The sequence below is a fragment of the Pithys albifrons genome, chromosome 8, assembly GCF_047495875.1.
Source record: "Pithys albifrons albifrons isolate INPA30051 chromosome 8, PitAlb_v1, whole genome shotgun sequence".
Taxonomy (NCBI): domain Eukaryota; kingdom Metazoa; phylum Chordata; class Aves; order Passeriformes; family Thamnophilidae; genus Pithys; species Pithys albifrons.
Genome location: NC_092465.1, coordinates 7156126 through 7300304, shown reverse-complemented (window position 1 = coordinate 7300304; position 144179 = coordinate 7156126). Strand labels below are relative to the sequence as shown.

Sequence of the window (144179 nt, the reverse complement as noted above, 5' to 3'; positions counted from 1 at the left end):
ACACCGGGGAAAAAATCACTGAGCATTTAATGAAGACTCCAAAGAAAGGAATGTTTGTCTAGCTTGGATGATGCAACTGATCCAGTGACAGGAAATAATACAAAACAACTTTCAGATATGAAATAAGCTATTTTACCCGAGTAGCATTATGTTATTGGCTACTTAGAACTGGGCTCTTAAACTTCCCAGTGCAAACTGAAGATCCCTGGAAAAACTGTCTGCTTGAATTCTTAGGGTTGCCAAGACTCAAGCAGTTTATCTGCTGAGGTCTGCCTTTGAGCTGCTGATCCTGAAAAAATTTAGTTTCACTGACAGTGTTCCAGTGGACTTTGTTTTGATTTGGTGGAATGAAAAAATCTTGCCATATATTGCCTCAGCAGCAGAAAAGACAAACAACAATCCTTAAGTATGTGTTACATGCACTGGTAATATATAGGAAAATGAATACTGTGAAATTACTCTGTAAAACAATTGAGTGTTGTGCATATAGCAGTTAAAGGCATTGTTCAAATGCTTAGTCTTAATGCCTTGGTAAACATAATCTTGAAAGAACACAGATTAGTCCTATTTAAATCATCAGATAAAATTTTCCCTTTGGAAATATGAGAGATAGATGACCATCTTTGAATCCCAGAACAATGTGACATGGTCACATGTATCTGTTATGTAAAACAGATATATATAGCATACGTGATCCAAAATAGGTTTTTGACATAGAAACAAAAGGACTGATTTCATTTCAGTCATTGGTATATAAACAGTCTTGGGGGCAGTCAGAAGCAGCTTCCAGTATTGCTCTATGTGGCAGCTGGACACAAGGAAAAGACCATTTTTTGTTATGGAATGACCAGCACAGATAAACTTTTAGGAAATATTCCCAAAGGCAATTTAAAGAGATTTTACTACTTGCAGAAGGCACTGTTACCGTTTAATTTATAAAGTTAAAGTGATTTCTAAATTATCTAATAAGGTAGGGAGTAATCACAAAGTTCATACTTGTCTGCTGTTAGTGGTAGGAATCATACACCAGATTAAAACATTCTGGTCATGAAATAAACAAGTATAACAATTTCAGTTTAAACAAAAAATAATTACAAAGGAAAATGACTTAGCTTTACTGCTTCTTAAATAAGAAATCAGGTTTTGTGCTAGAGCAATGCTTTTAATTAGACCTAAGATTTTTTTACAGTTTTTTACTGTTTTACACATGTATTTTTACATCCCTTATTGTTTATCATCATGTATCACTAATTCATAGCACTACTGAATGCAAGCATTTTATCTCAGGCCTTAGTGAGTTGCCACAGTATTTCTAGGGCAGGGAGATCTGAGGGCAGAATGAAACAACTTATGGTTGGAAAGAGGCAGGCAGAATAGAGGGAGGGGGGAAAGAAGAAACAAAAGATAATTTTAATTCCTTCCTTTCTCAGTCTAAAGATCAAGCCTTTTAAATCTGTTATAATGCAGCATAGAAAAGATTGAAGTTGCTACAAGTAACTGAGTGTTTGTGGGTCAGCCCTGCTCTGGTGCCAGGTGATAGATACAAAATCACACAATCTGTGTACACTTATTGTGTCTCTGTGCACACACACTGAAGGATTAGGTCTGACCATGTAAACAAATCTGTCTAAAATAGACGGAGAGCTTTGTATTCTTCTTATGACTAGTGCCTTATGTTGTTCATAAGGTACAGAGCTGTTATGGAAATTTATCCACAATCAAACCCTTTGTTCAAAGGTTTAGAAATATTTTGGGAATATTAAGGTAAAAAAATCCCAATAATTGTGTCAAATAGCCAGGAGTCCTGTTGTTAAGTAGGAAACAATATCTTCTCCTTTTCAGCATTTTTAGTTTCACAATCAAGCCTGCGAATGGAGGAGAAGTTTTCATTTGTGTATTAGATTAATATTTTTAATGAACAACAACTGTTGTTATCTACCTCCATCTGTAGCTTCAGGATGTGCACAGCTTCCACAAGAACTTCTCAGTAAATCCACAGTGAATCACTCAAATTCCTGTCCCAGTGTGGCAGCCTCCCATTACAATAACAGTCCAGCATTTAACAAGTACAAGCAAAGCAAAGCAGAATAAAAAAGACTCTTGGAAACTAGAAGAATCATCTTTAAGTCATGTAGATTCTTCCTTCGAGAAACTATTGTGGCAGCTGAATCTTCCAGCCTGGCCACATTGTAGTAAAGTAATAAGCATGAAAAATCAACCATGTGGAGCCAAATCCTTGATTCCCACTGTTTTCATACAGGTTGTGCACAGAGGGGCAGCATCCATTGCCTTTACTTAACCAATGGTCCTGTGAAGTCAAAGTTCATTCAGGACTTACCTCCTGGAGCTTCTTTTTACTTGAGAGGATTGTTGGTCTGGCAGGCCCATATGATGAAAGCAGAAGAGGAAAATGACTCTGTCTCCTCAGGCACATTGGCAGGATACTGCAAAGAGCAGTGCAGTCTTCAGCTCTTCTGTGGCCAGCTTAAGGCTCTTGGAATGAAGGTTTGTTCTTCCCACTCAACTAACTGCAGACGTGTCTCTGAGCTCCCAAACCCACTCCCAGCCCAGCCCTCTCCCTGCCCAGCTCTCCCAGCAGCCATCACCAAATGCACAGTCCTGCTCCTGCCACAGCCTCATCCAGAGCCCCGGGGTCAAACCTGTCAGTGCCCCACCTCTAGCAATGCCAGCAGCCCCCTCTGCCTGGCTGGCTGTAGCAGGCACCAGAGCACCGATCCAGCGCTGTGGGCCACCTTCACCCCGTGAACAGCTGCTCCCTGCCTCCTCCTGGGAAGCAGTGGGAAGCCAGGTGAAAGCACTGCACAGGTCAAGAGCTGAGCCACGCTCACCTGGGAGCATTACAAGGGCCTTAGCTCTGATTCCAAAACTTCTTAGGGGGCTTATATCCCACAGCTCAAGAGCTGACTTTGCTACCTGTACACAGTGGGGCCAATCTCCCCTTGTTCCTTCCTTCCCCATCCCGCTGGCACACACCAGAGGATGTTAACAGCTTGCAAATATAAAAGTCTAAGTCACATATTCTTTATTCGCATTGTGTTTGTCTTGTTTCATTCCATTTGTCAGTCACTACAGCAAACTGCATATACCAACTCTTCCTGTAGCAAAGGCTTCTACCTACCCCTGACAAAGCTGTTACTATGATTGTTATTAATGTGTTAGTGCTAAACAAAATATAATATTTGTTTTTATAAAAGAACTGCAATAGAAAGACGTCATTTAAACTAGGAATATGGGAAGCATTGGAAGGTAACTTCTGAATCATGCAGTGCTTGCTTTTCTTGATGGAAACGGGATATCACTAAATTCCTCTGATCCTTGTCTCCCACAACACAAACATGCACATGCATACATACTCTTACCTCGTTTCTCCTACTATTAAAAACTTTCCTTTAAAGGTATTGGGCTTGGCTGACTTATAATAGAGATTTCAGAGGTCACGGTGACATATGTGAGAGCTAAGGATAGACCATGGATAGTCAGAAGGATCTAACTATGAATATTGCAGAGGAGAGTAGATGATTTCAGAGTCCAGGCATCTTTAGAGAAGATAGCAAGACAAGCTTTCCTTTAAATAAGACCACTCATGACAAGAACAACTCCCACAATACTGACCAATCCCTGCTTCCCAGACAAAACCACATCTCTAACAAGGGGCAATGAAAGGAGGGGGTGGGGGGGAAGCATAAATACATATTTAATGGAAACTTTAGAACACTGCAGTTAAACACATACACAAAAACAAATTATTAAAATTATATAAAAACTAAAATCATATCCACCATTAATTTGCCAAGCAAAGTGTTGGCCCTGAAAATGGGAGAAATAGGAAAATATGGTCCTCTTAGGGACTTTTTGTGCTGGGTAAATTACAAGATATTATTCAGAACCCATGGTGTTCAGGAGAAACCTGGAACTACAGGGTATGCAGCCAGATATTACTTACCCTGACTTGTTCTGAAGATACAGCAATGTAAGTGCATTGCTTTCCACCAACTTCAGCCATAGATGTCATTTGTACTTGGTTGTGTGTACTAATCTTATGCCAGTGTTTGTTGTATGTTCCCCTAGGACCTCTGACAGGTGATTCATCAGCAGAGAATGTCGTGAAGGCAGGCTGCTCACCTCTGAATCAGTCCTTGTATCACAGTCTTGATAAGATAAATGATAAATGTGTTTTGTACTATCTCTTTCTAGTAATTGGTTCTCAAAGCTTGCTTTTTTCAGACTGCTCCTTTGATATTCTGTAGTGCCATAGACTGTCTTTGAAGAGTGAATAATAATGGAGTGCTTTAAAGAGACTTGTAAAAGTTATGAAGTCATGAAACTCTATTTGATTCCTCCCTCAGACTGTTTTCTGAAAGGGTGCTGAATATGAATAGTGATCTTATGGGCTTTGAATGAAAGACTCTTTCTCCTCTCAAGCCACCGTTTCTATTGCACTATCCTCATTGATATTTCATTGCCTTCTAGATGATGGGATGTATATAGAATTTTTTTCCAAGTCTTTTATCAACAGTACTTTGGGACATTTGGTCAAAAAAAGAGGATGCCTGTCTCTGGGGTTTTCTTTTCAGATGCATGGTATAAATCAATTCTGCATAGAGCTACAGTCATTGTGATACAGAAGTTACAACAAAACACTTTTGCAAATAAAGTTGTACTTGTTTTCCTTCCCCTTCTTGTTCCTGGCAACTGCACATAGGAGCTTCCCGTAAACTGAGTCCATTTCTCCCCCTTTTCCTAAGGTGTGGCTACATTGTGAATAATTGATGCTTCTGCATAGAAAATTAGTTTTCTTTATCATGTTGCACAGTTTCGGCTTCCACCAGCCCATTAACTCAAAATAAACTTCTAAGCATTCTACTGTCTCATCAGTGTCTGCACAGTGACATTTACCAGGAGAGAGAGACAAGAAATAGTCACTGACTGGAGATTTTTACAGACCAGAATAGTGACACTGTAATCTTGCTCTTTCCCTCCCTATGCCTATCACTCCCTTTTCCAATCTCTGTGTTCTTTTCTAGACACAGCTAGAATGACCATTAGAAGTGTCCCTTGATATGTGTTCAGATCCAAAAGGCAAGTATTAGAATTCACTGGGTGGGGGGGGGAAGGGGAGGGGGGCAAATTAAGTAATCTGTTTCCAGGACATATAACAGAAAAGACATCACCATTACTAAACTCATTTCTGAAGTCAACAGATGGTCTTGCTACATTTAGAGTACTTGGAAGTTGTTTGCTCTGTTCTTTGTTACAGAAAAAAACCTTGGAAATAGATTCAAAATACTGTATCCAGAAGGCTTTATGCCAATCCTACTTAAACCAGCCTTTCTGATACAGCTGGAAACAAGTTTTACATTTGTGAGTATGTATAAATGTCACGGGACATTTGTAAGTAGACATCAGCCAAATTAGAAACAATAAAGGAAACTCAGATGTTATCACCCTGTTATATTTCTTGCATCCAGGCAGTGGCAGCAGCCCACAGATGCTGAGGCTGGAGATGCTTTAGTAAACAGAACAATTTGCAGCACTGTATGAGCCATCAACACAGCAAAATAAACTTGGAGGTATGTGGTCATACTTCTTCCTGGGAAAAAAATAAATCTGCAAAGTGCAAAATAACTCCTTATCTGCAAGGGCTGATTAACAACTGCCAGCTACGTATTCTACAAGTGGAAGCAAGAGTTCTTTAAATGGGAACTTACAGAGGAACCATGGCACTTCAGTAATTAATACTCTACCCTTGTATTAACTACCTTTGTGTCATGAGGGAAAAAATCACACATGTTTTTGTTGTGGTTTTCACTGCCATCCAACACCTGGCACACAAATAATCAGTATTTAACATTGCTGGTCACATCCTGTCATATGTAATAATTGATGATCCATTCACAGTAACTCCTTGCAATTATCACAGCAAAGACTGGGGATAGATAAGCATACATGGTACTAAAACTGAATAACCACAAAGTATTTCACCCATGTATTCTCCAGTTGCATCCTCCATTTATGGATAGTAATACTATTTGCAGACAATGGCAGCAAAATTTTTCTCCAGGGATTTATTTAGAACACGGTATTTCTTGGATCATGGTTTGTATTTTCTAGTGTAATAAGTGTCCCAGAGAAACACTTAAATGCAGCAATCAAGAGGAGCTGTTTTTCCTGCCCCGTAATTCCTGCATCCTAATCCATTCAACAGAAGCAGAGCATTCACACCACACCATAGTGTGAGCTGCACTCACCCTTGTCCAGCCTCCTCTGCTCCTGCCACAGGACAGAGGGGTTGCAGTCTGGCTCACTCAGATGTCAATAACTAAGGAGCTCCCCTGGCCCGTGCCCACAGACTGAGGAGAGGAAGGATGCAGCTTCTGAGCCTGAGCAGTGTTTATATTTTCAAGTTATGACCTAAAGCTATTGTTAAAGTCCACTAATAGAAAGAGCTGGTGGATGAAAGATTGGGTCATTGATGTGCTTCTGCTGTCAAAAACTTGAGGCAAAGGTGAAACAGTGGTCTGCTTCTTTGCAATTTTTCTTGAATTAGTTAGAGTAGATGAATGTGCTCTCAGTGACACCCTATGCTGTTTATGTAGATTATCTGCAGCCCATTGTCATGTCTACTAAATTACAAGTCCCTGCTGGCTAGGCTGAATAATAAGGTACTTGTAACAGCAGCTGAAAGGAATGAAAACAAGTAACCAAAACCAGAGCTTTTACCTCCTTTCATTCTGATTGTCACCTGTCCTTTTAACAATTAGCAGGCCACAGAATGAATGGCAAGGATTAAATTATTTGGCTGCCAGATTACCTCAGTGGCTGTTCTTAGCAGAGTATCCATGCAAATCATTGAGAGAGCAGGATATTAGCAGGTGAATCAGACTCTGCAGGGTCACTGTACATCTGACTCTCACTCTATTAGCTGCTCCCTGGCATAAGGAAGACTCTAAAAAAAGATAACCTACTTAAACGGTTGCTAAATATTGAACTAAATCAAAGCTTTCATTGTCTACCAAATCTGACCTAAAAGGAATAGGAATTCTGCAAATGACCAGCCTGCAAACCCCCATCAAGCTCACACCTGCTCCTCCTTTGATGCACCTTCTGTAAAATAAAGACACGATTCACTAACAGGACATATGAAACGCTGAACTGTAGAAACTAAAATTGCAAAGCTACCACCGTGTCTTCAAAAAGCCTAACTATGATTTCAAAATGCTCATTGTTATGGTGTAATCCCATTTTCCTTGTATACATTTTCTTATTAGATTCAAAGGTGGTTGGGAATGTAGATCCTTCCCCCCTGTATTTTTACCTTTGCAGTGCCTTGCACAATGAAATATTTATCTCCAAATGGAGATTCCAGGCCTTATTATTTCCTGAATAATACATGTAACTTTGGATTGCTCTGTTGGTGGATGAAATCACTCTGAGGATTTCTCCCCAGAGCTGGGTAAGGTTCACTCCACTCCAAGCCTGCCTGAGCCCCCAGTGCACCACAACTGCAAAAGAAGGATAACCATAGACCAGGAGGTTTGGTGGCAGAAGAAGCAAAGTTTATTTGAATGCCTCATTTATATAATCTCAGGCAGGGAAGGTTCTGGAAGAGCGGGCAGTACAAAGTTTCCTATTGGTCGGGGGACATGCAAATGAAGGATCGAAAATGGACCAATAGGGTGAAGGGGTGGAATGTTACAACAACCAATGATAGAACAATGATAACAACAAATCAGAGAACAGGAATAAGAACCAATGAGGATACAGAACTTTAACCAGTGGGGAGAAGTGGCGGGAAGGAAACCCTTGTGGACTGTGGGAAAGAAGAAACTTGGATAGGGGTTGACTAAGGGAAAATACAATAAGGGAGACATGTTTGTGACGCACTTTTTTATTGCACCACTGAGTTAGGAGCATTGGGGTTTGTAAAGGCCGCATCCTCATCAATCCAGCATTTACAATGCTCTTGCCATTTCACAAAACCTGGCTCTTCTCCTACACTGCTCTGCAGCAGCCAAGCACTGGTGTGTTACCAACACTGCTCTAGTCCCAGAGCCAAAACACAGCATCATGTGGGCTGCTTTGAAGAAAATTAAGTGTCCCACCTGCAAAGCTATAGCTAAAGCAGAGGAGGAACCACTTCCAGTTGACTAAAAGATGTTTTCAGAGACAGCACATCAGTGCTGTCAGCATGTGAAGGAAAAGCATGGAAGTTGTCAAGGTTTAATTAACTGAAGGACTTTTGTAAATCAATAGTGCATTTTGGAAACATCAGAATGGTCAGGATTAGCCTCAGAAACACAGAAAGTGGAAAAAAAAAGGGTTGTCAAGCAAAATGTAGTCTTTTGCTTTTGAAAGAGACATTGGTTTAAAAAAGCAGGACAGACAATGCGTAGTAGAGACACTACTATGGAGATGCAGGGCCTAGTGGAACCATTAACATCCATGGATCCAGCAGCACTTCCCAGACTGACCATGGCTTGAGGGAATCTTTCACAAGACAAAGAATACCTTTGTTTTTTGTTGCCAGCAAGGCTACTCAGTTAGAAGGCACTAATGACAATAGTATGATTTTAGAGCACTGGGGATTAGGGGAACAAAGTAAGGATATCAAATAAAAAGCAGGCAAACGTTTGATCCTGACTGTAAGACTGAAGATATTAACTTTCATCAGTGCTTTCTGATAAATATATAACTGGTTAGCAGAGTCCTACAACTAGTTCAATTTTTAAAATAAAATTGCCATAGTAAGCAATATTCCAGCACATACATCTTTAGGCACAAAGGCTAAAAGATGAAGAGGCACAAGGCTTGCTGCTGTCATGTCTGACCAAGGTATCTCTTTGTAGAGTACAGTTTGAAAGAAGGATGCAATCTTCCTGAAACCTAATTTTTCCCCATTTTTATACTCTCATACTCTTTTTCTAATTTTTCTCTCTTTTTTTTCTCTTTCTTCAACCATTTCCAGTTATTTTTTATAAATTGCTCAGTTCAGGCACTGAACTTTCACCACTAGAACTGTTGTTTTATGTTTAAAAGGAAAGTATCCAGGGCATTGATGTACAGCAGTTCTTGTAGGAGTATTCACAGCTGGCTTTGCAAACCCTCTTGGAAGAACAATCCTTGACCTTCCTCCCCATCCCATCTTCCTCTGCAAATACACCTCCTTCAGCATGGCCTTGTCTCTAACCCTTGACTTACCTGCCTCAGGGGCCAGTAAACCAATTTGTGCAAGGGAATTCCCCTTCCATAGAAGGGAAGCTGCTAATTCAACAAAGTATCTATTACAGACTATGTTACAAAGAGGTTGGAGAGAAAGGTACGAAATTGGAGCGCTGGTGCACAAAAGCAAATTATTTGCTGAGATGTAAAGAATTTGTTTCTTGTTCTCAGTCTAATTTCATATATTCCTTTGTCTCACTGTTGTTCCAAAGGCATAAATATATGTAAATAAACAGGGATTTGCATGTATGTAAGTGTATAATGATTTTTACTAGTGGGCTCTTCTGATTGGGATCAGCCCTCGCTATAGAATTTGCCTGCACCAAATTCAGACATATTCTTAGAGATGCATTTAGTATATGTAGCTAAAAACCATAGAAACCCTTCACAGAATTCAGATTTGTAAACATAAATCGTGAGAATTTCACTGACAATTCAGACCAATCTCTCATTTTACCTGAGCTTTAAACTGGTTTGTACTCCTTCATTTTTCCTTTGGTTTTACATTTATAAAAATCCTTCACAGCACATCTATAACATTTTATGGTACGTACTCAACTAGCATATTCACTCCTTCTTTAATAACTGATACTTTAGGTTTTCAGAGGACTGAACTGCATGTACATCCATAATACAAGAAAGCACCAAACTAATCTATCTGTTGAGATAATGAGGCAGGAAAAACAAACAAAAAAAGACACTACTATTGTGCTGATTTTACTTTAAAAACAGCCCATTAGCTGTCTTTTGGCAAATTATTTACACAGTTATTTAAGCCAATGGACAGCTCAGGGAATCCTAATTGCTTTTTTTGATTTCTTTTATTGCCATTGGTTGCATCAGACATCTGCAAACAAGTTAAAGAAAACCCAACAACAAAAAGGAAGCTTTTTGACACTGAGGTCAGAGAATAGAAGGCTACACTGAGACATCAAACCTACCACACCGAAGAACGTGTATCCTGCAAGGAAAGGCACACCCATTGTTTTTTCCCAGGGCAATTCCATTTTCCTCTGTGATTATGCACAAGGAGCTCAAATTATTCGCTCAGACACTTCCATTGGGGTCAGTGAGAGTGCATGGGCAGGATGTGTAAGAGCTTTCCTTGAAATCAGCAGGGACCAGGAGCTCTGCTTTTCCAGATATGGTTTGTACACACTGAAAGGTCTTTGGGGCTTTTACTGTCTAAACTATAAAAAGTAAGAGGAAGAGAAAAATAGTAGCACAATGCAATTAACACTTCAATGCACATTCAAATAAATAAACATTGGTTTCTAATTGCATAAATGTTTAAATTTTTGCTAGCCCATGGCAAAACTGACTTGACAAAGGTCATATATCTAATTTCTGTGGAAGAGTTAAGCATTGAATTCCATTATTCTAAAATCCAAGGTTCATCAGTTTTCAGCCCCAGGCAATTAATCCAGTCAATAACATGCTATGCACATTTACTTCTGTAACAGCAGGTTTACTGTGTCTTTGTAGAGTGATAACAAAATTAAGAATACAAAAGATCTAACAATGTAGTAAAAGATTAAATTTTTAAGTTATTGTAAAAATCTAGAAAAAAATAAATGCAAACAGATCAGATTCCTCGATAGTATCTGTATATATTATTCATGTACCTAAATAATTTATAATGTGTAAAAATGTTCACTTCAAAATAAAGATTGTAGAAGAGCCTCATTTACTACCATTTTAAATGTACTTGCCTGTAAGGAATATGATAGTGTTTTCTGTGACAGAAGAGAGTTGACTTTGTTTTTCCTTAATTAAGCCAAGTGTTGCTAGAACAGATTAGAATCAAGCCCTCCTCTTCAGCAGTACTTTCAGCAGGTGCCTTTGCTGCACTGGTGAGGCCTCTGAAGCCATGACTGGACAACACAACAGGACAGAGCATGAACTGTCCGACTCCATCAACTACAATGCAAAAGGAGGTAACGGACCATCACATCACACAGGAGGTATCTGATGGAAACCTCTTGGGACAAATTGGAACATTTTCATTCTCTGAAAAGTGGGTACCAAAGCAATGCCCTAAATAAGATTCACTTTCTATCAGTCCTTGTATTTGCAATATTTTCAGGAAGCTATTTTTAGTTTTTCTTCATTCTGCATAAATCAGGCAGTTAACAGGGACTTCCAGTTCTTAAGGAGTGTGATATCTGATGCTGGATTTATTTTGTTCTGTTTATTAAAAAATTGGATAATTTCAAAATAAAATCAGCTACAGCAATGATTCCTTTTGTTTTGTTTAACATTTAAAGCCTTTGCAAAACTGTTCTAAGAGCTGACAGGACCTTAGAGCACTCACCATCTCACAGAACTCAGCTCTTCAAATAGTCCAGTCACCCACACATACATTTTTGCAATTATATTCCAATTACAAAGACCCTTAAGAGCTCTTATATAGAGAAAACAGCCATGCCCACCAGACACCATCCACTAGACCAACTTCCATCCATATCCTTATCCACTTCCCTCAGGAAATTCATTACTTAGAACACGCCAATCAATTTTTCTGGATTCTAAATGTTATTCTATGAAGTAGGGGGAAATTTTTACTATTTGCACAACTGCAACTAGTCTGTGAATTGCTCCAACCCTAAACAGTTTCATAGTTTAAATTTCGCCTACCTAAAAAAGCTGCCTTATCCTAATTTCATACAGCAGTACTTTCTCATATAACTAGATAAATAAAACTAAATAACTGAACTGTTCTTATGGTAAATTGTTCTATCTTGAGCACTGCCATTTATTGCCTTATTTTCACAGTGGACTGAGAACTGAGAACTGTTCCAATAGAAATCTCTTTCCACATGCCTTGGTCTTCATTCACCAATAACTTAATTTTTTATCTTTTCAGTATAGATACTGACAGGTCACATGTATCAGAACATAAAAGGATTGTCACAGCAGATCAGACTACTGGGCCATCAAGGCTGGTAGTGTGTCTTTACTTCATCTCAGGGCAAGGTGAAAATTCTACCAATGTGATAAACAATTCTGCAATGGCACCCAAAAGGACAACATTTCTTTTGCCCTTTCCCAATCAGCCTATACTCAGAAGTGAAGGATGGTATCATCCTTTAAGTAGTTTCCTATGCTGTGCATGACAGACTCCCTTCCTTTTTGATTGATATTCAACAGGACACTGTCACAGTTAATAGGCTCAAAACCTAATTTGGCCAAAGGAGAACAAGACTTAAAAGCAAGGTTAGCAATAAAACTGTGTTTCAAAAATGAAGACTGAAACAGAGAGAAAAAGCTGCAATCTGTGGCATTAACTTTGTTGGAGTTTTATGTACAAGCTGTTCGATGATTTCAGCGTCACATGTGACTAATGAGGAAGACAAAGCACATTTTGAGATCACATGTTAAAGGGCCATTTGGAGCAGTCAGGGAGTCCATGACCTGGATTTAGCAGCTCTCCTACAGTAAATTCTTTAATGGTAGCAATCACTCACAAGAAGCCACTGCTTTTATTCCTATTTCCTGGCTGTATTTTGCATGTCAACTCCCTTGAAAAGCACGGTCCAAAAGAGCAGCAGTGATGTTTTATGGAAAGTAATCAAAGCCCATAATCCCATTATCCTGTGATTCTAGCATTGCTGGAGCTACTGCTCACCAATTTGCTGAGATCAGAATAACTCAGTTTACGTGATTTCCAGTCTACTTTGTAATTATTTTCCGTAATTGACAGCAGATTATGCAGGATATCCCACAGAGATCATCAAACCATCTGAACTCTCTCTAGCTCTGAAAAAGCCTCTGAGATGTCAGAGGACTGTGAGTTCAGATTTCCTTTCCCACAATGGGTCATATTTCCATTCTTTGAAACCCTTATTTTTATCCAAAATCTGACATCTCCTCCCTTGAAGGTAGTCAGCTACTAATCCCTCCTGCTGTTTGAAATTAATCAGCAGGAAGAAAGAGGAGCAGAATTATAAAAATAAGGAAGAATATCCAGACAACCATTAGGAAAAGGTAATTTGTATAGAAATTCATGAGAGCAAAAAAAAATATGTTTTCAAGGACAAAACAGCAACTTATTGAAGGTTACCAGCTTTGTATTTTGTACTAAAACATGTTCTTTCCCAAAGCATTATGAAAAATATGTGAGTGGAATTATTCTGAGTTATGTAAATGACAACTGGAAGTGATTACCTTACACTGAAAATGAAGGAATTAATGACCTAAGAGAAAAGCACTGATAGTTTCCAGAATATCAGTTAAATATGATATGTCAAGTTAAATAAAGTGTAAACATTTGGAAAGTTCTTAAAAACAGATTAAATGAAACATTTGCAAATATACTGTGTGAGAGAGGGAGAATCTGCATTTGCAGAAGGACAGACATGCCTTGACTGGTCCTTTTCATTTATAATTGCTGTAAGTCTGTACTTGTAAGTACAGGAAAATGAAAAAGGTTCTGTGTTTTTTAATAAGTACACATAAATGAGTATATTATGATTAATTTTCATGAAAGCAAATGTGAAACAAATACTTTAAATATATGTGCATTGGGTTCTCTGCAGTACATATGTATTTCTAAAAAAAATATCCTGCCTAAAATGGAATTGCCACAGGCTTCTGCATTTACAAGTGTAGATATTGTTTGTCCACAATTTGCTGTTTAATTAGTTTCTGTGTTAGCAGCTGTTTCCATACAGGACATTTTCATCAGATAGGGTTTTGTGGGGGATTTTCAGTGATATGAAAATCTAGGAATGTTGATATAAAATAGCTAACTATTAGTTGTGTGTATATTCTCAGAAGGGACTTCACTGTTTTTAAGCAACTTTACAATAAATGACCAATCTAAAGCTCTTCAGAAAATTGTCAAAGGCATCACAGAACATCCAAGCCTTTGGGCTAGAAGTGTGGTCACCTTACAAGTTCTTCCTGAAGGAAGAACCAGTTTGAACCTTGCTTTAAATCTGCCACAATCATCTGCAGTTACACCTGTCTGAGCTCATAGGATGGGTCTGGTAATTACTACACTAATGGTTCCTCCCTTCTCTGCAGCCTCAGCTCCAGCTGGAAGGACAAGATTAGATTTATTAAAGTGAATATTTCATCTCCCTGATCTGACAGACTGATGTAACTCAACCTGCAATGACTAATGATGAATTAGGCAGCATATGAAAGGTACCTGCTTTCCTCCAAGCACCCTTCATGCCATTGATCTACCTCCCTGCAATACATATAAAAAATGCCATTTCTTTCAACACTGGCTCTTCTGAGTGAATATTTGCCTTTGTCACTTGTCAATAACCCAAGATTTTAGTGACTTTAAAAAACAAGTCTTCAAACACTAATTTGCATATTATTTGGACAGATTTTCTTAAACAGCAGGCATATCCTAAATCACTAAAGCTACTCTCCCAAACAGCATAGGCAGCCTAAATATATATGATCACATAAAGCAAATTAAAAGTAATTCAATGCCAACCCCAGACAGACACATTTTCCATCTTTCTGAGACCTAAATGATTCCCTCTAGGGCCTCTACCATATGCAAATGTGAGGCTACTGTGGGTCAGTGAGTTATAACCTGAAACTTTCAGTCCCACCTCTCCAACCTGGGCTGGTGAAGCTTTTGTGCAGTGATCCCTCTCTAGTAAAAAATGAAACTTAGAAGATTGATGCTGAAACAGTGTTTTGATTATAAAACTGGTCAACATTCAGTTTCTCACATTTGGATGAAGCCACCCAACCTTTCCCTCTATCTCCTGCTTGTTGGGCATGTGTGTCTGAGGAGATTCAATTCCCTGGGAACATTATATTCCAGAATGTGTAAGGAGACCAGGGAGGGAAGTCATTTGAAGCGAGGGACCTAAATAGGGATACATTAAAATTCCAAGCTCTCAGTTGTATGAGGAAACTCAAAGCTTGACTGAATTTCCTTAACATTGGGATGTGCCTCCAGGGATAACCAAATGTATCTAAATGCTTCCTATCCACAGGGACTGGTGTGGGTCAAAGACTGGAAGGACAAGAAAAATGGATTTGGAGCTGCCCTCTTGAATATTCTTGAGGTTTGTTTGGGGGCTTGGTTTATGTGTTTGTTTTATAATGATGGCAAAAAGGGGGGAGGGGGAAAGGGTACAGGATTATTTCAGTGTTTGAACAATCCACAGAACATCCGAATTCCAGAAGAAAATTATCTACCTATTTGCTAGCAGACTTTTCACATAGAGATAACCTTGATTAAACTGGACAAACTGCTGTAAATTCAATGCATTATATTCCACATTTGATCCCAGTTCCTTTCTGACTGCAATTCAAGTTGGTTTTTGTCATATTTACAAAGCCTTGAATAGGCCTGGGATCTTGGCATGTTAGAAAGTGATTTTCTTTAGCCTCACTGTAAAATATTCCACAGATGACTGGTTTTATTTGGCACCTACAAGACAGAACTTCTGCCAAAGGTGGCAGATCCTGGTTACAGCATAACTGATGTCAGAAGACAGACCATAGAAAGAAACTGAGTTTTTGAAATTACTTTTAAAAGTTAGAGGGTAAAAACAAACCAAAGAACAATTTTAGAAAACTTTTGTTCCTATTAATTTTTTCATATTAAGTCTAGTTCTTGGAAGAAGTATTCACTAGTTAAATCAAAACTTCCCTGAATTCATGTGTGTTGATCAATACTCCCTCCCGAGACCTTTTCTGTTAAGGTCTTATTTGACAATAGAGATGTGCAATTCACTCGCTTTTGTGATCCTGAATAATGTGAATTTCACAGTAGCAGGAAGCAAATGCAGTTGCAGGAATATGAATACAACTGATCCAGCTTTTACTTTTCAGCTGTGTTTCACAATGTAGTACATTGCAGAGAGCAGACCTGGGTGAAATTATAAAGATGTTGCTATTTTTCACATGTGCAGATTTAGGTTGTTTGGGTTTGGGTTTTGGGGGTGTCTTTTGTGTGAGAGGACTGCATTTCTGAATATGAAGAAACTTTCCCGTGTTCCATTATAGGCCACTTTACATTTAAAAGGACTGTCTGACAAAGAAAATATTTTCCCTTCAGGAAGCCGACACTGTTTGACTTGCCAGGGCAAGGCTTCTCTCCTAACACATGCAAAGGATTCTCCCATGTCTTTGCTCCAGCACTGTGGGCTGACATTTTCATTAGGTCAAATGACTCAGAGCCATGGCCAGTGGCTGCAGTTACCATTATGTAGCTTATTATTCTAAGCAACTTTGTACAGAATTCTTCATTTCTCATAAGAATTTATCTTCAAATATTTTTGTCAGGCATAATATGACCCTTTTCAAGAAAAGTAACGAAGAGAAAACAGTCTGTCTGGTAAGTTTAAGACACTTTAATGTCAGTGTAGTTCATAAAACCCATTGTATGATATACCCACAAAAAATAAAGAGTCCTTTTTTAAAAGACCTTCAGCCCCATGGAGGGAAAATACATTAAAATAACAAGAGATTTGTGAGAAGGTAAAAGATGGAAGTCACCAGTAGGACAGAGAATATGTGATTATTCTTCTGGTAATTGATGGAGAATTTAATTTGATAAATTCTTTTAAGAGTCAAATTAGGAACTCCGTTGTATTCTGTCAGTTCTAAATATGTTAAGTGAATTTTGACTTTGGGCTAAATTTTGCATAGTCAAGCACAAAACCAAAAAAACTCCCATAAAATTAAAGGTGTTTTTCCAGGCATCCTATTCACAGACAGTCTATTATCAGAAGTCTTCAGGAACAACCTGAAAAGAGTTAGAGTTCACTGGCATTCCAGGTAGATGAACATTCCTCTGTGACTTTCACAGGGCTTGAAACTTTGCACAGTCTCTGTTGTACAAAATTTGTGGGACCACGGATAGAAAAACACCAGCAGTTCCAGACAAGCACCTAAAAAATTCTTGCCGAAGTCAGATTAAAATTTTCTAGATGATACTTGAAATCCCTTTCAAGAAGTCATTTAGAGTAACCTACAAAATTAATTTATTATTTAGTAATTAAAATTTGACCCAAACTTTCATTTACCACCAAACAATGCAAACACACAGTCAGTATTGTTCAGACCTTAGCTAGCCTGATTTTGTCTTTTTCTTTATTGATAACACCAATATAGAACAACGGTATAAATGCACATGGTCTGTAATTCATTGGCCACAGGACTCTCAGCCTTTTCAGTTTTTAAATTGGACTAGATCTGCTTAACCAGCCAAAAGCCCACAAGAAAGCTCTCATATGTGGCATGTCTACAGTTAAGAACTCAATTTTTTTGCTAATCTCATAAATAATAGGCAAGACCTACTGCAAATAATTTTCTGATGCTGGAAAATATTCCAGGATTTCAGGCATGGGGCACACTACAGTGAATCAGTACTCTACATAAGACTTCCTTGGACTGAGGAGAAAAGTGTTCAAAACTGATGATCTAAATCTCACACTTTGAGTTTGTTTCCAATAACAGCAGCTTCAGCTATCACCCATTGAAGCAAGACACTCCTGTCACAGTTCATAAATTGCTGAAAACAGTTTCCTTTTTTGTGAAGTTTTATAATCAGTCCCTTATAGCTTTATAAAGCAGACTCCCCTTTAATGTCTTTTATAAATAAAAAGCCTCTCACTTTCAAACATTAATTGCCAAAATAGCAACAACAGTTCTCTTTTAAGTAGATAGAAAGTAAACTAAATCAGTTATTAACACCATAGTTTAATGGTTTCCATAAGTGAAATGTCACCTGACTACTTGAGAGAGCGAAGATGCCAATTCCAGTGATTGCCTACGCAACATATTTTCTTCACCCTTGTGTGATAATGTATTTAGTGCTAATGAAGGGTAAAGTTAAGGTATATTTTTGAGTCTGCACATACTTTCTGAGTTTCAAACTAACAAGTTCATAAAATATTTTAAAGAAAAAAAAAAGAAAAATCAAGGATCACTTAAGAAGAACCACAGGCATGTACAACAGTAATATCCAGATTGTGAAGTCTGTCAAAAGCTCTGGAGATTTATAGGAGCTCATGTATTTCCTAAATATGTTGCTTAAAGCAATTGGCCTGATGCAGAAATGGCAATTGATAAACTAGTTCAAACTGTATAACCAGATTCAAAAATCAGGCTTATTTGGCTCCTGGTGTTTGCTCTGTTTGTCCGATAACAACAGAAAAACAGACGGAATTAATTAAATTAAGGGCTGAAAAAGAATTAATTTCATCATTTCATTTTGGCATTGACCTGGAGTCCTCTGTTACACTAGTGATAATGTAGCAGAGATCCAATCAGATCCTCTGTGTTCCAAATGTAGCACTCCCTTACACCACACTGTAACACCCAGGGCACTCAGCAGCTATAAATTAGGAATTTGACTCTTCACTATCAAGATTTTCCAGGTTTTTAAAACCTGTTATTTTGAAGTCTTTCCAGTTCACTGTTCAAAGTATGCCAGGATCTGCATGGGAACCTATAAAGCCAGAAAAAAAATAACTGAGTCTACAAATTGTTAGGCCTTCTTGAACTGGAGCAATTCTGCACCTTAAAGAGGTTGAATTACATCATAAAGGAAAGGCATTATATCCTCTTCTCTCATTTCTAGTCTGCTTCATCTCTTCTCATATGATACAATTCAAAGTCTCTGATCACTCCTACCATCCTTTCTTTCTTTACTATATATTTTCTGAAGCAGGGAAGGAGAACTGATGGATTCAAACCTGGGTGTGCTAAACATCTATACAGATAAGGGGATGTTTTGTTTTGTTCACAAATTCTTTCTTAGTAATTTGCAGCACTCTGGGTTTTTGGTCACTGTTGAATGTGGAACTGATCTTTTCAGAGATTCCTCAAAATAATTTCACAATCTCATTTCTGATTAGTAATATCAAAAGTCTATTTGGTTATACAGGCAGTCACTTTTTATTTTTAATGTAATTTTGCATTTATCATGCATAGTACTGTCAACACTAAATTATATCTGCTGTTTTATTTTCCTGTCACGTAGTATCACAGTATCCTTCTGCAACAATTTGCAATCAGATTTAGATTTTATTATCCTCTGCAATTTAATATCATCTGTAATTGTCACCTCAATATTCCTCCCCTTTCCAGACCAGTTGCAAATATGCTGAAAAGCAAGGCCACAAAACAAGGTCCTCAGAGATCCCAAAGAGAAACTCCATCCACAGCAAGAAATGATCCCATATTTCTATTTCTATCTTTTCCTGCTATCTTTTTAAGCATCTTATACCCCAGGACTTTGTGAAGAAGTTTACAGATATCTGAATAGAGACTGCTCTCCTGATCAGAGCAATGCTTCCTGAGTCCTGCAAATAATAAAACAACCTGTGAATTTGTTGGTTATCTACAAAAGAGGATCATGTACAGATACTAAGCCACTGTACATGTGCTATCTATTGATGGCCTAAGTACCTTTTCTGCAGGTTCACTGGGGCAAAAGTCAGACTAAGCCATCCACTTCCAATTTTCAGAGTTAACATTACAGACCAGTCTGCAATTGGTGTTTCTGATAATTACAGAGGTTGATTAGACAATGTACCAGAGACAACCACTCAGAAATTTCATACCTAAGTTGCTTCAAAAAAGAATACCATCGAGTCCTGGTATTGTTCATTTTACTGACTCAATCTAAAAACTCTTCTATTGATTTCTTTAGTTTGAAACAATAGCTTTATAAAGATTACTCTGAAGGGGAAATTTAGAAAATTACTACCTTGATAGTGAAGACCAATACAAATAACCCTTCCATATTTCCTACAATGTCTATATTGCTTTTGTTCTTTCTCATTTTATACCTTAATAATTTATCTGCTGCTCACTCTCTTTGGCAAATCTCCACAAGTGGCCAGTGACTCGGTTTTAATTCCCTCAGGTCCATTGAAATCTGTAAAATAAATCATGGTGGAAATTCAGTTTGCATTGGAATGAGAACACAGACTATCCCTTGCACCTTGAGATGTCATTCAAACCTCTATGGCAGGTGGATGTCAAATATCACCATTCTTATTAATTAAAAGTTAAGACAGCAGAAAATCAGCTCTAGCAGATTTATAGTGTGCCTGGGAAATTTTAGAATTACGTCCCACTTTGCACTGAAATGTTACTGTGATGTCTGAAAAAATCACAAATAACTTCCTGTAAATGGGGAGTTCCTTAGTGCACTTACTGCACACATTAAATACTTGCTAGAAATGTCTGGTTTGGTACTTAAAACCAAGAGTTTATGTCCTGTTTGATAACTCAGTGCAACGGTAATAGAATAGTTTGTACAATTCATATTTACAGTGTCTGTGGTAATGGGTAGATCTGTTGTAATAGTGATCAATATTCTCTGGTCATGGAAGACTTTATATTCCCGTTGTTACATTTATGGGCAGGGGACAAAATAAAACCTTCAAAGGGAAAAGTCAAATAATAATTTATGAGTTTGCTTTGTTTTTATTTGGTTTCTTGTTTATTTTTTTTTTTGGATAGGGTTTTTAATTTGTTTTCTGTTGTTGGGGTTTGGTTTTTTGGCTGGTTGTTTTTTGTTGTTTTTGTTTTTTTTTTAATGGGCAGAGTTTATGATAACTTTAAAAAATCTTTCTTTTTAATATCCATAAAGACTTGGTGGGAAGGATGCAGCTGCAAAGTGTTACTCGTGTTAAGCCAGGGGGGTTGCCTGAATATTGGGGAAGGATAGGAACATTTTCTATTTCCTACTCTTCTGATACTTAATCAGAGCTAAACCACAGTTATTCTACAGCAACTTTGAATTGTGATTAAGAAGCAAAAGAGAGAGAGAGAGAGTGTGATTTTTCAAAATTTAATTTTGTGATCAGATTATTACTAAGGTTGAATATGACAGCTCTTCAGAATTATATTGTCCTGCATTTCAAAAAATATAGATGATGTACTGAGAAATCAGAGCAATCAAACGAAAATGCAAGACACATTCTTGAACAAGAACACGTGAGTTTTCTGATCTCCAGCATAGAGGTTTGAGTTAGTTATCATTTTGCAGTGAATTCAATTGTATCAATAAAGCCGAGGGAGACATCAAACAGAAAGCTTTAAAAGCATATCTTGGAAGCCCCAAGCCACAATTATTGTGTTTGACTATGAACAGACAAAGATACTTTTCAGGAAGGTCTTTTTTATCTCATCTCTGGTTCAAAGTTCACTTTTTCCTTATTTTTCCTCTTTTCCTTTGTTGTTTTATTGAAGCCGCGTTCAATGTTAATAAAATAATCAGCCAACCACTGAAGACTCTACTTAGTATCTACAAAGCTAACAACAGCTGTGACTTCTTCATCTCAGCTGCCCAGGTTCTCTGCCACTCCAAAGCTGTGACTGACATCATACAAGGGACTTTTTGTTATCCACTCAGGGCAGAGCTGTGCCTGCAACTTTGGAACATAAAATCAAGCAGGAAAAGAGTACCAGGATGTCTCTGCCAGAATATAATTGTTTTCCTCATTGATAAGGTGCACCTCACAGTAACCCAAAACTTCTCCATTAACAACAGCTATGGCTAAGATGCTCAGTCCTAGCCCTATATAATGGTTAGATGTTTTCACACGTCCAAGAGACATATCAACCACCTTCTTGAATCACTTCTGTAATCATTCCTCCCTGCATCCAGGGGCGAGAGAAGCAGTTCATGGAGTCCTGGAGCTGGAGAGATGCGAACAGGCAAGCTGAGATGCCAGGAACAGGGCCGTGATTGCAGTAACAGGCCCTAATCGTTCTCATCAGCCTCATCTAGGGCCGCCACCCACACTCTCTTCCCACGAACAGGGAATGAGCAAGCAGATGGGTGAAGCTTCAAGCGTGTGACGGGCCTGAGACAGCTAAATCTGAATAATTGGTGACCTACTTATCACACACTAAAATGAGGAACGAACTTGTAAGTGCTCAGCTGCTCTCAGATTCTCCTAATATTTCAATGTTGCAGGAGTTTATGTTCCCTCTTTTTTCAGTCTCTTGCTCCTTATGCTGAAAGAATCCAACCTTTCTCAAGGAACACCTCTTGAACAGAGAGCCCACTCACCTACACAGCTCTCACTTCCTTAATCAACCCACCCGGTCTGGTCATGAATGCCGTATTTTTATCTTTCAGCTCTGTCAGATATAAATACCATGGAATATGTAGTGTACCTTCCTATTCCTGAAAGGAGGATTTGGTTGGTACAACCCCGTTTGAAAACTGTTAGCTGGTAAGGGCTGCTGCTCCCTTTGGTAAAACCTCTGCTAAGATGCCACTACTGATATTTTCTCATATAATATTTCTGTATGAGAACACATCAAACTCAAAAGTGACTGCATATGAGCTATGTAAATTTAAAGCATAATACATGGAAAAGACTGAAAGTGCTGTGTTTGCTGTTCTTTTACCTGCTTTGTTTCTCAGTGACAAAAGCTTGTTCTGCAAGACATAGCAGATAATTTTAAGTTACCCATCTCACACAGAAAGATGTCCAAGGCTTTGATCATTCAACTCCTTGTAAAATTTTCAAAGCCCTAACCTCTCATTGAATCCCAGCAAGTGTTTCCAACCAGGAACAAAGCATAATGCTGGGTGAAAACTGAAACGCCAAACTGCACAGCACTATTGCATTCTTCTGGGCACAGCCAAGTGTCCTTCAGCACACATTGTATGCATCACCATTTTCTGTCCCGTGTGGAGAAACCCCAGATTAACAGCACTGAAAACTAGCTGGGATTTTTGTGAGTTGTCACCAAAACCATACCCATTTACCTTTTTTTTGTTTTGCTAACTAATGATTCGAGGCATGTGAAGAGAATATTGTAACAGATATGGATGAGAGTTCTGCATCTTATTGTAAGCTATACCTATCTCCCTTTAATTTATATTAGGTTGTGGGCGTAACCAGAAACACTTTTTTTACTTTGAGGTGCTCCTTGTGAGAGGGAGAAGAGAGCAGGATTGGCCACGAGATGTCACCCAGCTCCTGTTAGCTCTGATGCCGGTCTGGGAAAATAGACCATTCCGAAGCTGTGCTAAATAGAGACTGTCTCGCCACCACAAAATAGAGTCATCTTATTGTAAAAACACAGTGCACTAATGGCTCTCTGAAGTGAACTTCTCGGAGCTTGCAGAGTGTGTTCTGCAGACAACCTAAGCGGGTGAACAAATACAGATATTTGTGTCTGGTGCTCAGTAGAACGCCGGCTGATGCAATGCGTGCGCGTAGTGCGGGCAAAACCGCATCGCCTCCAGACTCGGACTCCGCGCCTGACCTTAGGAATCTGCCGAGGAAAAGCCTCACAGGACAAGCCTGGGGAAGGCAGGTGAGGCCGGGACAGAGGCAGGCGAAGCCAGGAAGGGCGGGAGCCGCCTCCGCGCTCTCCCCGCGGCGGCTGCGCACGGCTGACGGTGCCGGGTGATGGTGCCCGTTCCCGGGGCCCATCCCCGCGCCGGGCCCGCACTTTGCAGACGCTCCCTCGCTCTGCCTCAGCCTCTGCCTGTCACAAGCGCTTCCGCTCCTCCCTCCCTGCCGCCGGCCCCGCCGCGCTGCGCCCCCGTGCGCGGCCGGCACTTTGCAGACGCTCCCCGGCGCCCGCCCGCCCCCGCCTGGCCCGTCCCCCGGCGGGCGCGGCCGCGCCTCCGCCCGCGCTCGGCCATGGGCGCTGCGCTCAGCTCCGCGCGGCGCGGGGACCTGCGCGCAGCCCCGACAGGTGAGGCTGCGGCTCCGCGGGGTCTGCGGGCGCCGAGGCAGCACTGCTGCCGCTGCCGCGCCCAGCCCCGCCGCGGGGGTCGCCGCGGGGAGGGGACCGCCCCCCCGCCACCACCATCACCCACGGCCGCGCTCGCATCGCCGCCGCCTGCCCCGGTGCGGAGCGGGAAGGATGGAGGGCATCGCCCCGCAGCCGCCCCGGCGCGGCGGGGCCCGTGCTGGCCGCGGCCCGGCCGCCCCCGTCACCTTCGGAACGACCTTCCGCGGCTCGGGGAGCGGCCGCTGCGCCCCTCGGGCCGGCCGCGGGGGCTGCGGAGGACGGGGCGGCCCCTGGAGCCCCGCGGGGCCGGAGCGGCGGTGGGAGGTTTTGGCGAGCGCGGGTGGCTGTGCGGTGGGTGGGAGGATGGAGCTCGGGCGAGAGTCTGTTGAAATTTCTCCCACTGACGATGCCGTTTACGAGCTCTCGATTGCACCCGGTTGCTGGTTTTGTTCCCTCTTCGATGCTTTGTGAACCTCTAGGAAGTGAATTTGAGAAAAAGGTTCCCGAAAGCTGTCATCGCTCTGCCAAATGTGCCTTGGGCTGCCATATCTGCTACTTTTTTATTTTTTTCTTTTTAATTGCCAGAGATGCATCGAGCTTTAGACTGATCTAACACTGCTTTTCATTTGTGAGGTTCGGTATTTCTTACATATCAACATCACCTTGTGGTTTGGTCGCAGGGATTTATCTTGTCTGTGAGAACCAGGGGCTGACCTGATGTGATCGTATAGGTGTGCAGACTTACATTTAACAAGTATTTGTGGGGCCTGTTTTATTGTCTCCCCTAAGTTTTAGCAGTTGTTTAAGGTACACTTAGTTTTTAATATATTTAGGGGGAAAATACATTTGTCACTTAGTTTTGAGGAACTGAATCTTGGTAGAGGCTTTCCTCACTGTTACTATAAGGACTGTAGATTCCATCTTTTCCAGATATGGTACAATATCAGTCTCATTTTTTGAGAGTATATTTTCCTTTCTGATATTGTGGTCAGCAAACCTGAGAAAATGAATTCTCAATTCTTGCATTAGGTCTTGCTACATCAATCTCTCTTGATAACTGCAGCAAGAATAAAATACTCTTTACATGAAGGCTAACTCTTGAGATTCGTGTTATTATACAGTCTTATTTGTCTTAAAAAGCTCTGTCACCTTGTCCCCATGAAATAGTATGAGAGCTTTTTCAACATCATGACTCATAATCCTAAATACAGGAATTAATTTTGACTTAGTGCTGTGCAAGTGCTTTATCTGAGCAAACAGCTTTGTGTGTAGAAAATGCAAGAAGGGTGGAGGTACTCAAACTGCTGATCTTTGTCCTCAGGAGGACAGCATTTGAAGTTGTTTGCAGACTATGGGTATGTCTTTGCTTCCAGATCAATGAGGTGATCTCACTTCTTTCAAAATACTTTTGCTTTTTCATAAAAAGCTTTCAAAAAAGGAGGAACTGGTTCATTCTTGTTTTTTACTATTGAAACCACTTTGCCTGGGGACACGAAGTTCAATTTAGTCTGAATGGGTGATTTACCTTTTTTCTTCTTCATCTCTGTGTAATGACTTTGACTGTACTTCATGAGAAACTCTCCTTAATGCAGCACCCACAGTTCACATAATTAGTGCTGGTTGTACCAAGCCTAATGGGAGGGGGAAAAAACCTTCACCTCTTCTTTTTTTTCCCGGTGGTTTTGTTACATACAAGGTAACTTTCACTGCTGCTTTCTGATCTTCACCTGTATGAGATGGTGTAGGTAGTAGTTTACTCTTAAAATAGCCTGTGAAAAGGTTTGTTTAGTGAAAGGAATGTCTATTCTTTATGATTTGACGTATGCATGCTGTTTTGTGTTGCTCTTCTGTGGAATATGGATTTATTTTGTACGAACAGAATAAGGATTAAATAAGAACATATGCTGCCTCTTTTCTGGGTGATAAATCCATCTTGCTGTCCCGGAGGAAGGCAGCTTATACTGCCTGCACTGAAAAGATGCTGAAAGACAAAGTGACTGAATGCTGAATGTAAGAAGATCAGGTTGTTTAAGCTCCCCAAACTAAACTGCCTAAAACTTGGGAAGCAGCCAGCAACACTGGGTGCAAATCATGTAAAATCCTTAATCAGCTTCATGAAATAGAATCTGGCAAAATAATGAAGTGTTCTGAATTCTTAAAATGACTGAGAATAAAGACAATTGCTCTCCAGTTTCAAGTCATCTCCCTCCAACCAGATTTCCTTCTGTTCCCCTGTACAGAAAAAGAAATCTTTATATGGTTAACTTCTATGCTTCAGATAATATGTGTAATTTTATTAGCACTCATTTCCCTTCAAGTTTTTTTAAAATTTCATTTACAGGGCTCCGTTTTTGACATTGTATGCTGCTGTCATCTAACAAGTTCACTCTGGTTTTGCTTCTGTTGAATAAAATAGCTTAACATGCAGATTTCTTCCTCATCTTGGCTCTAAAATTTTATTAGAACTTCAGGAGACGTTGGTGTTGCCCTTTGCTACTACTATAACTTGATTATTAACTATGTGGTGTGTTTGAAGGCTTATATGAATGGAGTGTGCGTGTTTTGAGCAGATTGAGATCTGAAGGAGACTGTTACAGTGTTTCATGAGAGGATGGGAGAATTAGTTCAGGTTTTTTTGATAGGAAGAGCAGTCACAAGGGAGATCTGGTGGCAAACATGGTTATTTGCCAACAGATTGTCTGACTTCGTGTTTGCTTAGTCTCCTAAATAGATATTGGAAAGAAATACACTGATGAATATCAGAGTGCCAGGCTCTGATAGTATTTGCACTTATATCCCTTATATTATTCCCAAAGTGTCTGCTGAACTCTTCAGCTCAGCCTCTTTTGGAACCAGAGCAGTTCTCCAGCAGCAATTCTTGGTAACGAACATCGGAAGCATCTGCTGAAGGAAATGAACATACTGCACAGTGCTAATCATCTGGGAATCTGATGAGTGGAAAGTTTTTCAGGAATTAAGCAGTTTTGCTATTACTGCATCTTCAATTTCAACATATTCTTAACTGGAGTGGAATAAGGTCATTCTTTATTCCTCTCTACTTTTGCAATGTTAATATTTGTGCATCTCTGTGTTTCATGTACCATATATGCACATGGACTTAAATGAAAAGAACCCCACCAAAACCTAACAAATCTTTTGTCTTTCATACTTCAGAAGAAAAAGTGGAATTTTTTATTTGCCTCTGTGAATATGTGTGCACACTCCAAACCCTGATGTTTTCCTCTTTAAGCCTCCTGTTATTTGCATAGAATATACATTTTAAAGGCTTCCTTATGTGTTTCACTTTCATTTCTTAAAGAGCCCAGACCTATAATATAATGAGGTATAACTTCTGTGAGGAGTAAATCTCATTCAGATTGTGTTTTGGTTGTGGCTCAATTTCCATCTCTTTTGACCCTATTTTTTGACTATTTCTGGTTTGTTCATGTGAACTGATAATTGGCATACTGCAATTCATGACCACAGAGAGTTTTGTACAAACTTAGACTAATTCAGTGGAGGGTTTGGATACTGACATAGGCTCTGTTAATTGGATGATATTTGAGGAGCCACCATAATCATGAAAAATTGGTGCCACAAGTGCTGACACAGCCTCACAGATAAGACGCAGTGGCTTTTTGTGACAAAGCAAACTTTTATCAGAGTGGATAGCCTTATTCTTTTATTTAAGCTGGAATAGTTCGGCTGTCTTGAGGTGAATTTGTGGGGTTTTGTTCTTACCTTCCCACAAGGAGGAGTCTAGTCTGCTTTAATCAGGTCAATCCTTCAAGCCCAAGGTCTGTCTATGCACTCAGCCCAGGATGTAACTCCTTGGAGAAACTTCTGCTAAAGTGGTGGCATAATCCATCTGTGGCAGGTTGTGTACTGGGGAAACACTGCAGTGAACAGAGAAGAGGAAAGTATTGTGGGACAGGGACTTCCTCTTGGAGTACTTGAAGTAGCAAAGCCGTTTTCATGAAAAAAGCTTAAGTCAATGCTGTGAGTCATTTGATTTATTATTTATGGTTTGTATGAGTTAGGAATCCTGTGATCCTGGCCCTTTGAATCTCACAAGGACCTCTTATTCCTGCTAGCTAACTGTATTTTTTCATACATCCCACAGGCATTCCAAGCTGTTTAACCTTGGTTATTAATCTAACCTGCTGACGTTTGTCTTACAGATTTTTATGTCCTAATAAAAGCCTGTAATCTTTCAAAGCTATCAACCACCTCTTTTGACCTTGTCCTTGAGACAAAGGGATTTTCCCAGATTACAAGTAGCAGGCTGAACCTGATTTTACTTTTATTCATTGTTGCTTATGGGTTATGTACTTTGTTACATTTATTTATATGTATAATTTTTGACATGGAATATGTTCCTTGTTTCCCTAGAATAGTTTTACAACTAAAACCTTTTTTTCACTCTTGGTAGAGTTAGGTGATGGAGTTTAGTGCTGCTTGTTTTCCATTGCCTGTTAAGGTTGTGTTCCTCCCTTCATAAATGCACCATGACTGGCTCAGCTTTTTCTGTAGCCTGTATTGAGGTCCTAGCAAAGCATTCTCAGAAAGCTACTAGTCAAGTAGTAGATTGCATGCCAGGAAAGATCTCTTCACCTAAAGGGTTGCCAGGCACTGGAACAGGCTGCCCAGGAGCTGCTTGAGTCAGCATTACTGGAACTATTCAAAAGACATATAAACGTTTGGACTCGGTGATCTCAAATCCCTTTGTCCCCATAAATGATTTTATGGTCCTAAGTTGTCATAAAAGGTACAAGATACAGTGAATTATCATGCCTGCCTGAGACTGTATTTTGAGAACTGGGTGCTCTTTGGCCATTTGCCCTTTCAGGATAGTGAACCTTTGGACTCTACCACATTATGTGATAGTCCTCTTGGCTGCAATGTGTGTCTAGAGTGCATTAACACATTCTTACAGGAGATCTTGTTAGTACAAAGGTGTCTGCTGTATTCACTTAGGCAGTAGTTCTCTTGAGTTTGAAATCATGTGTCTCATCCCTCCCTTTTTTCCTGTCCCTTTTCTTTCTCTGTTTGTTCCTTTTCTGCAGAGAACTAATACAGTTCAATGCAGCCTCAATGCAGTTTTTAGAAGTTTTCAGAGTTTGAACTCTGCAGAATGCATGTAATGTGCCTGGAAGATCATTTCAAGTATTAAGGACCCACAAAACTAAACTTATATTTTCTCTGCTCTTCTGACTTTTTTTTTTTTTGTAAAATGAAGTGCAAAATGTATTTTGATTGAAGATGGTCAATGAGAAATATTTCATTAGTCACATAAAACTTGCTGCATTAGGGTACATGAGTTAAAAATATACATAACTCCTTCATTTAGTGAATTTGAACACTGATGTTGTGTTCATAACAAACATCTTTGAACAGAAAATCTACCTCCTAACAAACTTTTAAAGTAACTTCTGTGAGCCTTTTTTATAGGCACTGTTCAAGTACAGTTTGTGCAATGACTTCATTTTCTATATTATAGATTAAGAAGAGTGAAAGCTCAAGTTCTAAGTTGCTCGAGAAAGTTTCATGCTGTACCACTACAACTCTGTGCCCAATTCAGGTATCGCAATTCATTACTTTTTTCTGGAGTTTAAAAACAAAACCAAAAACAAACAAACAAAAAAACAACCAAAAAAACCAACAACAAAAACCTCACAAACCAAAACCTGGAATAAATGTGACGAATTTGTAATCTGGTGGTTTTCCAGGTATGCCATGGTTTATTCATTCTACACTGAGGCACTGTAATAAGATTGTACTGAATGCTGAGTGACAATGTTTGCATGGCCTAATTGTAGGATAGAAGTCCCACCCTGTTCCAGTGCACTGTAATGTGGAGGCTGTTTCTGTCCAGAAGAAATCTTTCTACTTATAAGGCCCCAAAATATCACTCCAAGTAACATGAACATGAAATAGTTTGCGTCTCATGATGTAGGTTTGATTTGCTCATTTCTGTCTTGCTATAATTAAAGCTTGCTGGTTTTAATAACTAAAATAGTAATAACTACAGAAAACATAGAATATGTCTAAAAAGATTCATCAGACAGCAGCAAGGAGATACTCATCACCTTCAGATTCTTGGGATGAGTTTTCTTTCTGACTTGTGTTTTGTATGAGTAATGCATAAAAATGGGCCCCTGTTTCCTAGATGGAATGGAGAGTCTGGCTGTGTATCTGTTCATTTGTTTGTTTACAGGATCTTGGAATTTCTGAGCCACTGGGCTAAGGACCTTTCTCCCTGAAAATATAAAAAACAGAGAAATTAAGCAGAGAGATGTATTTCCTACCTGGAAAATGCGTGAAATATTCTTGACATAGGAACTTTCACACCTATTTGGCAAACTCCTGTGGTAAAGGGAGAGGAGCTCGACAGCAGCGTTCTCTTTAGGTTCTAATACATTGTGTGTGCATACAAACCTTCTTACCTACTTCACACAAAATAAGGCACACCTCCTCAACCCTCCAACCTCTTGGCTTTTAAAGCACTCTCACAACCCTGACAAAAATTCATTTTGCCAATGGTAGACATACAGTACTTTCCAAGTGGCTTTTGGCAGAATGAGGGGCTGCAAAATGAATGGCTATTCCTTGACTAGCAATAAGAGGCTTAAAAAACAAGTGGGGAAGCAGTGCAAATAATGCACCATTGCAAGCAGCGAGTAGGAGCAGGAAAATGCATATTTCTTGGTTTCTTTGTGTTGATGGAAACTAAGGTAGGAAATATTAAAATACCTACCTCTGTTGCAAGGATTGTGGAAAAATGTTTCAGAAAGATCAGGAAAAATCAGAAAAAACTGTTTGGAGTACTGAACATATTGAGTTGAGAAAGGCTTTTGAAGCAATCAAACTGCCTGTAAGTCAAACTAAATGTAGGTCTTGGGTATTAAATTTGGATAGACATGTAGACAAATTAGAATATCTAATGCTTTACTTCTTCTTAGAATTAATTAAGAATTGTTGCTCCTGTATTTTGCCAAGATTTTGTTAGCGAACTTAGTATTTGTTTTTCCTGATCAGACAGAATAGGCAAAGGAACACACTGCAGAGTGGTAAAAAAGGATTTCTCAATCTTTGCCACTCAGACTTCAATCTACACTTTACAGGATATTTGACCACATTATTAAAGCTACATTATTCCAATCAGTCCTTTAGCACATTGATTTGGATATCTAAGTTCTTGTGAAAATGAGCAGTTTACTTTGCTGTATTTCTTTTCATGAAATGCAGTTTCTCAATCAGTATTATTGATCCCCCAAGAACATGGTGAAATGCAGTATCATTCTGTTTACACTTCACACCTATTAGTGTTATGCAGCTGCTTTTCTTTTACTAGACTGCAAAAAAACCCCAAAAACATTCAGGGGCAGAATTCTTCCAGTGTTTTTTCTGCTCAAGCCAACAGCTATTTCACTTAATGATCAAATCAACCAGTTTCAAATACTTAGTCTAATTTTAAAAACCTGTAATCAAGTTACCATGTTATAGTTATACTTTAAATATGGTTATGGTAATACCTTAAAAAAATATTAGATTCTGGTTTCTAATAGACATTTTGTCAGACACCAGTAGAGTTTATTTATTGGAAAAAAAAAATCTTTGTTTTCTTACCATAACTTCTCTTGAAAGAGAAAGATAAACTGTACTCCTTATAGGTAATTTAGTAATCTGTAGTTCTTGTTGGAATACTTCCCTTGATTTTGTTTCAGTAGCTTAGCATTCATGTGTTCAAGATATTGGATACTCAGTAAAATAAAAAGTTACAAGTTTTTTAATGATGTGAGAAATCAAACCAGGTTGCATCAGTGTGACTGAACAATTTGATGTATAACTGAATCTGGAGCTCAGTGGTGTGAGGCCTCCTGGGCAGGCTACCAATCTCATTTTTTTGGCACCAGTTGTTAACCTTTGTGAAGTCTTTAAGTCTCTGCAGTAACTCTCCTTGAGTTCTGAGTTGATAACCTAATAGGACCACTCATGATTCCTTAGAGGAAAAGGTTACAGTAACTTTCACCTGACCTATCACACCAAAATTCTCACCAAGGTAAGGTAAAGAGTATCTGAAGAAGCAAGAAGGACCTTCAGGCTGGAAGATGCTTGAGGACTTGGTGTCTCTGCCAGAGTCCGTTGCAAATTGTACTTGCACCTGAGATGAAGTTCTGTGAAAACAGGACCTGCCCACTGGAAGTTTGGAGTTTCAGCTCAGGAGCTGATCCTGATCCAGGCTGGCTCCTGAATGCCCACTGAGTGAGCAGTTGTTGCAGCATTGTTGGTGAGTTACCAGTAGGGATTCAGTTTGCCAACAGCCCATGATGAAAGGATTGGATTTTTACAGTGATGTAATGGGACTTTAACAGCAGTGGGTGAATTTCTGTACTGGTGTAAAAAGCATATTGCAGTTTACTTAAGCTCTTTTTGAGTTGATGCTATTTAAACCTCTGGCTCTGTATATTGAAACTAGTACAATGAGGCCCAAGTGTGCATTTAAACTTTCCTTTGAGGGCTGTGCTGGCTGATACACAGCAAAAGCTTGTAACAGGTTTAGCTTCTGTTCAGCTTCTCTTAAAGTCCTTGTACCTTGATTCATTTCCTGGCATCAGAGTTTCCATATGTACCAGTTGCATAGCTTGTGCACTGGGTAATGTTACAGAAGAATGCCACTATTAAGGTACTTAAAACGTGTCTAAGAACACTTCCTTACACACTGAGATATTGGTGTGTGAGTGGCCACATCTGGAGCAAAGAAAATAGTGTCTTATAAGTGGTAAAACAGATCAGTTTTAAAAAAGCTGTAGTTGAAAAATGGTATTATAATTTATACATATAAATCTGTACAGAGAAAACTGTTCTACATAAATTTTGTGATATTTGACTTAAAAAGGGCCTTTAGGTGGAGATCTGAAGAATGTATTTGCTCACTGTTTGGGGTTTAAAAAAATGTAAGTTGGCAGGGCAATCTTTCCCCCCTACATTTGAAGTGCAAGTTTTCTGCATCCCATGTACTTGAAGGAAAGATTTTTTCCTCATCATTGTTAGTACTCTGTTTTGACAGAATTGCCTCAGTCTCTGTTCAGACTGTTGTTTGTACCTCAAGCCTGTTCTACCCCTGAGTATTGTTCCTGGTGGATACAGCAAACTGGAATTCTGTTGCCCAGCTCTTAACTTGGTGCTTCAGGATATGGTGTTCAGAACACTCCATGTAACTCAGTGGTGTTATAACCCTGTTTTATATTTTCTGTACCTTTTGCTAGTTAAATATCCAGTTCTCTGATACAGGAGAATTAACATGAGCATTTGTGGTGCTTTTATATGGGAATGTCACTGGCCTTCCTGGTCTTCACCAAACTGCAGGTACATGAAGTTGGTGCCCTCAAACCAATCCCTCCCCATTTCCTATCAGTGCATTTCTGTGCCAGGGGAGTGAACAGCCTGACAGACTCTTGTGGTTGCAATGGCTTCCTGGCATTTGGCTGTTCCTGTTTCAAAGGACAACATTCCCCTGCTGTCCTCACCCTTCAGCCCTCCAGGCTGGTCAGGGAAGCTGCAGAAGGACAGTGATGCAGCTTTAGGTGATAGTGTGGCTTGGGGTGTTTGAACATCAGCCTAATACAGAAGACTGTGTTCTTATTATTTCTTATAATGTTACATTAGCAGAGGGCTAATACTGGTTAATGCTCAATTCAGTAGGTCAAATGGTCCCTGCTTTATGTAGCAAATTACTGTGGGTTTTGTTGTTTTGTTTTTTCCAAAAAGACTCTATGTAAATACTATCAATATACATTTTTATGTTTGTTTGTCCAAAGTAAAAAAACCAAACCCAAAACCAACTCCTTCTCACTGTATAAATTCCTAATAAACAACTCAGAATTCACACTATTGATTTTGGGTGTGTATTATGAAAAGAGTCTTTTAATGAAGGTTTACTCTTGCCCTTTGACAAGCTACAGAGTATTTTTAAATATGCCACCCACTTTATTCTTTAAATAACTAAAATTTGACATTTAATTAAACAGACTGCTGATGCAGCATTGTAGTTTGGCAGAAATTACTCCAGAAACCTTACAATGTCTACCTTACCTGTACTATGGGGATCAAGACTATTGCTCAGGATAAAGATGTTTGTCCAGGCAAGTGCAGAAGTGCAGAATTAAAACCTTTTCACTGTTCATGTTTTACTGATCAGCTCTGCCATTCTTGCATTTGACAAATGGAGGAAGAAATCTGTCAAATATTGTTATTAGTCTTTTTTATTTTTCTAGTATATTCTCACTGTCTTGGGTGTGTGGCTGAGTGCACTGCTAATGGTTGTCCAGTTTATTAGGATGTTAAGCTCTTTACTTCCTTAATAAAATTTATTTAGAATGTTATGAAAAGTACACCAGTGTTTGAGCTGTAAAACTGGTTAAAAAGAAAAAAAAACAAAACAAAACAAAAAACCAACAACAAACCAAACAAAACCAACAATTGAGAAATGAGGTGGAGTGTTAGAAATGCTCCAGAATACTGTGTAACAGGTTTAGGGCTTTGGTCATACCCTTCTTTCCATCTTGGCTTGTGTCCAGCTTCTTCCTTCCCTATTTGGTGCCATTGCAAGCTTGTTTTCTTTGTCACTGCTACTTATTTCTTGCTGGAGACTGAAGGGCCAATCATGTTGTGCTCCCTTTTCCTTTGGCTTCAGGAGCTCTGCAGGCAGCAGATGTGCTTTCTGTCCTGTTCAGGCTGTGAAGATTTCAGTGTGTGTAATCTCTCATTCAGAGGGTGTGTTATAATTCAGCTATCTCTCAATTAATTTTCTTGATTTGGTGTTGTGTTATTTTTAGCTGTTGGTCAAGCTGGTCAAGTTATGTGTGGGGAAGGCTTTCTGCATCTTATGCTGTAAAAAAAGCATGATTTCCATCCAGACTCCTGAGTGACTTTTGCCTTTTCACTCCAAACATCTCATCTTCAAGGATGAGATTTCACTGCATGACTTAAATTATTTTTAACACACATTACATATAAGCTTTACCTCATGCATTCCTTCCCTTCCTGCAAAGTGTACTTCTGAAATTCTTTTTCAGTTTGTGTAACCTGATTTGTTATTAAATGAGTTAGGAAATGTCCTTGTTTACTGAACTCCTTGACTTCAAGAGTTGGACTAAAATAGAACCCCTCATCCTGCCCCACCCACCCAAAAATCCTGGATGGATTTTTTTTTCTCTACAATTAAGTCAAAGCTGATGAAGTCTCTGAATGGTGTACGTGCAGTTGTGCTGAATCTTTGTTATAATCAGCTAATAATAGACACAAGATGAACTCAAAACTACCTGTTGGGTTGCTCATTACCTGGTTATGACAACAGATAATTTCCAGTATTGATTGCATTCCTTCAAAAGGCCAGTTGATATTCCATCTTTTTCTTTCTCACACAATAACTTTCACACAGATCCTCTTTGGTTTTTTTTCTGATGAAGCTCTTTCAGCTGAGCTGACCTCGAAAAACTGTCTCTAATGATTGAGGCCATTTTTCTTGAAGGTCAGACTTGCTGCCCATATTCCACAGGCTTTGAACCTACAGAAAATAAAAGCAGCACATTGAAGAAGTGGGTAATCCACAAGTGTCCTGTAGCTTGTCCAGATCTACAGATTTTTTTTTCCTTAGGGGTTATTTGCACCAGAATTAACTTCCTATTTTTGCCAATGTATTCAATGTGTTTTTACAATAACTTATGTAGCGAGATTATTCTCAACATTTGTATAGGAATCTCATCTAAGGCTATCATTATACCTCCCAAAACAGCCAATCAGGATAAACAAATTAAAATATTATGGAGAAAATGTAAGTTTGATACTTTATGTTGTCTCAGTGCTCTGTTAGAATATAGGAAAGCTGAGGAGAACAAGGTACCAAATAAATCAGAACTTAGACAACTTTTAAAATACTGTCTTCTGAAATGTCTGGGAAGTCTCTGCTAACTTGTAATTTCATAATTAATCTGTTTCTTTTACAAGCTGGCTATTTTGAGTCCCTCCTTGAACTTTCATTGTAAACAGATTTTAGGTGTCTAATGTGGAATTGTGAACGTCATAGCAGCCAGATACTTACAGCCATGAAGCAGTAATTGGGTTTGATTTTTATTTTTTAAACTAAATCAAGGAAAAGTCCTTCCACTTCTAGAGAATTTTACAGGGTGATAGGCAGAGAAAAATCTGGTGGTAGAGGTGGTGATGTTGTTGGTAAGGAGTCATGAAATTAATTGGTCAGGTACTGCTCTCTTTAAGGTAAAGCAAACTTGAGTATGAAGAGCAGGAAAAATGTAGTTAATGGGAGTTTAGGGGTTAAGTGAAGCCTTTAACTGTGGGAAAAACAACCTGTTTGCTCAACTGTTTTGAAGGCCAGATATTTTCCAAGATTTGGAAAATAAAATAATCAAAAATTCATATACCAAAATTACTTTATGCAATAATAATTTTTGATTGAAATATTTATTATAAGAACATAGAGATGATTCCCAAAGCACTCATCAAACCTAAAACTCAAGTCATGTGTTGAGTCCAAACTGTAGGATATGACTTTTCTCAGCATTAAAACAGCAGCCTAAATTAAAATCTGGAAGCTATTAAGTGATAAAAGCTGTAGAAAGAAATATCATATTCCCCTGAAATACAGAGTAAAATGTTATTGAAAAAATATTTATTCTTTATTTTATCAGGCTAATAGCTTGAACAGTTCTCCCTAAGGCCAGACCTCATAATAGAATCAATCACAGGATGGTTTGCTTTGGAAGGGACATTAAAGACCATCTTGTTCCAACCCCCTGCCATGAACAGGGACACCTTCCACTAGTCCAGGTTGCTCCAAGCCCTGTCCAACCCAGCCTTGAACCTTTCCAGGCACTGGTGTGATACAGTCAGCGTTGAATCCTCCTGGTTGTACCTTACAAAGCAAAGGGACTGCTCTGGATGTTGAAATGTGCTAAGATAACGCCTTAACAGTTATTTTGAGGTTATCTGTCAAATTCTGGCTGTTACAAAGATATATCAATGTAGCCCAGTGATACAGAGCTGAAAAGGGAAAGGCTTTTTGTATCAACTTTTAAAGATACATTTGCCAGCGTTTCCCCAGCAAGTGGAAAGGAATGAATCTTTTCATAATATTAGGAATCTATTCCTGTGTCTCTGCCTATATTTTTCTCTTCATTAGGTTTGACTAAACAATAAAGAAATCCATTCATCTGTGGTAGTGCCAATGTAGTGGTCTCTGCTTTACTTGTTGCTAGTACTATAGTACTGTTTCTAGGCCATTTAAATTCTGCTCAGAGCTGTAGGTGATCTTTTTGGCAGCCTTGTGCACTTACATTAGCTGCTGGATTGTAATAATTTCCAAATGGATTGTCTGAAAGTAGAACTTTTTTCTTTTTTTTTTTTTTTTTTGGTATGTATTTATAGATGAGTATTCATGTCTGAGGATTGTGGGTTTATTTCCTACCTTATGCATTTACCTGGCTAGTGTGAACTTGGTTCTGGGAAGAACATTTTGATCTTTTTAGGTAAAAATACACAGTTCCTCACTGTCACTGTTCTAGAGATGGACAATATTGCCTATTGAATTTCCTTTCTGATTCTGGAAACCATTTGGCTTTAGGATGCTATTTAGGAAATTTTTCTTAAAGGTTTTTTTAAATGTTGTGGTGAAGGAGGAGGAAAATGTTGATGGTCACCTTTATATTGCTTATATTGCATTTATATTGTTGAAACACAAGAGAACTAACCTCAATACTAATCTCATGTGTTTGCATGGACCTGGGAATTCTGCCTTATAAATGTTGTCCCTCTAAGTCACACAATGTCTGGCAACTCCATGGATATTTTGTTGTACATGTGGGGTGTTTTGAAATTATATTAATGTCTGTCTAGTGTATGAAGGATCTTTTAGTTGGTACACAACAAGATTTTCTGCTAGATGAAGCTTTTTTCTTCTCTTTCATCCATGCAACTATAAACAACATCTAGAGCAATTTCTGTTGCAACGGCACAGATTTGGGAATGCTAAGTTTTATGTGCCCTTTTCAGAGAATCCATACCAAATTGGGGCCATTTCTGCTGGGTTTTGGAAAACCATTTAATGTAATGACAGTGCTTCAGTTTACACCAAGTGTTCTAAGAACTGACTGGTGTTTCCAGCACTGGAGGAGAAAAGCTCAATGTTTGTGCTTGAGAACACACTGAAGAGTACACATGGGGGAATTCCAGGCCTGGGGAAAATTTAAGACAAGGGTAACAGGTATTTAACATAATTACATAGCTTTGGATTATATAATCCTTGTACAGGTCAGCCAAATGCAAAATTACCTCACCATATTTGTCTTGTTTTATTGAATTGATTTGAAAAGATGGAGAGGGACCAGATTTCTTAAGCTGAGAAAGTTGAGAAAACTGGTAGGGAGGAGAGGTAAATAACCTTCTGATATGGTTCAGACTGAAAAAAACATAAGATTAAATCCATGACAAGGCAAATATAATCTCATTTTCGAGTTACATAAGACTGTTTAAAGTGAGTCATAAGTATTGGGGAAAAACATGTTTTAATTTTCTAGGCTTTCTTGTTTTTTCCCTCTCCCCTTCCCACACTAGAAGGAACACTTTCCTCTTGGGACAAAGATAGGATGAAGCTAAATATATCACTTGTCTACTTTATTCTCCATCATGTTGCTTCAGTGGTAATCACTTGTTTGAGATTTACCTTCAGAGATTCTGCCTGACATATGGTGATGTGCATAATGAATATGTGCAAACATATAGCAATTTAAAATTCATTCTTTATTGCACTCAGGTTTTAGTTCACAAATTGCTGTAATAATTAAAAGGATTTGGTAAGCATTAATCTATGCACTAGGGGAAATTTTACCTTAATTATTTATTATCTGGGTGAGGTGGAAAAAAACAGCTTAAGACCTGGCTTGAGGGTTGGGCTTCTTTTGTTTCCTAATTTCAAATGATATGCAGGCAGATTAAATTTTTCTTCTGAAAAAGGCCAGACAGGGGAAAGAGAAGTGATTGCTTCTGTAGGAGAAGAAGGCCAGAGGGGTAACAGCTACCAAGAGACCTTGAGTAGAAAGGGAATAGTTTCTTCTGCAGCCCTTTAGAACTGAGATATACAAGGGGAAGTACACATAGGTGTCCTCTAGACAACCAAAAATGTAGACATCAAAAACTTGGTTCTCTCTCAAACTGGTTTTTTATACTGTGTTTTGGGTAATTGGGGAAAGGACTGAAATGTTAACTTTCCCATTCCTAACAGGCACCATGTGATGATGAGGAAAAAGTATGTACTGCTGCAAAGAATGTTGAAGCTGTGACTCTTCCTTTGATACTCCTGCCTGTCAGAATTGGCACCATTGGTTGCCAGCAATGGGAGGTGCTTGCAACTCCTGATGATGGAGATGATTTACTTTGAATTTCCATTCAGCAGCTAAGTTCTATCAAACCAGCTTCAAGTTCATCCTGTGTTTAGATTCTTTATAGGAGTTCATGCTGAAAACTGCGTGTTGTCAAATAAACAGGTACCATTATAACACATCTAGTGAGCATTTAGTTAAGCTTTATGTGGAGCCTTTGATCAAGTCATTGACAGGAAGAGGTGATGTCAGTCAGCATTGAACCAGAAGAGGACAACAGCATGATTGTAGGAAAGATTCCTGCAAGCTTGATGGAAGGGCCAGTCTATACAGCCTGACCTATGCTAATGAAAATAGCCAGATCAGCTTTGGAAATAGCAAATTATTGCCCAACTTATCTTGACTGAGGGAACACTCGGGTTAATTCCATGGGCAGATATGAGGGGGAGAGAAGTTGGAGAAGTCTGCTGGCACAGACGGATCCAGAATAGCTTGTGCCTTCCTCTCCTCAGCCTGTCATGCTGAGAGAATTAAGCCATACATACTGAATCCTGTGTCCCATGTGATTTACATTGTCAAATCACAAAATTTCCTGTCACTCTTTCCACTATTTTGACTTCACAGCAATGTTTTCTGTTACCAGAAATGGCTACTGGTAAGCCTGAGTGCTTTTGTGTTTTCTAAGTTATTATTCTTCATGATCAGAAAGAGACAAAAAAATTCGCTTATGCTGTGTTGGAAAGCACTGTTGGGAAGTAAGAACAAAAAAGAGAAAGCTTTGGACAAGTTACAAGCAATAATTGTTCCCTGATATTAGTTGTGCTGTAGATTACTGCAGTGCACAGAAAAGGGGAAAAGAAGGGACGAAACATGCACATCCTAACTGGAGTTTAGGAAGCCCAGGTCCTTCCAAAGTCAATGGAGAGGATGAGGCTTTGGGGGCTGCTGCTTTGAATCGCTCTCTAAAAGTGGGAGAAGGCCTAAAGTAAACAACTCTTTGCCACCAAAAGATACAGTTTCTGCTTTTCATTTTCACAAGCTGTGATACACACCTGACCCATCTGTTAGACAGCTTGGTTTGCAAAACAAGCGGAAAGATAATGTAAGAAAAAGGCTTCTTTTGTTCTCATGATCTGAATCAGCGCCTGGAGGATCTGTTGATTTGGCACATCTAGCACAAAGGAGGGTGTGAGAGCTGAGCGCTTGGAGCAGCAGAAGTGGAGAGGGATTAGCCTGTTCCTCAGCTGGGAGTTCCTGGCTCGGCTCAGCCCTCTGCTGTGGCCAGACCTCTCCTGTGGCTCCGGGGGCCTCCAAGGGCCTCAGATGTCTTCACTGGCTCCAGAGGAACAAAAGACCTGCAGCTTCCCCTTCTGCTCTGGTGGCAGTAGTGGCTGCTGTTGTCACCTTTGAATGTTAACTTTGCCTTCCTCTTCTTTCGCTTCTTTCACGGTGTGTAATCTTGATTTTTTTTCTTTCCTTTTTTTTTTTTTTTTTTTAAAACAGGCGATATGGTAGTCAGTAAATCTTTACACCTCTTGACATATAAAGTCAGTAACTAAATGGTGGCAGGGTTTCTGTGACAAAAAAAAGCCCTAACTTTAACTTATGGATTGTTTTAGTCGTGTCACTGCTGTCTGCCACAGAATTCTTTTATAAGCAACAACCCAGCAATAAGGTGTATCCAGAATTTTCACATTACAGTTGCTCAAGAACAACCCACTTAAAATACACTGCTCAGTAAGAGTGTCCTGCCACACCTGTAGCCGTGTCAGAGTTCAGTGCCAAGCCTGCTGGAGCTTCCTTTCACTGGGACCACATCTGGGCTCTTTGCAGTTTGGTGAGCAGTCAAAAACTGATTTAGTCCTTTGCAGGAATTAAGACTGCACTCAGGCATCGTAACTCTGAAGACTGTGTCCAGTGTATGGTGTGAAATTAATCAAAAGGAAAGAAAATTAATGACCTGCTGTGGTGCCATCCATCACGATATCGCTCAGCAGGTGTGAAATTAACTCGCCTTGACTGTGGATTAAATTTAACGGCATGACGTAAAACTGCAGCAACTGGGTCTGTTATTACTAAGGAGCAAGCAAGTGTTTTTAAAGATTCCAGCCTAATGAACTGCTTACGCCACACAGTGGATGGTCTTATGATCATTTAACAGCATGAGTTTAGATTATGTTCCCTAAGAAGATCAAGTATTACTGTATCAGTAAAAATTGTTAAAGACAGGCCACAGAAATGTGGTTTTAATTTCTGTAATTACTGTGCACCAGATGGTGGATGGATACTTTTTTCCAACATAAGTACTTCAGCTCAAATATAAGCAGTTGTGATCTTTATTTACAATTCATCAGATTTTAACCAAGGTGATCACAATTCCTTTGTTTTGGCCCTTTATGATGACCTTCAAAGAAGTATGTAGACAATAGAGCTCACTATTGTTTAATATAGTTCCAAAAAATGCTCCTTTTTTCTTTTTTTTCCCCAGATCTTAATTTTGATGATAGCAAAACTAACCACTAATGTTAACTACCCACTAACTTTGTTCTAGAATAAGTATCTAATATTGGAATATGTACTTAAAGCATTTGGTAAATCCTAGTTAATTTAAGAGCAATACTACAGAGATGCAAAATACATTACAAGTTACTAACAACTTGAGAGAAATTAGGAAAATGAAGGAAATGTATTTCCCAATTTGAATCTAAAAATCTTGATATTCTGCCAACTGTTTTCTTCTGTCCTGTCCTGTTTCTTTGTGTATGCACTTTTTCCTCTATAATTGCCCTGATTTTTTTTTTAAGGAGCTATTGTTATTATTATTGTGGAAGCTCTCTTTGACTTCTGAGTTCTTAGTGGATTTTTGCTGAACGTGCTCAGGACATCCTCCTCTAAAATGTTCAGAGTCATCTCCGTCCTTTTGAAAATGCCTCACGTTTTTTGCCCCTGGCAGAAAATAAGTCATGTATGGGAGGATTTTTTGTCTCCCTGCCTTTCCACTTAAACTCTGCATACGCATTTCCAGGAGTTAGGGAAGTTCTGTGTTTGTGATTAGGAAGACTTAATTATTACTTGCACAGTAGCTTTCTTTGAAGTAGGCCTGGCATGCAGCTATTAATATGTTTTCAGGATAAGGTGTGCACAGTGTATTGGCACATGCTTGATTAGCTGATCTATATAACTTGACTCGTTTGACCACTTATTAAAGAGTATCTGTGCTTTGTAAAAGCAGTACCATTTTGTTTAAATATCATCAACAAAGAAAGGTGTTGGGCTGGTGAAGGTCTATTTAGTTCTTTACAGCTGTAACAAAGTTCTGTGGATTTTGTGTCAGAAGATAATTTTGGTGTTAGAATTAGTAAAATTGTTTTGATTCATGAAAGACCTGGTATAACTACTGAGAAAACTTAGGGTTGTTTTAGAGTTGTCCCACTCGGGTGCCGTGTCACTGTCACTTCAAGGGATAAACCCATGAGGAGCAGCTCTAGATCATGGGATCTGTACTGTTCTGGAACTGAAGAGATCTGTAGGCCTTCTGAAGAACGTTCTTTTGGCTAGAGCTGACAAGATACTTTGGAAGTTTCTTCTTTCCTTGAAAGGAAATATCAGTCTTTGTACCCATTTCAAAATGATGAGGTTAGCACTTCATGGAGGCCTAATGCTTGGTAACATTATAAACATTAACAAAGTCCATCAGGCTTTTAGCAGTGAACAAAGGTTAGATGATAACTGGGACAGACATATTTCAGCTGCAGCTTTCTTTCCTGCATAAAAAAATTAATATTTTGAAATGAGTGTCTAAAGAAACTTTCTCTTAAAGCTTAGATTGTAACATGATGCTCTCGCATCCTTGCTTACATTGAAATCAACCCTGGATACTGTATTCAATTATCTGCCTGCAATTTGAGTTTTACATTTGTGGATTTATTTAATTGTACTTGTTCCTGTCTCTTGTTGATGACTTGCATAGGTGCCTATGCTTTTTTTATTCATTTGTAGCTGCAGGAGAGGTGAGAAGAGGAAAAGAGGTAAGTTTAACTTTTTTGTGGAACTTCTCCAGTTTTTGAAGACAAGTGACAAGCCAAGCAGGGTTGCTCCCTGACAGCTGTGGCAGCAAGAAAATTTAACTGTCCTGGCAAACCTTTTTGTCAGCCCACTTTGCCAGAAAGAAGGCCTCACAGGTCTGTTTTCCCTGACAGGCTGTGTGAGTTGGGTCACACAGCTCTTCCTTGAGCCTTGCATCCAAGCTGAATTTATGTGGCTGATTTTCTTTTTGCTTTATCCTCCCATATCTATAATGCCATATCACAAGGGAGCATGAAGTTAATGTTTCTTCACTGCAGGCTTTGATTGTGTTTTATGCATCACTGCTGGATTGTGGTATGAAGAGACCTCAGATTTCTCTACACTGCCTCTAGCAAGAATATGCAAACTTGGTTTGTCAGCATGCTCAGTGTGATGTTTTATTCCTGTGAGTGTGGGTTCCTGAGAAAGTGTTTGGATTTCTCTTGATCCAGAATGACTGAGGGCTGCAGCTAAAATTAGCAGAGATGCTCCATTGCAAGCAAACTGATCCAAGGCAGAGAAAACCAGAACAAAGTCAAACAAACCACTGCTTGTTCAATGCAGTTTGCTCTCTTGATATTGGGATACAACTCTGTTCTTGTTGCACCCCATGTCTGCAGAGCACTGCTCATATGCCAGGTTATGCTCATGATAACTTGAGTTTCTGATGGGTAGGAAGGGGATCTTGAGCTGGCTAGCAAAGGTGAAGCAGTGGCCACTGGTTAAGTCATTGGGCAAGGTTTGATTTTCTTGGGAGGTTGGTTTTTTTTGTTTGGGGTTTTCTGGTTTGTTGTTTCCATGAGGATTTTTTTTTGGTAGTTCTGTGTGAGGAATGAATATTTTGTTTGATATTTTCTGTATTTTCTCAAACTGCAGTTGATAAATTTCCCTTCCCAAAAGTGTTGCCAGTCTGTAAACTTGTGATTGGCATTGTAACCCAGCCAGGGATAGATGAAACTTGTTATATAAGAATGATATAAGAGGTCTATTCTGCATGGCAGAAATTTAAACTGTTGTTTAATTAGCAGTCACCTCTAGTTTCTTACGTGTTATGTAGCTTTATGCCACTGATTCATGTAGCTTATTACAACTCATAAATGTCACCATGAAATTGGTCAAAATAAGAGTGTTGAAGTGACTTGCTGCCATTAGTTACCCAGTTGGTTTGGTTTTGTTGACAAGTTTGTAGATAAAGTGTGAATGTTAGAGTTGAAGATGTCATAGGACTTGGACAGCAAACAGCTTCCCCTTATAGAAAGAGACAGCCCATAGCTAAAAGCTGTAGCTGAAACTTGTTTTCTGGCCTGAGCTGCTCCTGTCAGCTTTGTCAGTCAGGGCACTGCACGAGCTCTAAAAGCCATTAAAAATTGTGATGGTTGTCAGTCAGTCAGTGATGCCACTTCTGGGAACACAGATCTGGTGAGATGGTTTCATTGAATCTTTGTGTTCCTTGCCTAAATGGCAATCAGTCAAGATGTGGAGTTTATTGTGAGCTGAAGTGGCCACTTCTTTAATAGTACAGCTAATGATTTCCGATGCAAATTATTGTAATATGCTCAAATAGTCTACCTGTAGGTAGGGTCCCGATCCTGCATCTTAGAAGACTATTGTCATTGTGGAAAAGAAACCAGAGTAGCAGAGTAAGTGATTTTTTTGGTATTGATTTGCATCAATAGATTTCAAAGATTTGCAGATATAATATGCTGTTTGTTATACTTTATATATAGAAAATAAGGTATGGGAAGGTACAGGTATAGTAGGCCATTGCAGTGTCAGAAGTGGTGCCACCTGATCCCAGTAATTTTAAGGAAACTAAAGCAGTCTGTCAGACAGCCTTTATTTGCTTGACAGGGTGCATTTAAAGGTGTATGTCTTAAGTGACTGAAAATAAACTTTTTAATATGTCTTTTTTAAAACTGTAACATTAAACTAGATTTTCACTTTTGGTTAGTCTTTTTTCAGAGGCAGATCTCTGTTTTTAATAATTTGTGTGGAAACTGTATGAAAGATTTAAAATGTGACAGCTCTGAAATAAGGAGATTGATGCTACTCTAGTGTGATCTGATTTGGATTCTGACCTAATTTCTTTTAGTTAGTGATTGGTATAGGACTTTGTGGGGTACATGAGCTTACGACTTTTGGAGATTACTGACTGATATTTTTAGGTTACCAGCTAATCCTGTTTAGGAATAGGATTTTCATCTGAAAACTGACAGGCCCTTAAATTCTTCCTGTTTTCCTTTGGAAAGACAACTGAAAAGTGTACAGAAAAAGCAGTGGATTGTTTGCTTATTTGACACAGTCTTGTGCTGTGACTTTCTGCTACATAAGGATTTTCTGCGTGCATGGGTTGAAAAAATGCTATTTTTCTTTAATGCTTAAACAAAAGTAAACTCTTGCACTGCAGTTGTTAATTTTGCACATTCTCTAAAACAGGTATGGGAAAGTATTCACATTGCCCCAAAAATGTTTTGAGTCTTTCTGGACTTTTCTTACTTTGCCTTGTAGCTGTTTGCAAAGCAGCCAGACCATAGATAATCTAACAAATGCAAATCCACACTCCCATTTCCTTACTCAACAACTGTGTTCCATATATAACCCCTGTCTTCCAGATGTTTTTGCCTTGTTAGCAGCAGCTTTCATGTGCTCTTAAGGGGTGGCAGGAGAGCCTTGTTCTTCAATTCCACACTTGGTGAGGGGTTGCCATCTGCTTTGTGTGTTAATTTGGAAGGTAAGCATTTTGTCACCTGCTCCTGCAGATTGAGACCATACTGTTTGCCAGTCCTATTTATGAGGTCACCCTTGTGATTTCTGTATTAAACTTTGTGAAAAGTGTAAGGAAGCAGAAAAATAAAAGGCCATTGTAGCTTTAATGTTGAAATGTTGAATTGCAGCTCCTGTAGCTGTTTCGTTTCCTTTTTCTATGTCCTCTGTGATGGGAAATTGAAGTGTAGAAATGAGAACTTGCACTGAAAGTGCTCATGGTATGAGTAATACCATGTTGTATTGATGATATTGCTTAAACTGTGTGGGTTTAGTGGCTGTTTTGGCCTGCTATTATTAATAGGGTTTGCCCTTTTTTGGTGAAAGGGCATGTAGTGGAGGGAGTTAGAGGTAAACTGTTGTGCATTCTCCCCAGGCCATGTTTTTCTGCTTCAAAAGAGCCCTTGCAATGCCCACTCTGGAAACTGAAACCTCTTCTATTGCCATTACACAGAGAATTCTCATCATGGCTTGGTGAGATCTTCATCTCGCTGGTGACGGGGGCTGAAGTGAAAGGGGTGGCAGTAGGAGGGTGTCACGTTCACACGGGCGATGTCGTGCCTTGCGTGACATCCCTGTCCTGGAACCCATAGTTACAGTCATGCTCTTGTCTGCTGAAAGCAGAGAAGGCTGCACTTCTGTGGGCACTGTTAGTGGTGAAATGCAGTAACCAAGTCCCAGGAGTTCTCCCACACAAGAGAGACTTTGCAGGTCTGCAGAGAAAGGTGGTTCTTATCCTTTTATTTTTTCCCCATGTTGCCTTCCACACCAACTCTTGAGACTTACAGAGGGTGTGTTCATGGAAGAAACCAATTCAGCTCCTGTAATCAAACAGCTGTTGGGGTAGACAGAGCATTATCTCTCACTGAGGCTTTCTGTGCCTCGTCGGCCATTCAGAACTGCCTTAACAACTGTCCACATCTACTTCCTTATGTTCCTTTTCCCTCTTCTCTCCTCTCCAGTTTCTGTATATCACATGTGGTTCTTATTTGCTCTCACAATATAGACATAAACAATATCAAATATTTGCAGAACTTGATTAATTTGTGGGTTTTAAATTTGAAAAAGTTGAAGTTGTGGAGCTTTGGTGTACTTATTTAATCACCTGTATGCAGCTGATCTGAATATTTCTGCTCTTTATTTACCTGGTTTAGATATACTGGCAGTAGTCACATGGAAGAGACAATGCTGCCTAAGTACTCAAGTTGTTTGGATAATTCTTATTTTACTTTTAATCACACAGCTCAGATTGTGATGTCTCAAAAGGAGACTGCTTGTGGAAGAGTTTTTATTTTATTTGTATGTGTTTGCATGCATTGAAGCACATCCATTACACCAGGGGAGGCTTGTTTATGTTTTAAGAGGTGCTAGTCAAGTTCTTACTCGCTTTCACTATATTCCTGGAGTGCATATGTGTATGAGTACTTGGGAACAGGTATTTTAAAGCAGAATTTTGAAGTCTTACTCATAAGGCAGCTCAGAAAAACCAGAATCCTCTTGTGAGGATGAAGTAAGGTACTCTGGAAAAGAGTCAGTGGGAAGATTGCTGTTTAGAAAGGGACCTGAAATAAGGCAACACCAGAATATACTACTCCCAAACTTAAATATGAGAATTGACCAAACTAGTCTTTGATTGCTAAGGATGAAAGTTGATCCTTTTCACATCCTTGCTTAAAGGTACTGTGTAATGTATTCTGAGACTGTCTGGGAAACAGAATGGGCTTTGTAGTAACCTGCTAAAAATTTCATTGATAAAATGCTGTAATTATGGAAGGCTGTTGAGTGGAGTAATGTCTATAACTGTGCTTTCTTTCATACTGGAGATACAGTTCTTTCAAAGGAATTTCAAAGGACTTGTGTCATTTACTTGGCTAAAGGCAGCCAAGGTGTGTAGCTAAAATACATTTACTTATATGTGATGCTTGTTAGAAATTGTGTTGATGAAGGGATGCTTATTGCTTAGGGGAAAAGAAAAAGGTAAAATTTTCCAAGAATTTTGATATTGGCACCAAGATTCTTTATCTGTATGGGTTGTTAGCAAAAGCCAACTGTGTGTAAATCAACTAACATTCTTGGAATTGATATTTGAAGCATGAAACTTATTAATTTATTCTTTGAAGCTTTAGTAAGCCTTTAAAAGCCTGTACAATATGCCAGCTTGGTACCTTGTTCTGTGTCTCCAATGTGTATGTTCTCACTTGGTTGACATTGGCTCCTGCTGGTGTTACTAACTCTGAGTTTAGTTGCACATAGACTAATGTTGATGCTGTTCTTTGGTATTTACAATTGTGTTGAAAATGTTTCACTTACACCAAATCAAGGCTTCTGAGATTAGCATATACAGGCTTATGGTTGTAACAATATAATTCAAGTAGGTGTGAGAAGCATTAAGAGTCCTACTATTTTTTAAAACACCTTCACATTTAACAACACAGTTGAAACTGTAAATGGTCTTTAAACCCTGAGTCATTTTATGCTTAGCATTTCATGTTATGATGTATTTAAGTACCATTTCTAAGTCAAAAATAGTATTTGGTTTTTCACAGATGCTGCCATCTAGCAGGAACATTAACTAAATTGCTTCCACAATGTTTATGGATGTTTCTAGAATTCTCATGTTAATATGCACCCTTTGGGGAGGTGTGTCTGGTTTGAAATGTTCAGGTTTGAGTGGTTTTCAAGTATGTCAAAATTAGTTCCTTTACCTACTTAACTTTTGACCAGAGTTGTGCCTGGTAAAGGACTGGAGCATCTGGCACAGGAGGAGAGGTTGAAAGAGCTGGGACTGTCCAGCCTGGGGAAGAGAAGCTTTGGAGGAATCTTATTAATTTTTATGTATTGAAGGTGAGTTGCATGGGGTTTGTGTAATGGTGGCTCAGTGTATCAGTAGACTAAGGCAATTAAATTCTTAGAAGGGGCAAGGGGAGGCCAACTGCCTTTTTAAAAACTGAGCATGAAATCCCGCACTGTCAAAGTGGTCTTGCTTTTCTGTAAATTACCACTTAACAGGTGTTTGAAAACAAGCACACTTTTTATAGTGAGAGGCACAATGCTCATGTTTAACCAAATGAATGAGTTTTAAAGAAGGTGAAAAAAGTTAATTTTTTTTCTTATCGTATTTTTCAAAATAAGAAATTCAAAGACCTGCTCAGTCACTTTGCAAGGCTGTAACAATGGGTCATTGCCAGGCACTGCAACACGAGTTAATGACGGTGGAGACATCAGGCATAATGCTGAAACCTGAATGTAAAGAGAAGAATGCTAATTTTGGATCAAAATTTTTCTTTTACTTTTGCAAAGGAGTGCACTGTTAATGATCTTTTATAAAAAGAGAATGAAGTGCATTCAGTGGTCCGTTCTTCTCAAGTGTTATCATTGTAACCACTCAGTGTATTATTTTCCTAAATGAAACTATCTGCTATTTGCATTATTTAACAAAAACAGAAACAAAAAAAAAAGGAAAAGAAAAAAGAAACAAAAGTGGATGAGTGGAGGTGATTTTATAGTACTCTTCATTTTCTCAGTACTGTAAACAATTGCACTTTCACTCAGAGTAACACCATCAAGGTGGATTTCTGAATGATGGAAATTATGCCTCATTGAATTGCTGCAAGCCATGATTTAGTAATTTTTTAAAAATGTAAATGGTATGAACCTTTTCCTTAGAGCAGCTTTTAACATCACACTGCCGAGTTCTCCTCTAAAGCATGTACCTAAGAGCCATATCTACCTGAGTTTTCCATCTCTGCAGGGCTGGTGACTCCCCCACTTCCCTGGGCAGGTGTGCCAGTGCTTGACAACCCTGTCAGTGATCATCCATTCACCTGCTTCCACTGTTAACTAAATCTACTTCAGTTTGCAAAGGATGAAAGGATTTCCAAGGTTTGTCTTCTCATGTTTTTGTCCTTACCTTGAGTGCAGCTGTGCCCAGTCCCTGGGGGCTGTCGCTGTGTGCCATCAGCTGTGCCATCAGCTGTGCAATGTCCGTGGCTTTCAGGAAGGCACAGCAGCAGCCCTGTCTGGGGCAGCCTCTGCAGGGGCATTGCCAGTCTTGGCCTGTTTGCAGGAAGGCCACGGTTCTTAGTAAAGTGGAGGAACAGCAACAAATTCTCATGCAGGGGCAGCTGATCAGTATTTTAGTGCAGAAGTGCTGGCTGTAATACCTGTTTTATTGAATTTATTAAGAGTCTGCAGGACTCGAGAAAGTTCTAGCACTGTTAGGACTTCAGGTTTGAGTGACTGGCCCAGACAAACTTTCCCTGAACTCACTGGTGACAGAAATGTGCAATGTTCCTAAAGTGTCCCATCTGCCTGTGGGTTAAATGAGTCCTGTGCTGGAAGGTCAGCCTGTCCTGCCTATGAGCTGCATTTTTATTCCATCTGTTAATATGAATGTTCTGAAGATGATGCCAAGAAAAAGTTTACTAAATATATACACTTTTAATGGGAATAGATAGTCCTTGAAATGATCAAATTTTCCTGAATACCAAAATTAAAGAGGTTTTGACCACCCTCTCAAAAGTTGAGTGGTGGAAAAGGACTTCCTGTGGCTTTCATCACACACATATATATGTGTGTGTGTATACACACACACACACACACACACACACATATATATATATTTCCTTTATCTTCAGATTCTTCTTCATTATGTTAGTCTCTATTAGAAATACTTTGCATTCATTTTTATTCATATATATATTCTATTTATGTTTTATATTTTTATGTTATGAATATAAATACATTACTATAAAATATCTTAAATTCAGGTGATAAACTGATACAATATAAAAAGCAGAGCAGTAAACTATGATTTTTTTTAATGAGGATAATTGGGAATCTGTAAAGCTTAAAATATGGGTCTCTTCATTTTTTTGATGTTTAAGCAAATCCCAAGAAACAGTTGAAAAGATAACTTTCACTAACAGTTTTCAAATAGCAATAAAAGCTTTCTTATTCTCATGAATTCTTGTTAGAACTGTAATTTAAATTGACTTTCCAAATGTAGCAAGTATTATATGCCAATCCTAAAGAAATTTTCTTTTCTTTTTTTTTCTTTTTTATTTCCCTCTCCCTCAGCACATTAAGAAAGATGGGGGGAGGAAAGGAATAAGCTGGTGCTGAAAAATTCAGACCTCACTCCTACTCTTTTATAAATTTCTGTTAGTATTCCTGTCCCCATGTGTGAGCCCGAGGTCCAGGCTTGAGGTTTAAACTCTAAACAGAGATGAAATACTTTCATACCAGAATAAATGTGCACAGATGGAGGTAATCAGGACTGACTTCAGTGTGTAGGCTTTTTTAGAGGTGCCAAAAGCCCACGATACCCGGCTGACATTGATGGGGACTGCAGGTGTGAAGGATGCTCAGACAGCTCCTTGAGGCTGCTCTGGAGAAGGTGCTCAGACACCCACAGGAGTGCTCAGGAGAGTCTCATTAAGTGCTGGGGGGAGTTGTGTATTTGGGCGTGTTCATAAATCTCTTAGATGCCTCTTTGCATATTTATTGAGATTTCTTTAAAATTCTTGCTGTGCTGTTGACAGTTGCTATAATTAAAGGGACTTTTTTTGAGAGCTTGCCTTAGAGTTCTCAGTTAATTAAAAGAAATCCTAATGTTGTGGGCTCAAGGGTAGAAGCAACACAAACTTTCAAGGACAGTACTTTACATAACATGAAGGATTTCCGTAGGATTCTTTAACCTATTGGATACATTAAAATTCAGGAAAAGAAACTGTTGTGCTTTAAAAATCCTCAATGATAAATACAAAAAGAAGCCTTTTCAAAATAAAAACACTTCTGTAGTTATACCTCTGAGACATCTATTCTTTGAAATTTAGAAGGAAAAATGTTTTAGAAACTGCTAACGAATTCTGAGCATTTTTTTATTGACAGTCATCTGGCATGACTGACAAAACTCCCCTTATTTTTCTTTGTATGTTACTTCCATTTAAGGCACACTTCTGTAGTAAAGGAAAATGTTGGTATTGGCAGAGATTCAGAATTGGTTCTTGTTCCTTAATAGACATAGTGATTAAATGTGGGTAGTAACAGAGCTTTTTTATTTAATAATAAAAATTGCAAATGAGTATTATTTTTGCAATGACATACCCTTACATGTAATTCCTATACTGCTCAGTAAGCCTCCATTAAGCAAATAAATCAAACTTCATGTTCTTGTGACCATTTTCATCTCCATTCCCCGTCCTTCCTCCCCACACTTCCCACAATATTGGTCTCTCCTTCCAAATTCTGAATGTGAGAAAGTAAAAAAATAAAAAAAATACAAAGGTGCCTGAGTTGTGCAGTTCTGACATACTTTCAGTGATGTATGGCCATTTTCATCCTGCCGTGTAACAGAAATGTTTTAACAGGCAAACACACCCCCTCCCCCTGTCTAATCTCAGTCGAATGTAATGGGATTTTTCTCTGGCCCTGCTGTGCTGCCAGCTCTCTCAAGTTCTGTATGTTCCTGTCCACCCTGCTCTGCCTGTGTTCCCTTTCCCATTCCTGCACTCCTGTCCCTTCACTGAAACATCCCTTGGGCCCTCCGTTCAGTCTCCCCAGCCTGCTCAGCCAGGGCTGCCTCCCTCCCACCTCCCCTGGGCAATGTGCTGCCCACAGGAGGCTTTCCTATAGACAGAGACTGTGAAAAGCATCTTTTTGCCTTCTCCCTCCTTCCTCCCTAACACAGTTCAGAATTCTCTTCATTCCCTTAATCTCCACAAAACTACTTCACCAAACTCTGCTGTGACGACCACAGGAGCAAAATGCAGTAAGATTCTAGTCTGATCAGCAGTACTTCATGAGGTTGGTTTTTTTTCCATTTCCAGTCCATCCACTTGTTCTTATCATCTCTTTTTGCATGGTTTGGCTGCTGGGCACAAGACAGATCTTTGTCCTTGGTTCTAGAGGAGACCAAGGTCTCCTAATCTCTACACAGGATTTACTGTAATGCAAATACTTGTCTGGAGAGGTAGGTCTAACTTTAAAAATTCTGCGTGTACAATATAACATACTCATTGTGTACTGCAGTGGCATTCCAACCACTTGGCTAGGAGGTAGGAACTGTGGTAATCTTTCTTTTCTTTCTTTCTTTCTTTCTTTTCTTTCTTTCTTTTCTTTCTTTCTTTTTCTTTCTTTCTTTCTTTCTTTCTTTCTTTCTTTCTTTCTTTCTTTCTTTCTTTCTTTCTTTCTTTCTTTCTTTTCTTTCTTTCTTTTCTTTCTCTCTCTCTTTCTCTCTCTCTTTCTCTCTCTCTTTCTCTCTCTCTTTCTCTCTCTCTTTCTCTCTTTCTCTCTCTCTCTCTTTCTCTCTCTCTTTCTCTCTCTCTTTCTCTCTCTCTTTCTCTCTTTCTCCTCTTTCTCCTCTTTCTCTCTTTCGCTGTTCTTCAGCCTATACTGTATTGTCCAGTTGGATATATTTAGGTAGCTAGAATTTTCCAGAAGGAAAAATGCACACAGAGATTGCAACTTGACTTGTGAAAAATACAGTCAGGTTTGTGGGGAGTTTGTGATTCACAGGAATTGCATTTTTATGTTTATATGTTTATCTTATTTTGTGAATATATGTTACTTGAGCTGTGCTGTGTCCTTTCATCCTTTCACTTTATATATTGACTCAAAATCTCTTAAGTATTTGGCCTTTAACAATTCTGCCGGACAAGCTGGTTTCTCCCTGCTGCTTTATTTGGGAGGTCAGGTGGAGATCAATGGATTATCTGTCACTGAAATTTGTAACCAGTCTTATTTTTTTGAGTTTCTTTTAATTCTGCTTTTGTTGTAAATGGTACCTAAGATAATGCAATCTATTGAAAACTAGGGATTGCTACTTTTCAATTTACTCTTTTTTGGTTTGGCTTTTGGTCTACTCACTTAATTGCCTTTCCTGAAAAATTGCACAACAGGTATTTAATTTACTATTCATTCCAAATCTGATATTCTGAAACTTTCTTGCCATATTGCAATAAAAGAACTTGAGCAGAGGAGTAAGAATACAAAATGTTAGGGAATATATTTTTATTTTAGATAAATTGAATTCAGTGGATGACTATTTTTTTGTAGTTTTGCAGCACTAAGTTTAGAAATGAGTTCTTGTCAAGGTTTTTGCATAAAAATTGTGGGATGTCTTGGCGCCTTTCTCTCTTTGAAAGGGAAAAACTATCTGCTCTTGTTCTTTGCAAATGGGTTTCTTGGGGTTGGCTGTATCGTGGGGAAGGTTTTTTTAGTGATTTTGCTGACACTTCTCTAAGGCTTGCTAGCTTGCATTTTTATTCTGCCTTATGTTTATTTGCTTGCAGTGTTTGCAATGTCACTTCAGTTTTGCTCATAAAACTTCTTGGACATTTATTTTCACCCACTGCTAATGTTAGATCTTTGTTATTTTTAGTTCCTGCAAAGTCCTTCAAACTCCTTCCTTCTCCCTATCCCCTAAAAAGACTGAGATGTTGACTGAAGTGGGGAAAAATGCCAATCTACCAGGTTATCTTTTCATTCTCATGCAGTCTAAAGGGTGATATTATTCTGTATTTTTCTAAAGCAGATTTTACAAAAATCTTATTTGGGCTAGCGTTTCTTTTTTCCATCTCATGTGCAATAGTTCTGTGTGTTTGTCAAAAAATATATTTATTGATTCGTTTTTTCATTAATTTTTCCTCACTAAGCTTATTATTCTAAAGTGATGAAAGTGTTCCTGTTTGATTATTGGGAGTTGCCTCAGAGATGGTTGGCCTTCAGTGAAGAATGAGATTTTCTTTTTAATTAAGTTTTGCCTCTAGTACATTATAATACTCAAAAACTAAATAATGAGAATTCCTGCTTCTATAAAACTATGCCAAGTACCAAGTATTGGTGAGTTATTCTTTGGCTGAATTTGGAGTTTGGAGTTTAGATGGCATATAAGGAGAGGGGAAGAGGGAACAGATGAGATATTTCAGTCATCATTGATAAAGAAATCTGAAAAATCTGATCTGCACCAAAATCATTCTGTTCTCTAGCAGTTTGTGCTTATATAAAAATGCAAAAAGGGTGTTATGCAAGTGAAGTGTTTCTTTGCTTGCCACTCACTCCGCAGCCACCTGTTCCAGCCCCGCGGTGGGGACGGCTCCCGGAGCGAGATGTGAGAGCTGCTGCCTGTGCTGGAGGGTGTTTACCAACCTTCAGAAAGCACATTTGGTTGATAGCAAAGGAGAATTTGAAAGCCTGACAAAGTGAATGCATTCAAACTTTGAAAGTAGTACCCAGGCTGGAAGGTAGTGTTGTACTAGTAACAGAGGCAGAGCAGCCAGCTGAGTCCTGTAGCAAACTGCACTTAACTCTGTACTTGTTCAACTATGACTGTGGACAAGGGCAGCTTTAAAAATGTCTTTTTTGGACAACTTCAGATTGAATAGTAACAAAAAAAACCCCCATGACACTCTTGTGCAATATTTAACATGACAACGCTTGACTGATGTTCTAACCTCAGTGTCAATAAATGTAATTAATTATACATTGTCAGACCATCAAGGAGAATTAAGTCTCAAAATAAATGTGGAGGAACTAATGGAAATTGCTAAAGTCTCTAAAAGATGGTTAGTTCCTTCTCATCTGTCACCTGTGGTTGGCTCTGTGGGTTTACAGTGTTTCTTAGTATCCCTGCCGACGTGATTCTCTGTGTACAGTGTTAAAGAGGTGACTATTTTGGAACATTTGAAATTATTTTGAATTTTCACTGACCACATGGAGACATGTTCATCAGTTTATTTAAGTAATTCATGTGACCCTCGACCTTGAAGTTCTTGAGCTGTAAATGCTTAATTTGTAATTTATACCAAATATTTTCATAATCATGCATTGTAGATCTTGAATATGTTCTTGCAGCATCTGTGGTTTTATTTCCTGTCTGTCTCCAGCATCCTCTTACTGTCTGTGCAGCAACCTTCACATAACCCACACTGTCTCATGCAAAGGTAAGGTCACATTTTGTCCCTGATGACTTCTGAGAACTGCAGAAATTCTCACACTTGTGAATGTTTGTACGTGTAGTGGAACATACCCTATTTAATAAGGGCCAGATCCTTATGGTGTGAATCAATGCAAGTGTTTTGGAAGATCAATTGCATAGAGAGCTGAGCCTATGAGAAGTTAATTTTTTGGTGAAGTTAATGTATTTGTAAGACTAAAGAGGAGAAGTAGTTGTGAAGGAAGTTCCCATTATCTTGAATATGATATTTAAGGAAGGTCTTGAAATAGGAAGTTCTATTCACTGCTTGTGGTTTCTTATAAACTAAAAACACCACCTATTTCTTGCCCAAGCTGAAAGTTTTAGCAGCTTAAGGATATAAGGAAATAGTGATAGCTCTTTTGACAAGCAAACTGTTTCCTCTATCAGTAGTCACAGCCCTATTTGTGTATGGAAAACTATTAGTTGTGCTTTTCCAGTTGCCCTTGTAGTTGCCTTTGTGTCTATTGGCATATCACTCATAATGTTGATTTAGTATTGTTTAATGTTCTGGGTTTCCTTGGTCCTGCCTGACCCAGTGGATTCAGCTGGTCAGTTTGTGTAGCCCTTGTCTGTCAGGCTGCTCTTTCTGGTACCTTTTCATCTGTTTAACATTCATTTTGTTTACTCTCTCTTAGACTTGCATTGCAGTGTTTTCTTACCTCATCTCCTCACTCAGGGTATTTGTTTTTCTTTTTCTTTCCTCACTTTGCGGTTTCTTTAGCAGCTTAATCCTTAGTTTTATAGTGATTTCCGCCACCTCTCTCTTCATTTCAAAGTTGTTTCCTGCCTTCTTATTACCTGTTGTTTTCTCTACAGCTTTCTTCTCTTGTCTGCTATACTGCAGTTTCATCTGTTACTGCATCAATTAAATGCTGATGACTTTTTCAAGTTCTTGTTCCTAATTAAAAGAAAGACCTGAGCTTTGTTTTCCCATTGGTGAAATCATTTATCTGTTACTCCTAGAATGGGTGAACACAAAAGTTCTGCCTCTTGGATTTTATTTTATTCCATTTTCCCCAATGGAAAAAAGGCTCTTTCAGTCATCCGATTTTGTCCTTCGTACTTCCAATTCCTGTTGAAATTTCAGTCAAACTGGTGGTGAAATTTCTGAAAGCTTTCTGTGAATTAGTAGCTTGCTCAGGAGGCCCCTTCTAGTACAGCAAGGAAAGACATGGAATCATAAAATTGGTGGAAAAATTAAAATGCAGAAAACTGAATTGCTACTGTTGCTTGAAGTGTTTGCATTTTGCTGCACTGGTGAGAGGGCTGTGGGTGGTATGGGCAGCCTGAGCAGGTTTCCTGCTGCAGGAACTCAAGAAACCCTGTTAGATACAGTTACAGCTCGTTCAAGCATGAGCCGAACTCTGGTTTCAAGTTGTCTTAATAAATCTGTAATTGTGTGCTGGTCTCTAACCAAAATACCTATAAAGGAAGGGATAGGGAGTTTTTATGCCTTCTTGGCCATTAATATTACATATTGTCTTACATTACTTGAGAGAATCACTGCAGGCAATTGATGTATGAATTTATTTCCCTGGCAGTTTCCAGGATGAGAGTCTGTGACATGAATGAGTTTGGTAGCTCAGAGTAGTTTAGCATGTTCTCAAACATAGCTTTCAATGACATGTGCTTTTTGAAGTGAGTTGATAATCCTGCTCTTACCACTTTGGTTTGCATAGTGGAGTACTCATGGAAATCACAAATTTAATTCCTCTTTAATGTAAATATTTCAGGAATGCTGGTGATGTCCTCAAACTGTTGGTATTTAGTCTTTAAGAGCAGACTAGATACAATCCACGGCATTGTCCTCCCAGTACTGACACCCACATCTCTGAGCTGAAATGCTGGTGATGTGAATGTCACATTCTCCAAATCCATCAGGTATTTTGCAGATGCATTCCTGGTCTGCTGTGGTACTTGCTAACATAAACAGAGATTTTTGAGGCCTAAGGTGTGATTTTATGTCTATTTAAGACAGACTTCAGGCTTCATTTTATCATTTATTTAAGAATAACATTCTTGTTTGAATTCTAACTAGAACCTTTGAGAAGGGAGGGAAATTCATGACTGCTCAAGCGTTCAATACTGTAAATAATTAAATTTTCCAAAATGCGAACATTTACATTTCCTTTGGAACTGCCGTGCAGGGGGAATAAAGGTTTGCTTTCAGCACTGAAAATGAAGCTACTTCTGCTACCAAACCTTGAATGGGAGTATTGATAATAGCCTCAATAAAGCATGCTTTGGAAAGGAGGTCTTTCCAGTAATTTGGATTATTTATGAAAAGCACTGAGGCATTAAAGAAAGTTCATTACCCAAGCCATTACTGCACCGTAGACCAGAACCAGCAGATGAAATAGCTCTTTCAAGTAATAGCAGACTATTGCTGTCTAGAGGACCTGAAAACTTGGGAGTGAGAGGCTGAAAAGAGGAGCATTGTTGTTAGTGATGGGGTATAAGCAATGAGAAGAGCTTATGGGGTTCTCCCTCTATCCTTTGGTACTATGCTGTGCAGAACATCAGCTCAGGAACTTGTGTAGTTTGCTAGGACATTTTCACATTATTTCTGAGTTGGGGTTGTGTGTCCTCCCACCTCTCCCTGCCTTGCAGTGGTCCAGAGAGAAACTACAAAGTCCTGTTACTAATTCATTTTCCTTATGCTGCCTATGCCAGCTGTTTTATACACATCACTTTTTTCTCTTTTTTCCCCTATTTAGCTACAGCTGAAACAGAGCTATTCCTCAGAGTCTGCCAGTACAAGTTGTTCTACAGCTGTCTAGGGATGGCGAAAGAGGGAAGGCTGTTTTCCACCTCCTCAGAATAGTTCCTCAGTTGTGCCCTACGCTGTACTAAGCACAGCTCATTTGTTTGCAAAAGAGGCTTGTGGAGTTCAGATCTTGCAGGTGACTAGAAAGCTGATGGCCTCCCAGCAGGGCAGTGCTGACAGGTTAGGATGTGGTCATGCTTGGCCTTGCACTGGCTCTGCTTAGAAAATGCTGTTGTGGTCATGACCATGGCATTCAGTATTTGTCATAGTTTATGCTAAAGCTTCAAAATTCATGTCAACATTGTGAGAATCATGTGCAGAGAGGTTTTATGTGAAGGCTCATGTTAGTATTGTTTGCTTATGGCTGGATGGATCAGAACTTGTAGGTATCAAAATTTTTGTTTCTTCCTTTAACAATCTTTTCAAGCTCTTTGCTTTAAGGTTCTGGCTTGTGTGACAGCAGGTTTCTAACCAGGCTCTATTGGGCATGTGTAGAACGCCATGTGTGTACCGTAAAACATTTTGACATCATGTGACAAATTATTGCTACTTGCAAAGAGATATAAGAAACAATAACAGCTTTCGTTTCAATGAAAGTGCTTTTCCAGTCTTCCTGTTGACAAATACCAATGTGGAGCAGCAGGGTCTGTATAGGTGGTGCAGGAAATAGGTTATTTTACTGTCTGCTAACTTTCAAATTAAATATGAAGCAAATTGCAATTCCATCCTTTCAACATTAAAGAAAAGATCTTAAATGCAGAAAATAGAGCAACGGAATGATCAACAGCACTCTTGCTTCCAAAGAGGTGACAGTGTTGAAATTTTAATTCCATTAGATTTTGTGCTTTGGAGATGCAGCTTGTACTTCCAGCCATTTGTCTGGCCCCATAAGCTGGAATGTGTTCAACGTGCCTGCCAAGAACAAATCCATTGGAAGAAATGTTATACTTTGACCCAGGTTCAAGACATTCTGAAGCAACAAGAGATAAATATTTCTGAAGACTTATTTAATGTTCAGCTTAGATAGATGGGCTTTTTTCATCCCTGTGATCTGATACACACTTGCTTAATAGCATGCACATAAGAATTTTCTATGTATTTATTTCTACCTTCCCCTATTTTAACTTGACTCTCCATTTTCCCTCAGCATTTGTCATTCACAAACATTTTCTGTGTAGAATCATCTAGCAATAATTAATTTAAACCAAATTTAATGACAATTTGTTCTTGTTTTGATTATCCACTATTGCCAGCAAATGGTAAAAAATCCAAGAGAGTGTATATTTTTTACACAGATGTACTTACATTTTTTGTCTTCTACTTCTGTAAAACTTTTTCAGGAAGAAGCAGTGAGTATTTTGAACATGAACATGCTTGGATCTTTCCTTAAAACTTGTGCCTTTTTTTTTTTCTTTCTGTCTGGATTCTGTCACAATTTGTGGAGGCTGCATTTGGTGTATTGACCATGGATTTGAGAAGGGTTGGTAGCTGGGCATCCACATCGATGAGAGCTTTCTTGCTGAACATAAAGAAGGTTTTGACTTTGCTCTGTGAGTTGGACAGAGCTCCTGTTGAGTGTTACTTGTTTTTTCTCTTGAACAGACTGCAAGATGTGATGTAACAGGCTGATTTGTGATTAATAGCAGTGGGTGAGATTGGAGCCTGAAGTATCTGCTTGATGCAAGCCATGAGCTAATGGATCCAATTTCTATATAATAAACTTAGTATAAACTAAGTTAAGCTGAGTAATTTCTATCTAATAAACTTAGTTGGTTTATTAACTTACATTAATAAACCAAACGTAATTTGGTTGCTTTGATTATAAAGCTGAAATTAATTTTATTATTCATTAAAAATAAATAGTTCATCGCAATGCTTGTAACTCTTATTCCCACAGTTACAATGTGTCCTGCAGAAACAGGAGAGAATCCCCAGAAACCAAGTTGCACACACAGGATTGCTGTGTGACAACCAAGGACGTTTTGCTCTTAACTTTGGAGAACATCCAGGTGATCTGAAAAAAATAGGAGACTGTGCTTCTCAGCAGGGGCCCTTCAGAGGGCAAATGCCAAATGTCAAACTCAGAATGCCATAAGAAGATGTCATATTTTAGCCTTTGACTGAGAAGAGCTGCATGGAGGGGAAGAGGAAAATGTACTTGATCCATGATAGAAAGATGCAAAAACCTACTGGCCATGAGTCCTATTTTTAAAATTCATTAAAATTAATGAAGTAACTTGAAGGCTCTTTGTTCAATGGACTTCAGGGCCTCTTGAAGGCATGAAAGCATGACTCATAGATAGTTTTTGCCCTGGGTTTATGGATTTTGTAGATGATGACTGGGGCTTTCAGCCTATGTAAGGTACTTCCTTTCAGAAAACACCCAACCAAACCCCCTAAAACCAGAAAGGCTATTAATCTCTTGATCAGCATGCTGACATCCCAAAATGTTCTTTTTCAGTGAGAAAATGCTATTTTGGGTATATGGTTTTAATGGAGCAGCAAGATGAATGTTATTAATATTCCTTGTACTTTGACTGTAAATGGCTGTAAAAATGTCCATTTCTTCTGTTCGTCCAAGGTCAGGAACATTTCTGATTTTCTGAAGTTTACTGAAGCCCTATTTCTAGTCCTAACATTCATGCAGGTTTTTTTATCTCTAAGCACTTTATTGAAAGAAGATCAGGTTAGTTTGTAATTATGTCCTTAAATGCATTGCCTGGAGTCTTTCTAATCAATAAACTATTTGTACCATAAGGATTTCAATACACAATTCCTTATGGATTTTCCTGTAATCCTTTTTTCCTTTATCTGTTGTCTAAACCTTCCTCCCTTTTTTACTCTTTCCTCCCTGAAGTGTCATGGTAAGCAAACAACATGAAAGGAAGAGCACCTCGTGGTTTAATTTCTGTAGGACTTGTCTCCAGAAACTGATGTGCTAGGTAGAAAACTGGAAACATTTCAGGGTGTAAAGCCATGGACCCACATGGGGGAATTAAGGTGGGATGCCACCCAACTTGTTTCTAAGTGGAGAAATTTATTTTTTGAAAATGAAGGCAAGCTGCTTGCTCAAGAAGAAAATTTACTTGTTTTTATGGCACCTTATCAAAGGCTGTTTTTCCTTCCTTCAAATATCTTTCCACCACCTCCTGCCAATTTTTACTACATGCACATGCACAAAAGCAAATATGTCTCCCCAACCTAAAAAAAACCAAACTTGGAGTATTTATACTCTTACTCTCCCTCAGTCCATCTGTCCTGCTGCTTCTGTTGTGACCCAGTGTTGTTTTGCTTTTCTCACTTCATGGGATTGCATCCCAAATTGCCACATCAACTGTAGATGGGTGGTGGTGAGAGAGAAGACACAGTGACATCTGTCAGCTAGAAGGAAAGAATGGGTTGGCAGGAGCACTGCTGAAAATAAAATTGAGCAGCTAAAGGAAGAGCAAAACTAAGACTGCAGAGTACAGTTGAAGAAATGGGTTTATACATTTTTTTATATTAAGGAACTCAACTTATAAAATGTGTAGTTAACAAAAGTGTCCATAAATATCTATTACCAGATGAGTCTGGTACAGTTGCATGATTTCTCAGCTGCTTCTTCCTGAGGAGCCCATCTGTGAAGTATGCAGGCAAAATAAGCACTTTCAACTAGCTGGAAACCCTCACCTAGACCTGGGCCTTGCAGGTGTGGATTAGTATTATCAGCTGTTCTGCCTTCTGTCTGCTCCTTCCAGAACATCCAATCGTGGATTTTGTCTTTTATTGGACTGATCACAACTGAATGCAGAAAATTTATTTTAATATTAACAAAAATCTTTTGAGGTGCCTTGAATTATTGAAACAAATCTTTTTCTTTGTTACTGTGACACAGCTGGAAAGGATACAGCCCTTGGCACCCTGAGCAGGTGTGGATTCTGCCTTTGGTTGTCCTGCTGTCTGCCCTCTGCTTTGTGCATTTGACATGGTCAGTGGCTAAACAACAGCTTCTAAACAATCCATGTTTAGAGGCTCCTAACTTTTGTTTAGTTGTGTGCATGGTTGTATCTTAGTAAAATACATTTCCTAAGTTTGTTGGTTATTTAATTGCCATGTCAGTACTGAAGTCAAAATGTGTGTGGTACAAAGATACTCAACAGTGGTTTGAGCACATAGCACGTTGAAATGCAAGTAATCTTACCAGAAATTGGGCTTCTTTTTCCTTCTCTGATCCTTTCTTATCTTCTACCAACAGAGCATGTGACTGTTCTTTGATTTCACTTGCCTGCATTAAGTAGGAAGCTGTAGCTTATCCCACTGTTAAAGCTGTATTTTGAAAGAAGGAAAGGTACATTCAGGCTCCAGGACTAAGGGAGGCCAACATCTTACTGTAAGTTACTCAGCAGGGATTGCACTGTTTCAGAGCACAGATTGACCAGCTGGGGTGGGACATCTGCTGAGATATTCCCATATTCCCATGGAAATAAACAACTGCAGTACCAGGAAATCCATTAGTTTGTGTTCAGTTGGGGTATAGTGCACATCTGTTTAGGCAATGCAGCTGCAACAGGAGACAGTGGTTATAACATCAGCCTGGGATTCCAGTTTGGAAGCTTGTCTGGCTTAATCTCTTAAAGTGTAGTAGTCCCAGTTTGGACTCATTACTCCTAGAAAGGAGGTTTTAGAGGATTACCTACCCCTTTTAAGAGTCGTTATGTCAGGTTCTGCATGAAGCATGACTCCTGGCATCCCTTAGCAGAGAAGTGCTGGGATGTGGCAGGTGTTTTCACTCACCAGTGTTTTCTGGCTGTAGCTCTGGTGTGCTGGCAGCCCACTCAACACTTGGAGTTATTGTGAGCTTTTAAGTTAACACACCCTTCACAAGAATAGAGGACATTCACAGCTCGATGTTTGGCCCTGGCTGGTCTGAAACAACTTGTTCCACAGAATCAAACAGTTGCAAACAGAAGTGCAGCTTGCTCTCTTCAGGAAACAGTCTGAAAAATAGATCAGGGCTTGTGTTGTGTGTGAGGGTTCAAGAGGACCTCTTGGAGCTGTTTGTAATATAGGAACAGGGTCAGGCAGGGTGGCACGATGTGGCAGCTGAACCTGTTTGTGGATGGATGGATTTGTAAGAGGAGAATGAGACATTGCTGTGACTGAACGTTTAGAAGGCTAATAAAACAAACCAGCTTTATACCCAAACTTGGGTAGAGTGATATTCATTAACAATACATTTTGCTAATGGCTACGTTTTACTCATTCCTAGCCATCACCACTGCACAGTCAAAGCAATTAGTCTGTTAGAGTCTCATAATGACCACAGGGTACCACAGAACACTGGTGGTTATGGGCTTTGATGGCCCGATGTGTGAGGCAGGTGCCTCACAGAAAGGTGCCTTTTCTTGGTACTCAGCAGTTTTAGGCCTCCTTTCCAGCTTTTGCTGTTATTGAAAGACAAGCAGATTTTTCCCAAAACTGAGGGTTGCACTTCATCAGTAACTAATAATTGACCACCACTGAGTAGTTAGTTCTGAGGCCTCTCCTTTCAACCTGTGCCTCCAGTGTAAGCTGGAACAAGAGGCACGTGGTACCCAGCTCTAGCTCACACAACAAGTTTTCTGAATAATTTCTTAAGCATGAGAAGCCAGAATTTGGACCTGTTCCTAGCAGTGGCAATACTAATTTTTACTGAGCCACTGGGTACAAAAATGCATATACTTTGTTTACTAGTCATGCTGTGTAAGGTTGCTTATGTTTGAGTTCATAACAAACTAATAATTAAATATGACTCAAGCTGCTGCTTTTATGAGTGAAAAAGCTTCTGTTTTGGCTACAGATAATTAAGATTTTATAGCTGTGTAGCTAGTGCTGAATGCTGTATTCAGGGATGAACAGTTTAATCCTGAGGGTCCTGAGGATAGTGGTGTTCTAAGCTTACACTGAGTAAGTACCATTTCTAATGTAGGTGCAGATTGCACAGAGAACATCAAGCTGTGTATATGTACATACTTATAAAGAGCCTTTGCTTAATCTCTTGTAGATGATTAATTCTCCTTCTTAAAAAGTGAAGAGGAATGCACGAATGGATATGTGTCACTGAAATCTGTTCACATGAAGATTAACTGTTTGTACTCTATTTAAAGCTTTTTCTAAAAAATAATAAAAATAGTAAAGTCTTAAAATGCTGAGAAATATGTAGTTTGCATCCCTCATATACAGATTACTTTAGCATTGGGATACTTATCTGTGTTGATTTTAAATAGTACGAGGGTTCTTTTGTTGTGATGACATCAGTATGGTAATGTTATCCTCTCTAACTAATGAATTGACCAGCTGTTGAACAGGGTTTTATTAAACATACAACAGAAAAAAATGTCTTTGTAATGAAGCTGTATAATAGTAGAACAAAATCCTTATGCCTGTGTAAATGGGTATAAGATTAGCCCTTTTCTGAAGAAATCTGCTCATCGTTTTTGTTCAGGGTAGGGGCAGTTGTGTTCTAAACTGTGGTATGTTTTTCACAAAAGATGTAGCTAGTCTGTTTAAAAACAAAGCACCAAAAAAACCCACCAAAAACCCAAACAACACCTTTTCCCCCCTACCCCCAGTATGTAGTTTCAGTTGTGGTGAGATTGTGGTGGTTGAGTTGAATTTGAGGAAGAACATAACAAAGATGTTTATTATTCTTATATGTCTTTTCACTTCCCCCCCCCCCCCCCCATTTTTCACTCTTCATATTTAGTTTTGGTACATTTAGCTGATCTGATTAAGTCAGGAGGAATTATCTTCCTAACAGTTTCACGAACAACTTCACAACTATATCATCCAGAGGGTGCTGGAACTATTTCAAGAGGTATTCAGAGTGAGACAATGGCTTTCCAAACCTTAAAACAAAAGGGGTTGGGGGTGGCAAACCAAGACCATTCTTTAGAGGCATGTTTCCAATATCCTCTTTAGTTACGACTCCCATCATGCATTTTGGAGACGAGATTAGACTAGGAAAAGACCTTAGTAGTTAACAGGATTGGCTCCTTTGGGAACATTATAAGGCAAGAGGGAGAATGAGGGAAATACTACCTGAGGTTTGGGAATGGCTCACTTGGCATGGGCAGAGAGATACCTTGTCAGTCAAAGTCTATCAGTGATTATAGAAGACAAATGTGTGTTTATTGTTTCAACTCTTGGTCAGTTCAGCCATTAATTTCCTGTCAAATCAGAAATGAAAAGAGACATTTCTGTGCTGCTGTCTTCATGCATTGCACATAACCTGGATATTTCTGTCCACTGTCTGCCTGGGTACCAAAGAAAGGCTCATTATAGGTACGTGGTAATCATTAGCTGTGCAACTGTTGTGCTGCAGCCCTTGACAGCTGTCAAATCCAGGATTAAACACACACCAAGGTCAGTGCAGCCAGCCATGGAAGCTCTGGGAAGCACAGGGATTCTGCTGGGCACTTTACAAACCCCCATGGCCACCAGCCGTGCTGGAAAGTTAATTAGTTAAGGACATGTTGTTGGGCAGTCATCGAGTTGCTGAGCACTGGAATTGCTTAAGAAAAAAGTAGGGCTGGTTAATGGTGTTTGGGTTTGCATTTTGGGGGTTTTTGTTTGTTTATTGAAATAGAGGGGGCCAGTCTTCCATCTATGAATTAATTTTATGGACTAAAAAACTTCTTAGGGCAATACTTTAATATTTGCTGTCTACCTTCTTACAGTTTGTAAGTGGGAGGGTCAACAGCTCTATTTAAGTAGATCATTCTTCTAGTTCAGTGTCATATACACTGTTTCTTGTGCCATTCTTGTTTCTGTTCTAGAACTTTAAAAAGAAGACTGTGAAATACTCACAATTTTTAATGGCTGTTTTTAATTTTAATTAAGTTCAGAGGTTCCCCCCCTAAAGAACTAGTCATAAAACTCATTAGCACTGGTCTGTTAAAATATGGTGGTGATAGGTTTACTTTCTTATTGTTTTCCACTTCACAAACAACTGACAATTTTGAAGAAATATTGACTATTTAACCACAGGTCTTATTGCCATAGAGGATACTGTCAGTTCTTACTTGAAATTAAGTCACTGAGAGGGTTTATCTTGAATATTTTGGATTTATTTTTAAAATTCTGATGTTGTTTTAAACTATGGAATTTTCTATATTTTATCACAGCAGATATTGCAAAAGAATAGTCAAACATTCAGTTTTTAATGAAATAACAATATTCTACTAGTCAGTCAACCCAAGAGTATCCCAAGGCTATAGTTAAATAAAACATAAAGAAGTAAAACTTCCCTCTGCCATTTCTTGGGAAATTAACTGATTTTTGAAGAGCAGCATTAAACAGAGTCCTTCATTTTCTCTGTTGAGACCATTCATTTTCTTTATTGAGATATTTTAAGTGTGGAAAAAAGTCAACTTGAGAGTTTTATAGTTTTTTTCACTGTGCTTGCAATTAATTTCTCTGCACCATTCCTGCTTAAGCAAAGGGTGGTTGCAGATTGGTGTTTGAGCCATGTAAATGCCTGGGACAGTCTCTGCCTTGGCTGCTTTTGGTTCCCAAGGAATGCACCTTCACTTCTGCAGTCGATCGTGTGTGTGAAATGGGCACACACAGGGCAGGTTGGAGGAGCAGCGTTCCAAAGGTGTTTCTGTCCCTCTGCAGAACTGTTGGTTCAGCTGGAAGCAGAAGATCTAAAGGGAATTTTTAACAAACAGGGAGACCTGCTAGCAGGCATCTGTGTAATTATCCTATTAAAACAGAGCAGCATCTGCATTATCTGTGCAAGTGCAGAATGGAAGGGAACATTATGTTCTCTAATCCTGTCTGGGAGCATTATGAAGTTAAATGGATAACATTTTACCAAATCTGTGTTCTAACATGATAGGTTACACTTAATTACCTTTTAATTGCCTTTCTTGTCATTGGGCTTTCAGCTAAGGACCCTCTCTCCAGCCATCATCACAGACCATTTCTTGCCTTTGGATTGTTTATGCCAGGTTTTAAATTTGAGTTTACCAGGAAAAGATGGTCCTACTGTATCTTGCAGGCTGTTACTACAATTCTTTTTACCTACTGTATGAAAAGCTCTGAGGATATTGGTTTATGTACAAAACCTGTGTTGTAGCATTCGGAAATTTGTGTTTTCAGTCGAGTTGCAAAGAGCAAACTCAGTGGCGTGTTTTACGAATAAGGAGTAACTATGCATGGCAGAGGCTACACAGGGGCAAGACATTATTGCAGCCTTTGAGTGCTTGCAGTGTAAGCCAGGAGAGTGTATTGGCTTAAATAATGTAGATTTCTTTTTTGCTCTTTACCCCTGAGGGAGTCTAGTTTCCTGATCACCTATCTCGCCATATGCCATAGCCCTTGCCAGGAGCTCCGAGCAGTGTCACTGCCAGCTAAAATTACTTGTTTTCTGAGAACTGAGTTACACTGAGAATTGTCTTAAATTGCCGCACTGGCAACACCACCAAGTTGTGCGTGCACACAGAACACTAAATATGTGAGAGCAGCCTTACCTTGGACTCCAGCTCAGAGGCTGCTTCAAGCATTGAATGGGAGCCAGATCCTCTGGGGTGTTCCACACCTGCTCAGACACATCACTCCTGCTTTGTTGTCTTTCCAGGGCTTTTCTCAGCTTCTTTGTGCTCTGGCTGGTATGGTACAATGATGAGACATGCAAATTAAATATTTACCAAGCCAGAATATTGTCTACTCCTGCTTTGTACCAGCTGGAGGGAAAACCTAGTGTGGCCATTGAAAACTTCACCTGTGGTAACTGTGGTGCTTTTCTTTCTTCTTGCACCAGGATGGAACTGAAATACGGATATACCTTGACAAAGGAGCTGGAGTAAGACTGAGTCCTGCCCTGTGATATTTATATACCTGGACCATGGACTTGCTGATTGGCTTCACGCTTTAGGAACCTTTGCAGTAACTGTGTGAAGCCCTTGGGAATCATGGCATTCTCTCCATGGAAGCTGTCCTCTCAGAAGCTCGGCTTTTTCCTGGTGACTTTTGGTTTTATTTGGGGAATGATGCTTCTGCATTTTACTATTCAGCAGCAAACACAACACGAAAGCAGTTCAGTCCTGCGTGAGCAAATTTTGGATCTCAGCAAAAGATACATCAAAGCATTAGCTGAAGAAAATAAAAATGTGGTTGATGGGCCTTACGTTGGGACAGTGACAGCATACGGTAAGTGTGTTCTCTGCATGACATGATCATCTCATTAAGGCTTTTTTCCCAAGTTGTCCAAATATTTTGCTTCATAATGCTGCTCAATTGACAGTACTTTGCCCTGTGGATTTTCTGTACAGATGGAGAATATGGTCTTCTCTTGTAAGTATTTTACATTTCCAGTCTCTTGGAAATTAAGTTGTCTGCTAATTTTTGTTATATCCGTTTAGTAGCTCTATCTAGTATGCCTTAGGTTATTTGTTAGAACTTAATTTTAAAAAACTTTTTTGGTATTCTTGAGAAACTTGCAAGACTTTTCAGTTTGTGTGTCGGTGATCTAAGAAACTCCCTGTAGAAAAAGCTGCCTTGCTTTTAAAGTGGAGACCTGCTATGTTTATTTCTTCTTTCCCATTTCACTTCTTTGTTCAGTCAATTTAATTAATGTTTAAGTTTATTTATCTGGCATAATCTTAAATTAAGCTTAAATATATCCTATTTGCCTCAGGGCAGAGAACTCTGAGTTTTAGTGCTTTGTTCAGCAGTTGGTTTTAATGCTTGCTCTGTTCTAGTTTGTAGGTGAGAGTTAAGTTTGCATGTGTGAGACAAAGCAAGAAGAAAAGAACAAAGCTTATTACCAGAAAATATTATGAAAATAGAAATACAGTCCAATTTCAAGTTAGATGTGGCCCCTTTTCAGTCTGGTAAAATCTCATCATACACCTTACTTGTTTAACATTTTTTAGACTCTCTTTCCTACTTATCTGTGTTCTTTCAGGCTGCTTGGAAAGCTAATGGTTAATTAATGATCTAGATTTGTTTCTTTTTGTAGTTGCCTGAATATTCAGCTCTGAAGAAGATGATTCTTGTGTGCAACTAGGGTGCAACAGATAACAGCTGCACCTTTTCTCTAGTTTTCTTAGTACTCTTTACCTTTTGGTGCATGCAATGAAAATATCCTGCTGGGAGGTTTTCTACATGTCTTGTTTCAGTTATCTCTTTTTTCCTCTAAAAATGAATTTTTGAGTTTGTGTGCATTTAGTTGCCTGTAAAGCCTGAGATTGTTATCCCAATCGTTGCTAACAATCATATTGCTTCATTGCTTAAATAACAACCCCCCCGATTCTGTAACTCCTGATTCGTGACTGCACATTGAACTATACCGACATTGTGGTCTTACAAAGCAGCACAAGCAAAACAGAGTAGTACTAGATCAATATTTGGATTAAAGACCTCCAAGCAGGTAGAGATCTCTAGAGGATTGTGTGCATAGGCTTAAAACAAAACTTTGTGTGCTTTGTAGCCATCACCAGTGTGTTACTGTGTAAGGGTGCTTGATGGGAGGTGCATTGAAGAAGAAAACAGACAGCAACAAAGCCTGAGCAATGTGGCTGCAGGGATTGAAGGGTGACAGCGTTACTGTGTGCCTGAGCCAGGTCTGAGAGGCAGGATATCCTTCAGCTGAGTTCCCCCTGCAGCTTCTTGCCTGAGGCTTTCATTTCCTGCTCCAAAGCCCGCTGAGGAATAAGCTGACTTGCTGCCAAACAGTGGTCAAGTTCCCCAGGAGAAGTTAAACTGCATTTGAAAGGGGGGGAAATAACTTTGTAACACTTCTGTAAAGGTAAAGCGAAGTTTTGTCTAGAAATTTCAAGCCCATGGCCAAGATTAAAGACTTAAACACCTGGCCAAACTTAAAATGTTCAACAAAATAGTTTGGAAAGATGCTAACTAATGATAATGTATTTATTTAAAATATTTCAGGGAAAAGCACTGTGGTGAGTGAATAGCACCATATTAAATAATACTTTATGAAACTGAGTGAGATAATTGTTTAATAAGTAACTTAATTTTTCCCATTTGCCATACCAAATGGTTTGTTGTTAGCAAATACCCAGGTTAGCTCTTTGGGAATAAACACATTAATGACTGATATTAATAATAATTGGTAGAACTTGCTTCACTGTTTTACAAAAATTAATGCTCTTGCTAATTTAGGCTTTTTATTTCTTTTAATATTATCCTCTGATTGCCTTAAGTAAGCACAGTCATGATTTCAAGAATAAGTTTAATGTTTGCTTGATTTGGCTGCTCCTTTACCCACCCAAAAGGTCTTCAGTCATTCCTTAATTGTGGTTGCACAGCTTTTTTACTTCCTCACTTCCCCCCCCCATATATTCACCTGTCCAGGAGGTGCATCAAACACTTTCCTTTTAAAAGTCATGGTCCAGATACACACAGTGAAATTTAGAATTTTTTTTATAGCAATAACTGTTTGTTTTTTCAAAAATTTGTATGAATCTGTGCTTCTGCCCTCCCCTTCTCAAAGTAGCCTCCACCTGCCTTATTGTTCTGACAAGCAGTCTCTCATATCAGTGTTTTGGTATTAGAGTTAAAAAATAGTAATTTTGTTTTGAGTTTATGATCTGTGTATGCCTCTGTGTATGCTATATTTCTTCCTCTTTGTTTCCTGAATTATTTTTACTTTTTTTCCTAGAATTTTTTTTCTCTTACTGTGCTATGATTTTGTTCATGTTAAGTCCATTCTTTTCTTCTACACACTATGCCATTAAATGACTTCTGGACCTGTTTTAAAATAGTCCAGATGACTTGTGCTTCAGATTCCACCTCCTGATCTTTACAGGACAAAGGAAAACACACAGTTATAAAGAAAAATACTTACTTTATGGTTCCATTAAATAAAGATGACTCTCCTTTTATTTCTAAAAGTAATAGCATTTTCTTATTTACTCTCACATTTGCACAAGAGTTGAGATAGTCATGGGAAAATTTTTTTTAAAAAAAGGAGCACAAAATAAATGTGGCAAAATATGACTGATGCAGAGACAGTGAAATCTTTTCAGATGTTTAGAAATAGAAATAGAAATTTTCTATTACAGATCAGAAAATTATTTGATTCTAAAATTGCAGAAAACAGAAAACGTCTTATACATATACACATGTAATTGTTTTATGTAATTAAATGGGAAATAATGCAAATTCTTCATGCCAAAATCTTTAATCTTTACACGGGTAAATGGACAAAGAACAATACTTTCATCTTCTTTGGCTTCTTGCCATTATAATTATACAGTCTAGCATGATAGTGGTCTGGTTTTCTCCTCTTGCCCACTGTTCTTTTAGCTTGCCAAACTGTCTCTGTTCCTTCAAGGAATCTGAACAAAATAAAAGCAAAAGAAAAAAGTATCAGAGAATTCATTCTGTGTTGTCATTTGATATTGAAACTGCTGTTATTGTTTATTGCTTTCCATGCCAAGGAAATGTTGTCAAACCAAATGGAGACAATCACCAACAGACTGAAGGGAAGATTTTTGATGTTTTGTGAATACGACAGAAAGGTAGAAGGGTTGAACTTACCTTTTTTTTTAATTCCTCCTTTTTTTGGTAATGCAGAAGCTGGTTATGTGGAGGAGATGCAAGAGAACTGCATCAAAGCTGAAATTTTGAACTCTCTCACAGCTGTCCCTTTTGGAAGGGCATTTTTGTTCCCAGGGGATCGAGTCTTTTAACTGACTGTTCCTCTGACAGTGCTTGAATATGGATTCCTACCATTAGAGCTACTACAAAACATGCATTTTTCTGTCCCTGTGTGTGTCTCCATGAAGGAGCACACTCACCTTGAACATGGATAGCTGTATGAGTCGCAGTGTGTTTTATAAAAGGGATGGCAAGTTCCATGTCCAGGCAAATTTGTGTCTGAGGCTCAACAAGGTGAGAAATGTGAGTGCATAAAGATGCTGATGGCAAAGATTTGCACTGAGACAGAGTCTGTATATAATCTAGTCTCATTCTTGTACCTACTTTTTGATCCTGTCTGCCAAGTGTGCACTGCATTGTTAATCAATTTCATTTTCCTTTTCATTTGCAGATTTGAAGAAGACTCTTGCTGTGCTGTTGGATAATATCTTGCAGCGCATTGGGAAGTTGGAGTCCAAGGTGGAAAACCTGGTACTTAATGGAACAGGAGCAAACTCTACCAACAATACTACCACTTCTGCTCCCAGCTTAGGAGCAGTTGAAAAGCTTAATGTAGCAGGTGGGTATGCCAATTACTAAAATTATTTATGAGCTGTTTAATCTGTATTTTTTCTCCCTTGGCCAGAACATGATTTTTCACTGTTAGATATGTGGAATGTCTTAGAAAACATAATTTGAAGTCTAACCTTTACCTATGGCAATCTGAAGTCCAAGCCCAGAGGAAGACTTTCTTCTGTGGTAACTTGAACACATGAAGAAAATTAAATTCTCTGCCAAAGGGGTCTTGTCCACCTGTTCATAGTAGAAATTTCTTGCTTTAAGTGGTCTCACTTAAGGACAATGAAACTGGGCAGATGTTTTCTGTCTAAGCCTGACTATTTGGGCCAGCATGAATCTGCTCTGCAATTCTACCATATGCAGTTCATTGGTTATAACTGAAAAAAAAAACATTCATTGTATTTGTTACTGGTCGTAATTTAAAAATGTGCGTCTCCACAGTGCTTAATGGCACTTAGGATTTGACATAGAGAGATCACCTACCTGGTACCTTCAGCTTAAATAAAAACCTGTTTTGAGGTGTCATTTGAAGTCACTAACTTTGTCTTCAGTGAATGGACTGCTTTGTTCTGTCACCAAGTCTAAAACAGGCACTGACAGTCCTGACTTATAGGGAGGTCTGAGTCTGTCCTGCTAATGATCTTTGCAGTCCCAAAAAGGGAGCAGAGCAGAAGAGTTAGGGCAACTTGGTAAATAGGTTGATAGCTGTGCTCCTAAATCGTGTCTGTGCTTGGGTTCCCTGTAAAAAAACTGTTTCTGTTGAGAGGGTGTTGCCCACTTAAATTTGTCAAAATACAGTAGCAAATGGCACCTTTTGGTAGGGTAGTGCCCTACCCTTTGTGTCTTTCTTGCCACGTAGTAAAATTATGCTTACAGGAATTTACAGCACCCTTTGCATGTGTGTTTGACTCCAGCTTGCCTTGTGGTACCTTTGCCTCCCCCCCATTCTCTTGTCTTGGTTCAATTGAAGGCAGATTGGGAAGAAGTAGCTGAAAAGGTGTAGCGTGTGCAGGCCACTGATAGGGTGAGCCAGGTAGCTGCCACAAAACATACAGCACAAGGTCTTGGTTGGAAAACCTTCCACTGTGATGGAAGGTGAGGGAGTACAGCATTGGTATAGTTTCTGGGCTATGTATAAAATGAGAGACATCCCTGTATGTTTTCTTTTTGTCGTTGGACAAAAGAGAATTGATGCTGTTATTTCAACAGATTTACAGATAATTGGAAGGCACATACTCATGTTGTTGCTTTAACATTTGTAGGCAAAGGTTCATTGTTCTTATCTGGCTAGGAAACATCTTTCATCAGTTCTTAGGGTGATTTGGATTTTGTTTGTTGTTCTTGGAATTGGCTGGATTCACAGTTTTGGTACTCAGGAGCAATGTTGAAAGACCCTGGTAGGAGTTTTCAGTTTGCAGTGTTTGCACAGCTTTTGGCTGCCAAAGACTTGCAAAGAACACGATTCCTCTTACTAGACCTTCATTTTTTTACCTTTGACTCTTGGTGTGCTGAGTTTAAAATGTCTGAAGCAACTATTGAACAGCAACTAGAGAAAAACCTTCAGGTAACAGTTTCTTAAGTTTCAATTAGTGTATTGTTCTGATGACCAGATAATGTTACTGCTCAGGTATCTCCAGACTGGATAGTACCAGTGTGAGAGTAGAGCTTGAAGCTAAGCCTTGTGGTAAGTTCCTACTCTTCATCCCTTTGCAGCAATCAGTTGCAATTACTCTGATCAGAGGCAGCCAAAAGCAAATGAAAAACTTGTTTCTACTTCTGCCTTCGTAATAGTTTCCTGATGCAAACTCTGGAAGCCATATGGTTCCAGTATAATCATAATACATAAATATCTTCTCTATTAGAAAGGAATTGTTCAGAAAATAACCTGAGTATATTGTGATTGCAGTACCAGTTACAGTGTTGGTTTTGTCAGTAATATTTCAAAGGCATCCTTTTTTATTGTGCTAGAGCAATTGGGGTAATCTGAAAATTGTGGTAAAGACATATTGTTACCCAACAGTTTATTGTTTTACTGGAGTTGAAACACGTATTTATACAAATACACATGATACTTTCATTGGATTCTCTATAACATTCAGCTGCCATGCTGTGAAGGGATCACAGAAAGCAAGCATGTTAGGATTATTCTTCATCTTTTTCAGCTGGAATATTTTAATGCTGACTTTAGACAATTGGTAGCTATTGTTAATAATTTTACTCTTTCTGACTGGGCAACAATAGTATTTATGGAGCATCCTAAAACAACATGTTTAATAACTCTGGTAACTTTTTTAAGACTTCTTGAGTGTTTGGGGTTTTCTTTAATATTTTCTCTTTTTTCCTTAACTTCTGAGGTGAATTAAGCATTTTATAACCTCATTCATCAGTGCAGTGTCCTTAGCAGACTTTCCCACAAGAGTCCTGCTTCCAATGGAGCATTATGATGATCAGTTAACATTTCTCCTTCCAAAGCCTCTCTGCAAGTATAGAAGTTAATAAACTAGTAAAGATTTACTTTTTTTTTTTTTAACAGTGTTCAGTGAAATAGAATGTAGTATTCACTGTGGAAGGCAATGTGAGTCACAAAATCCAGGGAGATCCAGTGTTAAACCAGGACATGTTCTAACCTGGAGTTTATAATCCATTATAAATTACTTCATGAAGGAATGAGCAATAACTTCTCTGAAAGAGCCTGACAGCAAAAGACAAAGCAGATACTGGCACGGGAAATAATCAAACTGCTTAGCAGTTTGGAAAAAATGTCTATCTTTGTTTTGAGCCAGAAGGTGAAGAATCTCTGGCCAAACAGTAGCCATTGTGGCTATTTATGCCTTGTAATTGAAATTTTTTTGGTGTCTTTAAAAGTTTCAATAATTTTTAGCCTATGCTTTGACCACTGTAGCCTGAATGATCAATTTATGTGACAGGTACTACTTGGTACAGAGCCCATGAAATTGTCTTTCAGTAGAGTAGCCTCTTCATTACTATACTGAAACTTGAGATATGCTGGTATTTGGAGAGCACCTACCTACCATAAGGAAAACACATTTGAGCAAGACTTATAATTGTACTTGGGCAGACATGCAGACATCTTAAGAATATGATTGTTTAAAATTGAGGGACTGTTTGGAAATCATGTTATTCATCACTGTACAAATGCTCTTCATCAGTTAAACTCCTTATTTGGCGAGATAAGGAGAAAAGTGTTTGGGGTTTTTATTTTTTAAGTTGTTCCACCTCTGGCTATCAAATGTGGTGTAGAACTGAGACAGCAGTGGTGAAATCTGCCATGGAAAATACTACTCTGTGGTGGTGTGGAGAGTTTTTGGCAGGTAAAAGGATCTGAAGAAAATACATCTGGATTATGCTCATTCATGATAAGAAGGTGATAACAGTTGGTAGGAGGAATTGCTGGGGATTTAGCAAAGACTGTAACTTATCTGTCTCTGAAATAGGTGAACTCAAACTTTCTTTTGATTAATTTTTGAGTTTTGATCACAGGGCAGGAACACCTTTCCTAATAAAGACAGGCTGAGAGGCTGGGGCTGTCCAGCCTGAAAAAGAAAAGGCTCTGGTGAGACCCTACATCCTCTTCCAGTACCTAGAGAGGACTTACAAGGACATGGAGTGAGTGATAGGACAAGAGGGAATGGCCTTAAACTGAAGGAGGGTACCTTTATATTAGATATTAGGAAGAAATTCTTTCAGTGGTGAGGCCCTAGCACAGGTTGCCCAGAGAGATTGTGGACTCCCCATCCCTGCAGGTGTTCAAGACCAGATGGGGTGGGGTTTGGAGCGATCTGGTCTAGTGGGAGGTGTCCCTGCCCATGGCAGGGGTTTGGACCTAGGTGGTCTTTAAGGTGCCTTCCAACCCCAACCACTCTGTGGTTCTGTGGCTCTCAGACTAATGGTTATGTACATGTAGGCTGGAGTGTGCATTCATATCCTCACTGGCTTTAGGTTTAATGTTTCTTAGTGTGATGCTGCACCTGGTTCTTCCTCTAAAGTTAGTTTTGTGCAATCTTTCATTAAGGGAAGCCCAAGAGCAAAACAGCTTGTCCTCTCTTTTGGATTGTATGAAAGGTTAATATATCATAAGCTCTTAGATATCATAAATATCTTTAATGTTAGTCCTAAAGGAGCTGAGAATGGGACCTGTGCTAGAGGGTGAGGTTGCACAGATTATGTTAAAAAGCAAAGCCAGGAACACTTGGGTAGTTTGAGTGGAAGGTTAGGTGTCACTTTTTTTCTTCCTCTTTAGATCCATGCATAAAATCATAAGCATATTTTGCTTTTTCTTCTTCCCTCTGCAAAAACATCAAACAATCTGGTGGTTTTGATACTGACAATTTTCAACTGCTTTTTTCAGAAGCTCCATTTCATTTATGAAAGAGTGAATTGTTAGTAAAGATGCTTATAAGGCATGGGTTGATTGGGTTTGAAAGCAATAAAGTCTCCTTTCCTTCTCTGTCTCTTCTCTATTTATCCAAGTCGTATCTGAAAAGAGTCTGAGATATTTCATAGCATTTGTGGAAGGTAATATATTCCCACACACAAAGGAAAGTATTAATCTAAACCTTGGGTGTCTAGTAGATAAGAGTTTCCATCAGCCTTTAGAAGAGGAAGCTTTGAGGCACTGCCACAAATGACACCCTTAAAGTTGCTGTAGCAGAGATGATTAAACGGAAATGGGGAAATACGAAACCATTGCACTTTCAAGCAGAGCTTGTCTACACAGCTGCTGCTGTGGTAGCTGCATCTCTGGGTCCCTGTGACAGGCACAAGATCAGTTTGGTTAAGGCAACTTGATTTTTAACAGTTGTGCTATTCAGCTGTGAAAGAAATCCTTGATTTTTGTGGGCCAGAATTACACTATCATATTTCTTGTATTTCGTCAGATAAGGCAATCTGCTTGCACAAACATGGTCAGAGAATCAGTCCTCTGTTTTCTTAATGTGATTTTTTTTGGTAAATAGGGGATGTGGCGTTTGTGTGTTGTGGGTTGGGTTTCTTTTGGGGTGGTTGGTGGGGTTTATTTAAATCTTGAGATCTTGCTGTGTTCTGGCATTATGGAACAAACTTCATTTAAGAAACTTTCTATTCCTCAGGTTTTAAAACACTGCTAAATAATAGTGGTATTAATTCTAAATAAACGTTTTGCAAAACAGTTTTTTTAAAAATAAAAATATTAGTTTAAAGCACGGGCCAAGATGCTCTGAGGGCACTGTTATCACATCACTGTGCTTGTGCACTGACAAGCTGAATTTTTGGTAAGCATGACCATCTAACAGCTCAGATAGTATAACTGGACTGAAAATTGCACCAGACTGGTTGTTTATTTGCCTTGAAAAGATTTTAATTGTCTCTTTGATCCCACAAAAATGAGCAAGTGAAGGTTCAGATTAAATCCTTCTCAGACCTGTCCCTTGTACGTGTCAGGGGCTTGGAGAACTCCTGCTTAGACTCAGAGCAGTTCAGTGTCAGGCTCCTGTGTGAAGCACTGCTCAGTGAGGGGGAATATTTTTGGTGTGTCTGTTCAAAGTTTCCATAGTTTTTTCTGCCTTATGCATTAACTTGTTCTGCTATATTGGCTGTTAAGCTCTCTTTTAACAACTTCAGTTTTAACATCTTTAAAGTCACTCATTAGGATGCAGACTTCAGTGTATACTTGTCATTTAAGGCATGATGGCTTGGATGCCTGTCAGATATCTGGCATCCTCCCTGAATATGTGGCAAGGCAGGCTGACAAGTCAGCTTTGGCAATGCTGCAAGAAGGGTTTTTGCTTTTTTGTGATGTTACTATGGTGAGAAGGACCTTTGTCGTGGTATTTCCATGTGCTTATTCCTAAAGACTTGGAGCTGCCACACTGAAGCCTTTCAGGTGGCAGGGAAGACTCAGGTAACCTCAGGATCAGTGGGTTTGTTTCCGTGGTGTCTGATGTATTTTGTTACAGCCTCGTTAGGTTTAGCAGTCTGCAGCCACAGTTCCAACATAGTCTTGTATTGCAGAGACACATTGGATTAAAAAAAGAAAAGATACTGCATATTATTTTGACTTCCAAAGCTGCCCTTCTGCCTTAGGAGGACTACAGTAGGTTTTTCTTTAGTTAATATGGTGTGTTGTGCCTTAGGAAACAAACTAGCTGCCCCACAGAACATCAGGGTGTATCAGATGTGGGTCTGCACTGGCTCTAACAGCCAAAATTGCAGCTTTCTCAAGGTGGTGCTCTGCCCTGACTCATGTTTATTGTGCCTTATTCATTGTATTCTTTTTCCCCATGTGTATCTTATGAAGAAGCTTTTCCCATTGTGCTGCCCGTTTGCCTTCCACAGAGGCAGCAGCGTGGAGGGGGAGGGATGTGTGTGCTTTCCAACCTGGCTGTCACAGCCCAGTGTGGTGGCTGTGCAGGAGAGCAGGCAGAATCCTCCCCACTGCAGTGCAAGGCTGTGTTAGTAATGCTGAAGGGGCTGTCAGGGCTCCCCTGGGCTGCATTTCCATTAACCACTTGACTACAACTTGAATTCTCCTAACACTGCATTGATTTCAATAGCGTTAATGGAACTCAGCAGCACAGCTACTATCAGGATGGACTAGCAGCAGAAAAGTTAATTTTCTTTAAATCATTCCAATACTTTGCTACTGAAGTTTCTAAAATGTTATTAGAAGGCATTTTGTGCTCTGCATTTAAAGTCTTGAAACCTTTAGCTCATTTCATTGAATATGTTGTTACTGCTTTCAGCTCACTCTGCAGATTCTCTTAAAAGAAATCTTACCAGCTGGAGATAAAAAATGTGAATTGAATTGAGAATGTGTTAATTAGTGGGAGAAGGGAAAGAAAACCTTGCACAAACTGAACCAGCCCTAACTACAGTCTGTGTCTAACCACAGATACCAGATTTCAGAACTGAAATAGAAACAAGAGGAGTTTCATGAATTAAAGTAAGAATAGTACTTATACTTAATGATCAAAACCAGAAGGAGAACAGAGATAAAACTGATGAATAGATTTCAACGGATATGATTATTCTGACCTTATAATACTGAAGAGGTTTCTGATTTTATGAGATCTGCTGATGGGAACACTTTTGATTTGATCTATAATCTGTGCTATATGTCATCAAAATATATTCTCATATGCTTTTTTGCACTAGCCTAAAAATCTGAGTTTTAGCCTCAAGGTTCCAAAGTATAGAAATTTTTGTGTCATGTTAAATTCTTAATATATTTCTGTCATCTGGAGAATGCCAAGTTGCTCCTTAGCAGAGTAGGTGGGCTTGCAGTTTCAGCAGTATTGCAGTCTTTTCATTTTCTTTAACCAATATAGCTATTTTAAAACTTTTATGACAAATTGAATACCTATCAAACAGCAGTCACTGCTGAGTGACTAATTATCTCTTATTCAGCTTACTGTCTTAGTGGAATATTTCTAGACTTCCTGACTGTCTGATGGAAAAAACTGAAGCAGAATTTTTTAATGTGTTACAAAGCACATTATTTGAAGGAGGTGCAATGTAGGAAAGGGAGAAAATATGTGTGTAGCACTCACTACTGCTCATTTTTATTGTTTTGTTAAAGAGTAACTTGGAAACCAACAAAAAATCAATTTCCTGTCACAGATTGTGCTTTTAACCACATAATTCTCATCTGGGTGTTGTGGACCTTTGCTAAAACCAAACCCGTGGACATGGGGTTTAATTGCAAGAGCCAGTGAAGGGCTGTACCTGTGAGCTGGTGTTCAGAGAGGGCAGTGGCAGGAGAGCAGCTGTAGCTGCTCACACTGAGCCACAAGGGAGAAGCATCTTTGCCCACACAGGGTGAGGAGGCCCAGCCTAACTGAGCATGTCACTCATGCTGCAGTGCCAGACTTTGCCAGACTTTGCAACTGATGGTTGTTCGTGAGTTCAGGTTCACCTGCTGTGCACTGACAATCTCTGGTGCAAAGCTGTGTATCATCTGGGAAGTGAACATATGGCTCCTTTCTAAACATGGGGGTAAAGTCTGTTATATTTTAAACATCCCAGCACCTCACAAAGAGTGCACGGTATTTAAAGACTTTTTAAAATCTGCAGTAGTTTGGTGTTTAATCAATATTTTCCAGGGTAAACTGTAACAACTGTATCCTCTAAGATTTATAACATACAAAATTTTCAATTTGTTAGTGTGTTGGCTTTTAATGTAACATCATATGAGATGTCTCATAATTACATCTTTGCATAGCAGCAGTCAAGAGGAGATAAGCTGCACATGACTTCAAAAACCCTTAGGTGTCTATAAAATAAAAACTAATATACTGGCTCACAAAATTTAAGAGAAAAAAGTGTGTGCATTAACTGCTGTTGCTTTGTACTAACTTGACAGTTGCTGTATTTCTAACTTTTTTGGCTATAAGTTCTAAGTTTTGGCTGGGAAAAGAGATCTCAGAACTTACATTTTAAATTACATAAATCCTAATTAAGGATAAAAATCCTTGTGGTTTCTCAAATACTATTTTTCATCAAAAGTAACTTTAATGTCTGGCTTAATAATGTATTTTTCCCCTTCAGGAAGAAACTATTCAACATGAATTTGCTAACAGCATAATACATCTATCCAGACCTTTTAACAAGTAGCTTCATGGGGGTTTTGTTATCTGCAAATGATGAAAAACTCCAAAGTCTTGACTTGTATTTTCATACTTGCTTTTCATGTTTTGGAACATCTTGATGTGTAGATCTGCATCTGCAGTGTTCCACTTCTTCATCTCCCTTATCTTTGTGATCCATTCCCAAGTGTAAATTGCAGGTATGTAGTTGAGGCTGTTCCCAGCTGTCCATGGGATATGCAGGATTTGTTCACCTCCTGGATTCCTGTTTGAGGAAAGCCCACTCCTAGTTAGTGTGGGGGGTTGAATCCTGTGCATGGAAGAGTGTCCCACCCTGAGCTCGGGACACCAGGGAATGCTGTCCAACCATCCCTGCTCCTGCTGCTCTTCCTGCAGCAGGGTTTGATGAGGGCAACGTGGACTGCTGCTTTGTAGCTATGAATTTCTGTTTGAAGATACTGGTCAGAGCTTTCTTGACTTCATAAATTTTAAAGGGCTGCTTCCTATGTTTATAACTACAGTGCAGATCAGGAAGTTGGGAAAGGAGCCTTTTTATTGTCCACAGGCTGCTGTTACCAACAGGCTCCAGCACACACTCCATGCCTAGCTAATTGTGAGCAGCAAGAGGAGCCGGGACGTAATTCTTCATACAGGTTCTGATCATTAAGGAAACAAAGAGGGTTAGAAGGGATGTTTCTCAATCTAGAATGCACACTGACTGTGTCCTAGAAGGAGAATGACTTCAGTGCAAGTAGTAGTTGATTGGAACCATCAAAATCATTCACGAGTGAATTCAGAGTTCTGCATTGAATTCTCAGGCTTGTATGTGGAAACCAGTTCTGACTTGCCCCTTCCTGCAGGCAGTTGTTGCTTTGGACAGCAGTCCTTGACGTAGAGGTGTTTCCAGTCTGATTGTATCAGCGGCTTCCTGTTCACAGGCACGAGGGAAAACTGCTCCTCTGGGGAGTCCTCAGATGGAACGGAGTTGCATTTCTCTGTTCCTTCTGTTCTTTCACATTCATTTCCTCTTGTATGCGTATATTGCTACATTTTGTTGTGCTCTGGGTAATACTCTATGGGAATGGTTTCATGTTACAGTTTATATTTAAGCTTTATAGAATTGCTTTCACTATTCTGTTACCTGATTAGTACCTGTAAAGGAAGCAAGTGGAAGCTGCTTGTAGGTAGGTATTTGGGATATAGATCCATAGTAAGGCTGAGTGGGAAGCTGGTGAGTGTGTAAAGCATATTCAGAGTCTGTGGACTATTGTGGAAAAAAGACATTAATATTTTTGATGAAGGTGAATCCTAGGAGTGTTTACTGTTGCTGGCAAGGAGGGGGAAAGATGTCCCACAGTCTTGGTAATACTAATAGAGACATTAATATTTGACCACACATTGCAACATGGTTAGAGGTGATAAAGGTGGGCATTAGTGTTCTGTACAATCTATACATACAGAGATCAGTACACTGTAAATCATCCCAGTGGAAGAGCAAGAGTGGGACTGCTCTGGAAAAGCCCCAGTGAACTGGTCACAGAGGGGACCAGAAACCTGGAAAAATCTGTAGCTTGTGCTGACAAAAAGTCTGTCTCTTCTTTTTTGTTTCTTGAAATGGATAGGAACAGGGAGAGCTGCAAGGGTGGGCTCTCTGCATGGCAAGTATCTGTATGTGGTTCTGCCACAGCTGGTGGGAGCTATTGAAGTGTGTTTGGTGCAATGTGGGACTGTCAGGAGAGGGCAGTTTTTATTCTTGCAAGTAGATCTTGCAAATACAGACATCCTGTGAAACTTGGTGAGCAGTGAACGGTAGCTCAAATCACTGCCCATCTCCAAAAACACACTAGGATGCAGAAAACATGTATATGCATGACAAAAGCAAACATGTAGACTACAGTTGTGTGCCTACCAAAAATGAGGCCATTATTTGGGGTTTTTTTTCCTTTCTTTGACAGGCCATGGGATACCCATTAAAATGGAATGTGGTACTTGGCACTGTATGCTGTAAAATAAAGAATTATTCTTAAAAGGACTTCAGAAGAGAGGGTTTGCTTGACCAACCTTCTGAAGTACAAAACCATCATAAAATAGCATAATTAGCTGGAGATAGAAGACTTTTTTATTTTCAATGATGAAATTGGTGGATCATTCTTGTTGGCAAGCTTATCCAGGTATTCAGCACTTTCAACCCTAAATGCAGTAGGATGCTGCACGTTGAACTTTCCCTGTGGTTGAGCTGCATCTCTGGTGCTGTATCAGAGATTTCATATGTCCTATTTTAGGAAGACTTGAATTTGACTTGCCTTATGCAAACCTCTTACTTTGCATTCAGACCTATGAGTTTGGGAGGGGAAAAAAAGAAAAAGCACACAAACCATTTAGACCATAGAACTCTTCTAATGGAATTGCATTGATTATTCAAAATTACCAAAATTTTAACTGTGCCGCTTTATAGTTGAAGGTTGTTTTGTTACTGCTTGATCTCAGGCACTCACTTTGGTGTGAACTGTAGTAAAGCAAAAAGTCCCATTCTTATGTGGCTGCACTGACTGAATTGAGAACATACTTTTAAATTGCTGCTATCTGTATGCATGCCCTGTACGTTCCTACTCAGAGAAGCAATCAGAGCCTTAGATGTCAGTGGTCTAGTCTGCAAGAATCCCACAAGGATAAGAAGACAGAAAGAATATTTTGAAAGTGCTTATTGATTTGAAATTACAAAGTCATCGTACAAACTACTCTGCCTCAGTGCTATTGTCCCTGGCAGTGCAGCTCAGTTGGGGAAATTGCTGCTGCTGCAGAGACTGCCAAAGAAGTGTCTTCTTCCTGGCGTGATTCTTCTTTCTCCCATCAACTCCATTTTGCAACTCGCATTTCAGGTTTTGTCTCTAAAAGAAACTATTTGCGAAAAAATGGAAAATAGTCAGCTGTTTCAGGTGGTGTTTTTTGGGTGTCACAATATAATGCAACATTCTAACTTTTATCCACAGATCTTGTTGCTACTGTATTCTAATACTGCAGCCTTTTCTTGTATTTTCTTCTGGACTCTCTATTTAGCATATTCTGGATGAAATCATACACTGTTACTGCCATAGCATGAAGTGTTCTTAGGCTGGTGACTGGCTGGCTTTAATGATCTTGATTCTTGCCCGTGGGAAAAGCCAGAAATGGTGCAGGTATAATTTAGATAACTGTGGGATGAACTACCTAAATTGAAAACCTGATCCTCCACTGCCTTTGGCAAGAATCTCTCCACTGTGGAAATAATTTTTCTTGCCTTAAAGGCCTGAATTAGAAGGTTCTTCTAAGAAGCAAGTCCCTTCCTGAAGTTGATGTGGTAATGTCCTCTAAAACTGCAGCTTTTTCCTTGGGTCATGGGCTGGAAGTGCTGCTCTGTATTGCACTCTTTAATGTGTTCCAAAAATCTAGAATGAGAAAAAGAAAAACAACAACTAAAACAGGCAAAAAAAAAAAAAAAAGAAAAAGAAAAATTTTAGGAGACCAGAGGAAATATTTCTTATGAGATGTGATGTAGTGCTACTGAGTTGTAAAATTAGATCATATTGAAACATTTATTAATTGAGTCATATATCTCATGCCAAGTTTCATATCATGGGTAAATGATAAAATGATAGCAGAACTGGAAAAACTAGCTTTTATGTTTAAGAATAATATACATCTTATAAATGTTTGACAATTGAAAACAAATTGTTACAGTTGAGTAGTTTTAAGTACACATTAATTAGGAAGATTCTTTCTTCTTGTTATTACCAGTATGGATTAGCTTAATTTTTAAGTCTTCATAGATCAGTTTTTGCAGTTCAGCACTTTTACTTCAAGCCAGAGTTGAAATCTGTGCAACCATTTTCTTTTCTAGTCAAAAATAAGCACACTGAGTTTAATATTATAACAAATATTACACAGTAGGACCCTTCAGTCAGTCTGGATTGTAGATACATGAAAATAAAAGGCAGGATTCATTAGGTTATCTATCAGAACTGTAAAATAAAATTCATTTATGGTCTGTGTTTCTCTTTAGATCTCATAAATGGAGCCCAAGAACAGTGTGAATTGCCTCCTATGGATGGTTTTCCTCACTGTGAAGGGAAAATAAAGGTAAGTGAACTGGATTTTATCTTGTGTGTGTTCTCTCAAAAATTGAATGTATGTTGCAAGAGGTCACTACTCAGTGGTGTACAGCAAGAACAACTGAGTCAGAAAAGAGGATATTTAGGAGTGTGTGTCACTACAGAACTGCTCACCCCAAGCCTTCAATACCAGTGCTGTAGAGAAAGAAAGTGGCATCCTCTTAAGACAGGAAAAAATAGCCATATTGTATTAAATGCTATGATAATTATTGAAATGCCTTATTAGTCTGATGGTATCTTGTTACTCAGAAACTTCTCCTTTTTGAAAAGCCCCATTTTCCTCCTCATGTTGAGTAATTTGGCATTTCCCTGCCCCAGGCCTGGGATTCTGTGACTCCCTCACTCCAACCCTTTCTCTGTTTCAGTAAGACATTTGCTTACACTTCTTCCCCTTTTTACCCACAGCTCTGTGTGGCTCTTCCCCTTTTCTGTTGAAAGCATTTTCCTTCTCCTGCTCATGGCAGGGCCCGAATTGTGCAGCCAGAACTTGGGATTCACAGAGGATTCCACATAAATCCTATATTTTACTAATAATGCTTTTGGAAAGGCTCAGTATTGAAAGCCATCAGACTTTAGTTGGAAAGAGACAAAAAAAAAGCCAACCAACCAAAAAACCATCCTCCCCCACCAAAAAAACCCCAAACAAACCTCACCAAACTTGCAGAGATGGAGGGTTTGGAGCTTTTTTCCTCAAGACACATTTCAATTGTGTTGATACTGCTTCATTATTGTGGCTGCCCCATCTCTGGAAGTCTCCAAGGCCAGGTTGGATGGGTCTTGGAGCAAGCTGGTCTACTGGAAGGTGTTCCTGCCCATGGCAGGGGCTTGGAGCAAGATGGGCTTTAAGTCCCTTCCAACCCAAGCCATTCTGTTATTTTATGATTACTAAGGGACAACAGTAAAAATGCTTAACTATCAAAGTATTTGTTAAATCACATTGCCTTTTTTCCTCTAATTAAAATTCTCACAGATTGATAGTTTTAAAAAAATCTGTCTATTTTGTATCTCTGGTCTGCATTTCAATCTGTCTTGACAAACTGGCTGCAGAGTGGCTATGTCTTACATTATTTGAATATTAAAATATGAATTGAAATAATGACTTGTTTCTGCAGAAATGGCAGATGCCTGGCAGTGTCTGGCAGATTTTAGTCTTGATAACTGAAATGATTTGTTAAATTCTAGAGCAAGTGTATCCTGGGGAGCACTCCCAGTGCAGCCCCAGCCGTGTCTGGATCCCGATTATATTCCGGTCTTTGTCCCTACTTGCCTGGTTCCAGTGTGGATAAACTGTGCTCACATCTGCTGTGCTGCTGCTCCCCCAGTGTAACAGAGCAGAGGTGCAGTATGCTGCAAAGTATGAATAAAATTCCTTTTGTGTTACTTGTAAGTTTTATCTGGTTGATTATACTCACTTCGACTTCCTCCGTTATTCCTGAGTTTGGTGTGAAACAGAGATATTTCTTTGTATTTACTAACAGCCTGGTTTGTGTTCTGTTGCAGTGGATGAAAGACATGTGGCGATCGGATCCCTGTTATGCGAGTTACGGTGTGGATGGGTCCACGTGCTCCTTTTTTATTTACCTCAGTGAGGTCAGTAATCTTTTTATCTGCAAAAGAAGAACATCACTTTGCCTTCATAGTTTTGGTAACTGTATTTTTCTCACAAGAAATCACAATTTTCTTCAGAAAAATTCTATGAAGAGGAAAAAGTTATTAAAACAGAATTATTACGAAGTGCATTGCTGCTATTCATTAGCTCTCCGGGGGTTTCTAGCCTGGAGAATTCCAATGTTTGTAGCTGCAGTGATGTAAGCACCAGCTCTTCAGGGAGCCCACACTTGGTATTCTCCTAAACCCAAGTATGAAGCTCAGCCATAGATCTTGGCTTTGGAACACTTTTCCTGTTGATTTCAATGTAGCTTCTGAGATACTAACAGGGAGGCATTTGGAATGTAAAATTCAGAAAGTGGAACTAGATGGTGCATTGTGCCAGGCAGAATGGCCACTCTCTGCTTGGAGACTGTGAATTGCAGGATCTGTTAACAGAAAACAAAAACACTGAATGACATATTTTGGAGTGAAGTGGCAGATATATTGGGTAAAGTATCTATCAGAGCCAAAGCTGTTTGTGCACAGCAGAGTCAGTGCTTGTCCTGCTGGGGTTCTTTGTGTTTCCTGAGTAACACTTGTTTTCCAAGAATTAATTTTGTTAATCAATTATTACAAGCTGCATTACTGGCTTGGAGTGTGTGTGCCAGAAACAGTCCAGGTGTATTTGATCACTTGGCCTCTTTTTTCTTATCAGTAAAATTTCAATAACTTACAATAACTGATCTTAAAAGTGGCATGGATATCCAGTGGCTTACTGCTTGTAAAGAATTGCAAGAGCCAATGTGGCTGCAAAATTGAAAACTAATATTAATTTCACAGCTACTGCAGGATTGGCAGTCTGAGGCTGGTTTGTTAAATTATATATCTGAGATTAAAACAGGGAGTCATTACAATAAGTAACTCAGTTGTAATGAAAGCAGTTGCTGTTAATTTACTCAGTTGACTGTCATTGAACTTTTGGTGGCATTGCTTGAAGCAGCAGTAGTTAAATACATATACAAAACATGAAGACATAAAAAAGGCTGGCTTGAATCACAGTTTTGACTCATTGCATTTCTAGTACCAAGTGTTGATTTATTTATGGGCTGTGAAGCTGGGAAAGGAAAAAATACAGGATGACTATATTATTTATCTCATTATTTATCATAGAAGTTAGAGATATGGTTTCATAATCATCTGAGGTTGATCTAAGGCTTCTGCTAGAAGGTCTTGTTTTAACATCAGCAGAGTTATGTTTGGTCATTAGTATTCTGTCAACCAGCAGGTGCTTCATGTTTTTAGTGCAGATATATCTTAAAAATTAAGATATATTTCAACTGAATGAGAGAATCTAATATTCTTCAATGACATTTATTATTTTGTATTTCTGTTAAATCACAGGTTTTATGTGACAGTCTTCTCTGATCATCAGTTTTGAAAACTCAGTCAATGGTGTTAGCTTTTTCATAATTGATTTCTCATGGCCAAATGTGAGCAGACTTACAGAGGCCAAGTGGTTGTTTTTTCCAGGGTCTTGGGATTTGATATTTTTCTTTAAGCAGTAATATTAGATTTGGGCAACTTTTCATTTCATGAAGGAATTACAGTGCAATTAGTCTGCGTGCATATTTGGCAACTCCAGACAAAGGTCTTGTCCTTTATTTTTGTAAAGTGTTTTCTTATGACAGAATGTAAAACTAATATTGGGTGAGCATGTTATTAACCTTGCGTTTAAATTTGGCATTCTTAATCCTATGATTAATTTAATGATTAATGCCCAGCAGCAGAGTTTGAAAGCTTAAATGTTTGCGAATGGAAGCATGAAATGAAATTCTAATAACACTACAATGATATGGATTTATGAGGTGTGTTGGCTGCTACGGATAACTTGGAAATGCTGCTGCGAGAGTAATTTGTCAAAGTGGACAGTGATGAAGAGTTGACAGTTTATAGTATGGTTGCACAGCTGAATGATAAATGTGTCTACAGAGCTCTCAAGTCAAAACTGCTGATTTGAAATATTAAAATGCATTAGGGTGCTGGAAAGGATATTACTCTTAAATTTTTATTTTTTTGCTTCAAGGTTACAGTACAGGAGTAAGACAGTTGTGTACGTGTATGCTGCTTGAAAAGGCAATAAATGCATCAAAATCTGCACAACCTCAATTTGAAAAGACAAAGTCTGCATCAAATTGTGCATATGTCTACCTTTGCTCTTAAAATCACCTCTACAATCTGGTGTGAAAAGTGTCTGTGCTCTTTCGTACTCTTTTGGGATGGACTTTTTTCTTCTGAAGCAGTTCAGTTGGGGTATTGCTTTATGCTCATCTAGTGCTCTGTGTTATGTAATTTTAAACTTGTAAACAAGGGAGCCCAAAATATTATATTTTAATGTGTTATATGGGTCAGAACCACAGAGACACCAAGTAACTTGCCCACAGTTTATGTAAAGCTTTACAAACAAATGGTTGGAATAAACCCCAGCCTTTGGGTGTCACCCATGTGCTCTTGTTAAGTTTCCACCATGTGTGTTTGCAAAATAGAAACAGCACCACCAAAATTCAGGCTGCTCCAAGTCTTCTCTGCTGAAGAGTCTGCACAAGGGCAGGTATTGATTGGCAGTTCTGCCCCCTCTGCCTTGTTTTGGATGGCATTCCTGCAGAAACTTGGGAACAGCTTTTCTCCAGTGCTCTTGTGTCTCACCTGCTTTAGCAGAATGGGCAGTGAGTGTGGCAGCCTAAGGAGAGCAAGAAGCAATCCAGCACATTCAGCCTTATGTATCTGATTTAAAGCTGTCCCCTGTACAAACCTGCAGATGAAGCTGCAAAAATTTATGCACCTCTCTTTTGCTGTTTTGCTGCAGGCACTGGATCATTCCTGGTGCGTGATATGCAACTGTGTGGTCATAGAAACATAGAATGGTTTGGAAGGGACCTTAAAACTCATCTAGTTCCAACTCCCTGCCATGGGCAGGGACATTTTCCGCTATTCCAGGTTGCTTCAAAGCCCAGTCCTACCTGGCCTTGGACACTTCCAGGGATGGGGCAGCCACAGCTTCCCTGGACAACCTGTGCCAGGGCCTGCCCACACGTTGGTCCTCAGAACTCTAATTGTGCTGGAGCCTTTGAAGACTGGAGGAGACACAAATGGCCTGAATAGCAAACCCACACTTGACTAGAGTCTTGAACACAGGACAACAGGGATTAGAAACAGCAAAAAATAAAAAGCAAGTTAAACCAGTGCTATAGTTTCTGAATGGCTAGACTTGCTTGCTTTTAACCATGATGCAAACTTGCCCAGAGAGAAGTTACTTTCTTTTAACTTAGTTATGCAAAAGGCAGTTAACACTCTACTGGCATTGCCACAGTTATAATTTTCATGGGTGGCATTGCCTCTGGGGAATAATGTGCAAAAATTAATTTCTAGGCAGTACAAAAATATATATCACTGCAAAATGTCAGTTTGCAGCTGAGGAATGAAGTTTTTAAAAATATCTTCCAGAAAATGAATTTTTCACACTCTTTCCCAGTTTTTAAAAAAAAGTGGAGGGGGCTTACAGCTCTTTTTTTTTTCTCTCTTCATCTGCGTACGTGCTTTCTCAGGGGACTGCCTGGCACACAGGCTGGTGCTGTGCCTGGTGGTCAGCTGGCAGCTGTGGTGCAAGTTACCACCTCCCAGGGATCATTACACTGGTGTTTACCTGCTGGAGCTGAGCAGGTCTCTCTAAAATCCCATGCTTTGTATCTCCAGCTCCCCTTTCAGGTGCAAGTGTGATTTTTGGTACCCATTTTGCAATCCAATGCTTCGAAAGACTTATAATGGGTGTGAATTCCAGCCTTTGAGACTCCTGTAGCTTTTGCACAGGTGGAGAGAATTCTTGTTCAGTCCTTCAGACTTGATGGAAACACAATGTGTGGTTTGGTTGTGAGAGTATTTTTCTTTAGACTGTTACTTCTGCTTTGAGGGATAAAGCAGAAAAATACAAACAGAAAGTGATTTTGAATACAGATTTGTTTCCAGAATGCAAGCTCTACTATGAGGCACATTTTAGTGAAAACTCCTGGGAATCATAATTATAGATGTTCCTTAAATCCTTGTGGTTTTTCCAGTTTACTGCAGTTTGCTCAAGTCTATGTGGAAGTCCCCTCTCCACAACTTCTGCTTCATGTGTAAGCTAATCCCTGGCATTGAGTAATGATTTGCATTTCTTCAGTGTAATGTAACATCAAAACAGCTTCTTTGAATTCTATGGAAATACTCAGAAATATTACAAAATCAGTGCTGCTGTCTGAAATGTAAAGCAGCAAAAGTTCAGACTTGTTTAGTCAATTTACAAGTGTCCCTAAGAATTTAATATGCTAATGATAGTCAGCACTTTGTCCCCAGATTGTCTATTAGTGTTTTGGCCTGAACTTGGGGGATTTGGTCTGTTACCTTTTCTGCTTCTGTCACCTTAAACTAGGATTAGTCTTTTTGGAAACATTAGCCTTTTTGGAAAGGTCATAAATGCCAGTGTAAGAGACTAATCAATTATCAAAGTTAGATAAGAGAGCATTTGTTGATTGATGCAATCAATCAGTGGAACTCAATTATGTATAACTGTGTTGCAGTGTCACTGGGACTGTGGGTCCCCAACACCCAGTGTTTGAGGCTGCCTTTGGAAACAACCAAATCTAAAGCTACTTGTACAGTCCTGCATTCCACTAAACAGGCAGGCAGTCATCTTGCCCACTGCAGAGTCTGTAACACCTTCAAAATGACTACTTATCCCTGAGGAAATGCTAAATAAAACACAGGAATTGAGAAAGTCACCTTCCCAGTGGGAGCAGTTCTTTCACATCAAAATCTCAAAGGGATTTCTAAGTTAACATTACAAGTTCTCTTAGCTGCCTGTCATAGTGCCTAAGAAAGTTAAAGATGAACCTTCTTTCACCAGATATTGCAGTTGGGGGGGGGGGGAGGGGGGGGGTTGTTGTGTGTATTTTTCACTCTGGGGCTGACATAAGATATTTACCTGCAGGACTGTACCATGGACAGGAGTGCTCTGAGCAGGAGTGTCTTCAGCTGATGTGCAAAGACAGTTGCTTCAGCTTCCCTGTAGAGGGGTTGCACCTCCCTTTGGAGGAGCCCAGAATGAGGATTATCCTGGGTGCTCAGTGTACCCTTCAGCCTCTGCTTTATTCAACTCCCACTGTGACTCTTTAAAAGCATAAAGGACTTTCTGAAATTTTGGTTGTGGAGAGTTGGTGGCAGAGTATACTTTGATTCAGTTTGGAAGATGCTCAGACTACTCCAGTGCTGCAGGTATTTGCCAGGTTCTTATGACTGTGCTTGCTCTGTAGTAGATCAAGTGCTGCAGTCTCGGCCTCAGTTTCAGTGTGTTTCTGAGGAAGAGTTGCTGGCACAGACACCTGCAAAGCTTCTGTGAATCATACTTTTCAAATTTCTTAGGTTTGTTGGTTTGGTTGTTTGGGTTTTTTTGTCCTAAATTTAGCCATTCTCACCTCAAAGCAGTTCAGAACACCAACTTTTCACTAATATCTGGAATCATGTAGCACTTAAATTTTTATGTTCTAAACTGCCAGGCAGCCTAACCTGAAGGAGCTGACTGTATGTCCTCCAGGCAGGGCTGTGACTAATGTAATGGGATGAAGTTCAACAAGGCCAAGTGCCAGGTCCTGCACTTTGGCCACAACAACCCCCTGCAGCGCTACAGGCTGGGCACAGAGTGGCTAGAGAGCAGCCAGGCAGAAAGGGACCTTGGAGTACTAATTGACAGGAAGCTCAACATGAGTCAACAGTGTGCCCAGGTGGCCAAGAAGGCCAATGGGATCCTGTCCTGTATCAAAAATAGCGTGGCCAGCAGGCCCAGGGCAGTGACCCTTCCCCTGTACTCTGCGTTGGTGAGGCCACACCTTGAGTACTGTGTTCAGTTCTGGGCCCCTCAGTTCAGAAAGGATATTGAGGTGCTGGAGCGAGTCCAGAGAAGAGCAACAAGGCTGGTGAAGGGACTGGAGCACAAGTCCTATGGGGAGAGGCTGAGGGAGCTGGGGTTGTTTAGCCTGGAGAAGAGGAGGCTCAGAGGTGACCTCATCACTGTCTATAACTACCTGAAGGGAAGTTGTAGCCAGGTGGGGGCTGGTCTCTTCTCCCAGGCACTCAGCAATAGAACAAGGGGGCACGGGCTTAATCTCTGCCAGGGGAAATTTAAGTTGGATATCAGAAAAAAATTTTTTACAGAGAGAGTAATCAGGCATTGGAATGGGCTGCCCGGAGAGGTGGTGGATTCACCATCCCTAGAGATCTTTAAATGCAGATTGGACGTGGCGCTGGGTGCCATGATCTAGTAAATGGACTAGAGTTGGACCAAGGGTTGGACTCAATGATCTTGGAGGTCTTTTCCAACCCAATCGATTCTATGATTCTATGATTCTATGATTCAAAACCAAGAAGGGAACACTTGACTTCTCAGGTGGATGTAGATTCCTGAGCATGACCAGACTCCCTGATGCATTTGATTGGCATAGAATTCAGTACCAGCTACAGGAGGCACCGCTGGTCTTATTCAAAAATATGACAGTACAGAGATAAATATAGTGTGTTCTGAATAATAGCTTAGCATTTATATCACTCATCCAAGAAATGGTCTGTCTTCAGATCTGCAGTTGCCGCGTCCCTGTAGTTGCTTTTAATGGTTAATCTGTCTGGTATCATGTCCTTCCTATTAAATAATGTAAATGACAGTACAACAGTTGAATGCTTTGGAGAGCAACCATAGAGAAAGAACTAATGGTAACCCAGTGAGAGGAGGGTTGTCCTGGAAAGGTGGAAGAAGATCCCGGTTCATTCTTTGGAGACAACTTCAGTGTTTGGTCTTAAATGATCAAATAAACAGTTTGAAGACCAGGATCCAAATTAACACCACTGCCCTCCTTCGCCTTAAGGCTTGTGGCATGTAGATATTCTATACCTAAACAAAGCTGAAGTATTTCTGTTTTTATGATGGAATTCTCATCTACACCCACTGTAGTGATATCTTAATCCTTTCTGTCATCATTGCCAGTGAAAGGGAAAAGGTCTGTTATGAATGGAATGATATCAGATTTGTAGCTGCATCCTGCAGCATTAGCACATGCTGCATCATCTTCCTGTTTATAATCATATATACACACATCTATACACACACAGACTTTTTACATGTTATTTAGTCACAGTTATTTCTGGCACAGGACAAGTTACTCTTAAATGCTGTTGCAATTTCTGCAAATGCTTGCTTTGAGTTTTCAACCAAACAGGTGTTGTGAGTCCCTCCCCCCGTCCTTTTCCCTGTTCTGTATTAGGAGCTTCCACCATGGCTTCTGGGATCACCTTCTTTTCTTGCATGTGGCTTAACATTCCCTCCATGGGGGCATGTGTACCCCTCATCCTTTTACACGAAGAATGTCTGAAATTCACTGTTAAGGTAGTCCTGTTTTGGCTGGTTTGTCAGTCAGTATTTTGCCTCTCCATGCCCCCTTTCCCTTGTGCCAGTACATTGAATTAATTAATAATGGGTTTTTTCCTTCCGTTTCCATAATACATCAGACTTGTTTAGTTCATCATTGCTTTCTTGGTGCACTTGTTAATTATCATCCCCCATCCAACAGCTCTTTTTAAGCCATTGACTCATAAAAATGAGCAAAATTTTCCAATTTCTATAAGAAAATGCCTATGCTGCTTCCCACTGCATTTATCAGTCCTGAAAATAACAAAACAACTGACATGCTATGAAGAGTTGAAAAAAATCCTCTGGTGAGTTAAGTTGGTCCTTCCAATGAAAAGAGGAAGTGACTGAATATCCATAAGGAAAAATCAGAGCCAGACCAACTGCAGACACTGATACTGCTTAGAATCTACTCCTCAGGTGTTTATTTATGATGAGAATTCCTGTAATGTAATTTTGACTAGAGGGACTATTTCTATGAGCACAAAAGAACTAGATTTGGGAGGAATGCAGCTGACTGTCCTTGGCAGCTCCGAAAAATCTGCAATTCCTTTAGGATGCCTGGTGGTGCAATGTGAAATACATGAAGCCACAAAAGGGGCACATACAGTAGTCCTTGAAATGTCATATCCTAATTTAGATCAGTTTTAATGCTAAAAATAATGCAGAATTTATACTATTAAAACAAAAAAGAGGGAGAGTTTGCATGATTTGTAGCATGGGGCCTGCAGCTCTTTTCTGCCAGTGATTCCACAACTTTGTTTGTAAAAATTAGGATTGTTAATTGCTACAATTTCTAGTATGGTTCCAGAGCTGGAGACCATTAGAGAATTAGATGTTTTCGAAGTAGGTTGATAAGTCACTGCCTTCAAACACTGTATTAAACACACTGAGTAAATCATAGCATTCAAATTATTTTTTTTAATTTTGTTTGAGGAACCTGAGGTTGATACATTTTTTCTCTTTAATGAGGTTATTATGGCCATTCATTTATTTTCGTGTGATTGGTGTTCTAGGCAATCCTATGGTATGACCTTAAGCCTTTAATCTGTAATGCTTCAGGCTTACTGCAGCATGATTAAGCTAAAATTGTGTTTTGACAGGTCTGTGTTGGGGGAACCGTAAGAGTAACTCTGACTTCTAATTCTGTGCGAGCCGTGAACTGAATGAGCAGTGATGGGGTGTCTGAGCTGGCTGAGAGCTTTGTGCATTGCTCCCCTTTCACAGCACAGCCATGTTGCAGTTTTCATGGGTTTGCCTCCAGCCTTGAGGTTCCTGCTCCCCAAAGCAAACCGGCTCATTGCCTAAGGCACAGGAATAATAAGGATGCCACAGGACAAGCAAATTCCCTGGGGACAGCACAGGAGTTTCAGTCACCTGCATCCATTTGCTGTTCCTCCCCTAAATCCTGGCTGTTGTACTTGTTTATTTGCTAGTGGACAATAGTAGAAGTCTTGCATTTCCTTTGATAATGTTTCTCTAAGCATTACAGCTGTTAATACTTGTGAATATTAATACTTGTGACTATTAATACTTGGAATATTTTTACTTATGTTATAATTATGTTGTTTATACCCCTCAAACATGGGTTTGATTCTATGATTCTTCTAATTTTTTGTCTAGATTGTTACAAGGTAGAACTTTGATCCTTGGGTTTTATCAGGCTTTGTCCTTTTATAAAGATATTCTGGGGATGTGGGAAATGTTCAAAAATACATATTCTTGTAAGGTCTGGAAGCATCAAAAACTTCTTGAAAACATTGAAGAACTGCTCAGAGGAACTGTATTTTGAGCATTTAACAATTGACCTCTGCCTTGAAAGGGTTTGATCTTCTGTATTCATTATCATGAATGAATACCTAAATGTGACTTTTGGTTGCAAATCTACAAGGTTAAAACAATATTGAATTGCAAAAAGTCTTCTTCTTGCAAAAAGCAGTTTTACCTTGAAGTGGTTGCCTTGTTATCAGCTGATGTCCTATTTAAGCCATGGAAAGGTGTAATGTAGAGGGCAGTGAGAGGCTTTGGTAGATCAGCTGAAAGTAGAATAGCAAGATTTATTTTGTATGGTTGTTTTGCAGGTTGAAAATTGGTGTCCTCGTTTACCTTGGAGAGCTAAAAATCCTAATGAAGAAACTGATCAAAAAACAATGGTAAGAACAACCATAAACATGAAAAACAATTCAGTAATTGTGATTAATGCAAAATATCCTGGAATCCTGTGCCAGATAAATGCTAATAAGACTAGAATTCATATTTTTATTCCTCTTGAACTGCATATATATAGTTTGTGTGTTTTCTCCAGTCATTGTATTGTGGTCTTTATGGTAGATTGCCATTAAAAACATTTTTGTGTTAAAATTTATGAAATACTGTACACAGATACTGAGAAAAATTACAAATCCATAGGCTGCTCACCAGTATTAACTGTATGTGAAACTGTCCATTTTTATTGTCCCATAAATCTGGGCCTTTTTTAGGTAAGTGCCTTAATGGGAAAGGCTGATATCCATTTCAAGTTTGTAGTAACATTTTGATTAGTCCTAATTTTTTCCCTGGAAAAACTCTACAGCATGGAGAGTTGTTTCTAAATTGTTACAGCCTAATTATGTAGCACTGAGGTATTTTAAGATAATTTAAGATAATTGCTGGGCTGTGTATGAACATTGCTTACATAATATAGATATAGGCTGTCTCATTTTGTAAAACTAATTGTCCTTAGATCAGCTTTAAAATTACTATTTCCTCTAAAAATTATACCCTGGTAATGTTTCTCCCTTGTGGTGGACTTGGGGACATCCTGGTATTGAGCAGATTCATGATATACACAACTCTCCAGCACACTGCTCTGTATTGTGTTGCAGACAGGCTTTAACCTCATTTTGAAGCACATGAGCAAAGCCAGATCTTGTATTGCAGAAATGAACACGTTGTGAAACGCTGCAAACATATTCTGAGCTACCAAATGCCACTAATAAAAATAACAGTCATTTATGTAGCTTAGAAGTGTCTGTTTAAATATATTTTTAATATTTTGAACTAAAATCTCAACTTTTGTTAGAAGAGTGGGGTTTTTTCTATTTCTTTTTTTAAAAGTGGAATATAAAGCACAAAATTCACATCTGAATATTTTTGATATTGAAGAATAACTAATGTTTGGGGGTTTTTATTAATGCTTTCCTTGAAGGCTGAGATCCGTATCAACTTTGACAATCTCTACAAAATGATGTCAAGGCACGAGGAGTTCCGGTGGATGATGCTGCGCATCCGGCGCATGGCCGACACCTGGATCGAGGCCATTAAATCCCTGGCAGAAAAGCAGAATTTGGAGAAAAGAAAACGAAAAAAGGTAAATCAGCACATTTTTATTCCTGTCACCTGCAGTTATATAGGCTCTTTTGAGCTTTTTGTTCCAGATGTAGCTTCAGAGTGGAATTACCAAATACGTCTAAAAGTCTCTTTATACTGATTCCGTTTTTCAAGAAATATTTTGCTATTTGATATTATGTCACAGTGTTTGCTTCACAGATGTTTCATATGCTCTCCATGAGTATCTTGGAGTAAATTTTTTGACCTCTTTAGTTTTGGTTAAAATTGAGCCTGTGTAGAAGTTTCTAAAGGGAGAAACTGCAAATTTACCACAAGCTGATGACACTGGAGTTGTGTGTGGGCATAGGAACTGTGCACCTTTGTTGTCCAAAACTGAGACTTGAAATGGTGCAGGTCAGGTTTGGATTTGAGTAGACTTTGACCTCAACTTTGTACTGCATCAGTTCACACCTCCTGTAATGAGTTCAGTTTTAAAACTGTCAGATTTTTGAAGTGACAGGGTCTATTTCATTTGATTTTAAATTTTTTTTTTTAAATTACCTCAACTAATTATGATAAAGCTGAAAGCTGTAAGCACAACAGGTTTCCCTTCCTGGCTTGTATTCCTGCAGCCAACCCTGTGTGGCAGCAGGCCATGCACAGTCATGTTTCTACCCTCTCTTAAGTCTGCCTGGCTGCAGCTCAGCCCTGATCCTGAGATTCTTAGTCCTTGCATTCATTACAAAATTAAATTATTGGGGTGGAAGTGTTGGATTTTTTTTTTTGGCCATAGTTGGAATTTAATAGAAAGAAAAAATGCCCTAAGGTATTGCATGTTTAATGTCGATAACTCTATCATGTGACTTTCCTTTCCAGATCCTTGTTCATCTGGGGCTTTTGACAAAAGAATCTGGATTCAAGATTGCAGAAAATGCGTTTAGTGGTGGCCCACTTGGTGAATTAGTCCAGTGGAGTGATTTAATTACATCTCTCTACTTACTGGGCCATGACATCAGGATTTCAGCTTCACTGGCAGAGCTCAAGGAGTAAGGAGATTACTTTCACTTTTGAAACTGGCATTAAAAGAAAAGAATTGTAAACTCTTGATGCTTCTATTAACAGTATATAATTTCTTGAAGCATAAAATGAAAGTGATAATTCACTAAACAGAGGATAAGATTATTTTCATGAGCTAAGTACATGTGCCATGGAAAGGATAATGTGTTTTCATTGTAGCTTCAGGCTCCTGGGACTCCATAAATGAGTGTTGTAAAATTCAAACTAAGCAGCTTAGTCTTTAACATTCCAGGTGCTTTAGCCAGCTGCACTAGGAAACGTTACAGACTAGCCTAAGCCTGTGCCCTCTCCTTCAGTTTCTGCTATTCTTCACTCAGTATCTTGTTTTAAAGTAAAGGTTTAAATCCCTTAAACATGTCACTTTTGAGGTAGTTAATTGCTTGTGTCAGGTCAAATTGCTGCCTCACTCTTGGTTGTCCTGCTTTACACACCAGCTCAACATTAGACATAAAACATCTGTTTTAAGCTTGGGCACAAACACTTTTTCTGTAGCTTTCATTTTTCAATAGCAAACATGACAGCATTGTTTTATGGAGAGCTCCGGTACCATAAAGCTGTCAATAGAAGTCAGAAATTATTTTAAGAATTTCTATAATTTAAATATCATTTAAATAATTTAAAACACACTATTTTAAAATGTTCCAACCATATTACTCTCTTGTTTTAACTGGATGAAGTTTTTAGTGAAAATTAGTGCTTTACCAGGGTATAAACATTTCTTTAATAAATTCTGAGCATCTCTGGCATTTGAGTGTTTTTCATGGTGTGAGATTTGGAAACAGGAAAAGAGTAAAACTCCTTTGGGAACTGGAATTATTGGAATAAGTAGTATTACAGCCATAATTCAAGGTATTTTGAAAGTAATGCTTTTCCATATTCATCTTTTTTTGTTTAGGATTATGAAAAAGGTTGTAGGTAACAGATCTGGCTGCCCTACCCAGGGGGATAAAATTGTGGAACTCATTTACATTGATATTGTGGGACTCACTCAGTTCAAGAAAACCCTTGGTCCATCATGGGTTCATTACCAGTAAGTATAACACTTATTTGACCTCCAAACTGCTTTTTAAAGACCCTTTGTTGCACAGCACCTGTTAAAGTACTGAGGTGAGTCCATTCACATGAACTTGACTTTATTTAAAAGTGAAAATGTGGTTCTCTGTTGTCTTTAGCTCTGAGGAATAAAGCAGCTCTCTATTACCTGTTTGTTGCATCCCCTCTATCACCCCCAGCAGTTATTGTTGCTTCTTTCATCTATAAACGTCTTTGCATTAGAAATAGAAGATGAGGGTAAAGAAATTACTTTGCACAGCCTTCTTAGTGTCTGCAGTTTCAGAACCTCATTGTTTTTGTCAATAATTTTAGATCAGCAAGGCTCCCATGTGTTGTACAAATACATATCAGCACAAAAGAAACCCAGATCTGAGTTACTGACTTGGATTCTTCTATGCCCAGTTGACTTAGCTGTGTTTCATGATCCATAAATCCATTAAATCCTACTCAAAGGAAGGTATTGAAAGGTGTTCACTGCAGGCAGAAAAAGTGTTTTCTTTCAAACTCAGGATTTTCTAGAGCATTGGATCTTTCCAGTGTAATTTTAAATAAGAGTACTGTGATCAACATTGCAGATTAGATTACTTCTAATCTCTGTTTTGAAGCAGGGGAGTAAATGGATATTCTAGTTTTTAGCAGCCTGCTAATAAAGATAATCCCATTTTCCACTGAGCTACAGTTGGTTGTCTGTCTGCCAGAGGTAACTGTCACTGGGCAATCACAGCCAGTGCTTGGGCAGGAGATGAGACCTTATAAATTCTAAATGTTACTTCCCATTTGCTTTCAATTTCCTACTTGGTATATTCTGTAACAAAGATTAGGAAATATACCATGATATTGAGATTACTGTTCAATTTTTCTTTCTTATTTCATAGAAACATTAAATCTTGAATTATCAATCTGCTTGTTTTGTGGTAATGGCTGAGGTTTTCCGGATTAGGAGAGCAGAATTAGATTTAATTCTAAATACCTCTAGATAAAATAGTAGGTTTTGTCGGGCTTTTTGAAGAAGAAAATATTATCTTAGTGTCTCTCTCTTACAATATTGGATTTGATGGAATGGAAGGGAGCCTCATCTAGTTCATAGCCTTACTGAAAAATATATAGGGTTCATTTTCCTTGATGAGAAATTTTTGCCTTACCTTTTACTGAAGGCTGCAAAAGGTGCCCCTGCATATTGTTTTATGTAGCTAAGCTTTTCTTTAAAGTGGTTTTCTTGGCCTGGTTTCTTGCAAACTGCCCATTACTGTTTATTCTAATATGGTTCTGGGGAATAAATGACTTCCTTCTCCTCCCCACCAGCCTCTGGGATTTCTTATATACTGTTTTTTCTTCAATTTTCTTTCTAACAAATTAATTTAGGGGTTTGAATCATTACTTACAATTCAGGTTTCATACGCCTTTCATCAAACTTGTTGCATTTGCTGTGAGTCTCTATTTACTGGATACTTTTTCCAAAGTTCTTTCTGCAAAAGAAGATACAGAGATTATCAAACACTAGATTGATTAAAGCAGGAGAATTAATTCATAGCTTCATGTTATTTCCTATTTCAGGATCCTCCTGCAATCATTCCTTTTTCTCTCAACATCATGACCTACCTCATAAATTTTGTCATCAAAATATTTTTAAGTTGAAAATGCTAAGTGTGGTATAACAGCATAGTTGTGTGTTTTTGTAAATTCCACTCCAGTAAAGTAAATATTATCATAAATAAAGCTGCTTTATGGCCCTTCTTCTTTACAAACTTTGCTTTCTCTGACTTGTATTTACTGCCAGGAGGAATAATTGGTTGTGTTAAAAGAAGTGTTTTTCAGTAGACATTTGCAGGTCAGCTCAGCCTGCTTTTGCAGACCAGACTCAAATAGAAACGAATTAAAATGTTTTTATTCTCTTCAGAATGGAATAGAGTAGTAGAATAAGCCTCTGCCTTTAGAACAGTCTCTTGGTAGGAGTGCTTTATATAATCTTTCTGGGTGAACTTGAACCCCGAGGTAATTTTTGGTAATTGCAAAGGAGGTTTCTAGAACTGCTCTATCCCAGGGCTGGCCCTGGTGCTCTGGGGGGTGTTTGAGCAGCTGAGATGCTGCTTTGCATGGCTGAACTGCAGCACCTGCGGCTCTGGGTGTACAGGCTTTGTCTGGGGGGGAGCTGGGGCTGTAAATAACAGGAATCCAGCAAAACAGATCTCATAGAATCACAGAATCGATTGGGTTGGAAAAGACCTCCAAGATCATCAAGTCCAACCCTTGGTCCAACTCCAGTCCCTTTCCCAGATCATGGCACTCAGTGCCACGGCCAATCTCAGTTTAAAAACCTCCAGGGATGGTGAATCCACCCCCTCTCTGGGCAGCCCATTCCAATGCCTGATTGCTCTCTCTGGAAAGGATTTTTTTCTGATCTCCAACTTCAATTTGCCCTGGCAGAGTTTGAGCCCATCGTGCCCCCTTGTCCTATTGCTGAGTGCCTGGGAGAAGAGACCAACCCCCACCTGGCCAGAACTTCACATTGTTGAGTGCACCTTATTTTCAAGCAGAGGGAGCCTGGACATGCTGGATTTTTCAATTCTGAAGGCTGGATATTTGAACGCAGTTTATGTGCAGTGGAACAACAGTAAAATTAGAAGCTTAATATAGTTGGAGTGCAGCCTGTTGCCTTTCTTAGCACCCACATCCTCCATACAGCACACAGGAGTCTGATATTTTTTCATTTTTCTACAATCTCTCTAGCAGTGACTCATTCCCATATGCCAAAAACCCCACTGACTTTTTTCTTGAAATAAATGAACATGACAGCTATCCTGAAAAATGAGCAATGTTCCTGCTCCCTGTATGTTCTCTTGAATACATCTCTTTTAGGGAGTTATTTTCTGACTTCCACTAGGACAGCCCAGTTAAGACTGTGCTTCTGCCCAATGTTGATGGAAAAAAGCTCCCTTGCAATAATCCTGCCTTACTTTTGTCTGATTTTTTATAAGCCCCAAAATTGTAACTGTTAAAGTGTTAGACAAAAAAAGATTTTCATATGGATGTTTCTAAAGCAGTTTGCTACCCACCAGTCCTCTTTTTAATTAGGCAGAGAATAGACTTATCAGTCTGACACCAATTCCAGGGCATGCCATAACTCTCTGCAGCTTCACTGAAAAACTGCAGTTAGAAGTACACCAAATTAGCATTTTTATTTAAAATGTATCTCTGATTTTTTTTAAAAAAATAGTTTTGTAATTTTCAAAGTTAATTATTTCACTTTAGAAATGCTAAGGCATTGTATGCAAAAATAAATTAAAAAATATTGAAAGATATTTAAACCATGAAGGGAAACAAATGGAGAATATGGTGCTAGGGTAGACGATTGAGGTATTTCTACATTTATTAAAATGTCAGTTCAGCATAAGTGATCCTAATTACATTCATTTCTATATTTTAAGTCTTTAGCAATTCTTTTCTGCTGCATTTCAGGGATTAGTTTCACCCCTTGAAGCTTTGATCTCTATACCATTTCTTCACACACTTGCACTTTTTTCCAACTGATTTTATTCTCGAATCATATAAATATTTTCTGTTTTCCCTTCTTTCTGGTTTAACTTCCTGATGCATCACATTTCCTGTCCTGATTGAGACACCCTGTGTGTATTGGACATAATTCCACATGTCCCTGTGAACCACTAGTGCTACTACATATCTTATATCTAAATCCAGGAACAAGAGAGGAAATAAAGCGCTTGGGGCAATGTAGTGCTTCTTATGTACATGGTTAGACAAACTCCAGTAATGTTGCAGTTCTTCAGTAGATTTATCCCATTTTTCATTCCCTTGTACCTGGCCAAAAGCTGTATATTTGAGAATTTTGTTTCAAGACTTGCCAAGAAATACGAGGGCTTTTATTACTGAATGATTCATCAGTGCAGAACTTGTTTTGGTCCTGCTGGAGTATTTTGTGTGATGTAGAGATAATTGCCACTGTTGTAAAATATTTTCATTGAGAACAGTTGACATAAAACACTGCTCAGAAACTGATCTGTCAGCTTTGTTGTTTGGTGAATCATAATGTGCTGTGTATTTTGACTTTCCTTTTGCTTGAAAGATCCCTGTGAAGGTTTAAAAGAAAAAAAGTAATTTTTCTCAATTTGTACTTCAAAATACAAAGGTAGCATTTCATATGAGAGTTTAAATGTTGATGGGGTTTTTTCTAGTTCCCAAATTAATGACTGCTTTAGACAAAGGAGCAACATATAAGAAATATGTAAAATATGTAAATGTATTTTGGGGACTAAATTCTTTCATCTTTTAAAGTTGAAAAATGGTTGGAGCTAAGTTCTTTTGCCTTTTGAGGGCTAAATTCTTTCACGTGGGAAATGTTGGAAACTGGGAAATACAGCCATTTTTAATCCTAATTTTGCAGCTGCCTCCCTTCTCTGCCACCCATGAGGTTGTGTCTCTTCCTCAGACATCCAAGCCCAGGGATACAACATGCAGTGATCAGAGTTCATGTGTTTATAACAAAATTACACATGTATGGGAGCACATCCTGTATAAATCTTCTCTGCAGTGTTGTTTGTGGAGGGCTGAAGAATGGCAGGGTCAGCAGCTTTGGAGCTGATAATCCAGCTCCTTTGCAGTGGAGCCAGTGGGCAGTGTGATGGCCAGAAAGCTCCTGGCCAAAGGTGTGGCAGGCTGCATTTTGGAAATAGAACTTCTACAATCTTTATGCTCTAATGTATCTATATGCTGTCTTCTTCACACTGAGACTTCTTCTACCTGTCATGTACTATGGGCCCTTCTTTAGAAACAAGACGCTCGTAAATGAAGTAATTTCTTTTTCAAGAAATTAATAGGAGTTTAAACAGTGAGTGGGATTTTCTCATCCCGGGCCCTTTGTGATGCAGTGCCAGGGTTTCCCTCTGTTGTATGCAGGTTGTTGCAGGCAGCTGAGTTTTATGTTGTTTCTTCAAAAGTCTGTGACAAAATGTTTCAGAAACAAATAAATGATCTGTCTGACTGCAAGAGTTCAGCAAATTAAACTGTCTTCAGTGCTTCTCCAGCAGGTCAGAACCTGGAGACTAAATACAGTTGCCTAAAGAGCGTAGTGTTCTGCTCTGATCAGCTTGGCATGTGGCCCTTGGCTGCTGCATTTGATTTTGTGGTAATGGTTGAGAACTTTTCAAAATAGATGAAGAATCTTCTCTTCTTCAGCCTAAATTCTATTTCAGAGCCCCAGGAAGAGCAGGTGACCACTTCAGCATTCCAATAAGCTCTACTTGGATGCTAAAGCATAACTTCATTCTGTAAGAACAAAGAAACCCAAAATAAGCTCCAGGGTTGTTATTTGAATGTCTGATATATCCTTGAATTTGCTGTTCATAATGTCTTTGTGAATGTAACATGAACAGAAATGTTTGAAATTAAAATGTACCTTCAGTTTATGCGTCATCTGCAGCTGCAAGCAAAGACAAAACACATCTTAATTATCATAACTATGTATATATGTGTATGTGTGTATATATATACACACATTCTTAAATATATATATGTGTGTGTACCTACAGTAAACTTGTTTTTCCCCTTTAGGTGTATGCTAAGAGTTCTGGATTCCTTTGGAACTGAGCCAGAGTTTAACCATGCCCATTATGCCCAGTCTAAAGGCCACAAGACACCATGGGGAAAGTGGAACCTTAACCCACAGCAGTTTTATACAATGTTCCGTAAGTACCTCTGTTTGTAAATAATTCAGAACTTTAAAAAGGGATGCTGTCATTAAGAATATTTTTTTATCATGAAAGACAAATTAATGGTTTAGTAAAATGCAGCTGCTAAATGGGCAGAACTATGTCAATAAGTGTCTGGAGACTGTGCAAAATGTCTGTCATGCTTCCACCCAGCAATCAGGAAATCAGAATACAACCCAATATAAACAGGGGTAGGGAACTTTATTCTCTGAGTACCTTTGGAAAGTGGTGCTTGGCTTTTCCCTCAAATGTCTGTGAATTTGCTTTTATTAGTTTTGCCTTCTCTGGTTTTCCTATGGAGCAATAGATTTTTGGGGGACTTGCTGGATTACATTTTTATGAACTTCACTCTTGCATTTCATCCCGTTGAACTGAAGTTTGTAATTCTGTTATCTATAGTGTTGTATTTCTGCTTTTGTCTCTCAGCAACTGAGCAGCACCATTGCTTTGCCATTCCTTTGCATTCAGGATTAATAAGCAAACACTCAGAAAAAAAAAAAAACAAAAACAAAAAAACCCCACATTTTCTCTACTTTTTCATGTCTTTCTCAAAATTTTCGCCTGTCTTGTTTTCATATTGTGAGTATTTATCCTGATGGGAGCTGATGAATATTTACTTGCCAGCAATGTACAAAGCCCTTGAAAAATAAGTAGTAGATTTCACCTTTGCTGTAGAGCTTTCAAGCATCCACAAATACCTTCCAAAAAATCCCCCAACCAAACCTAAAAAAGAAACAACATAAAAAAAACCCCCAATATAAATTCTAAATAAATTGAGTTAGATTAAATGATTGGGTCACATTAAATGATGTGACCTGCTCTAAACCTACTCTTTGACTTTATGGCACTGGGTTCTAGAATCAAAGGATCTTTCTCTTGCACATTGTGGTTGTAGTTTAAGTGTGTTCTGTCTGAAAGGTGCAGAAAGTCCCTGCTGCCAGCTGGCTGAGAGCAGGTGAGGCTCAGACACTGCAGCAGCTGCTCAGCCCAGATCTGTAAGGGAACACTTGGTGCTGACCAGCCAACCTCCACAGCTTGGGCTGCTCCTCCTCTGAGGCTCAGGCCAGGGCACACACTGTTCCTCTCATCAAACTTCACAGTCAAGTCTTTCAAACTTTTCTGCCTTTCCCACCAGAATTAGACATGCTGCTGTCTGCTTGACATGCTTTTGATTTCAGGTGCCCTGTAAAATTCTTGAGAGAGTCATATTTTGTCTGTCAACATTTGCTGTGCAAGTTTTTCAGGGGAAATATAAGTGAAGGTTGTTCAGAAGATAAAAGGCTGCATTCACAGCTGTTTGGATGCAAGAAACAAAACGTGTGGTGGTGAGATGTGACTTGGAAGTGGTTGCAGAGTTTGTCTGGACATTAGTAAGCAGAGCTTGTTCCCTCTCCACTTTTGCTAATATTTGTTGGTTTACACCCTAAATGGAAAAGGAACTCAGTCCTGGTTTATTTAAGTAGCCCAACTGTTGGGGTGCTTGTGTGTGAGGTCCTGTTCAAGGTGACACCAAGGGTGGTGATGCACTTGAGGAAAATAGTTGGATGAATACTTGTGGCACAGCTCTGTTCGTGTACTCAGTCCCACTCCATGACATGCAGAAGGAAGGAAATCTTCTCCATAGAGACCTTTGTTGTGGCAGTACAGATCACTGATACAGTCTCTTGTTCAGAGAAAATCACTTCATAACGAATTTTCCGAAGCATATGACTATATTGGAATGTTAGTAAAGAACCATTTCCAATTTTTGCTACTGAAAATGACTGTGGGTTTTCCTTTGCAGGAAAAATGGTAAGTGGATTGCAGGCAAACTCATTCTGAAGCCTGAGTGGTTCCAATGCTGTACATTATTCAAGGATTTTACTTTCTTTTTGTACTAGGTGCAAAAGAGTTGGCATGAGTTTGGATATTTAAAGTTTATATTTGTTGTTTGTACTCTGCTGTCGAGATAACACCATCTTTATGAGGTTGTGATTAAAAGTGCATATTATGCATCAGTAAAGATTTTATGGCAGAGTGGAACCCTGGACAGCTTCCCAAGGTCCCCAGACTCTATTATGTTCTGAGAACTCTGATTATAAGGGCAGAAAATTATCACTGAGCAACAAGCAAGTCGTATTCAAACCTGTGGCATATTACCAAGTGCTTGACTGTTCTCTGAGTTTTCCACAGCCATGAGAGCTTTTCCCCTTTTTATGTTTTTGGGTTTTGGTTTGTTGTTTGTTTTTTTTTTTAATTCAAATACTTTTATGCAAAATACTGGCACTGGTACTTTTAAACTGCATGATCTTGCTTAAAAATCCATCTGAGTGTTTCCTGTCAGTGGTGTTTGAGGCACTGAATTCCACCAGTTCTAAGTCTAACTTTAACAAGGGTTTATTTTCCTTTGGAGTGTGTACTGCCTTGCCTCTCCTTTGAATGCAGCCTCTCATCCAAAAATATGAAAGGATGGGAAAATGCCCCTTTTCAGGCATATTTGCAATGTGCTGTTTCCTATGCAAACTTCTAAAAAGTCCTTGGGTCTGAGTGCAGAGCAGTTGCTGAGGCATTTTTGGGGAAAAACAGTGTCATTTGAAAAACTAAATCTAATGGCAGCAGGATGTGTACACAGTATATGGTTTCCAGGTGTCTGATCTTCAGGAATCAAAAAATCAAAACCTCATAATTGCAATAGAATTGTATTTTTTAATAACTGACTATAGATTTAACATTCCATGTAGCATAAGTGCCTGAGGTGTTGTCCTTGGAGATGTGGGGTTTTTTGTTTGTTTTTTTTTTGTTTTGGATTCTTTAACCTTGCAAAATAAGCTTAATAATTGTCAACTTGTGTGCCAGAATATAAACGAGGGTCTTCTGGAGGAGTTTCTACTGTTTATTGCAGCCTATTTCTCTGGGTGAGGTTATACTTTCCAGAGAGGCAAAAAAAACCCACATGTTGGAATAACTTTTATATAGTAGGGATGGATTTTTACCTGAAGCTTTGAATGTTGGAATCAATCCCTGGAATTAAACAGCCTGTCTACAAAAAATCCCAAAACAAAGCAACAAATCCCTTAATTTTAATGAGCCTAAATGTCCACATCTTTATATGAGTAGAACAGTGACCAGTATTGCTGGAAGTCACTGCTAGAAAAAGACCAGCAGAGGTTAAAAGTAATACTGAAAAAAACGGAGTAAATTGCTAATCCTTTGCATGCACCTTTTTTGTCTGGGCATTGGATTAAGAACAATTTTGCCAACTTCCCTTGCCACGTTTCATTGTTTTATGATTGCTGTATTTGGGTGAATTAGGCAATGAAATTCGTTATCTGATTTACACAGTGTGACTTTGAAGGCCAGTAATTAGCATGGACACATAATACACAGGGAGTTGGGGGGTTGGTGCTAGCAATTCCAGTACAGGAGGTGAGTCCAAGACATGTACTGTCATTTATTTATGCCACTGAGTGACATAGAGCTTTAATAACAACCATAAATCCAGGGGGGTTTCTACTTGTTGGTATTGCATCTCTGAGATTGTCAAGCTGGATTTCTTCTGTTTCTTTTATCTCTAGTAATAAAATAAAGCTTAGCACACACACACACAAAAATCATTATCATTGGAATCAGTCCAGCTACAGAATTTTTATTACCAGAAACAAGCCAGAAAATAGCTGCTTACTTCAGTAGGCATATGGGCAGAAATATAAAAACTATTTTTGATAATAAACCAAGCAAATGTCTTTCAGTATTAATATGAAGGAGATGCTCTGTTGAGTAATATGTTCCTTATAGCTTCTTTCCTGCCAGCATTCACTCAGTTGTAACAGTAAGTGCTCCTTCTGAAGGTGTTGGATGTGCTCTGTTTCTTGCAGCTCACACTCCAGACAACAGCTTCCTTGGATTTGTGGTGGAGCAGCACCTGAATTCCAGTGACATAAAGCACATTAATGACATCAAAAGGCAGAATCAATCTCTGGTTTATGGCAAAGTTGATAATTTCTGGAAGGTGAGTTTTCTGTACTCATTATGCTTGAGCCAATTTATTTTGATCAATACAATATAGCATAACTCTGAATTTAAAAGGATCCCTTCTTTCTAAACCCATTCAATTCTTTTTCAGAAAATAAACATGTTTAAATAATTAAATTGAACATTTTGAAGCCTTTCTGCTAGAGAAACTTCTGACTAGAGTGATGTGGATCCTTTGCTATTTATGTATACCCTCCTGATAGAATGAAAAATACAGTCTTGATATCACAATAATTCTGGGCAATGCAAAAGCTGCTGAACATAATGGGAAGTTGAAGGTGTTGGAGTCTTTGTGACCTTTAATCAGTCATAAGCACATGGGTAGTTCAATTATTTCTTTTCTTATATCTACAACCAAAAATATGCTGCATTTTGAACTGGAAATTACATTTCACTAGAGGCTCTAGATGTGTGCAATCTCATTTTCCCTCCCTGTAATAATATCAGAGTTTTGTTTCTTTAATATTGCCATTAGTGTATTGTCTCCCATCTGTGGATGAGAGCAGCAGAATAACACTGAGCTTTGGTCACATTTTCACCAAATTAAAGCATATTGTATTGTTAAGTCACAGTGGTGCCTGTCTTTGGTCCAATATCCTTTTCTGTAGCTCCTTCTTCCAGGCTGGCACACCTGGGACTGTCCCTCTCATGAAGGTCTCAAAGAGATTGCTGACTAATAACTGGATTTCTTCCAAGTCACCTCCAGCTCTGTGTGTCCCTCTGCTCTGCATGCCCATATTCTCTGTGTGCCTTCCCTCCTGCCTAAAAAACACCTTATTTTAAGCCTCTTGTCAACTGAAAAAGGACCTGACCAGGACCAAATAAAATGAGTGTGAGAACATCCATGTCTTAAATTTTTTTTCCTTTTCATGGCATAGAATACTGGTCTTGCACAGTTTTCTGAACCACAGAAGCAACATCTAGTCTGGTGACTGAGATTATACAGAATAAATGCTTGAAAAATGATAGCTACAAGTAAATGATCTATCTCTGAGCCAAAACAAACCTAAAACTTCAGAGAAACAGCAGAATGGTGCCGGTGGTGGCAGAAAAGGTGGAGCTGAATGCTTGGCTACTGTGCTGAGAAAAATATGTGGTAAATACTGTGACAGTTATTCTGTTTGGCTCATGGTATTGAACAACCCTCTTCTGTCTGCAGACTGCTGGAGCAGAGCTGGGATCCTTTCTTCAACTCTTTTTCTAGCTTAGGTTCTTGTACTTTTCGTTCCTGATCCCATTATCAGTCTCTCAGGAACAGTTGCACGCAATAATCATCTAAACTTCCTGACCTGATTTGTGGTGCACATCAGCAGAACAACCTGTTGAATACTGCTTGGATTTAAGGAACAAGATAGTTGTTTAGTCACCAGGGAGTTTTTCATTTCCATATATATCGTTCTCAGTTTATTCAGTCTGCATGAATTCAGAAATTTGTATTAATAGCTTATATGCCCAGAGGGGAGGTTTGTGATTGCCTGGGCTCAGATTCTCTTTGGCACATGGGATATTCATGGGCCGATTAAGACAAAAACATGGCTTTTTGGAAAAGAACATCCAATTTTGATTTTTAAATAGCACACAATTGAAACCCCACTGTTTCCTCTTGTAAAATCCTCAAGTAATTGCCTCCTCCCTTAAGACTTTGCATTATTTCTGGTACAGATTTCCAAATGGTAATTCCCAGTCTTAGTAGGAGTTACAGACTTTCCCCACTGGACTGGTGATGTTTCTGTTCTCTTTCCCTTTAGGAATACATAGGTTGAGGTCAAAGTAACCTGTAGTCTGAAAAGCCATATGTGCTGAAACCCTGAGAGGTTTGTGCTCTCTAATCCTTAAGTGTTCTCACATGTCAGTTTTCTCAGAACCTTCTCAAGATAATTCACATTCCTCTTGAAGTGGGAATGTTAACCAGGGGCACATGGGCCCTTCCAGCCCCAAATCCCAAAGGAATCCCTGTGCGCACTGTTGGGCAGATCCCCTTTTCCCCCTGGGAACTCGAGTGTAGGTGACCTCTCAGCCAAGCCCCTTGTATCATTATTAGAAGTGCTGCTTTTCAAGCCACTGCTGTGTTTGTAGCAGTTCTGCCTGGGCTGTTTTTTCCAAGTGGTGGGATCTGCTATCTGGCTCTATTAAAGTGTGTACTGGCTGTTGTAACATCAAGCACATTAAAGCTGGAACTTGCAGACTGGAACTGCAGTCATGCCCATATCCACTCATATATAAAGTGCAAATCACTGCAGATAGACTTTGACTCAGTTACGGTGTGGGTTGTCTTATCTGGGGTGATAAAATCCAATTCTTGTGATCAAGAGGAAGCCTGAACTAATCTTGTGTCTATGTAATTTGCTTATTTCACGTTTCCTTCCTTTTCCCTGTTCAGTGCTCTTTTCATGGCTTGTAAGGAGCCAGACTAATCTATTTATCCTGCTCGGGTTCTTTACATTGAACATGGCCAATTAAGGGGAAGTGTAATCTCCACAGAATACACGTGTCACTGCTGGGGCTGATCAGTGATTAGAGAGGCACAGAGTGCAGGGGGAGCATTCCAGCCCCTACACTGGGCTGCCTTTGGGGAACAGCAGATGCAAATAAATTGTTTCATTTTAAACCAAGCAGGTTGAAGTGGGACTGAGGTATGGCCAGGACCCTTTTTCCCTGGGGGTGGGACTGGCACAGCTCACTGCCACCATGGGTTTGTGTAGCCATGGACATGGTGCTTTTGTGTTTGTGGCTGTACCTGAACCCGTGACCTCCATCCCATATTACAGTGGGCAGGTCTGGGGATGCCTTGCTGGAGGTCAGGAAGGATTTATGCTGCAGAGACTGTACGATAAATCTCATTTATTTCCCTGTAATTACTAAATCAGTCCTAAGAGTGTTGAGGATTACAAATAAGAGGTTCTAAAATTTTTGCCACATTCCTAAAGGTTACCTTTACAAGTAAGCTGTCAAGGGCAACATTTGCAAGTTTTGGATGTGTTTGTTGTAATCAAAGGTTTGGAGTTTTGTCTGGGATTTCTGGTAGTGCTAGGGAGTAAAAAGAGTCCTATCTCTGCCAAAGTTTAAAAAAAAAAATTAATAAAATGTGAGTGAAACCCATAATCCTCTCCTTTATCAAAATTGGCTTTAATTACCAAACATTTCAGTTAAAAGAGAATGTTTGAAGCCTTTTGTGTTGCCTTACCTCCTGTTTCAGTCTAAGTCTTTCTTTTGTTCTTCTTCCTGCAACTTCCTGTCATACTATTCCACTAATTTTACCTTTAATCCTACAAAGAAGAAAGAGTCAAGATTTATTTTGCACTATTTGCTATTTCTCTTTTGTGGGGTGCTGTGAGACAAGTCGGAGTGTTGCTTATATCAGATGGTCACCAATGCATAACAGAAGTATGTGATGATTCATTTAGTACTTTATTATAGTGTATTGAAGCTGTCTTGAAAATATTGGTGTATTTAGAGGCAAAATAATGTGTGAATTTGTTAACTAATACCACTTGACAAGATGGGCATTCTTCTTAAATACATAACAAGTTCTGAAGTATTGGAGGTTAAAAATGGTTACCCTTAGCCTGTTCTCAATGGGAAGCACATAACCAAAGCTGTTCTTATTAATGTTTCCCCTTTAGAGCTGCAGAAAACATGTAATATTCCCATCATTTGCATGAACTGGGAGGAAAGTCACACAGGAAGAATTATGCTTGTAGGAATAGTTGTGTTACAGGTAGAGCTCAGTGTCTCAGTGCCTGCAATGTTGCCTTCCCTTCCTTCTGATTGGTGTTGGTACTTCATATTTATCGATGTACTTGGAGTGAACATTTTGTTTCAACTTTTTAACTAAAAGAAACGTAAGGAAAGAGACAAAAGCTCCTTCTCAGCTTTTCTGTCCCACATGGTCAGTGCCCTCACAAACCTGTCCTGTGCCCTTTGTATTTTGTGTCCCTCCAAGGGGCAGCAGCACTGTGGGCTTATGGATGGCCCCAAACCTCCCCTCCTGCTGTCCCAGACACCAGGGGCTGTCCTGCTTGGTGGCACATAACAAACTGAAATGAGCCAGACACTAATTCAGCAACATTTCTTCAGTTCACCATTTCCTTCTGAAAGAAGAATGGATCCCAAAGCCAAGGAGATTCAGAGCAAATGAGCAGTTACAGGTGCAGAAAGCAAGCAGGCACATATGTACACTTTGTAAGGATTGTTCTGTAACGTTTATTATGAAACACAGAATTAAATGTATTATGAAGAAAGAAAGAAAACTGGTTTTCCACTAATATTTAGCTCTCAGACAGATCAGTGATCAGCTGCTTATTTTGCAGAACTCTTGAGCTGCAAAATGAATTAGTGAGGTCTGAGAGTTCTGGTTAACACAGTCATCTTACTAGTATTTGGTTAGCACTAAACCAGCACAAAATTTTCCTCCTGTGGTCCCACTTCCTATTTTCTCCTGAACTTTTCTGCTTCAGCATTTAGAGTGCACAAGGATGTCTCATTGTTAGTTGTGGAAATTTCCATTCAAAGGACAGGAAATTCCTGCCTAGGTGTTTGTGTGCATTGCATGACAATGAAATTCTCTTATAAAAACCTCAGTGTTCTAAAAAACCATGAAACCTGCATGCAAGAAATAAATAAAGATGAGGATAAGGAGCTGAATAAGGATTTCTGGCAGAGCTTGAAGAACCTAAATCTTTGCTGAGATGTTTTATTCATTCTTTGTGCAAAAATTATGTATGTGCCAATGTGTGTTTTATGAAGAGGTGTATGTGGCAGATGCCTAAAGAAGAAGCCATAAATGGACACCCAGGGAAGAGCAAGAGCCTGGAAAACTTACATAATATTTCCTTTGCATATTCTCTCTTTCCAGGTTTTCTAATTCAGGGTATTTTGTGAATCTGTTTCTCTATTGACAAACTGTCTGTTGACACATTTTTGAGATGTCAGTAACAGGTGACTTCAAAATAATTGCTTGATCATGAATCTATGCAAAATGTTTTGCTTTTGCAACTTTCTCTGTCATGGAGTACCTCAAATCTCTGACCTGTTGCAGGAAGAATTGTTAACTTTGGGATTTTTCAAAACCCTCCACTTATGAGCTTTGTTTGGCTACCTTTGTATAGGAGATCATGAATAGTCAGTCACTACCCATGTTTTTTATCCAGTTAAGTGTTTGCAAACCTGCCTCATATTCTGTCAAGTTGTCTTTTTCAAACTGAAGAACTGCCAATGACTCTGCTACAGATTTCTGTGTGTAACAGTGGAAACTGTCCTGTATCTTGGATCCTTCTTGCCCCTCTCAGAACCATGTCCAGTGTTTTCAGCTCCTTTTTGAGAAAAGAGACCAAAAGTGTCCAAGGAGGGAGAGAACAACTTTGTATAGAATAGTTCAATAAGATTATTTCTCAATTTCCTTCCAAATACTTCCTATCACTTTACTTGGTTTGCTTTGGTGGACTGACTGCTACTGGGCAATGGCCTGATTATTTTCATGGCCCATAATCATGTTATTATAATGCAAAGCTTTCATTCTTGAGAGACTCTGAGTAGCTCAGGGATTTTTCCTTATATGAAGCAAGGTCTGGTTTTCAACACCTGTGTCTCTTTAGTTACATTGATGTTATTGGATACTTAGTTTCCTAGTCACTCTGCACCTTAGGTTACTAAGAGTGCTTTTTCAAAAGCTTTAAAACCCCAAGTGTTCAATGTTATGACTTTTTTTGCAATGTTTTGAAGTTAGTTTGATTTTGTGTGTATTGACAGCATCCTTTTGTCACGTCTCTGTTCTCTTTCTCGTGATGACTATTCACTCACAAAAGGGATTCCAATCTCTCCCAAAGAGATTTAGTTCCTTTAAGAACTTTAAAGATTTTCTACATGCTGCTTGGCTTCTTTAGAGAACACTGCCAGTGAGAGAGGATTTCCTTGGACAGGAAGAATTGACTCTTGTACTTTTGATGGGTTTACATGGTTACACTGTTAACATTTTATTGAAATTTCAGATAATTTGTTCAGTATAGAATTCACACTTACAAGTCATGAATCATTAAATCCTCTCCAGATCCATTTATAAATTCAGTGGCTAGCAGTTGGGAAATTTCATATTTGAGCTCCCAGAGCCATCATGTACTCTTTGTGATTTACCACTGTAAAACTCTTACAGTTAAACACTGTATGTATTTAACTCTCTTAATATTCCCCAGCCTTTGTGTTCTCCTTCAGCTCCTGGTAGACAGGATTTTCATTATTCCAGGATGTCTTGAAAAGGCTTTGATGACAGTTCTTGAACAGAGCTTGTGTTTGTGTCACAATCTGTTGTCAAACATTGTTTTGCTCTGCATCTTGGCTTGCTGTTGCCTTGACCCTTGGGCAGAAAACAGCCAGATGTTGGGCCTTCCAAATGAACGGTGTGCACTTAGGATACACACAGAGATGTATCCCAGTACTGACTTGTCTGAATTCCATTTGCTGAGATTTATAAAAACATTGTCCTCTGAATTTTCCTTTTACATACATTTTGCAGTCTGAAGTTTTACCCCCTGAAGCAGTTTAGGACTCTTGAGTCAAGCTCTGCTCTAGTGTGGTTGGCCTGGAGTTCTGCATGGGAGGTTCTTAGTTTCATTCAGTGCTGAATTTATGGTGTTCTCTGAAGGCACCCTATCATCCAAAACTGCAAAATGCTGTCACTGCCTCACTCTGACAAACTGTTGGTAAAGCAGAGTTGTTATTTCCCACTCCCTACGACATCAAGAAAACTAAGAGCTGAGTTTAGTTCTTGATAAGTCGTGTTTTTACCATGTATTTTTTAGCTTTTATGTTTAAACTTTTCACCCACCAAACTTAAAATTTCACCTCTTCATACTGTGTCTCCTTGTCAACATTGTCCTAGGGAAAAACTTATCAAACAGTTGTCACTTGATTTCTTTGATGAAAAGGCCTTATGATGATGCTTTTAGAAGTAGGTGGAAATGATTGATGAACAGTAATAACAGTTCTGCAGTCAGTGATCAACAAAAAGTACTTTCCTGAATGGCATGTTTATTTTAGCTGCTGAAAAATTGTTTCAGAGAAGGTTTGTGTAGCTGTTACTCACTTACACTTCTCTTTTGATTCTGAGGAGAAATAATTTGCTTTTCTTTATGGTGCTTATCTTCCATGCTCAGTGTGGAGGTTTGCAGTGTGGACAGCAGGGTGAGTGGTGCAGTTGGGTACAAACTGCAGAGGAGGTTGGGTGTGCATCACTAACCAGCAACTCGTGATCTTTCTTTTAGGAATTAATTTTGGAGAAAGTGAGAATCTGGAGTTTACTGCCAAGTGATTTAAGATGAAAGAATAATTATACCTGCTCCCAAGCAGGCAAACTCGAGAAGTGCATAAATAGTCAAGGAATGTTAGTATTTTGTTTGCAAATCAAATTTCTTGATTTATTTTCATGTCGCCTTTCCATTTATAAATGCCATATTTACACTCTGTCATTTTCCAATTCAGTGTTTTTAGTGTTCACAATTGAATTATGTGGTCTTACTCTTTTTGACTTCTTGCAGTCTATACCTTTATGATCCAAAATAACACTTTTCTGCAAGGAATGTGGAAATTCAGGAGTATTTATTTGTAAAAGGAGTCAAATGTTAGTGAGATGTAGGTAAGGTATAAGCTGCTGATAGTGTTTTTATGGTGCTTGATAGATGGTTGTGAAAGCAGTTTCTTTTAAATTGAAGTAAATAAGGAAATACAGGAGTGAGGCTTTGATTCTGTCTGGAATACTAAATGTTTTGTCTATGGTTTTAGACTGAATCACACAAGTCAGTCATATGCTTCAGTAATGTTCCCAGTTAAGGTTATGGAGAGTTAATGTTCAAGCCAAATTTGAAGTAAAAGCAAAAATTAAAAATGGTGAAAGCTTTTTTTTTTTTTTAATGATTTGTGTTAATTAATAATAACAGCATCCACATTGAAAAAGAAAGCTGTCTCTGTTTGTTGGCCACTTTATGCAATGCTTAGCCCAGGACATTTTCTGGCTGGTGCACCCTTGGCAGAGCTGCCACGAAAAGGGGATTTATTAATGAGGCAGGTCCTGCACTTCAGCACCCCCAGGGTCACCCAGAGAGCAGGCCAAGGCAGGCAGCCCCTCCCATGTACTTCAACCACCCTGTGCACCCAAATGCATCCCAACAGTTTGTTCAGGCAGGGAGCTGTGAGAGGTGATGGCATTCCCTCACCAGGACCTGACATCCTGCTGCTCCCCCAGGACTGGAAAACACAGGACTTTCCCCAGCCTACCTGCCCTTTGAATGAACCTCAGTGAAATGGCTGGGCAGCTTCCACACAGGGCTGTGCAGGAACAGGGCACAGAATTTACATGACAAAAATAGGGAGTGAAAGTCGAATTCTTAAAGACTCACTTGCTGCCAAAAAGTGTAGAAACTTGTTGCCTGAATTTAGAGCTATTACTGAGATGATGTGCAAATATTGAGGGAAAGTCTTCAGATCTGTGCTGCATGTAAATAGTCTCCAGCTAATTGCCTTTGGAATGCCAGGAGTCTTTAAAACTCAAAAGACATATGGCATTGAAGATTAAAGTAAATCTTGTTTGCAAATTAGGATGGCGTAAAGTTTTTTTCTTATTTTTCAATGCAACACTAAAGCCATTACTCTTCTCTGCATCTTTCCAAAATGCCTTTAAAACTTGAGGTAAGTGGGATATTTGTAGCCATCTCATGGGACTCAGGTACCAGGGATTTAGATCAAGGTGTGTGTTAGTTCAGTTGGCAAGATGCATCTGGCCAAGGTGACATTCACTGCTTTCTTCACAAAGAAGGTAAAGTAATTCTTGTGCATCTCTGACAAAAACAGTGAAAAAATGTTTCAAAATGAGTTTTTAGTATTTTTAGGCCATGTATTATTTAGGCATGCTGAGATTGCAGCTGTCTGGTGCTGACCTGGGTTTTGTCCAGTTAGAAATTAAGAGGATCTTGGTATAGATCTATTTATACCTAGACTATGAATGAGAAAGCTGCACTTTACTTCCAGTCTAGTAGAATACAAAACTAATAATGTAATGAAAGATCAAATATTATAGAAATCAACTAAGAATGAGTGAACTTCTCTTCCTGGCTTTTGTGGTACCGTAGATAAAAACCAGCTCCAGTTGAATCCTGCTGCTTCAAATTTTTAACGACTGAAAATGTTTTATCCTTGCCCTTACAGGATAAGAAGGCTTACCTGGATGTCATCCACACCTACATGGAGGTTCATGGAACTGTGCATGGCACAAGCACCATGTATATTCCTGGCTATGTAAAGAACCACGGCATCCTCAGTGGGAGGGATCTGCAGTTCCTGCTGAGGGAAACCAAAGTAAGTTTGTCAAGTGGGAGTGCTGGCAAAACCAGCTCCACACAGACAGTGTCTGGAGTGCCTTTCACCTCCTAGGAATAAGCTCCTAATTTAGAAGCACTGGGGAAAAAATGATCAGATGTGAAGGAGATTAAGTTGTCTTCCATGTGCTAAGAATACGTTTTCCATCATGTCTGTGTTTTGTGGATTGACAGCTATTATTAGAAAATTGGCATGACAACCTACAGTCACATCTAACAGCCAGCTTGAGAAACAGGGATAAATGCATTTTTGGTTTTCTTCAGTGTGATGCTCAGCTCAAGGAGATTATCAGCTGGGAATGTGCTGTGTTTTACATCCCTGAGGTCAGAGTGAGGTAACATGGAAAGCTGCACAGTCGAATGCTTGCTCTGCCCTAGCAATGACTTTAACCCAGAGCAACCCTGCTCTCTGAGGGAGAAAAGAAAAGCCAGCCCTTCATTTGCCATTCATGTCCTTCCTCTGCTTCAGTTGTGCAGGGAGAGTGAGCAGAAGAGCATGCTTTTTGTGCTGTGCTTTGCCTGTGGCTCCAGAGGCAAGGGAACTCAAGATAAGGGACAGCATATGCATGGAAACAAATACCTTCTGTCCCCACAGTTAGAATGCTTTGTTGGCATTCTGTGCCATTCCCGTCATCTTTGTGGCACTTTACAACATCAAAACACTTCAGTAGATTACATTTAAATAGGATGTTTAGCGTCAAGTTGGTGAAAGAAGAGGGTTGTATGTTTAAAATTAGCAGAATCTGTGCAACTGCACCAGTGTTGATATTTTCTTGCTGTGCACTTCTACAGAAAGATCTATTAAAAAAAAAAAAAGAAAAGAAAAAAGCAAGCAACTCCCAGGCTTCCCACACAACTGTAAAGATCTCCTTCTTTAAGTACTTGGGAAAATGATGGTAATTTGACATCTCTGTGTGACAGCTGTTGGGAAATTATGAGTTTTTAAAGGCAACCACTGTGTGTATGTACTTGATGCATACAGATACACATAATGCTGCATATTGAAAAGTCAACATTTACATTCGTCATAGATAATCTGAGATTACACAGCTTTTGCCTGTGTGGAGTATGAAATCCCTCTGTTAATCACAATGTGGGAAGAATATTGACCTTGTCATAACCCCAAGCATGAACAGTTACTGCCTCCTGAAAGAAACATGTGTTCTGCTCCCTGGAATAGTAAAACAGGATAATGGAATTCCTATAGAATTACTGAAGTCCTTATAATTTACAAATAGCCATTCATAATAACAGTTATGTTTGACTGAGCCTTCCTTTAGTTCTTTATCAGCCATCTTACATGTATCACATGAAAAACTTGCTTTCAACATTAACTGGATAGCTCATCTAGCTGTTATGGGTTATATTTGCTGTGCTCTAAGATGCAATGTAAAGACACATTCATTTTAGGACAAAAGGTGTTTTATTTTTAAGGAAACTATTTATTTATGATGCAGCCAGGCTAACAAAACTTTGCCTTGATGATAAGCCATTAATAGTCCATCTTCTTCTTCTCATACTTATTGTCAGAGAAATGGGAGTGCAATGTGTTTCTAATGTTGCAACAAAATGAAATTAAATATGGCTTACTGCATCATGAATTTTGCTTATTATTCCTGTCTGATACTGTTTCAATATATCTAATTGAACAGAAAAAGTGAAATATCAGCATCTTTGGTTTGAAGTGGAAACTGAGATTTACCTCCTAATTTGTTTGGGCAGTTTTAGCTGAAGGTGGACTGGGGGGGCAGTGCAGGGAGTTGTTTTTATTTTTTTGCTGGCTGATGCTCAGTACCCTGTAGGTCCTCTGCCTTCAGCATGTGGTTCCCTGTCAGTGTTGATCAACACACAGACCTGCTCAAGTCTTCTGGTTGCTCATATTCACTTTCAGGTTGTGATACCCTTTAAGAGACAATCCTTGAACATGGCTGGTTATAAAACACCACTCACCTGTCACTAGTGGCCATCTGCTCTCTGTGTTTATACCAAATGGATCATGGCTTGAATTGCTAAAATAAGTGCAAGTTTTCCACAAAAATCCAGCAGGGCTGAATGGGAGCTTTGTGCCCTGGGGAGCCCCATGAGTGTGTGCACAGGCAGGCAGGGATGTACAGGGACACTCCTTGCTCGTAATCACTTCATTCACTGGGCAACAGGACCAGAGTCCCCTAAAGAATTTAGTTATGGGGTTTTATCACTAGACTACCCCTGTGCTGCAAGTGTGTGAACAATCAGAGCTGTAACTCCAGGCTGTGGGTACAATGCTGGCCTGGACCATCGAGGGCTGCTGCTGCTGTCTCCAAGCAGCATCCTTTGTCTTCAGCTTTCCAGAAGATTTCAGATGTTTTGAGACCAAGGGCAAGAATTGTCTGTCATTGCTTGTGATGTCAACACTGTTAGCAACTTTTTGTTAGGTCAGCTGACAAATGTCCTGATTTTCACAAAGTGAGAGCTAAATAATAATTTAACAAATTACACAGTTCAGTGGTCTCAGAAGTGTCAGTTTATGTTGCATTTTGTCCTTAGACAGCAAAATACCAATAGGTGATGGCTCAGTCCTGTGATTCTTAATCAGACTTTTGCATTCCCAGACTGTGTTTGGTGTCTGCAGTAGCTGGTGTAGGACACAGCTATTCTGGGAAGCAGCTGCCATTGCGTTCTGCTGGGGGTTAGAAAGCAGCACATTTCAGGAGGAGTGAGTTTTCCAGGCAGGAGGGGGCTGTTGGAGCCTCCCCACGGCTCCTTCAGCTGTGTAGTGCATGACAAAAACGAGACATGGCTGCAGTTTCTAATGAGAAGATGTAAAGCCATTCATCACGGCGGAGGAAAATAGGGTAGGCGAGCTGGCAGCCTTCCTGCCAACTCCCATGGCTCCCTGCCAAGTGGGCAGCTGGAGGACTTGGACCAGACTCCCTTGGAAGAACCAGTATTGAATTCTTGAGAAATATTTCTCCTTTCAAGAAAGTTTCAGAGGCAACTTTTTACTTCGAGTCACTGTAAGCTTTTGAGGAGTTCAAATTCTTTTACTAAGTGGGGTTTGCAATTTCTGAATGGTAATTAATAAAAGTAGGAGCAACACCCTGCTTAGACAGAAACAGGAAAACAACCTTTTTTTTCTTATTTCCTTTAATGAAGGAATATGTAGTTTTACTTCCACACACTTCATGAAATCAGCTGAAAGGACATTTAACTAGCAATTCTATTCTCAAGTTGTTTCAATCACAAAAGAATTGACTTTTCCAGAAAGTACTTTATATTCATGAGAAAAATACAGCAAGATAGTTAACCTTTGCTATATTCCTCTTTCTGTAGCTCAGAAGATAATATATAAGTCAAGTAAGGAGGCATATAAAAGTGGTGATAAACCTACCAACCTGACAGAATAAATTAGATAAAGTGTAGTAATGTCAGAAAAGGGAAAGAAGAAGATAAACACTCCTGTTCATGGAACTATAGCATTTAGTCTCTGGAATATGAAATTTTTTCTCTTAAATATTCAGCTAATCATAATTACAGTCAGTGAAGTAAAGCATTCCCTTCTTATTTTATACTTCTGGCTATAATTTAGAAAGACTGTTTGCTTGCTTACTCTTTTTAATAATAGTCTGATATGGTGCTGTAAACTCCAAAAATTGCTTAGTATCAACTGAAAGTCAGTGGTTGCCAAAAAAATCCCTGTTTTTACCCAGCAGTGGTTGTGAGTCACTTGTTGTGTCAGAGAAGTCTCCATGTAACTCCTGCACTGTGAGAGGACTTCCTGCACTGTAACCAGGAAACAGTGGTGTCCTAGCTGCTCTGGGGCTGGGTGGCCAACTCCAAACTCTGCCATTCCAAATGAGAGGTTCAGTTCCTTGCAAAGGCAGAAAAGGCTACTGAAGAGCCTTCCTTATGAAAACCAAAGTATTCCTGCTTAAGGGTTTCAACACCTGCATTGCTCAACTTGGCCAGTGAGATTGCAGGTACAAATCCCCTCCTTTGATTCCTGCAGACCCACAGGCACAGGCACATTTGGGTGTAACAGACCTTACTGAAAAGGACTGGTTTTAAAAAGAACCCGCACTGCTGTTAGCATGAGGATTTTACATCTGCATTTATTTGCTGTTACCCCTTTTAGATACACTTTCCACTGTAACCTCCTCCTGGCAATGCTCACATTGCAGGGGGCATCAGCCTACAGAGCTGCCTGTGCCAGTGCCCACCTGGAGCACTGGGGGAAAAATAATGGCTCTTGCTTTAAGAAACATTTGAAGGGTGAGAAAAACTCTCACATACAGAACATGAAGTGGTTTCAAGCACTAATCAAGCAGTAAAGCATAAAGGAATTCTGCTCAGTGTAGCAATTCTGCCGCAGCTGACAAAGGTCAGGGCTAATGGTTTTACTCACGTGTACCCACTGTGATGTCAGCCATGTGGTCACTCACAGTTGGAGTTCTGCAAGATAAATCTTCAGCCATAGGGTGCAGGTGCCTCTCCATGTTGGAATGGGTTACCAGGCACAGTGTTGGTAAGAAAGCATCCTAAAAGCCATACCATGGTGGAGGCAGCAGTGTGATTTATATCACAAAATAGTGGGAAAACAGTCTGTTCTAAATCTTTACCCTTTTTGGGACAGAGCCTTGTCCTTCTCACAGCCTCAGCTGATGGATGGTTTCTTCACTGGTACCTGAAAACTGTTGGCTCTTATTTCTACTTTTTTCCTTCTTTACTTCCTTTTCAATTAGTGACTTGCAGGGTTTGTTGCAATCTCTTAGGAAGTACCTTGACAGATTGCTTTGGCCTTTCTGGAAATAACAAGGTGCATGTAATTCAAGTGATCAGCAAATAAGAGCACTGTGAGTTCCAAAAATGGACTGTGTTCTCCAATACCTGCTCTTTTAATCAGAATGAACCAAACTCTCATGAAGGCATTGAAGATATTTCTCAGTTTTGCTCTTTATACCATACAAAAGCACTGGCTCCCTAATCAAGGAACACAAATCAGAGAGAGAGACAACGGTTTGGGTTGAAAGGGACCTTAAAGATCATCTGGTTCCAAACCCCCTGCCATGGGCAAGGACACCTTCCACTTTATAAAAGAAAATTTTCAGGAGCAGGGTCTAGATTCAGTTTGGGAATTTCAGCTGAGCTGTTGGTGATGTGTGTGGAAAGGGATAGAAGACTGTGGAGGGCTGAAAGCAGGAGCTGGGGAGGTACAGGGAGCTGGAGCCAGGCTGTGCCCTCGGGCCAGCACACACACCCTGCTGGGGATCAGGCACTTTCCTTCCCTCCAAGGTGCAGTGCTGCTTGGAGGTAAGGCTGGAAAATGGATGTGAAACAGGTGGTAAGCTATTTATTATAGATTAAGTGATGACAGTGTGCTCTGTGCTGTCAAAACAGAAACAGAAACCCATGTTTCTTTCCCCATGGAGCTTCCTCCTAAATAAATGGACCAGTCAGACACAGAACTCAGCAGTGCACAGCAGCAGTTTATTAAAAAAGTGCAAAACTAAGCAAACAACCCAGCATTCCCTACATAACAGACAAACACAGGATCAGAGGAGAACTGATACTTCAGATGGGTTTAATTGCTGGTTCGCAGCTGGTTTTCTGCCTGAACTAAGGAGTAGTTTAAATAAATAATATTTAATGTGCAGATTGCGTGAAATGGTTTCATATCTGTAATTCATTACTTTTAAGAGATACTTTTCTGTAAATTCAGCCTCTTTTGAGGTATTTAGTATGATTTTTTTCTGACAGGCCATATCTTATGCCATATATAAAACCTGAATTTAGATAATCCGTCTTTAATGGCCATAGTGTTGCAGATCTTTGTCTTATCAGCCACTGGAGAGTTTCTGTAAGATTCAAATCTGTGAGATAGCTGAGAAACTTTTTGCAAGTAGGCAACTTTTTAAACCTGAATAATGAAAACTGAAATAACAATATTCAGCTTCATGCAGTGAAAATTGTATGCTGAGAAGTGTTAACTTGCGTTTTTTTAAATGAGCCAACTCTGAATTTATACTGTTGTTGCCATGGATTGGAGAGGATTGATGCTGCAATGCCTGTGCACAAGACTCACTACAGGTTTATGCACCAGCTCCTGGGAAGAGCCTCCAGCTGCGAATGTTCTGTTATCAGGATTCATTTCCATGTTGCAGAAGATTTAATGCAGAATAGTATATTTTGGCCTCTTTCAATACATGCATCCTGAATACATGATCCTAATAGTTAGGAAGGTTGTGCTTTATTTTCTTGTCCAAAGCAGTAACTCTCTCTACAGATACATTATGTTTTGGAGCAGTGCTGAGAAACAGCTGTTACCAACCAGAGCTTGTATTTCTCCCATTATATATGGACATTCAGATGAAGAATGCTATATTTAATTCAGTCGGTTTTTTTCAGGCAACTCTAAAAAAACGTCTGATGTCTTTTCATTGGAGAAGAGCAGTGCCTTTTGTAGAGCCCCTGCAAGCTCAGGTGATGTAGGAAAAACTTTGGGATGCATTTTCCTCCCGTTTTCCTCGGAGGTGTTTGAACCCCCTGAAGCCTCTGCAGGCTCTGCTGCCTTGGCAGTGTCGTGAGCTGAAGTTTGCTGCCACCTACCGTTTTAATTAGGAGCCTTAATTAGTGTGCCAGAAGCAAGTTCCTGTTGGCAAACGCAGCAGGTTGGCCGATTTGGGAGAGGGGGAAAGCACCAGTGTAGCTGTTCCATGAGGCTGCTGCATTGGAACCTGAACCTGTAGGAAAGCACCAGCACTTTCATTCCAGCCCCACTCAAACCACCAACTTTGGTTCTTTCCAAAAAAACAACGAAGTGAAAGGGTCTGTTGTTGCCTCAGCTCCGTGAAAAACCACCTCAGCTCATTATTGTCACATGTGTTTTACAGGACATTCCATTCCTGCTTGGGTGGGAGTGGGTGAGCTGTTCAATTTATCCCCATTTCTTCTTAACGTTATCTTTTTTTTAGGCTGCTACATTCAGAAGGGGTTGTTGTTTGTTTTAAACCAGCACTCAGCCTTCTGTTTGTGTAAAACAAAAGTTATAACAGCCCTTGTCTCCTGTTTTTCAGCTGTTTGTTGGCCTTGGATTCCCATATGAAGGGCCAGCTCCCTTAGAGGCCATTGCTAATGGATGTGCTTTTCTAAATTTAAGATTTAACCCACCGAAAAGTAGCAAAAACACAGATTTTTTCAAAGGCAAACCTACACTCCGAGAGGTAAGTTCATCAATCCTGCTCATTTCTTCACTGAAAGTGATTGGGGATTTCTTTTTAGTAACACAGTGTAGGAAAAATGGCATAAATGCTCACAGTTTATTGCCAATGGTGTGCAACTGCTTTTTAGTTTAGCCATCGATGGGATTCTGAGTCCTTATTTTTATGGGATCATCAAAATGGGTTTGTTAACATACTGTTAAGCTTTAGATTTGCCTGTATGTACATTTTGCTATTTCTTTTTGATAGAACTGGAGTTTCACTTGAAAATCTGGGAACAGATCACGATGTGTCCTTTGAAAGTGGCTTTATTTTGTTGAAGAAACAGACATTGCAGTGCAGGAAGCAAATAGGAGTTGAAATAAATTATGCAATTGGCATTTGTGGGTAGTTGTCTGTGTTTTGGGATTTTTTTTTCTCCAGAAAGACCTGTCCAAGGCACTGTTGAGCGAAGGCATTAATGGTCACAGCCCACCGTGTTTGTGGTTAAACACTGAAGACTTTGGGAAAACTGACTCTGGGAGAGAACAGGAAAACCAAACTTTGAGCTTTCAAAGCAGGCAGTGTGTTTAGACTCCAGGAAGAGAAAAATGAGGCTAAGTAAACTCACCCCTCATCCTGGCCCTGACTTTGGAATATTTTTCTTCTTCAGTGTAGGCAAAAGTCAGCCTATACCACTTGCAAGCATTGAGCAGTCACGTAGCCTTTTGTGACATTGGCACTTTGGCTGTGCCCATGGCTTGGCTTGTCCATAGGTGTGTGTACATGTTGCTTTTACATCTTTTCCTGAAGGGAAACTCTCAGGGAATATGTAGGTGATGAGAGCCTTGCACAGCCTCATTTCCCAGTTCAGGTTACACTTGGGCCATATAAATTGCATGCAGATCAGCACCAGCTGGGTGATAAGCAAAAGACAGTTTCCCATTTTAAACCAGTAACATAAATTCCTTATGATTTTAGGATCCAGGACTGTAATTGCCTTTCAGCTTGCTATACACTGAACTTATGTCCTGTACAAGCTGAAACTTGCCCCTTCTCGTGGTTTGTGTTGCTAATAAAGGAGACAGCAATAAGGGAACAAAAGCCTCTTTAACTTTCTCATTGGGCTTGGCACCTTTCAAAGCTTTTCTTCTGTGGCTTCCTCGACTGCTTGTCTTTTTTCCAGTTGTTCTGTCCCCAGACACTATAATTGGTCAGGCTCAGTAAATAATCTGCACCCATCTAAGTCCTTAGTGGGACTTGCAGTGCTTGGAATGCCATGGTAAATCCCAGTGGGCTGTGTCAGCACTAAGAGAAATGCTGTGCACCTGACCTGCACAGCAAATAATCCCCATTGACTGCTCTAGTCCAAAGTAACAGAATGTATATCCATACAGAGCTGTGTTCACATGCCCTGTGACCTATCCTGAGAATCCTTTTCTCTAACTGTTTTTCACAGCTGCATTTAGATCCAATTGCCAGTAATCCAAGTGCTGGTTCTCTGGGATTAAGAAAGCCTGTAAATACTTCGCTCAAGCATTTGCAAGTGTTAAAGGAGAACAAGAAGAGCTTGTGTAGTTCTGTGACATGGTTATCCATACACAAATTTGAAGATAAAGTCTGTGTTTAGTGTTTCTGTAAAGTAACCTTTGCAAGTTACTATTTCTCTGTTATTCTAGATAGAATTTTGGGCAGGATGGAGTCCCCTCTATCCCCAAGATAGGAACCTGTAAACTGTACAAAACATGGAAATTATAATTTTATTTTTAGATCAGCAGTTATTTTATCTTGGGACAGGATTTTGCTGGGGGAGAGAGACAGGAAAGAAAAAGAAGAAAAAAATCATCCTTAAGCATCTTGATTTGTACCAATATTTCTTCTCCATCCCAGCCCACCTCCTTTCCAAAGGAAAAAACACTGTATGCTAAATGTAGTTGAAATGTGTGCTTGGTGGGTGTGGCTTCTCTCATTTGCTCCCTTTACAAAGGAAAAAAGCCAAACCTGAAATTAGAAATTAATTCTATTTATTGGAATTCTGATATATTTTAATTATATACAGGGAGAGCATCTCCTGAATATCTAAAACATTAAGCCTCAGCTAACTAAAGTATTTCAGTATTAGGAAATAAATAGTCTTAATGCTTTTAATAGTATAGGTACAAATAACTGGTGCAATAGAAGTATGTTACTAATTTCTCAATACTTACACCAAGTACAAGTCTGAGAAGTTTAGTTGTTCATCTCCAGATCAGATCTGGCTTTAATGTTGCCATCTGTCTATCTGAGATGGTAGAGAAAGAGTAGTCTAAAGAATAATTCCTAAAGCTTTGTGGAATTTAAAACACTGGGTTATATTCATATTTTTGAAGGAGCAGTAGGAAGTTCTTTGTTGTTACTGAAAGCAATAGGAATGTCCCTTCTGCCTATGAACTCCAGACATTGGTGCCCTGGGAACTCAGCCTTGCAAACCCAAATTTTGAAGTACATACAGTTCTAGTGGCAGTAGAAATACTAGTGAAAGAAAAGGTTAGAATGTGTCAGTCCTGAGGAAGCACTGGGTGTTTGGGAGGGATGTGGCTGTGCTGCTGGGAGCGCAGAGCAGGCGCCGTGGGCTGTGTGTGCAGGAGCAGCACAGCTTTCTGCAGCCTGGCCCATGGCTCATTGGAGGACTGGCTTCTCTCAGCCACAAGCAAAGTGCAATTGGCAAAGGTTTTTCTTTTAAAAAGGGGGTTTAAAGTAATTTTTATAGTGAATGCAATAGTTTCCTGCATTTGCTTGAGAAGGAGATGAAGGAGAGCCTATGCCTGGTGCAGGAGGGGGTCCTGCCCGACAGACGCCGTTTCCTCCTTCAGGCTTTCTGCAGTTTGTATTTGTCCTTATATCATAAAGAAGCAGCTGTATAAACATTGTCTATAAATAATCTATCCCATGAGAGGGTTTTTGGCATTTATTTAAAAAGCAGCTGGCTTCTGAGGCTGGTGTGAACCACTCCCCTCTTCTGTGTGCTCCCTTTCAATGTGTTCATTTGCATGTTCCTCTCACTCCTGGGCAACCTGGCACAAAAATTACCTAGAGTGCTGTCCTGCAAGTTCTGAAAGCAACTCTGATACAGATTTTCCTGGTTACCTTCTTGGGTGCTCACTGAATTTGTTTTCTGACAAAGTGGTGAGAAAGTATCTGTTAACACCTTTCCTGAGGTCAAATTACTGTTGTATTATCGGCAGCAAGAGTCAGAATTCATTCTATGTGATAGAAATTATTCTTTATTCTCTGTTACTCACAGAACTTTGGAAATGTTTGAAGTTTGAAGGACAGCCAGGGTGAGGGTGGCATCTCTGGGAGCCAGTGGTGCAGGTCTGGCCAGCAGTGGTGGCAGTGATGGGCTGTGAGAAAGGAGGGTGGCTCTGTGAGTGAGCTGTGGTGTGATTTCAGTAAACATCAAGTCTTGTGTGATGTGGGTCATTGTGAGGATCAAAGCCACAAACTGGAGGTTGCACACATGTCACTTGTGGTCTGTGGTATCTGATTTCCAATTTTTCAATTAAATTCACTCTCTAAAGAGAAAATCTGAAAGATAACTCAGAAGGAATGGTGCTGACTTAGATTCTGTCTGAATTCTTGCATTATCCCAGTGCATTTCATCCAAGAAATCTGATTAGGAGAGTGAGAGGGAAGGGTATCTTGACACATGAATTTTTAACACTACCATTCCTTCCTTTCAGCTGACATCTCAGCATCCCTATGCTGAAGTTTACATTGGGAAGCCCCATGTCTGGACTGTAGACATCAACGATCTTTCTGAAGTTGAGAAGGCTGTGAAATTAATTTTGAATCAAAAGGTGAGAAATGTATCTTCAATTTGCCATCAGCACTTGAGGCTGGAGCGTGTACTGCATGTAGAGTGCTCCCTAATGTTAGTCTGGTTACTGCTGCACTTTGGGAGGATATTGGAGAAAAAAATGGTTCCTATGTGTTTAGATTTTCCAAATTATCATGTTTTAGTAGTGGATATGTCAAGTTTTTCCTTGGAAAAAAATTAGCATGGGGGAATTTGTATAGAAATGTGAATTTCATATATGAATTCTACAGCCATCTGTATTTTCTGTACATTCAGTGAGGAAGTTTTGTTGTTGATCCTTAGAGTACTGCAGACTCTTCAAATACTGCTCAACTCTGTTGGCTGATTTTGTAGCCCTGACGTGACCACCAGGGAAGTGCTTGTGCACTTAAGGTGGGGAATGGTAATGAGGGCACTTCAAGGGGGGAAGAAAAAAGTTTGAAGTAATTTTCAAAGGTATCACATTCTTTTTTGTCACTTCAGCTTCAGAACCGAAACTTGGTTAAAATGGAGCTCTGGAATCCCACAGGGTCTCAGGCAGGCTTTACATCTGCCCCTTTGCAATACACCTTGAGTTTCCTTAAAGTTACTCACGGAGCAACTTTATTGCCTTTAAAAAGGAGCAAAAAACAGCTTAAACTGCTGGTGGTTTAGTAAAATTCTGAGTTTTTAATCAATTTATTTGTATTTATTGTTGTCACTTGAGCTGTAATAGAGTATTTAGAACACACAAAGTTGATTGAAACAAAAAACCCCTCTAACCTTAACACAACCTGTTTCCACAGATTGACCCTTATTTGCCCTATGAATTTACCTGTGAGGGAATGCTTCAGAGGATGAATGCTTTTATTGAAAGACAGGTATGAATTTTAATTGTGGGATGACAATCTTGGTTTATGTTGGAAGTGAAGGACCCTCTCCATGTTAAAGCTTCTCAGTGTTGTTGCGGTCCAAGTAGAAATAATAGTTGTGCAGACCTTGGTGTTATATGAAAGCAGAAAGGCAAAGTAATTTTTCAGTGTATGTGTGACTGCTTTAACTATGTACACACAAAAAAGCTCTGGATCATGAAGGATCACACAAACACAGATACTCTTTGGTAGAACTGCAGTTGGGCTGCAGCCTCTGGGCACATTTTTCAAGTATTTAGTTTCAATCGATAAGGCTTTAAATGGTTTGGAAACCAGTTCCTTAAAGACCTTTTGGTCCCTGTGCATTTCTGCTGGCTGAGAGCAGCTGAACATGTTGAGTTGAGTAATTAACTGCAGAGATTTACATGGGATCCTGGTTTATAGAAACTGTATATTTGCTTGGACTTCTGCCCAAGCCAGCTCTGTTGCAGCAGCCAGCTCTGCCTTTTGTTCTGGCTGCTGCAGAAGAGAGATAGGGATAACCTTTATCTCTGATATGCCATTTACTTGCCAGGATTTCTTTCAAAAGCACTGGACATGCTTCTCTGTACCTGTATTTCTGAAAGTGTGTGGTATTAAAGGAAGTCCTAAAGAATAACTCAGTTCTAGCTCAGAAGTACAGTTAACATAGCACAGCTATTTCGTTTGCTACCAATAAACACTTTAAACTTTTTGCTGTTGTATTGATGACATAACCTGTAAAAGTATCTCTGCAGCTTTTGGTTCCTCTACCCAAGTTAGCTATAACTGAGAGGTTTTGTCAATAAAATGGAGCTCAGTGTAAGGGAGAAAAAGAGACAATCTAGAGGTAGCACCTCTGGGGGAAACCTGTCTCTCCCCTCTGACCCTCCCCCAGGGGCCAAGCCCTGCCTTGTGCTTCTCAGAAATCAACACAGCATTGCAATTTCGATCGTTGCTTTGACTAATTGTCAAAAACTGGTGGTGTTTCACAGCCCCCAGGATGCTCAAACATCATTACTGGCTGCATGTGCTTAGCACTGCACCTGATTAATGTGTCAGATGAAGCAAAAATAAAAGCTGAGACCTTCCTTTGATGAGTTTGTGGTGGGAGGCAGGAAGGACAGAGAAATCAGCACAAGCTTTTGAAACAGGAACAAAGATGGCCTGAGCTGCTCTGGTTCAGAGGCTGTGGGAAGCATTGGCCACAACAGTGTGGCCTTCAGAGGAGCTTTGAGTGGGAAGAGGATGGGACCAGGTCCACTCACCCACAAGTCACTCTGTGGGACAGTGGAACTGCAGGATTTAAAGGGCATGTCTGGAGATCCCCGTCTAGGGCCTTGGCTCAGGGTCAGGAGGGAGGACGGTGTTCACAAGAAAGGTTTAGTGAATGCCCCAGATCCAACAGCTGGGCTGAAGGTCTTTATGGTCTGAGGTAAGAGAACCACTGTGAGCTGTGGTTTCACAATTAGCAGTGCCACCTTCAGCTGGATTAAACCAGCTTTCACTCCAAGCTGCTCCTTCCTGCCAGGGCACCACCCCTGCCAGTGGCCCAGCTTGGCTGGAAGATGCATCCAGGCCATTTGCTACATCCAGCCCTTGATCCTGTTTGCTCTGTGGCTGCACAGACAGATGTGTCTGCTCTGCAAAGCAGCAGCACAGGCTGGGAACCAAAGGGTAGGACTGCTTAAATTTTGGCACTGCCATCAAAGGAGCAGCCAGGCAACTGCAGCCAGAGCAGCAGGGATTCCCAGCTGCAAATCTGGGAGCTGTTGGATGGGGCAGGCTGGGCTGGTGGAACGGACATGTTGACTGTGAAAGATGTGGTCATGAAGAGTGCTTGGTAACCCAGCAGAACATGTTTTTGGCAGGGTTCTACTAGGTTAGAAAACTGACTTGGCTCTGCAGAGGGTCAGCTGAGCACCAGAACTTGGCAAAGGGAGTGAGGACATTCATCCCAGAGCCAGAAAAGACAGAAGGAGGACACCTCCTGTGATAGCGGGACTAGGCCTGTCTCACCTTGAAATTCATGGGTCCCTTCCAATTCAGGATATTCTTTGTTTCATGATTGGGTAATATTAAATGTATGGTTAAACCTCGAAGTGAGAAAACTTCCTCTTTCAGAAGAGGAAATCCAAATGAAATTTGAAAATCATTAAACTGATATTGCAAACTGATAAATGATTTGGGGGCTTTGGAACACAGTGAGGGACCTGTTCATACAAGTTTTGGTGTTGTCCAGAGGAAGCAAAACTTGATGGCCCAGACCCAAATTGTTTGATCACCTTGTGATGAGAGTTACCAAATATTAAATTACAGTGTGGGTTTCATGGAACATCATATAAAACCAGTGATTAAAATTTTCTTTGCTTTTCCTCATTTTAAATGTTCAGAGTTTGTCTTTGAACATCTTTTGTGAGCAGGTATGGTCAGATGTGGCTCCTTCCCTGCCTTCACTGTGGTGACTCCTGACTGCAGCCATTAGTGACAGCCAGGGGGTTTCAGTGTTGGGAGAAGACCTTTTCTATCAGCAGTTCAACCACAAAGAGCAAACAAGCTCCTTGAATCCTTGTTGCTTTATAGAAATCTTCAGGTTTTTATGAGCTCAGCTCACTCCATAGCACTGAGTGCCGAGATCCTTCCCACATGGCTCTTCCCATGGGCCACTTGAGACATTCCTCACGTACAGGGCAACTGGCCTCTGGAATTCTTCTCCCACCAGAACTTCCTCCTGATATTTGTGCTGTTATGAAAGCAGTTCTGCCTGCACTGAGTTAGTGAGAGAGGAGTGTCTGAGAAAAAGCCAAAATATGTTGGGTGTGTGGAAGGGAAGGGACTAGCTAGACCTGCTTATGATAAATTTAAAAAGGTAAGGGTAGGAAAGAAGCTTCTTTGGGAGGAATGATACTACCAGCAATCAAACGTGATAATTTCCTCCTGCTAAAGTTTAAATATTCTTTTTAAGTGTGTTTAAATTATTGGTTTTAATACAACTGAAATGAGCTGCAAAATGATTGTTTGGGTGATAACCACTTATTTTGCTAATGGGGGAAATTGCTGTCAAGGGACTGAATACATCATAATAAAATCTGCTCTGTCACTGCAGGATTTCTGTCATGGGCAGGTGATGTGGCCCCCATTAAGTGCCCTTCAAGTAAAAATTGCTGAACCTGGAAAATCCTGTAAACAAGTTTGTCAGGAAAGCCAGCTCATCTGTGAGCCCTCCTTCTTCCAGCATCTCAACAAGGACAAAGCTCTGCTTAGGTACGTACCTAAAAGCACAGGTGTGTTATTTGGTCTCTTATCATTGCACTGGTTTCTGCCACAAATGAGTTGTGGTGTATGAGTTGTGTGAGAAGGGAGGGTGGGCAGAGGGGCACTGCTGGGCTGCAGCAGCTGGGAGGGCACTGCCAGTGCTCTGTGGCAGCGGTGACTGCTGTGCCAGGAGCACTGTCCATGCTCTGTGTGTTTGCAGGAGTGCAGCACCCAGGCCCAAACCTCACATCTGCCTTTCCCCCCCTGTCTCCTCTGTGTGTGTGCACGGAGATTTTAAATACAGCTCTTCTAAAGTCTTGATATTATTTTTTGAGCTTTCCCTTTGGTCACACCTAACATCCCCATGGAAACACTATTGGGAATTAGCCCTGACTGTTTCTGCAAAAATTTATCACTTTTCCAGGGTACATTACAATCCCTTGTACATTAGAGTTATTAGTGCTGATGTATAAAGCTCACCAGCTATGCATTAAGGAAATCAAAGTTGCTTTCAGGTGCTGTCTCTTTGGGAATATGTCTGTGTTCCTTTTAGAATGAAAACAAAGCCCTCAAAGCCAGACTCCCACAAATGGCTGCTAGGGAACCTGCTTTCCAGGTTTTCTATCCCCACTTTTTGCTAAATTAAATAGTAGAAGATTTTTGGTTTTGTGTTTTGTTTGAAAAGTTGTAATTTCCAGTGGAGTTCAGAAGCAGCTCATATAAAAACCTGGTCAGGCTTCTTTTCTAGCTGTCTAGACAAAATCATAGTTCTGTGGGGAAAAAAAATGTGTTAAATGCTGAAAGGTACCAATATTTCCAGAATAAGTGAAAAACAAGGTTCTGCTGGAATTGCTGCCCTTGTGCTCAAGCTTTGTGGTCACAAAATAGCGTTTCATTTCATTTTCCAGCTTGCTGGTGCTCCTGGTTCCTGGGAGTGGCAGACCCTGCTCTGCCTGGCTCCCACTGTATCCCAGCAGCATCCCTAATGACTCACTCCTCCCCTCCCAGGCTGGCTCACCCGCCCCGAGGTGCCCAGGGCTGCCTGGCACTGCGTGGCTTCCCTGGGAGAGAACCCTGCTGAAGCCAGAGAGAATTACCTCCTGATTTTAGATTCTTTGTCATACTAAAATTCCATGGTGTATTTAAATATTAGGCTTTGGGGAACAGTCAAAAGCTTCTTTTTCCTTTTTAACTTCTTTGATTAATCTTTAGGAAACAGTAAAGCTGGAAAGGCTGCACTGCCCTCTGCAGAGAGACTTGCACAGGAGAAAAGAAAGTCATGTTCTGAAAAGCTGCAATTGTAAATGTACATGATTTAAGATATATGTTTTATTTTGAGTGAGGAAGGATAAAAACTGTACCAAACTCCTGTAAACTCCAGTGTGATTTTGATCATCTGCTTTGCTTTTCAGGCATAACATCGAATGTCTCACCACGGAGTCTGCGAATGATATTCTGGTCCCCTCTTTTGATGGCAGAAGGAAGCACTGTGTTTTCCAAGGTGACCTGCTCCTGTTCAGCTGTGCTGGCTCCCACCCCACCCACAGAAGGATCTGCCCCTGCAGAGACTATATCAAGGGGCAGGTTGCTCTTTGCAAAGACTGCCTATAGCAGCAGCAGGGCTGCTTCGAGCTGGGGACAAATGTAAGTAGTTTGGAGAGGAGCTACTTATCACTTCCTGCACTTTTGTCCAGGTTTTTCGCTGCAGGCAGAGCTATCATTGCTGGGCAGAATTATCTTCTAAGAGAGGAGGGATTCATAAGAAACAGCAAACTGATCTGTTTTTCCTGTAAGGACGTTTGCAGTGTAACTCTTCAGATTCCTTCACCTGTTTGCAAAGAGAAATGAGTTCATGTTCGACAGTGATTTGAGGATGACTGCACAGAATAATTTGTAGAGAATTTCCAGACCCATCAAATTTCTGGTTTTGTTGTTTGGGTGAAGTGTTTTCTATTTTTTTAATGAGTTGGACATCCCCCATGATGATTAGCTAAAGGATCTCAACTTCATTCCAGTAGAAAATTGAAAAAAGTGTGCTGGACAGAGGGGTTGCTGGGGAGGGAGGACTAACATTTTACTCTAGGTGCACTGGTTTGGGTACAGCTTTAGCTTGAATGGCTACAAAGTGGTTTACTTCACAAGAACTTGGAATCACAAGAGAGCTCTGTACCCTGATATTGGGTTATTCAGGCCCAGTTCTGTTTGATTTTCTTTTTTTTTTTAATTAAATCTTTGTATACAACAAGGTATTGTCTGCATCACAGCTGCTGCATCAGAGCAGCCTCAACTGAGTGTCACGAATGAGCAAATAGGCAGTTGTGACACATCTTGGTGACTGGACAACTGCAAGGTTGTGGCATTCTTCAGTGTGGAAAAGCTACACAAACATACTGCCATTTTTGGAATGGACTCATCACAGTTTACTGGTCCCATTTAGAGAGTAATCCTCAGAATTTGCCCATGCTTCTGTTGTAGTCTGTCCACTAGAAATACTGTGTGAAGCAAAAAGTATTCAGCATCATTGGAGCAATATTATCATTAGAGCCTCAGTTTGCTATGGCTTCCAGTAGTTAAAGTGTTGCTGAATGACATAGAAAGGTTAAACTAAGCTAACTATAATTATTGTATGGTAGAAATGTAAAATGTCTTCATAACTAGGTAGGTTTTTAAAGAGAAATTTTTTCTGAAGAATAAGTGAGAGGAAACAAAGAACTGCAAAAGAAAGCATTGATCAGTCTCATGGGTTCCTTGATAGTTTTTCTAGTTTTAGGGGGTTGTTTGTTTCTTTTTTATATTTTTAGCAAGCATACCAATTACAAATTTAGAAAAAAACCAATTCAGGACTTCAGAATTCAAATCGAACTTCATTTTTTTTAGAGCAGCAAGGTTACTCTTCTAAACTGCTTTTCTTTTACAGAGCTGATTTTTGTTATTTTCAGCAGAAGGTGACATGCTTGACAGCACCATTTGTAGTCAGGAAATTATGTGCTAAGATTAGCAAGAATCAAATCTGCAGTGTCTGCAGGTTTGCAATTTGGACACCATGCTGGAAAAAAACCTCAAATCAACACAAACATTTTTTCATAGAGATTAACAAGCATTACCAGATAACCATGAAAAGCACAGATATTTTACATTTTCCTTTCTTGGATATAGCTGGTTGGTTCAGATCGTTCTTGCAAGTGGCAGTCATTATCTGTGTGGGAATATTGATGAATGCAGTGACCTACCAAAGACCAAGCAAGGCAGATGCTATTTCACCATGGATAAATTCTCCAGAACAGTATACATTTAAAGTTTCAATTTAAAAGCAGTGAATGAGCCTTTTCAAGCCTCTGGTTTCCTGCCTCAGCACTCCTGACAGTGTTGCCCCATAACACTCCATAACATCCCTCTGGACTACACAGGAGCCTCATCCTGCGAGATTGTTGAGTGTCCAGAAAGGGTCTGTGGGAACTGTTGAACAGCAGGGCACCAGGATCTGGGTTTGATGATGAGAAAATCTGCTGTATTTCACAGTAATTTTCCAGAAACAGAGCAGCTGGGTTCTCTAATGGGAGGCAAACTTTTTGTATGAAAAGCAAACAAATGCAAACCAATATGAAAATCCTTCCTGTTGCCATGGCTCAGCATTTGCTTCAGTCAGCACAAATGTGTATTGCAAAAGTTTGCAATAGTTTTACCACCCTGGCAAAGCTGGGGGAGGATGGTTGGAAATGGGTCTGAGCAGGCACAATTAATTGTGTATTTATATAAAATATCCCCTGCATACCTGTGCATATTTGTGCAACTAGAAAACCCTGCATATCAAAGTGTTTGTACTTCCAGCTGGTGCTGAAAGTAAAGGCAGCAGCAGGACTTGCCTTTGCCAGTTCAGCCTGAGGTTGTTCAGGCAGGAATTTAGTTTGGACTGAGATATCACAGAATTATGTTGGAAACAGCAATCTGTGTGTGTGCCCTTGAAGAATGCCAAACATGCTAGGTTGGCTGCAGTGGAATTCTTTGCTGTAAATACATCTTTGCTTGTTCCCCCCCTGCTCTATGGCCCCCATGACATACTGCATTTGATTTGCCTCTAAACCTTTCAAGGTGGGAGGGGCTTGGGATTTGTTATTATAAGGTTTTCTGGCCTAGTGCTTTGCTCAGTGCTAAGTTTGCCTTTACCACAGCAGGGAGAGTTTGCTCTAAGCCCTGCTTTTCCATGCTGTAGCACTGTTTCTAGTCTGCTGGACTGAATTGCTGCATTCTGGCAAAAAGGAAACAGCAGCACGGACGCCACGTGCGTTTCAGCCAGGGACAGAACATCCACACTGGCTTCAGAGTCAGTTCTCTCTGATCCTGTTTCCACTGACACCTAGAGAGGACAGTCATTAATCCTACAGAAAAGAGAATCAACACCTACAGCTTCAGTCTAAATTTCTGTAAAAGGAAGACTACCAAATAAGAACTGTAAGTGCATAAAGTTTGGCACCATTGCTCACTCAACTCCATAGAGCACTCCCATCACGCAGCGTGTTCCTTCGTGCAGTGATAGAGAAGGGACTCCTTCTGCAGACAAGCACTCAGGCAAATCCATGTGGGACTATTGAAAAGTCTGAATTACTTCCAAAACCTATAATATATATCCACATTTCAGGATAGTGGGCAGCCTTCTGTCCAGGTCCCATAATTACAAATAAAGGTGTAGTCCAGTTCTTACTCTTAACCAAGGACATTAGAGGTGGGACTGTGCTGCTGTTTTCAGTCTGACAGTAAAGCTTGCAGCTTCCTTTGCTCAGAAGCCAGGTTTTTGCATGACTGCATTTGAATATATTGATCTGTGATTGATGAGAAAAAAATGTCAGAAAGTTGAATACAAAACCATTTGACAAGCTTTTACACATATCTCTCATATCAAGACATTCTTTGTTTTAAAATTTTGTATTTTTGTATATGACCTAGTTTTTTTCAAAAATCTTGTTCCTATGGGATTAGAAAACTTGAGAGAAGCATTTACATATTTATTAAAATTAACATAAACGGCTTGCCTTTGAAAGGTAAAGTTGGTAAATACACACTGTTTAAAAATGCCAATAAAAACCTCATTTATTTCATATATGCAAATTGATTTGCACATGTATAAATAGAGTTGCTTTCTGCATTTTTTGCTTAGTTTCTATGTTTCTTTTTGTAAGTTATAGTTGCAGCAGTGTGTTTGCTTGTTTATATCAGATTATGTTTCTGCAAATATTTAATGTTTATGTGCCTTTTTTTTTACTTTCTTTGGGGTTTGGATGTGTGTTTGGAATATGGACACTGTCTGAACAAGTATAATGGAACATTAATTCCAGTTAAATAGTGATGATGAATCTTCAACTCAATAGTGTCAATTTTGAATGTTTTTAAGTAGTGGAGAAATCTGTTCTAAAACTATTAAGAGTTGATAAAAGATACTGTAATAATTCTTATAAAACATTGCTTCTGCAAGCAGAATGCAACTTACTGAGTGTCTGTGATTTGGCGTGAGAGCACCTGCTGGTACGGGATATCTGTTCAATGACCAGGGAGCAAAGGAAAGCCATTAACATTCCCCAAGGAGACATGGCCAACAGAAAACCTCCAGGAACAGCCATAGCTGGTGTGATGGGCAGGAAAATTGAAAATCCACACTGAAGCCTGTGAGGTGTTGGCTTTTCAGATAAAGATGTCTCTACGTGGAAGTGCACAGGGTGATTCCTGATGCTACCAGAGAATACAGGCCTTTAATCATAGCTGAATTTAGAGCTTTTGGTGGGGAGGGAACTCTGGCTATCCAGCTTATTGCACATGTATTTTCTCTTTAATGCTACTACTTTTCTGCGACAGTATTTTGCAAAATAGCTGCAGATCAGGTTTCCGTTGGAATGGGGTTGTAGCCAGAGCCAGAACTCTGTGGCTTCTACTTGTGCCAGCTTTTGTAACTTGCTGATTGCTGAGGTTCAGACTTGTTGAAGGTTTCTGTTGGTATCATCAGCCCCAATCAGGCTGTGAGCCGATGTCTCCTCACTTAGTCATGTTGTTCTCCTGTCCTTCAAAATCTTAGTCAACATTCCCAGTTTGTCCTTGATATGAAAGACAAGCCCTCCCATCTCAGGCATCTAAATTGCAAAGGTGATTTATGAGTTTGTAGCACTTTTCACATAACCAGAATCCAAATTTCTTTCTCAGGTATGTCTTTTGCTCATAGTGCATTTCAGGACCAGATTTTGCTAGTAAAATAAATTGAATGGGATTAATCAGGCTGGATACAATCTCATCCAAGTCTAATTAACTTTGCAACTCCCACTGCTTCAGTGATAGCACAACTCCTCCATTTACATTTCTTAAAATTCAAAAAACAACCTCCTTTTTTAATAAATATAAAGCACTGTATCTTACATGAGAAAGACCAAACACCTGCAGGGTATATTACACACATATCAGCAGCCAGTGTTGCTCACTGTCACAGCATATCAGCTCTGATTAAGTTGATGTTACTGATTATTAGAGTATCGGTTTAGTTTATTAGTAAAGTATCCGTTGAAAACTTGATTAAATCTCTGTTCAGTCCACAGTTGGGAGTTGGAGGAATGGCCTGTTTGTTGTTTGTTTATTTTTAGAGACCAGGAGTTACCAGTTTCTAATTTCACAGTCTTTTTTCCAGGGGTGCTAACATTTGGCATGGCTGTTCCTTTGTGATGTTTGCCCTACAGCTGCTATGCCTTCAACTTTTGACTCGTGATCTCTTTGCATTTGTAGCTCTCCTTTGGTCCCACCATTTTAGGGATCATTGTAAAGTCCAGGAGAATAATGCACTGACAGATGTATGTTTTCGTTCAGGCTGAAAAGCCCAGGGACAAATACAATTTCATTGAGATTTGCTTTAGTAATATTGCTGTAAATGTAACATCAAAACATACTGTTTTATGAGCAGTGACTTAAATCTCATCATCTTTATAAGCAGTTCTATAGGAGTTTTTTTAATTAGTTTGGAATTTTCAAGTTATCTATTTAAATGGAATGTGTAAACAGCAACTCCATGTATCAAGTGTAAAATGTTTACTGTAGAAATGTGTTCAAAATACCAGAGGCTGAACCCCAGAGTGCCTCAGATGTGTGGCATCGTTCATGTTCTTTCTTCCAGGGAAAAGCAAAAAGGTGCAACCATTGCTGATGTGCCTTGCACATTGGGACTCGCTCATTTTTATAGGTGTCATCGTCTGCATATTCATGTAATTATGAACATACAGTGGTATGTTTTATTTCAGCAGACCTCTCTCAACAGCACTAAGTGACCTGTTCATTAAATGGGTAAATAAAACCAGATCCCCAAAGTTTTGATAAAATCAGTGGTAACCCCACCTTCAACACACTGAAACTGCTTTTAAAAAATCAGTTGTATTTAAATGAGTGAACCCCTTCTCTCTGCTGGGAAAATCAGTGCAGGTGCCATTTACTTAGGTGGGCTGTGCATGGGACCCAAATTTGTCACCTCCTGTCAGGGCTCACAGGGCTGGAGCTTTGAGGACCTGCGCTTCCCACATTTCACAGCCACCAAAGCATGTGGCTGCTGCCTGCACAGAGCAGGTCTGTTTGAGCTGTGCTGCCACTGCAGATACCAGCCCCGGGTCAGTGCTGCTGCACACAGCAGAGCCTGAGTCCTGTAGGAGCCCCCGGGAGCCTTGGCTTTAAGGAGAGCATGTAAATAATGCCCTGGCATTTCCTGGAGCCACCCAGGCACTTGGCACCGCGGCCGGGCTCTGACTCCGGCAGCTGCAGAGTAGTTTGAAGTATCAAATAGGTACACGATAAATCAAGTTAAATTGCTGTCTGAGGGCAGTTAATTTTAATAGGGTTATACCCAGAACTAATTCGTTATGTTCATTAACAGGTCTGTTGCAGTACAGTGACAGTGAAAACCATTTTTAAGGAGTCATGGGTTTATTTGGCTTTTGCAAGGAGTGAAGCAGAGGAGGAGGAAATGGCAGTTTGTACCAAAGGAAAAATGAGTGAATTTTATGAGAAAAGTTACCCTGAAGATTCTAAGAGAGCCAAAAGAAAAATATAAGTGAATAATTATAAAGCTAATTTGGGCTTGGGGAAGTTGATCCCCCTGAGCTTGTTGGGCTGATTGCTGTGGGAAAATCCTCCAGAGGGCAATTTGGGGCAGCTCTTTGGGTTCTGCTCTGCATCACTCCCTGGAGGAGTCTCCCTCTCTGTGGGTGAAGGGGGTCAGAGCCTGAATAAGCCCTGTAGCACTGTACATTTAAAGAAAAAAACACCTATTGAAATCACTGAAAGTAAAATATTGCTTTTTGCAGAAATAATTTGGAGTCAATGAGGGTTTTTCAATGTACATGAGAACTTCAGGGTCAGGCTGGTGCTCTGGGGTGTTTGGTTTGAGTTCTCCCCTAACAGGCTGCTCCTTTGTTTTATTTCAATGGTTGTGTTCCACTATATTACGTTCAAGCAGTTGGATTCAAACAGAACAGAACGCAGTGGTTCAGATACTGCCAAGTCACTGGGGTTCAATTGGATGGGATTTCTTTTTAAATTTTTTTTTTAGAACAGTAAATGTCTGTACTTTAATGGCATAGAAAAATGCTTTGTTTTCACTGTTGTAGAAAAAATCTAGGGAGAATTTATTTTTCAATAAACTTTTTTCTTGTGTGATTTGGATTTATGATTGTTTTGTGCTTAAATGGGAACTCCATGAGCTGCTTTTATCCTCAATTGCCTTTGTGTGGCTTCTCTTCCGACTCTGCAGCTGGGCATTTCTGTTGCTGCTCCACCTCTGCAGGGCTCCCACCCACATCTTATCTCTAAGAACAGGTGAGTAATTATCTGGTTGCTTTGTTTTGTTTTAAACCTGAGCTGGATAATGGGTTACATCAAGCCTCCTTTAAGGAAGGCAGTTTTGCCACAGCAGTAGTTGGGAATTCCTGGTTTCCTGTAAATTTCCAGCACACCAGGAGGACTGTGGAATTGCACAGTGGCACACAGACCTGCAAGACTTACTGGTGTAATACACCGTTGAGTTAGGGAGTAAAGCTACACTGTGGTACAGCAGTCAAGATCCAACTGTACATGCAGAGCACTCGGAACATTTGCATGTGGAACAGGGGATCAAGCCTGAAGCTTTGCCCCACACGCCTGCGTTGTTTCAGCACCACTCTCAGGCTGGGCTGAGGTTCCAGCAGCTGCTGAGCTGCCCTGGAAAATCTCTGCCAAAATCATCTGAGAGGTGGTACCAATGTGTATTTTGGAGGATTGGAGTGTGCATTCAGTGCACTCAGTAGGTGCCACATGAAATCACCTCGGCAGTTGCAAATATATCCATCAAAAAAGATGTACAGCATAAATGTCTACAGGGTGAAACTTCTCCCAGGGAACTGTCGGTGTGTTTGGGTGGCACCCGTTGTGCTGACAGGCTTCTTCTGCCCTCCTCAGCCTTGGGCTGAGCCAAGGCTGGGGAGGGGCTCTCTGTTCTCAGCTGCTGGGAATGTGCAGAGGTTTCGGTGGAGGTGTCCAAGAGTAATAGAACAATTAATGCAGGAACAGTGTGCAGTAGGAAAAAGAACAGTAAA

The 144179-nt window shown here is 39.5% G+C and overlaps 1 protein-coding gene across 3 annotated transcripts; it reads left to right on the top strand.

Moving 5' to 3' along the window:
- Nucleotides 1-23798: 23798 nt before the first annotated feature.
- Nucleotides 23799-143271, top strand: MGAT5 (alpha-1,6-mannosylglycoprotein 6-beta-N-acetylglucosaminyltransferase). Of its 3 annotated transcripts, XM_071562900.1 has the most exons (18): nt 23801-23907; nt 29447-29527; nt 68700-69088; nt 72954-73121; nt 85742-85818; nt 87351-87440; nt 97005-97076; nt 98111-98272; nt 99109-99278; nt 100205-100339; nt 105928-106061; nt 109940-110073; nt 119289-119438; nt 126511-126657; nt 130356-130472; nt 131257-131331; nt 134447-134604; nt 136008-143271. In XM_071562900.1, the coding sequence occupies exons 3-18, from the start codon at nt 68851-68853 to the stop codon at nt 136204-136206; spliced, it is 2226 nt and encodes a 741-aa protein (XP_071419001.1). In that variant the 5' UTR covers nt 23801-23907; nt 29447-29527; nt 68700-68850; the 3' UTR covers nt 136207-143271. The 3 variants fall into 3 exon arrangements, with proteins under 3 accessions (XP_071419000.1, XP_071419001.1, XP_071419002.1); XM_071562899.1 differs by lacking the exon at nt 29447-29527 and having other exon boundaries at nt 23799-23907; XM_071562901.1 differs by lacking the exons at nt 23801-23907; nt 29447-29527 and adding an exon at nt 49996-50051.
- The last annotated feature ends 908 nt before the right edge of the window (nt 143272-144179 follow it).

What these genes read in the sequence shown, in the direction of transcription:
- MGAT5 (XM_071562899.1), top strand. Translation starts at nt 68,851, where the DNA reads ATGGCATTCTCTCCATGGAAGCTGTCCTCTCAGAAGCTCGGCTTTTTC. An exon ending in AAACTGATCAAAAAACAATG is followed by an intron (nt 97,077 to 98,110) that starts GTAAGAACAACC and finishes CTTTCCTTGAAG; the next exon opens with GCTGAGATCCGTATCAACTT. An exon ending in AATTAATTTTGAATCAAAAG is followed by an intron (nt 130,473 to 131,256) that starts GTGAGAAATGTA and finishes CTGTTTCCACAG; the next exon opens with ATTGACCCTTATTTGCCCTA.